The sequence below is a fragment of the Pelobates fuscus genome, chromosome 1, assembly GCF_036172605.1.
Source record: "Pelobates fuscus isolate aPelFus1 chromosome 1, aPelFus1.pri, whole genome shotgun sequence".
Lineage (NCBI taxonomy): Eukaryota > Metazoa > Chordata > Amphibia > Anura > Pelobatidae > Pelobates > Pelobates fuscus.
The window spans coordinates 24,629,468-24,773,646 of record NC_086317.1 but is presented as its reverse complement, the minus strand read 5'-3'; the positions used below and the strand labels follow the sequence as shown (position 1 = coordinate 24,773,646).

Genomic DNA, 144,179 nt, shown 5'->3' with positions numbered 1-144,179 from the left:
AGTGGAATTTGTGAAAAGGAAACCTGGAGATGTTTTCAATATTGCAGTTTTTGAATGGAGATCATTGAAAGTCCAAAAAGGAGATGATCTCCCTATAGCAGTTTGCCCATGGAATTATTAAAAAGCCAACCTGGAGATGTTTTCAATATTGCAGTTTTTGAATGGAGATCATTGATAGTCTAAAAAGGAGATGATCTTACTATTGCAGTTTGCACATGGAATTTGTGAAAAACCAAACCTGGAAATGTTTTGAATATTGCAGTGTTCCAAAGTAGATCACTGAATGTTCAAAAAGGAGATGATCTTACTATTACAGTTTGCTGATGGAATTTGTGAAAAGCAAACCTGGAGATGTTTTCAATATTGCAGTTTTTGAATGGAGATCGTTGAAAGTCGAAAAAGGAGATGATCTCACTATTGCAGTTTGCCCATGGAATTTTTGAAAAAATCTGATCTGGAGATGTTTTCAATATTGCAGTTTTCAAAAGGAGATCACTGAATGTTCAAAAAGGAGATGATCTTACTATTACAGTTTGCCAGTGGAATTTGTGAAAAGGAAACCTGGAGATGTTTTCAATATTGCAGTTTTTGAATGGAGATCATTGAAAGTCCAAAAGGAGATGATCTTACTATTACAGTTTGCCCATCGAATTTGTGAAAAGCAAACCTTGAGATGTTTTCAATATTGCAGTTTTAGAATGGAGATCATTGAAAGATCAGAAAGGAGATGATCTCACTATTGCAGTTTGCCCATGGAGTTTGTGAAAAATCAAACCTGGAGATGTTTTCAATATTGCAGTTTTCAAAAGGAGAACATTGAAAATCCAAAAAGGAGATGATCACAATATTGCAGTTTGCCCATTGAATTCTTGAAAAGCCAACCTGGAGATGTTTTCAATATTGCAGTTTTTGAATGGAGATCATTGAAAGTCTAAAAAGGAGATGATCTTACTATTGCAGTTTGCCCATAGAATTTGTGAAAAAGCCAACCTGGAGGTTTTTTCACTATTGCATTTTCTCAAAGGTAGCATTTACAGTGTCTTTACATGAGACACAAGAACTACTACTTTTAACTGTAGTGGGTGTGGTGGCTATAGTGTCCCCTACATAAGAAGTCTTTCTCTCATCTGTCAATCAAATCTTCAGCATAGACTGCTGTGCTGAACAATTTAGATACATGGAGAGCAGGAGACACAGATAAAGATGCCTTCACAACCCCCACAGAAAAAAATATTGCATCATCATCTGTGTTTCTCTTAAACTCCCTTTTTAATTTATTTTACATGTGTCTAACCCCAACCAGAAACTCCATGTGTCTCTATATCCCTCACAACCTCCATGTCTCTATCCCCCCTCCCCTTAGCACCTCCATGTGTCTTTATTTCCCCTTCCCTAGAACCTCCATGTGTCTCTATTCCCCCCTCCTTCTTACCTCCATATGTCACTTTTCCCGATCCCAGAATCTCATGTCTCTATTCCCACCCTCCACAACACCTCCATATGTCTCTATTTCCCCCTCCTCAGCACCTCTATGTGTCTCTATTTCCCCCTCCTAAGTACGTCCATATGTCTCTATTCTGCCCCCTTCCCAGCACCGCCATATATCTCTATCTCTTTCTTAGCAACTCCATGTGCCTCTATCCCTCCCCAGCACCTTCATGTGTCTTTACTTCCCCACCCATCACAGCACCTCCATATGTCTCTATACCCACCTCCCTAGGTCTTATTTTCTCTGCCCCTCTCTTGTGCCTCTTGACCTTTGTAGTGGAGCTGAGCAGATCGGGGTAGAGGAACTTCTGTTCCTCTCCCTGGTCTGAAAGGAAGCTGTTAGGTGCTCAGTGAGAGCACTTCCTGTCAAGCCGGGTCGGGAAACAAAAAGTTTCTCTACCCTGGTCCATTTGGCCGCACTACATGCAGTGCCAGGGAGGAAGGGAGCGCTTCCCCTCTGGCCGGTCACCCAGTGATTCAACTGGTCCACGGGGAAATTTTCTGTTATACCAATGGGCCAATCCAGCCGTGACTTCCTCCCAGCTAACACTGAGCCACGTCAGAGGGAAGAAAAGGCACAGCGGAGGAGACGCGGATTGTGAATCCAAAGCGCCTAACTACCAACAGCCTCAGCCAGCAGAAGACAACCTCCTGCACCCAAAAGGTAAGAAACAGAAGAGTGGCATAAAATGTGTACATTTTAACCTTCTTGTGTGTCGTGTGTCAGTCTGTGTATCTGTGTGAGTGTCTGTGTATCTGTGCGTATGTGCATTAGTGTGTCAAAATATCTGTATGTTTGTCAGTGTTTGTATCTGCGTCTTTTTGTATTTGTATGTGTGTCAGTGTTTGTGTCTGTGTCTATATGTCTGCATATGTGTACCTGTATGTTTTTGTAGATGTATGTGTATCAGTGTGTGTATTTGTGTGTCTGTGCATCCGTCTGTGTATTTAAATGTGTTTTAGTATTTGTATCAGTGTATCTGTATATCTGTATCTGTGTATCTGTATGTGTGTCTGTGTAGCTGATTGTGTGTCAGTGTGTATTTGTGTGTTACTTTGTGACTATGTACCTGCATGTGTGTACCTGTCTGTGTATCTGTATGTTAGTGTTTTGTCTACAGAATTTGTGAAAAAGCAAGTAGGAGATGTTTTCACAATTTCAGTTTCCTTAGGCAGTTAATTGAAAGTCCAACATGGAGATGCTCTCAATATTGCAGTCTGTCTGTTGAGTTAATAAAAAGTCAAACCCAGAGATGATTATTGCTGTTTGCCTATGGACTTTATGAAAAGGAAAATCTGGAGATGTTTTTAATATTGCAGTTTTCAAAAGAAGATCATTGAAACTCAAAATGGAGATGATCTCACTATTACGGTTTGCCCATGTATTTTGTGAAAAGCCAACCTGGAGATGTTATCAGAATTGCAGTTTCCCAACGTAGTTCATTGAAAGTCCAAAATGGAGTTGATCTCTATATTGCAGTTTGCCCATGAAATTCGTAAAAATCCAACCTGTAGATATTTTCACAATTTCAGTTTCCTCAGGCAGTTCATTGAAAGTCCAAAATGGAGATGATCTCTATATTGCAGGTTGCCTATGGAATTCGTGAAAAGTCATCCTGGAGATGTTTTCACAATTTCAGCTTCCTCAGGCAGTTCACTGAAAGTCCAAAATGGAGAGGATCTCAATATTTCAGTTTGTTTTTGGAGTTAATAAAAGATCAAACCTGGAGATGATACTATTGCAGTGTGCCTATGAAATTTGTGAAAAGGCAAACCTGGAGATATTTTCAATATTGCAGTTTTCGAGTGGAGATCATTGAAAGTCGAAAATGGAGATAATCTCACTATTGCAGTTTGCCCACGGAATTTGTAAAAAGCCAACCTGGAGATGTTTTCACAATTACAGGTTTCCCAGCCAGTTCATTGAAAGTTCAAAAAGGAGATGATGTAAATATTGCAAGTTGACTTCATTAACCCCTTCAGGACGGAGTCAATAGTGCACGTTCTGATCAAAACAAAGCGTAAACAAAAACTAGAATTTGCGCTATATGTCTGTTCACCCGTAGTTCCCCTCTTTCAAATTATATGCACCCGCACTTATTATATATCATTTTGTTCAGGAGAAACAGGGCTTTAATTTATCATTAACTATTCATATATGGAACATAATTTATTATGAATAAAATTTAAAAAAAATTTGAGAAAATAAGATTTTTTTTAAAATTTGCATTTCCGTCTGACATTTTAACTGTGAATGTCATAATACTGTTTTACTGCAAGAAAATGCACATATTTGTAATCAGCGATGTGTCACGAGTACAACAGTACCCCCCATTAACAGGTTTTATGTTGTTTTGGAAAGTTACAGGGTCAAATATAGAACATTCCATTTTCAAATTGAAATTTTCCAGATTAGTAATGTTACCTTTGAGACAGTGTGGTCAGGGCCGCCATCAGGGGGTGACAACCATAATAGTTGTCACGGGCCCGGCGGCCCTGGGGGGCCCGGCCGTCCGGGCCCCACGTGTGGGGCCCATCGGGTGGCCCACACACTTAGGGCCACCCGATGAGCCCCCTCCTTCAGGGGCCCGGTCAGCGCTGTGGCCGTTGTATAGCGCGACCGGGCCCCTTTAAAAAAAAAAAAAAAAAGCAGCCGCAAGTGCTGCTGGGAGGAAGTGCTCACTTCCTCCCAGCTCACTCCGCGCGGGAGGAACGCGCCCGCCCGCCCGCCCAGCCAGCCGTGAAGAGGGAGAGCCAGGCAATGAAGAGGGAGCAGCGCCGACTCCCATCATCCCCAGCCACCCTCCTGCAAAGAAAAGGTAAGAGACAGGAGGGTGGCTGGAAAATTAGCTGTGTGTGTGTCTGTCTGTGTGTCTGTATGCATGTATGTGTATGTCTGTCTGTCTGTCTGTGTGTCTGTATGCATGTATGTGCATGTCTGTGTGTCTGTATGCATGTATGTGTATGTATGTATGTATGTGTATGTATGTCTGTCTGTATGCATGTATGTCTATGTCTGTCTGTCTGTCTGTATGCGTATGTCTGTCTGTATGTATGTGTGTATGTCTGTATGTATGTCTGTCTGGATGCATGCATGTCTGTATGTGTATGTCTGTCTGTATGCATGTATGTCTATGTGTCTGGATGCATGTATGTGTATGTATGTCTGTCTGCATGCATGTATGTCTGTCCGTATGTCTGTCTGTGTGTATGTGTATGTATGTCTGTCTGTATGTATGTATATGTCTGTATGTATGTATGTATGTCTGGATGCTTGTCTGTGTGTATGTCTGTATGTATGTCTGTGTGTATGTCTGTGTGTATGTCTATGTCTGTCTGACTGCATGTATGTCTATGTATGTTTGTGTATGTCTGTATGCATGTATGTCTGTCTGTATGTATGTCTATGTATGTATATATGTATGTCTGTATGTCATTATATATGTATATATGTATGTCTGTATGTCTGTATGTCAGTATGAATGTATGTCTGCATATTATTATGAACGTAGGTCTGTGTGTATGTGTGTATGGATGTCTGTATGCATGTATGTCTGTCAGTATGTCTGTATATACGTATGCATGTATGTCAGTCTGTATGTCTGTCTGTATGCCATTATGAATGTATGTCTGTATGCCATTATGAATGTATGTCTGTATGCCATTATGAATGTATGTCTGTATGCCATTATGAATGTATGTGTGTATGGATGTCAGTGTCTGTATGTATGAATGTGTGTGTATGTATGTATGTATGTATGTCGGTGTCTGTATGTATGTGTGTCTGTATGTATGTTATTATGTGTCTGTCTGTCACTATGTATGCCTGTGTGTATGTCTCAGTATGTGTGTGTCAGTATGTATGCCTGTATGCGTGTATGTCTGTTTCAGTATGTGTGTCTGTTAGTATGTATCTGCGTCCTTTTGTATCAGTGTGTGCGTTTGTGTCTGTGTGTGGACCCAGTGGGCGGTATTTGGAGGCGGGCCCCAGGGGGCCCAGACCCTGAGCTGAGTTAGGGGCCCCAAAATTTCTGGTGGCGGCCCTGAGTGTGGTAGCCAGGAATGAGAATTACCCCCATAATGGCATAGCATTTGAAAAAGTAGACAAGCCAAGGTATTGAAAGTGGGGTATGTTTAGTCTTTTTTAGTAGCCACTTAGTCCCAAACACTGGCCAAAGTTAGCGTTCATTTTTGTTTTTGTGTGAAAAAAGCAAAACACGAATATTTGGCCAGTGTTTGTGACTAAGTGGCTACTAAGAAAGACTGGACATACCCCACTTGCAATACCTCGGGTTGTCTACTTTTGCACATTTTCGAATGGAGATCATTGAAAGTCCAAAATAGAGATGTTTTCCCAATTGCAGATTTCCCAGGCAGTTCATTGAAAGTCCAAAATTGAAATCTTCTCGATACTGCAGTTTGCCCATGGAATTTGCTAAAAAGCAAACCTGTAGATGTTTCCACTTTTCCAGTTTTCTTATGGACTTTATTGAAAGTCTAAAATGTAGATTAACTTACTATTGCAGGTTGCCTATGGAATTCATAAAATATTAAACCTGGAGATTATCTTACTATTGCAGTTTGTCTGTGAAGTTAATGAAAGGTCAAACCTGGAGATGATCTTACTACTTCATATGCCTATGGAATTTGTTGAAAGGCAAACATGGAGATGATTTCAATATTGCAGTTTTCGAATGGAAATCATTGAAGGTCCAAAATATAGATGATCTCACTATTGCAGTTTGTCTTATGAAAGGTCATCCTGACAATGATCTCACTATTGCAGTTTACCCATGGATTTCTCGAAAAAGGCAAACCTGGAGATCTTCTTTCTAATGTAGTTTGCCTATGGAATTTGTAAAAGGGAAACCTGGAGATGTTTTCACAATTGCAGTTTTCCCAGGCAGTTCATTGAAGGTCCAAAATAGAGATGCTCTCTATATTGCAGTTTTTTATGGAGTTCATAAAAGGTCAAACCTGGAGATGTCCTCTTTGTTGCAGTTTGCCTATGGAAGTCATAGAAGGTCAAACCTGGAGATTATCTCACTATTGCAACTTGTCTATGGAATGCCAGAAATTTCAAACTTAGATACGTTCTTACTATTGCCGTTTACCCATGGAGTTCAGCAAAGGTCACATCTGGAGATCTTCCTATTACTTGACCTGGGGATGTTCTAACTATATGACCATGGAATTTATGAAAAGGCATACCTAGAGATAATTTCACTATTGCCGTTTGGCTATAGAAATGTAATAATGGCTAACTGGTAGATGTTGTCTCTGTTAACATTTTACCATGTAAGTCACAAAAATGCAAACCTGAGGTGTTCTTACTATTGCAGTTTTTCTATAGAGTTACTGGAAGGTCAAGCCTCAAGATGTTCTCTTTGTTAAACTTTGCCCATTAAATCCATTCAAAGTCAAACGATGATCTCTTGATTGCAGCTAGACCATATTATTCATAAAAAGGTAAATCTTAAAATGTCCTCACTATTTCAGTTTGACCATGTAAGTTATGAGAAGGCAAGCCTTGAGATATTCTTACTATTACAGGTTGTTTATGGTGTCAAACCTGGAGAAGTTATCATTCTTTGCCCTTGGAGTTCAGGAAAGGTCAGATCTGATTTGATCTCACTATTGTATTTTAAATATGGATACACGTAAAGGCAAACCTGGAGATATTTTCTATATTACAGTTTGACCACACCTCAAGATGTTCTTATGATTACAGGTTGACCATGACAATCATGAAAATGCAAACCTTGAGATGTTATCACTGTTGTAGCTTGACCTTGGAAAGTTAAAAAGGTGAATGTGGAGATTTTCTCATTATTACAGTTTGACCATGTTATTTCTTAAAAAGGTAATCCTTGCGATATTCACAGCATTCCAGTTTGAATATGTAATTTAGGAAAGGTGAATCCAAGAGATGTTCTCTCTATTGCAGCTTGTCCATTGAGTTCATAAAAGATCAAACCTAGAGATGATCTCACTATTCGAGTATGCGCATGATATTTGTGAAAAGGCAAACCTGGAGATGTTCTTCCTATGCTGTTTGCCCATGGAATATATGAAAGTTCAAACTTGGAGATCATAATTGCAGTTTGACCATGGAAATTAAAAAAAAAAGACAAGCTATAAGACATTCCCTCTTTTATTGTTTGACCATGGAAGTCATGAAAAGGCAAACTTGGAGATATTCTCACCATTCCAGTTTGACTATGGAATTTATGAAAGCTCAAAACTGAAGATGTAATCGCTATTGCAGTTTGTTCATAGAGTTCATTGAAGGTCAACCAAATCTATAAACAAATACACACAGCAGTGGAAAAAAACAAAAACAAACAATGGTGGATTTAAAAGTATAAAGGAAAACTATTACCCTTTTCTACATATTGTTGTAGATTAAAAGACTGCTCTATGTCTTTTTAACAAAGTAAAAACAATATATTTACAATAAAAAAGTCACATTATTATTGTTATTATTTATAAAGTGCCAACAAATGGACTAACAGACATGTATTTGTAACCAGACGAGTTGGACACACAGGAACAGAGGGATTGAAGGCCCTGTTCATTGAGCTTAAATGCTAGAGGGGTGGGGTATAGTTAAACAAAAGGTAAGGGCATGGTAGAAAAGTTGGTTGTTAGGATAGTATTCACTGAGGGTTCAGTGTTTTGTTTTGATAACAGGTGCATGAGAGGAATCAGGGTAAGGAAAGCTGTTGACAGTTTAATTGATATGTTTTCCTGAAGAAGTAAGTTTTCAAAGATTTTTTGAAGGTGTGGAGACTGGGTGAAAGTCTAACAGAGAGGTGAAGGGCGTTCCATAGGAATGGTGCAGCCCTAGAGAAGCCTTTAAGGTGAGCATCAGAGGAAGGAGTACGAACACAGGATAAATGTAGGTTTTCGGCAGAGCGTAAGGGCCTAGACGGGACATGTTTGTGTATTAGTGAGGAAAGGTAGGTTGGAGCAGCATTGAGTACGGATTTGTAAGCAAGTACCAGGATCTTAAATTGAGCCTTGTCTCTTACGAGAAGCCAATGTAGGGATTGAGAGAGGGGGAGGCGTGGGAGGTGCGGTGGACAGGAAGTGATTAAAATTATAGATTGTAACGATGGAAGTTGGGAACACATAAGACCACTGAGAAGCGGATTGGAGTAGTCAAGGTAAGAGAGGACAGTGGCATGGAGAAGAGCCTTAGCCAAATCAGGTGTTAAATAGGGGCGGATGCGCACTCTGTTTTTGAAATGGAAGCAGCATGATTTGGCAATCGACTGGACATAAGGGATGAAAAAGAAGTCGGGGGCAAAGAAAACACCTAGGAAGTGATCTTGCCATGTAAAGCTGATGGTAGCGTCATTGACTTGGACAGAAACAGACAAGGAAGTAGCAACACTTGAGGGCAAATCCAGAAGAGTAGTCAGACACAGTTCCAAAGGCCAGGGCAGGCAGCGAACAGGCAATAATGAATAATCCACAAAGAAAGGGTCACAAGCCAAGTCAGTCCTAGGTAACAGGAAACAGGATACAACGAACTAACAATATTCTCAGGGTGGGCAGTGTTTTATGCCCAGCTGATGAGTGATCTGCCTCAGGTGAAGCACAGGCAATAGCCACAGAAGAAGTCCAGCCCCATAGTGCTGCAGACCTAGTCAGGTATAACAGGGCTAGAACTACTTAAAAGTACAGGATCTACTGTGGCTCAGAGGCAGTATAGCAGGCTCAGGACAACAAAGGACCCAGGTTCAAATCCAGCCTGGCTTTGAGGAGTGACGTCCACCCCTGGCAGTCTGCTTGGCACGGTGCGAACTGTGACAGGATGGAAGACCTGAAATTTTGTTTTGGATAGGTTATGTTTTAGCCATCTAGTAGGAAATAGCAGAGAGGCAGTCAGATACATGAGTCGAGAGGGATGGTGAGAAATCAGGGGAGGACAGGTAGATTTGCAAGTCATCTGCATAGAAATTATATTGAAAACCGAAGGAGCTGATGAGTTTACCAAGGAAGGCAGTATGGATTGAGAACAATAGGGGACCAAGGACGGACCCCAGGGGGACAACAACAGAGAGGGAATGTGGAGAAGAGGCAGAGCCAGAGAAAGAAACACTGAAAGAGTGCTGGGACTGGGAGAGGTAGGAAGAGCACTAGGAGAGAGCAGTATCTCATAGAGTGAGATTATGGAGGATGAGAAGAAGCTGTGTCAAAAGCAGCAGAAAGGTCAAGGAGAATTAGGATAGTAGTGTGCCCACAGGATTTTGTAGTGATAAGATCCTTGGATACTTTTGTCTTAGCTGTTTACTGAGTTATGAGCGCTGAATCCAGAATGAAGCGGATCAAGCAAAGGGTTGGATTTGAGAGTTGTGAGATATGGCAGTAGTTGGATGGGAATTAGGGTCAAGGCTTGGCTTTTTCAGAATCGGGGTTACGGTTGCATGTTTAAAGGGTAGAGGAAATATCCCAGAGGAGAGGGAGAGATTTAAATTTTTTGTGAGAGGCAGAGAAAGAGAAGGAGACAAAGATAAGATACAAGGGAATAGGACTGAGGGTACAGGTGGTGGGGCAGTAGGACCGGAGCAGAGAAAAAAAACCTCTTCTTCTGCAATGGGAGCAAATGAACATAGGAAAGCGGAGGGAGTGTCATTGGGGGAAAATGAGTAGGGGATGGAAAGAGATAAGAGATCTCTTCCCTGATTGTAGAAATATTTTCAGTGATGTGAAAGTCTGTGGCAATCAAGTTGATAGGGCAACAGAGCAAAGAAGAGAGTTAAAGGCATGAAATAGAGAGTGCGGTTATGGGCTTATTAAAGTAGTAGAGTAGAAGAACTGCAAACTCTGCAGCAGCATTCAGCAGTTCTGGAAACTATTATGGAGGTATCGGGTCTAATTGGTGTGCCAGGGTTGTAACTGGGGGCGCTTGCTGCGTTTAAATGTAAGAGGTGCCACAATGGTTGAAAGGAGAGAGTGGATTTGTAGAGGGAGGTTGCGGCGTTAGGACGGGTGAGATTTGAGATGGGTGAAAGGAGACTTTGGAGGTTGGTGGAGAATCATTGTAGGTCAAGACAGTGTAGGTTTCTGCGAGACTGATGTGGTGAGGATGGTGTATTTTGGTTATGAGATATGCCAGCAGGTGGTGGTCAGATAGAGGAAATTTAACATTGGAGAGATTAGAGGTGGTACATATATATATATATATAAACACACACATACAAAACACCCACCCAGATTGCAATAGGTGTTACAATAAAAGGTATGTGGGATTAAAGATGCATAAATTAAAATTATACATAAAAAGTCAAAATGTCAATGAAATGAAAATTACTATTATTATTATTATTATTATGATATTTATATAGCGCCGTCAAATTCCGCAGCGCTTTACAATGGGTGGACGAACAGACATGTAGTTGTAACCAGACAAGTTGGACACACAGGAACAGAGGGGTTGCGGGCCCTGCTCAATGAGCTTACATGCTAGAGGGAGTGGGGTAAAATGACACAAAAAGGTAAGGATATTATTAGACTAGTGACAGTTGCAGAAGAGGAATCAGTTGGGAGCTATTAACAGTTTAATTGATACGCTTTTATGAAGAAGTAGGTTTTTAATGATTTTTTTGAAGGAGTGGAGACTGGGTGAGCATCTAACGGAGGAGGGAAGCAAGTTCCACAGGAACGGTGCAGCCCTCGAGATATCTTGAAGGCGAGCATCAGAGGTGGGAGTACGGACAGAAGATAGACATAAGTCTTCAGCAGATCGTAAGGGCCTAGACGGGACATACTTGTGTATAAGGGAGGATAGATAGGTGGGAGCAGCATTATGTAGAGATTTGAAAGCAAGAACTAGAATTTTAAATTGAGCTCTATAATTTATAGGAAGCCAATGTAGGGACTGACAGAAGGGTGAGGCATGGGAGGTGCAGGCGGACAGGAAGATGAGCCTCGCCGCCGCATTCATTATGGACTGTAATGGCGCACGTTGGGAGCACGTAAGACCACTGAGAAGCGGATTACAGTAGTCAAGGCGAGAAAGGACAGTGGAATGGACCAACACCTTAGTCGCATCTGGCGTTAAGTAGGGGCGGATGCGCTCAATGTTTTTGAGATGGAAATGACAGGATTTGGCAATAGATTGAACATGAGGCTTGAAGGAGAGGTCGGAGTCAAAGAGAACACCTAGGCAGCGAACCTGCGTGGTAGAGCTGATGGTAGCACCGTTGACTTGGAGGGAGACAGACACAGGAGTAACAACACTTGCGGGAGTTAAGATCAGAATTTCAGTTTTGGTCAAGTTTAGTTTAAGGAAGTGGGCAGCCATCCAGTTAGAAACAGCAGAGAGCCAGTCAGAGACACTAGTCAAGAGGGACAGGGAGAGATCAGGAGAGGACAGGTAGATTTGCGTGTCATCTGCATAGAAATGATATTGGAATCCAAAGGAGCTAATGAGTTTACCATATATTGTAGACCGATATTGCGGAGGATGAGAAGAAACTGTTGATGATCAACAGTGTCAAAAGCCGCAGACAGGTCAAGGAGAATTAGGATAGAGTAGTGACCACAAGATTTTGCAGCGAGTAGATCATTGGATACTTTGGTCAGTGCCATTTCCACAGAGTGCTTAGCGCGGAAACCAGACTGAAGCGGGTCTAGCAGAGAGTTGGACTCGAGGAAGTCTGTCAATCTCACATACACAATTCTTTCAAGGTTCTTGGATGCAAAAGGCAGTAAAATGTGCACCATTAAATGTTGATAATGTTCTCCAGAAGGCTACCTTGCTGATTGCATCTGGTTCAGCTGAAGATGGACTGAATTCTGTTCTGATGTGAGGCAGGGAAGTTATAAAATCAGACTTGCTTATGGGAACTGGATATAATAGTGTAGTTAAATTAAAATACCATATATGTATAAGTGGACTATTGCACTCGGAAAAATAGATTGATAGTAGGCAAAACACAACCACTGGAATCTTCTATTTTTAGATTCCAACAGTAACATGTAGGGAAAATAAAACAACAAACATAGTGTATAGTAATATAAAACCACTTTAATAATTATGGTACTTGCAGATAAAAACGCACATCAAAGTACACTGTAGGTGATTCCGCAGAAATGACCTCCTTCAAACCAAACCCAAGTCCGTCTATTAGAAGTGATCCATGCAAAAAGTAAATACAGATAAAACAAATAAAATTTGCCAAGAATCCCAATGAGTTTTTACCGCTAATGTGTGGACTTCCTCAGGGATATCCGAATCCATTGGCAGTCAAACCTCGTCATGAGTCCACGAAGCGCATCAACCTCTGTATGCCATATTGTCCATCAGAAGTGAAGAGAGGAGCCACACTCAATTCCAGTAGACACCAGGTGCACTGGAGCAGGACCAGCAATCCCACAATGATTAGGCAAACAGAAAAAAAATCTCCAGACATTCAAATCGCAGGCAGATTTATTAGGTCAAAGAAGTGACAAAGCAGCAGTGTTTCGACCTACTACAATGTTTTTATCTTTTATAAAAATAGAAACATTTAAAAAAAAAAATTAAAATTAAATTAAAAACAATTTTTTTTAATGATGAATAAAAAATATTTTTTTAAAAAATTGCAAAAATAAGCTGTTAAATACAAAATATAAATGTAAAATTATAAATAAAAAATAAAATATAAAAAAATAAATAGAGATAAAAAAATATGTAATAAATAGGGCCATGGATGGGAATAAGTATGGGAGAAAAGAAGTAAGCAGACAAGACCTAAATTTACATTGAGTCCTCCAGGTTGCATAGTTTTCAAACTGTGGATCCAAAAACCCTCACTTCTCCACAATTTAATCATTATATCCACTCCTCTTTCGTCCAGTGTGAGTCTTTCAATCCCAATACATGAAAAGGTTTCTGGAATAAAATTCAAACAATTATTGCAGTGTAAGGGTACAGAGTGATAGTGATCCTTTTTTGACATTGGTACAGTGCTCCATAAACCTTAGTTCCAATTGGCTCCCAGTCCAACCTAAATATCATGCACCACAACCACACGTTAGTAAATATACCACGTGGGTAATGATTCACATGATAAAGTCTTTCATTTCAAATGCTTCCACTGTACAATGGCTCTTAAAAGAGAGTATCTTTTGATTTTGATACCCTTTACAAAGAACACAAGTAAAAAAAAAAAAAAAATGAAACTTGCTCTTTTTGTATGATTCCTTTTAAACATACTAGGAGCTAAAATATTTTTCAAATTCTGACTTTAAAAAAAAATAATGTTAGGTACCTTAGGTTATTCATGATTTAAAAATGAATCTTCCATTAAAAGAGGCAAACTGTTTTTGTTATTGGTTATAGTTCTATTATTTAGGAGTTCTTTTGTAGCTCAAAGTTTTGTACGATGTATTTAGAAACATAGAAACATAGAATGTGAGGGCAGATAAGAACCATTCGGCCCATCTAGTCTGCCCAATATTACCGTGTTGATTCCCTTTATGTATTTAAATGTTTCTATCACATCCCCCCTGTCTCGTCTTTCCTCCAAGCTATACATGTTAAGATCCTTTAACCTTTCCTGGTAAGTTTTATCCTGTAATCCATGAAGCAGTTTAGTAGCCCTTCTCTGAATTCTTACATATAAATAACAGTAGAAATTCAGATGGTGTGAGTATCGTTCCTATAACAGGATAAAAAACAAAGGGAACACATTTTTATTATACTTGTGCACTTTATGGAATAAAGCACTTTAATTACTACTACTGCATGCCTGTGATTGCAACCAAAGGAAGACCCTGCACACACAAAGGAGGGAGTGGGACCTCTGATACCCCACAAAGCTGATGATCTGAGCCGGATATTGATTGGCTCCTTGTTTGTGAGTGCAAATTCATTGGGATCCCATTGGGAATAATACAATTGCCCCTGTCAGTACCAACGATACTGCACTATTATTTGTTCCCTTTGTTTTTTATCCTGTTATAGGAACGATACTCACACCATCTGAATTTCTACTGTTATTTATATGTAAGATATTCCGTCTAATCTTTGTTTATGTTATGTACTATTGGTGAAGGCTGAGGGGACCACACCCAGACGTTAGAGTATCTTACACACACACTTATCTCTCATTGAACACTTGCAAACCTTTATCTTTTGATACCAATTTACTCTTCCCCTTGCGAGCAAGTGAGTTTATACTGGAATATAATGTCGTTTCTGGAGAACAGAAACTATCAGACTAACAATATTGATATGTGTTTTGATAAACATACAGAGCAAACACAAATGCCAATTTATAATGATAAACACCAATCTAGATATAATCTAGAAAAGAACCTAATAAAGGAGATGAAAACGAAATGGGAAATAGCTACCCTTAAAAAATATGTGAGGGACCAAATAACCCCTAGAGGACTTAGATTCCATAAAGATCCCAGTTTCGATAAAGAAGATCCACACTTCATGTCTGGATGGATTAAACTTTTAGATGGCTTCTCATACAGCATGATTGGCTACATAGTAGCAAGGAGAGAGGAAAATCTCCCAAAATTAGATGAAGAAATAAACAAATGGAAGAATAATTTGATAGAATCCACAAACCCAGAAATCTACAATAATATTCTGAAAGAGATCAAGACGAAAGTAGATAAAATAGAGTTAGATATAATAGAAATAAAAAAGAAAAAATATCAAAGGGATGTCACAGATTACCGGACAGGGAATGTTAGGAACAAAAACCAAAAAGAGAATAGACATAAACAGTTCCAGGGAAGAAATAACCGGGAAAAATGGAGAACAAACTACCCAAATCAATGGGAAAAAAAACCCAGGCCCAACACATTTGAGGAAACTGTGAGAAGGGAAATGGACAAACCACAAAGAGATCGACTTGAAGAAAGAACAAGAAGAGTAAGAGAGAGAGAACAACAGACAAAACCACTACAGAGGAATGAAGAACGGAGGAGTAGATGGGAACCAAACAGAAAACTTGACCAATACCAGGAGAGCCAAACTCCCCATAGGGAACACCACCAATTCAGAAGAAACAAAGATCAAATAGAAGGAAAAGAGAAGCAGACGTCTAAGCCAAAGTCATACAGTGAGGTGGTCAAAGAAGGACCCCAAAGGTACCCTGAAGGTAATAAAGCGAATAGTACTAAACACCCGATCACAACTAGGTTAGAACCACATAACCCCATGAATAGAAATAGAAGTATAAGCAGATCCCTACCCCCAGATACTCCCCCTTCACCTTCTTTTTTTCGGAAGGACCTGATCCAGAACAGGCGGAAGTGGACACAGAGTCCGCAAGCCTGGGAGATACCAGGAAAAAGACAAAGATCCACGGAAGGAGAAGAAGAAAGAGAAGAACCGGGAAGGAAACACAGGGAGAAGAGAGGCAAAACCTCAATGTAGACGGAATTTTTAATCTAACTACCCAACCCCTTACTGAAGAACAAGTGAATATTTTTAGGAAAGGTCTGAAATTTGCCCCTACTGCGGATTTTAATTCTTTTAACTTTTTTGTAGATATGAACCATTTTATCCGTAAGCTATGCTTAAAGAAATTTTTTTACAATAAGGAAGAAAGACAACAGAGTGAAGTAGAAGACGATTACCTTCACACATCACTAAGGGAAAAATCCGACTTCTTCCCAAGACATTTGATTTCAAGTGAAATAAAAACATTTGAGACCATGGTCATGGATGAAGTAGGCAAATTGAAAAAGATTAATAAATACCAACATAACTTATCAGTGAAAGAAAAAGCAACACTAAAAAGCATCCAGAATAATAGAGACTGGGTAGTGAAACCAGCGGATAAAGGAGGGGGAATCGTAATTTTTAATAAAGCACAATATATAGAGGAAGCACTAAGAATACTGTCAGACCCTACAACATACAAAAAATTAAAAAATAACCCTCTAAAAGAAGTCACAATCACCTTTAAGGAATATGTTAATAAAGGGAAAGAAGTAGGAATTTTAAATGAAAAAGAAGCAGAATACCTTTGGATTAACCCCTTAAGGACCGAGGACGGTTCAGGACCGTCATCGGCATTTTTGCATTGCCGACCGAGGACGGTCCTGAACCGTCCTAACGGTCCAATGTACTTACCCGATCGCCGTCGTTCCCCCGGCGGCGATCGGCGGTGCTCCCGTTGTGGGGAGACTGCCTGCAGCCCAGACAGTCTCCCCATGGCGGATTAGGACCCCTGTGGCCATGTGATCGCCCAACAGGGCGACCACATGGTCACAATAGGTGTCCATGTCTCTGCCTGCAGGGGGACTGTCTGTGCTGACAGGCAGTCTCCCTGCTTAGTGTAAAATCATAAAAAAAATAAAGTTTAAAGTTAATAAATAAAAATTATAATTATATATGTGTGTATATATATATGATATATAGACGTATATTATATATATATAATATACGTCTAAATATCATATATATAATGTCATACTAAGTGTATTTTTATATTAATATGTACATATATTAATATAAAAATACACTTATAATTAAATTACACACGTGTATATATATAATATATATAATAACTATATATATTGTGTATATATTATTATAAACTACAAATAATAAGTAATTTAAATTAAACTAAAAAAATTAAAAATAATAATAAAAATTTTAAAAAAAATTATATATCTATACGAAATTTTATTCTAACTGTATTTTGATATTAATATATATATATTTATATCAAAATACACTTAGAATGAAATTGTATATATATCTATGTATATATAAATAAATAAAAAGAATACGAACTATTCATATGTCCATATACAAAATTACATAAATAATTATATAAATATACACGTAGACTTCAAATATATAAATATGCATATATATTTAAATTCTACGTGCGTATTTATGTAATATTTTTACATAATTAAGTTATTTTATTGATTGCAATTTAAGGGACCTGCCTGCCAACCCAGGCCGAAAGTTCAGAAAATTTAATTTGCTATCACTGTATTTTACCCTGTAACGTTCTACGACACCCTAAAACCTGTACATGGGGGGTACTGTTTTACTCGGGAGACTTCGCTGAACACAAATATTAGTGATTCAAAACAGTAAAACATATCACAGCGATGATATTGTCAGTGAAAGTGACTTTTTTTGCATTTTTCACACACAAACAGCACTTTTACTGATGATATAATTGTTGTGATACATTTTCCAGTTTTGAAACACTAATATTTGTGTTCAGCAAAGTCTCCTGAGTATAACAGTACCCCCCATGTACAGGTTTTATAGCGTTTTTGAAAGTTACAGGGTCAAATATATGGGTCATATTTTTACATTGAAAATGGCCAGGTTGGTTACGTTGCCTTTGAGAGCGTATGGTAGCCCAGGAATGAGAATTACCCCCATGATGGCATACCATTTGCAAAAGTAGACAACCCAAGGTATTGCAAATGGGGTATGTCCAGTCTTTTTTAGTAACCACTTAGTCACAAACACTGGCCAAAATTAGCGTTCAATTTAGTTTTTTACTTTTTTCACACACAAACAAATATGAACGCTAACTTTGGCCAGTGTTTGCGACTAAGTGGCTACTAAAAAAGTCTGGACATACCCCATATTGAATACCCTGGGTTGTCTACTTTAAAAAAAATATGTACATGTGGGGTGTTATTTAGCGATTTATGACAGATAATAGTGTTACAATGTCACTATTGATACATTTTAAAAATATAGGTTTTGAAACCTCAATATCCTACTTGTACCTATAGCCCTATAACATGCAAAAAAATAGCAAAAAGCATGTAAACACTGGGTATTTTTAAACTCAGGACAAAATTTTGAATCTATTTAGCAGTTTTTTTCATTCGCTTTTGTAGATGAGTAAAAGATTTTTTACATAAAAGTCAAAAAACATGTATTTTTTTCAATTTTTCATCATATTTTTTCATTTTTTAAAAATTAAATTACATGAGATTATATAAATAATGGTATGTAAAGAAAGCCCCTTTTGTCCTGAAAAAAACAATATATAATTTGTATGGGAACAGTAAATGAGAGAGCGGAAAATTACAGCTAAACACAACCACCACAAAAGTGTCAAAAAGATGCCTGGTCGCAAATGTACAACATCGCAAAAAAAGTCCGGTCCTTAAGGGGTTAAAAACCCCAAAATCCCTGTGTTTTACCACTTACCGAAAGTACATAAGAACACTACGAACCCTCCAGGAAGACCTATTATATCAGGTATAGACTCCATATCCACTAGGATATCGGAGTATATAGATGTTCTTCTCCAACCAATAGTCACGAAAACCCCATCGTATCTTAAAGACACGATGCACGTTTTACAGATACTAGAGGAAACAGAATGGCAAACAGGAAATTTGTTGGTAACATGTGATGTCACCTCCCTCTATAGTAGAATCCCGCACGAAAAAGGGATAGCAGCAGTCAAACACTTTTTAGTAAAATCAAATTTTAAAATGGAACAAGTGAATTTTATACTAGAAGGTATTTTATTAATTTTAACAAATAATTTTTTTTGGTTCGAGGGAGATATGTATCTGCAAGTCTGTGGAACGGCGATGGGCACCAAGTTTGCTCCCAGTTACGCTAATTTGTTCATGGCCTTTTGGGAAGAGACACATGTGACCCAGGGTCATGACTGGGTAGCAAACTTGGTGTCCTATTGCCGTTTCATAGACGACATTTTCTTTATTTGGAAAGGCAACAGAGACCAACTGGAGGATTTCATCAAATACTTAAACTCCAACGATTGGGGAATTCATTTAACTAGCACATACAGTGAGGAGGAGATCCATTTCCTAGATCTCAACATTAACATCCAAGATTCAAATATAATCACCAAGAACCATTTTAAACCTGTAGATGCAAATGGATATATTGATAGAAACAGTTGCCACCATCATCCATGGCTTGAAAACGCACCAAAAAGCCAGTTCCTAAGAATACGACGGAACTGCAAGAATGACACAGATTATACAGAACAAGTTAATTATATAAAGCAACAATTTCAGGAAAAAGGATACGACACACTAGCCTTGGAAAGAGACATAGAAGAAGTAAAAGGGAAACCAAGGAGGGAACTAATAAAATATAAACCTAAAAGGGAAGCCCTGAATAAGAATGAAATACCATTTATCTGTAACTATAATGGGCAAAACAAAAATATTCAAAAGGCCATCAAAAAGTATTGGCACCTTCTTAGGAACGACCTTATTCTAAATAAGATCTTACCTTCACGACCAAGAATCACATATAGGGGAGCAAGAAATCTTAAGAGTTATTTAGTTAAAAGCCACTTAAGCCCTAAAAAAAACAATCATCTTATACAGGACCTCAAGGGTTTTTATGGATGTGGAATGTGCCTCCCTTGTAGAACCACCAATAGCAATAAAAGACACCTGACAGATATAGAAAATATAATAAAACGACCCTACACGATAACAGACCATCTAACGTGTCACACGAAGGGCATTATATATATCCTCAAGTGCCCGTGCAACTTATTATATGTAGGGAGAACAATTCGGCCCCTCAAAATTAGGATAGCGGAGCACATAAGGAATATTAGAAATGGAATGGAGACCCATAGTGTTCCGCTACATTTTAAACAAGCACATAACCAAAACCCAGAGAGCCTGTTCTTTTGTGCTATTAAAGAAGTAAAGAAAGATTGGAGAGGAGGGGACTATATAAAACAATTAGGAAAAGAAGAAATGAAATTTATTTATAATTTTAAAACATTAGTCCCCCACGGCCTCAACCTTGATTTTGAAGTTTGCCATTTTAAATGAAATTTTTTTAAAAAATTATCGGTGAAATACTGTTTGCTAACTATGAGTATCTACATATCACCACATTTGCCCTTGTCCGGAGAAAGTATCCTACTGCAAGTTTATGCACTTAATATTGTACATATGGGATGTCCTAGTGATTTTATGATGATTGACACTCCCACAAAGCACTCATTGTATGGATTTTTACACATTGCCATTTTATACCTTTTTTGATTTCAATGGTCTATTAAAACTGAGATATACAAATATTCGGTGACTAGCTCACCCACTTCGTATTTATAATCATGTTTATACTACCATTTATTTTTACCAATGGGAGTATTTTTGGCAATATCTAAGTAATACCAGCAAGCCCTTTGCACATTAGTACATAAAGAACAAATATATAGGTATGAAATGGTACACATTTGGAAGCACTTTAAGATACTGTATATAATCACTGGTTACATAAGTATTAAATTATGATATTAGGGAATGGTGATTATAACTGCAAAAAAATAATGCATTTCGATCCCTGACTACCCCTACCTATTCTTTGTCTCCCCTTTTTCTTCTATTTTTCATTTTTCAACAATATTGGGACTATAATAAGAACCTAATCGAACATTGTAAATACTATCCAGAACGGAAATCAATGGCGGAGTGAAACGCAAGGATGCGTTCCAACAGACAGACACATAGGAAGTCTGCGACCATCTCCTCTATGCGTTCCAACGGTGGAACGCAAACCGGAAATACGTAAGGAACAGACGCGACCCGGAAGTAATACACTACACGAGTTAAGAAACGGATTTAAAAGAACGACAACCCCTAGGACACTAGACCAGCAACTGAGGAAGCCTCCTAGAGAGGCGAAACGCGTATTGCTACCCTATCCAAGACTAACCAGTACAGACTGTAAGGTTTTTATTTATTTTATTATACTTGTGCACTTTATGGAATAAAGCACTTTAATTACTACTACTGCATGCCTGTGATTGCAACCAAAGGAAGACCCTGCACACACAAAGGAGGGAGTGGGACCTCTGATACCCCACAAAGCTGATGATCTGAGCCGGATATTGATTGGCTCCTTGTTTGTGAGTGCAAATTCATTGGGATCCCATTGGGAATAATACAATTGCCCCTGTCAGTACCAACGATACTGCACTATTATTTGTTCCCTTTGTTTTTTATCCTGTTATAGGAACGATACTCACACCATCTGAATTTCTACTGTTATTTATATGTAAGATATTCCGTCTAATCTTTGTTTATGTTATGTACTATTAGTGAAGGCTGAGGGGACCACACCCAGACGTTAGAGTATCTTACACACACACTTATCTCTCATTGAACACTTGCAAACCTTTATCTTCTCTGAATTCTCTCTAAAGTATCAATATCCTTGTGGAGATATGGTCTCCAGTACTGTGTACAATACTCCAAGTGAGGTCTCACCAGTGTTCTGTACAATGGCATGAGCACTTCCCTCTTTGTACTGCTAATACCTCTCCCTATACAACCAATCATCCTGCTAGCATTTCCTGCTGCTCTATTACATTGTCTTCTTGCCTTTAAGTCATCTGAAATAATTGCTCCTTAAACCCTTTACTCAGATGTTTTTGGTTAGTAGGGTATCAAATATCCTATACTCTGCCCTTGGGTTTTTACATCCAAGATGCATTATCTTGCACTTATCCACATTAAATATCAGTTGCCACAGCTCTGACCATTTTGCCATTTGGCTTATCCCTCCTGGAACATCAACCCTGTTGCAAATTTTAGTATCATCAGCAAAAAGACATACCTTACCATCAAGATTTTCTGCAATATCACTAATAAAAATGTCCTTATTTTAAAAAGTCTCATCATATAACATCAGACTGTTATCTAAAATAATGATCATTGGAATAATCTATTTTGATTCTCATGATCAGGCCCTGGGGAGATAGCGCAGCTAAGCGGACAAGGGCACATGTAGGAGTGTGGGGATAGATGCATGGGATTGGTTGTGAAGAATCTGTGGGTGTGATTATGTTTTGTTTAAGACAGTGTGGGGGAGGTCTTACCTCAGTGCCACTTGGGATTCGGGCCAGCAAACAGTTTCCTGTCTCCTGCTCCTGTTTGCCTGGGCCTGCAGATTGACACAGCTTGATGTTTGAGGCTTCTGGCTTCCCTCAGGGCTGCTGCAGCGTGGATTGTGGCCGGCACCTGTGGGCACAATGGGCAAGCATTAATGAGGTATGGCTACCGGTGTGGGCCCCCCCCGCGGCCTACCTCCCCCTGCTGCCTTCCCCTGGAGCACCCCCTGGGGTCTCCCCTGCTGCCTCCCCTGCGGCCCCTGCCCCTGGGGGCCGCAACAGCACTGGCAGGCGTTCCCACCCACCTGCCAGGCTCTCCCCTGATTCCACTCCTCGGGCCCGGTTGATGAGGTGGAGCCCGGGCCCGAGGCATCAACGGGCCGCGTGTCTGGGGGCTCCAGACACGCGGCCTACCTCCAGTTGCTGTGCTTTGCGGCCTTCCGCGGCTGCGCGCGTGGCACGGCCTTTTGCCACGAGGCCTGCCGCGCAGCCAGCCGCTTCCATTGGCGCACAGCCTGGGACTCCCAGGCCGGGGATGCGGCCTGGTACCGCCGCGCGGCCTTCTGCTTCCGCAGCCGCGCGGCCTATTGCTACAAGGCCGGGGATGCGGCCTGCCACCGCCGCGCGGCCTCCTGGTGCGGCTGCCGCGCGGCCTACATGTTTTCTCCTCATTTCACCATCCGCCCCGGCCGCCTGTGCTGGATTGCGGTCCGGGGGCGGTGGGCGGCGGTTCCAGCCATCCGGGCGGCAGGCGGCCGCCCGGCAACGGTCCGGGTCCCCCCGCGGCCCGCGGGGTGGTGTGGTGGTGAGTAGGCCCTTGCGGGCCGCGCGGGGTACCTTGGTACCGCCGTGGGGAGTCCAGGGGGGGTCCCCTTGCTCGTCGGGAGCCTCCTCTGCCAATGAGGAAGGCTCCCAGGGCTGTCTCACCTGTCCCCCTCTTTCCCTCCTTCCCCTGTTGGGCTGTCCTTTCCGCTGGGGGCCCCCCTTGGCTGGTCCCCCCCCCCCCCCTCCGCTTGCCTGGTTTCCTCTCCACCCGCCCCCCCCCCCCTCTTCGGTGGCCCCCTTTCCCCCCCCCCCCTTTCTGCTCTAATTTCCCCCCCTCTCCCTCTCCCATCCTGTTCCCCCTTTTCTGCTGTAATCCCCCCCCTCTCTGTCTCTCCCCTCTGCCCCCCCCCCCCCCTTACTAAACCTGCCCCCCCCCCCCCATGTAGGTCACTTACCTCGGCCATCTCCTCTGGGGCGTGGGCTCTCATCTTCTCTGCTGCTTCTTCTCAGGATACTGCTGCAGTTCATGGACCGTCCAGCAGGTGGCGCCTGGATCAGAGCTGATGTCTTCTGTGGATGTTGGGACTGCTGTTTCTTCGCCTCAGCCTTCTGTGAGCGCAGTGCCGGGCTTGGATCGCCAGGCTGCGACCGGTGAGTACGCTTCCCCCCTCCTTTTCGCGCTTCGCGTGCATACGTTGTTCCTTCCTTTATTCAGTCTGGTCCTCTTGCACACAATAAAAACAAAAAAAAAAAAAAAGATAAAAAAACAAATTATTACAGGACAGAAATAAACTGTAAATTGCCACATGGAATAAATCACAAAAAATAACAAAATAAAAAAAAAAAAAATGATGAGAGATAAAAATACAATGACAAATACAGGAAGAAGGTTAAACGTTCAAAAAAAAAAAAAAAAAAGAAAACCTGAAATATAATCCAAGTACTTGGGTGCATGGACGCCGCTTCCCCCTCCCCCTTAATTGTCAATATGTATCGTATGTTTAAGTGCGCTTTCCTGCAGCGTCCAGGGTTCGCGTGACTCTGGGTGTTGCTGAGCTACTATGGCTCGCTTGGCTTGCGCGCAATGCTAGGGTGCAGATGGGGGGAGGGGCTTTTTACTGCAGGGGCGTTCCCTCCTGCCTCGGGGGTGCCTTGACTAAAAAGGAACATTAAGGTTTCCGGGTGGGTCATGGGGTACGTGCCGTGGACGGTAGCGCCCCATGGCGCATGTTCGAATGCACCCTGTGTTCTGGATAGCATGGTCGGGGTGAGGGCTCCCCGAGAATGCGCTGCTGTCAGAGCTGGGTTGGTGGAGGTACGTTTTGCACTTTCGTTGGCGGTGCGCCCCTTCTTGGCCTGGGGCGGGATGGACTGCGGCCTCTGGTGATACTTAGGACTCGCCTGGTGCCTCAACACGGTGCGTTTCTCGTCCTCTCTGCAATCTGTCGGGGTGGGGACAGGGGTGCTCTCGGGGCAGGACCCTCAGAGTGCTCCTTTCGGGTGATGTGGGTCCAGTTTACCAAGAGCGCTCGATTAGCTTACTTCCCGATCGTTTAGTGGGCCCCTGGGGTCCACTTTGCGGGTCCCCCCTGGGGGATGTGGTGCCCATGGAGGAACGGGGTTGATGTAGCCTGATTCATTATTTACTCAGTTGTCGTTTCTCTCCGGGGCTGGGTTTTGAGTTGGTGGCTCACCACAGCGGTCTGCGTGGGTAGGGCTGACGAAGGCGGCTGTGGAATCGGTTTTCCGGCTGCTGCCGGTATGCCCGTCGAGTTGTGGTTTCGGGCTGTGTTTTTCTGACGGTCAGGATTAGGTGGCTATGTGCCTCCACGTGAGTTGCTCCCGATGTCGCTTGTGTGGGACCGTCAGTGGTGCATGTACGCGCTCTACTGCTACAGTGTTTTCTTGGGATTGGAGTTTCGGAGTTCCGTGGCCCGGGCCTTATCCGTGGGTCGGGATGTGTGCTCTTGTCTCTGGATAGTGGGATCAATTCCTGTAAGGGGAACGTCGGTGCCCCTGGCTGCGGTATGGGGCATCGGGCAGGAGGCGTCTGTGGTTTGGAGGGGCATTGTGGGTTTCGGCCGCGCTACTCATGGTCTCTCCTGGGAAAGCTGGGCTTTGCCTGTTGGGGTTGCCCTTGGGACTGTATGGGGTTCCTGCAGGGGCCTCTTTTAACGCTGGCTTGTGCAATCTGGCCCCTGAGTCCTTTCCACTGGCTTCCAACTGTTTTGCCGCCGCAGTAGGTTTTGGGGATTTGGGTCTCGGTGGTGTGCTGCCTCTTGCCCAATACGCTGGCTCTGACGGACTCTGGTGTTCTTGGAGGTCCCCCTTTCTGGTGGCATGGTAGGCATGTGGTACCCAGCTCACGAACAAGGGGGTGGGTTTTCCTTGGGGACCATCGTGGGGTGATGCTGGCTGTCTTCACATGTTACAGTACCCTATACCCCGGAGGTACTCTGGTACTCTGGATCGGTGCTGTTTGAGTCTAGGGGCGGCTGGTCAGGGTTTGTCCGGTGGTTACCGATACGATGGCCGATGCTCTGTCTTGTTCATTATAGAGCGTACTCGGGTGGAGGTGTCACGGGGTCGATTTTTATGGCAGTGGAGGTGTGGTCACTTGGTCCAGCGGTCTGCTGAAGCTGGTCTGTAGGCAATCTCTGGGGCGGCGTGGGGCCCGCTCTAGTAAGGTTGGAGGGTTCGGGACGGATGGGTACGTTTCTTTTTGGGTTCCGGGATTTGACTGCTCATATACATGTTTGGTTCCGTTGAGTAAGCGTTGGAATGGACTTCCTTCAGGTTTCGCAGCTCGATGTCTGTTGTCGTCGGGAAGGGTACGTTGGTTGAGGTTGGCTGTTTCATCGATAGAATCTGTACAATTCTTGGATGTTGCAGGGTTGACTTTCTGCACCCTCCTGGGGTAGGTGGGATGCACGGGGTGATGGTTGGGCTCCTACCAAGCTGTGGAAGTCTCTACCTACCTCTATTGAAGTCTCATTCCATTTTGGTCCGCTTGGAGTTCCAGTGGAGAGTGGAGACGTCCAGCCGCCCAAGCTTATCCGGGCAGGCACTTGTTCTGGTGATTTATTCACTTTGATCTTGTGAGTGCAATCTTGTATCAGCACATTATCTTTTCTTTTGCGGTATTACACTAGGTAATTTTTATTTATTTATTTTTATTTATTTTTTTTTCTGTTCCTGTTTTAGATTATGTACAGCCGTATCTCATTCCCCTCTGTGTCTATGTATATGTTGTAAAGGTCGGGAACTGGGCCACGACCTTGAGAGGCTGTTGTAACTGCACCAGATAAGTGTGGGTGTATCTAGATGCCATTGTCACTAATTTGGAGGTATCATATGTAGATATACTGTTTTGTATTTTGTCCTAGCAAGCTGTAATGGGTTTCCAGGATGGTCTGTAATATACCGTTCCGATCGGGGGCGGTGCAGGGTTCCGTCATTTGCCTGTTTTCGTTGGGAGTACTGTTCCGTCCCTGGGATTGTTCGGCCTCCTCCCCGGTTTGTTTCTCGGAGGTGGGTTTTTCAACCCCGCGTCCATCTAGTTGGGGTTCTTCCTCTTGGGGGCTCGACTTCCTGGATAAGGATGGTGGGGAATTCAAAGGGCATTTATTTGGTTGGGGGCGGCTACAGACGCCGCCAGGCTGGGCGTGCCTGCGCCGATGGTTCGGAGGGCTCGAATGGCGGAGGTTCGGTGGTCTGGCTCCGGCTACGTGAAGGGAGTGTGGCTCCTCCTCATACGGGGTCAGCTGCCCCGCCTCATGGGGTACCAGGGGTTTTGTCCTCCCGGGGGTGGAATGACGTGGGTCGGTGGTGGTTTAGGACTTGGGTGCTCTTCGGTCGGGACATGTTACGCATTCTGTTTCTTCCCTGAGGTTCCCAGGGGCTAGGCTGCGCCTATCGCCCTTTCCTGTTGGCAGTGCACTCCGCAATGTGAGTGCCCTGGTGAGCTGCCGTCGGTCATCAGAATAGATGGGTTTCTAGGTTTGTCATGGCCATAACAAAATGACTAAACGTATGACGGACAAAATGAATAACTAAAACATGAACACTTCCGGTTCGCATTTTGGGTTTGGCCAAAGGTGGCCTGGGTATCTCGAAGGGAGGGGTGCGCTTGCTGGAGGTCGGACTTGACCTCTGTTACTCTAGCGCTGCGTGAAGTGGTGGAACAGGCCATGGCTGGTTGTGATGGGGTCCCCCGCTGATTTAGGCGTAAAACAGCGGGGTTGTGGCGGGGGTATGTCCTTGCCAATTGAGTTTGAGGTTACGTTTAAGTAGATGGAATGAGATGAACAAGTTTTTTAAGGTCTCAAACCTCCCCTGCTCTAAAGGTTTTAACTTTAGGTTGCCTGAGGTCTCGTGCCCATCGAGCGTGGATAAGGTCGGCTGATGGCAGGCATTGGAAGGATTTTTATGACGAGGGGGGAGGTGAGAGGGAGTGGTGATTAGGAACCACTCCATGTTTTTATTGGCAAGGACGGTTGGGTCACTGTATAACACTATGGGTGGAGTTATATATGTATATATGTTAATTTATGCTTATTTATGTCTAATGTTTTGGTTACAGAAAAGAAGAGATTTAATAAATAAAGTTATGGATGTGTTATGCAGTAATTTAGTTGTGATAATAAATGCTGTGGCCTGTTTCATCCATACTAAGTGGTCTGTCGTTATTGGGGGTGTTTAATGGGGTTAGATTTTGTTCTAGGCTGCATCGCAATTCCCCACTACGTACATACAAGGCCCTGGGGAGATAGCGCAGCTAAGCGGACAAGGGCACATGTAGGAGTATGGGGATAGATGCATGGGATTGGTTGTGAAGAATCTGTGGGTGTGATTATGTTTTGTTTAAGACAGTGTGGGGGAGGTCTTACCTCAGTGCCACTTGGGATTCGGGCCAGCAAACAGTTTCCCTCCCGCCCACCCTCTACTATAATTTGTCGCAGCTAGCCGGGGGTATGTCCTTGCCAATTGAGTTTGAGGTTACGTTTAAGTAGATGGAATGAGATGAACAAGTTTTTTAAGGTCTCAAACCTCCCCTGCTCTAAAGGTTTTAACTTTAGGTTGCCTGAGGTCTCGTGCCCATCGAGCGTGGATAAGGTCGGCTGATGGCAGGCATTGGAAGGATTTTTATGACGAGGGGGGAGGTGAGAGGGAGTGGTGATTAGGAACCACTCCATGTTTTTATTGGCAAGGACGGTTGGGTCACTGTATAACACTATGGGTGGAGTTATATATGTATATATGTTAATTTATGCTTATTTATGTCTAATGTTTTGGTTACAGAAAAGAAGAGATTTAATAAATAAAGTTATGGATGTGTTATGCAGTAATTTAGTTGTGATAATAAATGCTGTGGCCTGTTTCATCCATACTAAGTGGTCTGTCGTTATTGGGGGTGTTTAATGGGGTTAGATTTTGTTCTAGGCTGCATCGCAATTCCCCACTACGTACATACATGACTTTGTGGCACTCCCACAAACTATGGAACATGATGGCTACTATTGATATTAAGAAAACTGTTTGCGTCGGTAGGTTTAAAATATGTCTTTGTCTTAGTTTCCAAATCTTCAATAAAAAGTGTCAAATCCAGAAAATGTGTTTTCTCTGTATCAATTTTTGGAGTAAGAACCAAAAACATAGTGTTTTTATTAAGCTCAAGGATAAAATCTGTAAGAGTGATTTATTGAAATATAAGGGGAATAATAGGAAACATTGTAATTTTCATGCAATATATTGAACCAGTTATTACTGAATTTATATTTGTGTCTAAGATCTTCAGATACTAAGGTCATCACAGACTAAGTTACCTCCCGACACCCTTTTCCTACGCCCAGTTTTGCTGTTTGATGAAATTGCTAAATACCTCGGTTAAATATTCATATATGGTTTGTTTACTTTCATATATTATAATATGTATAACATACATTGTGTTTTTATACATAATTGAAAAAGTTGTTTTATTTCATTTTCATATGAATGTTTTTTTTTTTATTCTTTATTTTTGTAGTGCATAAGCTGATAACATGTTGTTGCAAGGTACCCCAAAGTCATTCCTTCAACGCTTAAAAGACATATGAAACATATCAAACAAACATGCAAACATGCAAAATCAAGCACAATTTTTATATTTAGAGATAGCTTAGGTAATACAATTAACTAGTAGAAAATAAAATAGGTTAAATAGCTTAATCAATGCTTAACGTTGTTTACAGTGGCCTTTGCGTTATACATAGTGTTGAACACCTACGGTTTAAGCTCTGCCATTGAAAACGCTCTATAGCTGTCTCACAAAGGATAACAACAGGGGTTGGTCGGAGTAGGCATATTTCGGACTGTTAGCGGCTTTAGATAAAATGCGATATACTTAAGTGTACCGCTGGCCATGTGGGCAGGGAAGTAGAAACATGCTAACTTTACGCTGGTTATACAATTAAATATTTATAATTTAAGCTAGGCAAAGCATCAACATTAATAGGGAGTTCACTGTGCGCACATACCTAGACAGTTATGTCGTGAGGACTCCATTATGCTTAGTTAAGTAAACAAATGTGTTAGTAACATGCTGAATAGCTGTAATCAGTTGCTGCGTTGCTATGGGTTAAACATTAAGGCTAGGCTGCAATTAAAACAAAAATCTGCTACATGAACTAACCCTGACTTTTGTAGGCTTATTCACCTTTAAACTTTAGGGGAGTGTTAAACTACGGGAAAAAAGCATTGTGCAGGGATTAGTTGCGTAGACAATTATGGAAGATCATCTGAGTAATAACAAATTATTAAAGCTAAAAGAAAAGGGGAAATAGGACAGGTGAGGAGTCCTTTGCTAGACATTGAGCCCCAGTGCTGTGTGGTTCATCCGATGCCTTGTATGGGCTCCCCCTGCGCTGTCTGCTGCAGCTGTGTTGCGGTCTGTATGTCACCCGGTCCGGCAGTGCGTGGGTGGGGTATCTGAGCTTGGGCCAGCATCTGCTGTGGCAGGTATGAAGCGGCTCCGATGTTGGGCTCTACCCATCTCTGTGTCTGCAGGCTGTGTCTGTGCTCGTGGCGTCGTGCTATTGCGGCCCCCATGGTGAGCTTTGTGGTCAGTCGTTTGTTGGCGTGAATGGGGTGCTTCGTACCTCTCTTAGTCTGTATCCTGGCCGGGCAGAGAGTCTGGTTTCTGCGCCGCCACCTTACTGCTGTGCCCCCGGTATGTTTTACACGGGTCCGGCTGTTGTTGCCCTTAGTGAGGCTACGGGTCTCCGCTAGCAGGGCGGTCTTTCTGGGGAGCCTGTGGGGTCCGGGTAGGGAGCTGGCGGTATATGCCGGGATTCCCACCGGGGTCTTTCGTGCTGGTTCTCTAGGCTTGCCATCCGACTGGATCCCCGGCTCAGAGGGCCACGCCAGTTTCTCCAACTGCTCCCAGAAGGAGTCAAATATGCGGGTGAGCCGGAGCTCCGTGTCCCGCCTGGCCTTGTGGAAGACTGAGGCGTGGTTGCTGTCCGCCATTTTGTCAGCCTTGTCTGCTGCTTCTATACCTCGCGGTTGTTTCATCCGCTCATCTCCTTTCATGGGGATCGTGAGCGGGTGGACCGGGATGACCCCCGCCGGTCCGGGGGGGGGGAAACGAGGGCTCGGAGGCCGGCACCTGGCTGGTACAGGCAGCAGGAAAGCGGCTGTCTTCCCCGCGCCCGCCGTGCTGGTAGGCCTCGTCTTGATTCTGGGTGCGCCTGAGGGGTACCTTCGCTTGTGTGGTGTCTGCTTGTGCGCCCCAGTATCGCCTGTCGCTTGGTGGCCATGAGGGATCATTGTTACGCCGTTTTGGTGCCCTAAATCAGCTTTGGTTGCCCTGAATTGCAGGAGCTGGTGAGGCATGCTTCCTCACAGTTCAGCGGTCAGGCCCCGCCCCCCATATGAATGTTTTTTAAAGTGTATTCTTCTGAAAAAAGAAATCCCTATTGAAGTTAAAAAAAGTATGTGTTAAAATAAACCTTATTATGTCCAATAAAAGTTAACCAAAGAGGTTTTATCCTTGTCATTTTCCAAAGCATATTTAACTGCTCACAGACTTAAGTCATGTTCTATTCTAGTGTATAACTATGTTACAACCAGCGTGGCCCATATGTACCTTCTAAGTAACATACTCCAACTCCTGAATCAGATGTTTTGTGTCCTTCAGGTAAGATCTTGCTGATTGAGCGTATTTTTAGAGGAAGGAATCACTATATTCAGACACATGCGATATAAGGGAATCTATCCCACTTATAATAGGTCACATAATTTGTGTATCTATGAAGGAAAATAAAAAATATGGATTTTTGTAAAATTCACATAAAAAAGGAATATGTATCTCTTTGTACTCCAAAAGCAGGGTTCTCAATTGTTCATTAAATTTTAAGTTTCCTCGTCTTTGAGTATTCTACTAGCCTCTTCTAGATAGTAGTCAGTAGTCAGTAGTCAGCAGTTATGACCACAACCCCACCCCTCCCTTTGTCAACGCTCTTAATTATTATAGCTTCCTGATTTTTTTTTTTTTTAGGGGCCGTAAGACTTAAAGGGACACTCCAGGCACCCAGACCACTTCTTCTCATTGGAGTGGTCTGGGTGCCAACTCCCACTACCCTTAACCCTGCAAGTGTAATTATTGCAGTTTTCTATAAACTGCAATAATTACCTTGCAGCGTTAACTCCACCTCTAGTGGAGACAGCCACTAGAGGGAACTTCCTGCTCTATAGCACAGGAAACCTGTGCTAGAGCGTCGCTGGACGTCTTCACGCTGTGTGAGGACCTCCAGCGTCGCTCAAAACCCCATAGGAAAGCATTGAAATTTGTTTTCAATGCTTTCCTATGGGGAGACGTAATGCGCATGCGCGGCATTACCGCGCATGCGCATTAGGTCTACTCGGCCGGTGGGCGGGATCAGTCTCGCCCACCGGCCGACGGAAGCACAGGGAGGAGCGGCGCAGAGGAGATGACAGCGACGTGGGACATCGCTGCTGCCTCAGGTAAGTGACTGAAGGGGTTTTCACCCCTTCAATACCTGGGGATTGGGGGGTGGGAGGGAGAGGGTCCCTCCAGTGCCAGGAAAACGGATTGTTTTCCTGGCACTGGAGTTTCCCTTTAATTCTCTTTTTCAGTAAGGTTGAAATATTTATTCTTATAATCAAATTGATTCATTTCTCTATTAACCATTTAAAAAATATATATTTTCAAAGATAATTTACGAGCAAACTAATAACTGAACGTCAAACTTGGATATGTCCTCACCATTGCATTTGACTCATAAAGTTCATCATGATGTATCAAACCTGGAAATATTCTTAGTATTACAGTTCAACAATGATATTTAAAAAAAACAAAAAACCTGTAGATGTTCTTTTCACTATTGCAGGTTAAAGGACCATTACAGGCACCCAGACCACTTCAGCTCAATGAAGTGGTTTGGGTGCAAGGTCCATCTAGTGTTAACCCTGCAGCTGTAAACATAGCAGTTTCAGAGCAACTGCTATGTTTACACTAGGGTTAATCCAGCCTCTAGTGGCTGTCTCACTGACAGACGCTAGAGGCGCTTCCGCGCTTCTCACTGTGAAAATCACAATGAACTTTCCTCATAGAGATTCATTGATTCAATTCAGCTCTATGAGGAGATGCTGATTGGCCAGGACTGTGTTTGAATTGTGCTGGCTCTGCCCCTGATCTGCCTCTTTGTCAGTCTCGGCCAGTCCTATGGAGAAGCATTGTGATTGGATCAGGCTACCACTTCTGCTGATGTCAGCAGGCCGTGGGCAGGTATAAAGGAAACGGGGACAAAGCCAGCAGCTCCAGACTTGAATACAAGTAGGTTTTACTCTAGTTAGGGAGGCATGAGGGGACCAGGGTGGCTAGATGGTGGTTTTAACCCTATAGTGTCAGGAATACATGTTTGTGTTCCTGTCCCTATAGTGCTCCTTTAAAACTAGTGCTTTTTTCATTTGAACTCCATACAAAGGACTACTCAATATTTTAGAGGTCCCATCTCATGGGGTGGGGCCTTTTTCTAGCAATTGGGCAGCAATGTTTAATTTTTTACATTTTTAATGTGGCAGATGGCGAGCTGCCACATGGCTAGCCCCTGCTCAGCTGAGGTTTTTTTTGACAAATTATAATTTGTGCTGTCAGCTGCAAATAGTTTGGATTTTTATATTTTTTAACAATGGATTTTAATAATCCAGGTTTTCAGGTTTATTCAGAGGATATTGTTAAACAGTGTGAACAATGCCCAGCTTTTGCATTTTGACTAGCCCCTTACAGCACCAGATAGTTTTGCCCCTTTTGGTACAGAGACATTTGGAGTTTAGTAAATAGCACTCTCATGTCCTGGCTTCTTAGTACCAGTAAAGAACACTATGCTATGGTCCGTTCTATTATATGGAAACTGATTTTATTTATTGGCTTCAATTTATAAACTGGACTAGAAAGCAAATAAACTCCTAAAATGTACAGCACTCGCTAGTTAAAAAAAACCCACAAAAAAAACCCTCCTCTGTACTATTTACCAACATGACTTGAGGTTTCAAGTATTATTATATTGAGCCTCTTTGCAAATAACTGAAGTTACTGAAGTTCATGTCTAATTAAGTGTGATTTAGCAAGATTAAAGGGATCTTTAAAAAGTGTCTGATAACTTAAATTGAGCTGTTGCCAATCAAATAATTAATTGATAATAAATAAATATATATATAATACATAATAATACGTATAAATAATATAATAACTACAGGTATTATACATTGAATGGATCATTAAATTGTATATATTCATTCAGAATAAATTAAGTAAGATTAATCCCCAAAATTATCAATCATTAATTTTAATATGGGAACCAAAATGTACAAAGGTAGCAGCCTACACTCCTACTACTGTAGTAAAGGAGAGAGGTGGAACTTACCCTTTAGGGGCTGAACTTTTGCATTTTGTTTCACTAAAACTTTCTCGTCGACTTTCTTTGTTTAGTTCAGTTATGGAGGCAACATCTTTGGTCATGTGTTGTCCTACTGGGCAAATGTAACAATAGATGATTACATATTTTAAAATGTTCATGTCAAGCAGTATTATAATGAAACGTGCTGTGATGGATCCTGTTGAGGACCGATGACTTTGTTAGTTTCTCAGACTGCTCATTAAAGAAATGTAAATGATTATTTCACAATGGTAGCCCTATACAGCTGCCCTGTATTTAAATACGTAGGATATTTACAGGGCTCCCAAAAGTACCTGGACAGGACCCGGTCTTATTTCAAGGTCCTCTCCTCCTGTCCTGGTTTAGTTCCCTGGTGTCCCTGAATTTGGACCCCAAAATCAGAACTATCCTGTTGAAAACAGGTCTGTTGGGGGCCCTCCAATTGTTTACTACTGTTGTGTATTGTTTAAAGCTACTGTAAGAGGTACGAGATGTGCAGTTTAAAGCACAACGAAAATGCATCATTAGACAAGCCCGTGCTGTGCAGCGGACCATACTAGGACCATACAGATAGTGATTCAGGAACTTGACAACAGGCTGAACGCCCACCTATACTGATTACATTACTCCCAATGTCGGGAGGAATGCATTTAATTCTGGAATATGACCTATAGAGATTCAATTGCTACACTAGTATCTTCCTAAACACCAGAAATATGCTCACTGATGGACAAAACTTTGACCTCATGTTCTGCTTACTGTATTAGCCCTGGTAACAGTGGGATTCATTGGTTCTGTAACACTAGAGTAGGGCTAGGCAACCTTCGGGCACTACAGGTGTTGTGGACTAGATCTCCCATAATGATGTTAAAGCCGTTAGTGCCGTAGATTGCCTACTCCTGAGCTAGAGTGCCATAAGTGAGCTACATGATACGTCTTCAGTTTCCTCTAATAACTAGTAACTATTCATTACTCTTAATCTAATGCAACACCTACTTATTCCTCCAGTTATGGGACATTGGCTCAGCGAATGATATATAAACAAAGTGGATGTCTTGAGATTGAAATAAACGGATCACGATTCCGGATTGTAAAGTGTCTGCAGGAAGGAATCCATGAAATGATATTTAAAATATATTCTCAGCCTCTGGATTGTAACAAATTAGTCGTTTTATTTATTTCACCCAAATGTTGGCAACTAATGCACCAAGAGATGCAGAATATATATTTCTCTCATCATTGAAAAAAAACATTGTTTTTTTTTAGCTAGGCTCTTAATGTCACCAGTTAAATAAACAGTTCTCACGCTGACACATTCTCAAAAAGGACATGTGGATATCACTTTAATTTTTCCCAGCTGTGACTTATTCTTAGAAAATGTTTTATATTTGAACATTTCACAGACAGCAAAAAGCCATCAGCGTGCGTACTACATGTGTTGAGAATGGAAAAAAATAAAATAAAAAAAGTCATAGCTTTTTGGTTGTAGAATCAATCTGTCGCCTGCAAATCAAGCATGTGGCATGTTTATCTTTAGGTAAGGGTAAAGCATGCACTCAGTTTCAGATTGCCATTTCCTCATCCAACCTATCATTACTGCTGGTGGGGCTTTGATGAGACAAATTTGCCTTCACAGGATGTCTCACCTTGACAAAACACACACCCAGATACTCACACACACAATGTTCAAACACACTCACATAAATGCTTGCACGCATACACACAGCAAGACACTTACACTGGCACAAAGAGATGCCCTCACGCACACACAAAGACCTTCCATGCTCACATACAGCGACACACTCTCACAAACAAACAGGGAAAGACTCCCACAGACATTAACACCATTACTCATACTCACACAGGTACTTGTGTGCTACACAGCCACTCTCACAGACACTTACACAGATATTCTAATGCAGACAGATAGACATTTCTGTCTTAGACAGGCAAACAGTGAGAAATAAAGGGGAAGGACAGAGACAGAGAAAGAGGAGATACAAGGGAAATAACCGAACAGAGGAAAACAGAAGAAGATAAAAAATGGTAGAATAGGAGTGGGTAACATAGAGGGTGCAGAGAGGTCGATGAAAAACTACAATAGAGAGATGTTAGGAAGATAAAATAAAGAGGGAAATAGTTAAATAGATGGGAATGAAAAGGGATAGCAAATAAGGGAAATTATGAAAAAGAGAAACCAGACAGGGAGAAACCCAAAGAGTCATAGTGAGAGTAAGAAGTGGGGGCTATGGGTGGAGAGAGTCTAGAGATATAAGAGATATGATGGAATAGGGAAGATGCATATTGGAATGTATTCTGTAGGTGTAGAGAGTAAAATGAAGACAGATTAAGGAATTGATGACATAGAAAGGAACAACCGAATTGTGAGGAGGGAGAGGTAAAATATGGAATAGAGATGAATAGCAGGATAAAATAGGAACATGGGAGGGAGAGGAAGCAGGAATGAATGAGGGATGTAAAAAGCAATACAAAGAACAGCCACTGTTACAATGTTTAAATAATAAAACATTTCAGAGAAAAAATACATTAACAATACATTGACATATTCCAACCAGGACACCACAACGTGGTGTCAATATACAGAGGTGGTCATGTAATGGGTCAACAGAGGTAACGTAAATAGACAAACAAAATAAAGAGAATTCTCAGACATTGTGCATTATAACGTGAAAATTCATCCACATTCTATTAAACGATTCACACTAAACTAAAGGATTATTCAGCTAAAAGTGTCTGGTACACAAAAAAAAAAAAAAAATCTTCTGAAAAGGAAACTTCAAAGTGACTCACAAAGTGCAGGAAGCAATGCAATGTATGCAGACACAGATTGTCTGTACTTACTACTGAAAGCAGAACTAATGTTATATGGGTATTGTACAGATGGATATTCGGGGGTTCATTGTTGGTTTCCAGCTCTCATTAAGGATCAAGTAGATGAACAAACTGGCACGGCCAATTTAACAGAGCTTGTGAAAGTGAAAACAGCTTGCAAACCGCACATTATTTAATCGTGGTACACAACCCTTGCATCCGTCTTGTTATAGGCGTGTGTATGTGTGGTATCTTTCATTAGTAATGTAGACTGCTTCACCACATGTGCATCTACAGAAATGTCTTGATTTGGCCCATCATGTCCAGTCATCAAATTCATCTCAATTTTCAAAGAAGACACTAAATTTTTTTAAAAACATTTTTTAAATGGATTATGCTAAGAACAATTCATGGAGGAGCTACACGCTTCTGATCGCAATTTCGGTCCTCACACTATACGTCGATCATGTTATCGGTAAGTTCAAAATATTGTATAATGTTTCAATTGTCTTTTGCAGGAGAACTGATTTGAATCTCATGTACTCCTACTTTGCTGCAGATGAAGCTCATGTGATCTCTACATAAATAGAAACACACAAACCTACAAGGTGATGGGAGATAAGGGCTCCGTCACCTCGTGTACCCAACCGCACAAACATGTTTATCATTGTTTAGTTGTTTTGTTTCCTTCACCCATTGTACAGCTTTGCGCATTATTTTGGTGCTTTAAAAATAACAACAGAAATAACTAAAATAAACCATTAGCTCATTTAACCTGCTCATTATGGAATCTCAGACTGAGATTAGCTTGTTTGTTTTAGAGGATAAGCAATTCATAGCCTGAACATTCTTCAAATGGTTTGTTTTGTTAGCTTTTACTGATTCCACAGGAAGGCTGTTCAAGGCAAATGCCAATTTTTCTGTAAAATAATGTTTCAATGTATTGACTCTCAGACTGTCACTCTTCTACTTTAAGTTATGCCTTCTTGTCCTGGTTCTTTAAATTGAAGAAACATCTGTTCTATCCCATTTCTATGCGTGCACATTCAGTCTTGATGGTGATTAATTTGTGGGTAGGAACAGACTGGAGAGCTTCCTGGTCTACAGCTACTCCTGCACCCGAAGAGCCGTGATGTCTAAACTTGACACCACAAATAGTTGGGAAGAAAAATTCTGGGTCGGCAACACTGTGTGAAGACTGCAGAGAGAATTAAAAGTTTATTCTTATTGTTTCTTCCCCTCTACAATCCCTATACACTATGGAGTCAATTCACTAAACAGTGAATTGAAAACAAAATTGCTAATTTATTTTTCAGATAGTAATTGAGTGCAGTTCTTCAATAGAATTTGTAGCCTGGCAATTTAAACCTAAAGTTAGAAGTTTGTTTTTTAATTCACTACGTTATGGTATTTAATGAATGAACCTCTAATACTTGCACCCCAGCCAGTGATCAGACTGCTCATTATAGGGAAAAGACAGCAATGGCTAACATGTCATGTGATCACCAAGTGTTCCATTCGTCTTAATGTATCTCGACTCATAATGCTACTTCCCCATCCATTATAGCAACATACTATTTGTAACAAAGCTGATTTCCATATTAAAAACTCTCTGAGCTTAGATGTGGCTTGTGGTAGCTACACAAAGCTTATCTTTACAGGAATTATGAAATCGGACCCATATCACAATGTAAATACATGTCTAGGTCCTATGAAGGTCATTTCATGTTGGCTTTTATGACTTGTCTACATTTACATTTTCTTTACTCTAAATGTATGTATCCAAATTAGACCTATCCTTTACATTAAAAGATCAGTGAATCACGTGATATACAGCTGTGTAGTTATCTTGCATGTAATACACATAAATTAAATCTATGGAAGGTTGAGTATGTCAGATACCTGTTTTTCAATGCTTTAACATGTAATTTTTTCTTGATAAATATATGCTAATCCCCCCTCCCATGCTAGCAGCTGATCACTGTCATAAAAGGTTGGGCAGGTCCGCACTTGATAAGGGGTGCTAAGGAGAACCCTGTATTTGTAAAACACCTCTCAAATGTTTTACAGTTGTGAATAGGGTGCTTAAAGTGGCACTGTCACTTTTGAGTATTTCCTAAAGACATGATCTCTATAAAATACTGATCAAGACTGCTTTGGAATTTTAGTGAAAATTTAACACAATCCAAAGATATCACAAGATAAAGCAGGGACTACCTTGTCTGGTGGTTGACAAAGTTGACAAAAGGCAGAACTCTGCCCTCAACCTTTGTCCAATCCCAGCAGCCATCACAACTGACTGTTGTGGGATTCAGACATGCACTCTGATGAGGCTTCAGGCAAATGAAGTGCCAGGAGCTGAAAAGGGATAGCAGGGTGAACATGTGGACGGGTGAGAGAGACTTACCTTCTCCTACTCTGCAGCCACAGTACCCACGCTGGATCTGTTAATTTCAAGGATCTTTGTGATGTATGCAAAGACAACCAAAAGTGAGAGAATGCTTTAAAATGGCCTTTAATAGTAAGGATTTTACAGTCCTCGATAATCGTAAATGTAAAATCAAAGGCAAGCTACTTGATCGCCACTGGTAATATAATTCAGGAATATTCTATAAAGGTCAACATTGAAGCAGTGTTCTAAAACGTTATCAGCTGCAATGTAAACCTATGCTGATTGGTCCTCTTTCAGAACTTTGCCCCCAGAAATGCTCTGTACAAATATGTCCATAGCACATATCAAATAAATGTCAAATAAATCTTTCATCATTAATAATATTCATGCTAATTTGAATGAAAACATGAGTAGGTTTTCTTTTAAGTTGTGAAAGAATTTCAGGCAGAGCTGAATACAGATACAGTGGTGGTTAATTTACTAAGCAAAAGTGAGATTTAGCGAGTTTGCACAAACTGGCAGGTGTGCATCCAGGAAGGAAATGTGGCAGGTACGGCCCGAAATGTATCCGTTGGAGCAGTGAAACTATGTGGAATGGGCCTTTACATAGCTAGGAGGCAGGCATACAATGGGTTAAGATTTAAGTGGGTTGACAGGTCAAGGGGCCTATAGGAGTATTAATAACGGACATTTTGTGTAGGAGCCATTTTAACTAATCCTGACTTACTTGTTGTTGTCCCACCCTCCCTCCCTTGTTTAGGTTTTGGTATGGGTATGTCACTTTTGTTATCGGCTAGTGCAGGTGGGGGGGTGTAGACATATTTGGGGTAGGTAGAAATGGTAGCTGGAAACATGGAAGTTCTGTATCAATATTCACTTGGTTGGATTTGGTATTTGGTAGGTTAGAGCCCGTTGGTGGCTCTCACCCTGGTGATGTAGGGGTGTCTCGGTATACCCCTACAATGTTTTAACCTGTTATATTATGTTGCCTGTTGTGGCTGTGTGTGTTGTATTATGCAATTTAATACTGTTATTGATTATGGATGTTAAGTTATGTTATGGGTCATTGTCAGGGGGTAAAATAATTGGGGATGTAGTTAATGGTATATGTGCAGAGTTTGGTCTGACAATGACCCTTTGTGAAAATATATATATACCTTTTAATTATTAAAGCCGTAACATTTACCCACTTTAATTTAGTTTCCGTGTCTTTCTGGGTAGGAGGGTAAGTCAGGTAATGTAAGGCATTTGCTGAAAAGATGACTATGCGCATGTCATGTGTTTCACGTGCATGTGTATGGGGTATAATATCTAGCGTACATACATAGCAGGATTACAGTAAGTCCTGCTGTACTAACCAAGGGTGTCTATATGCTGCTAAGGCACTCTTGTGTGTGCAGAAATACTTAGAAAAATACATGTATAGTCCGCGCATGTTCAGTAATACAGTCTTACCGAGGATTTTTTTCTCTGATGTTTCTGTAAGGAGAGGACTTGAGAAATCACCCAGCGTCGGAGACAGGGGTTAAAACTGGGACTGTATCAGTAAAACCTGGAAAGTTGGTTAGTATGTGAAATTCTAAAAAAGTGTGCAAAATCAGGGTCAAACCAGCTGAGTTACAACAATCCTGCACCTTTTACAGTAGTTATAATAATACACAATAACATTAGAAAGGGTGGGAGTTCAGGTCTGAAGTGGTCAAAGAGCATGAACCCAAAATATGATAAGTAAATTTAGAGAGGAATCCTTGCCCAAACGAGATAATGAGATACTAATTCAATGTCTAAAACTTCTCTTTTATTTTTATATTATTAAAAAAAAAAGAGTGTCTCAATTATTAGTATAAGTCATATATGATAGGTATGTGTCAATAGTGGATAAAATATTTTCCTGGTGTTACAAGAAAAATCTACATTATTATACTAATAATTGAGAAACTCTTTTTTTTTTCAATAATATAAAATAAAAGCAAAGTTTTAGACATTGAGCTAGTATCTCATTATGTCGTTTGGTCAGGAATTCCTCTCTAAATTCTAAGTAGCAGTACAAATGCAGGGTTCCCAACAGACCCACTTTCAGCAGGACGATCCCGATTCTGGATTCCTGTCCTCCTGTCCTGAAATCGTGTTCTGATGTCCTGTGTTTTGTTTTGTTGACTAACAAGTACAGAATTTGTAAATTAAAAGGGTAATTAAAAGGGTAAGAGAGAAAGAGGGAAGAAACAATGAGGAAGAGCAGCACGTGATAGACAGCGGAGATGGATTTCATGACACATATTGGCTAATAGAAAGAGTGGTGTAGTAATCATTTGATAACGGAAGAAGGAATCTAAAATTAGGTATCTTTACTGAAACAAACTACGTGACAAACCATGTCTGAGTTTTAAACAGAAAAATGGTCAGTGTGTTCGAGGGTCTATATTACCAAATCAGACCATTTTTTGTGGTAGGATCCGAGTATTATGTTGCGAGAATTCGGCATTTGTTCCCAGGCGTGATTACAATCAGTGAGGCTATGATATTGGTAAATGTTGGTAGTTATGGTGTGTTCCACTAGTGATGAAAACATACTTTTGAGTTACGACCAAAATGTTAGAGTAGTCTATGATAAGAAATGCCATATAATACATGGCTTGGTTTAATGTAATACATTAAAAACAAATAATTACAGTATTAAGTTTAGTATCACCATGGAAGCCGAATCACAAATGTATCTTTACAATATAGCATTATATAGTTACACTTCAATCAATCACTTTATAGTGATCAATATATCAAAGTAAATAATCAGATGATATTACGAAGAACTAAACAGAAGCACTAATGGAGAGGCAACAATTGAAAGCGAGGATATGCATTTATTCTACCAGTATTTTAAAGGGACACTGTAGACACTGTAACTGCTTCATATCATTTTAACCAGTTCACTGTTATTATGGTTATGGTGCCTGCAGTGTCCCTTTAATACAGAGTCTGAGGTAAATCTAAAAAGTCAGAAATACCAAAGTAAAAAGGAAACGACACTGTTTATTTAGGAATTAAAGATCTATATATTTCCTCTGCAGTGGAAGATTGTATTCCCTTTTTATACTACCTTAGCCACCAAGATAAGAAGCAAAGTGCTTTTCTGATTAATTTTCCAAATAGGAATATGTAGGTTACTGCACAGCAGAAAATATAGCTTTTTACATTACCAATAAGACATCTGGGACTGAACCTTATTTTCAGGTCATGAATATATCACTGACAGCCATACTGAAACACACATACACACTGAACCACACAGACACTGACAGACTCACACACACACAGATATACTGACACACTGACAGACATACTGGCACACTAACAGACATACACACATACATATATACTGACACACACACACTCAGACACTCATGCAAAATTTGATAACCACCCTTTCTTACCTTTTCCTGGAGGGTGGCTTCCCTGGGGTCCAGTGGGCTGGCTGGGGTGGCTGGGAGTTAAGCTCTCCCGGCCTGGCCCCCTCCTGAACAGCTCCTTCCTCCCACTGCTGCTTAAAAGCAAGGGCACGGTCGCGCTGTTAAAGCACCACAGCGCCCGACCGGGCCCCTGCTGACACAGGCCCACCAGGTGGCCCTAAGTGCATGGGCCACCCGATGGGCCCCCATAGTTTGCGGGCAGAGGGCAAACGGAGCAGCTGTCTTGGCCCCCCCAGCAGGGACAGGGCCCGGGGCAGCTGCCCTGTTTGCCCCGCGTTAAAGACGGCCCTGCATAAAGATTCAATACGCATGCTGACTGCATTGGAATTGTATTCCAAGCATACCATCAGTCTTATGGGCAAACTTGAGGTTGTACAATCCCACCAGCTGTCCCAAGAGGTGGCTGTGAGATTTAGGCATTTAGACACAGTCTTGTGGGATCCTCCATAGACCTCAATGTTGTACTCTTGCGCACTGACGTGGCTTTTGCCACGATAAGGCACTAGGTGGTGAAGAAGGTCTGCAGAAAGAATATGGCAGTGGCCATGAAGGACAACTTCAGGTAAGTAAACCTACCTTCCACTGCACCACACAGACACCACACCCTAACCTAACCTCAGATGTCACCTTCGGATTTTGCAGAGACCCCCACAAGTGACAGATCTGGTTTAACTAAAAACGGATAATTTACTTGGCCTCCAGGTGGCAGAGTTGCATTGCAGATATCATATTAGAATGTATGCAGCTACAGATCGAAGTAATGACAATAAATATCCTATGCTTGGCTCACTATTTAATGAGTGCAGTCAAGCCATATCAATACATCATCTGCTTTATACCTGAAATCTCTCTTTATTCTTCTCTCTCTTTAATATACATTTATTATTGTTGGGTAAGCTTTCCAAATGATTTAACATTTTTAGATACATTTTAAAATGAGTTAATGTAATAAAAAAAAATTAATCTAGCAATACTGTGATATTGATATTTTTTTTAGTACATAGACTTTTTAAAAATTTTGATTTTTTTTTTTTACACGTTACATTTTTGATACAAAATATTTTAAACCATTATCCAAATATATTGAATTGATTAAAATTAATATTGAAATTTGAAAGGCGTATCCAACAAAGTTAAATTGAAGCCTTAGCATCGCAGCCCATGCTAGTTTCCACCATATTTCTCTGGATGTCAATATGCCCACTGAGTCCAACTGGTAGAGTCAGCAGGATGAAGGGATCACTTTGTAAGACAGAGGTTTTTTTTACACATCACTTACAGCAACAACATCCAGTATAAAAACACATCAATTAAATAGCATTTCTAAATGGCTAAGCAAAGAAAACAATTAGAGGTTTAAAGTAGCCACTTTAATAATGATCTATTTATCACACAAAAGTTTAGGAAAGTCCTTTGTGTGATAATATTTAAACGTCTTTATCTTGTTTGTGTTCGAGGACATGTAATTTTAATTTTGCCAATAGAAGAATCAAATAATCAAACAACTGACTGCATACAATTTAGATGCTTAGAGGGGAACCATTACTTCTCTGCTAATTTAAGGAGGAGGATAAATTGAATAATTGTTCGCTCTCTGTGCTGACTGCCGGGTGCAAAGGGCAGAGTCTATAATAATGTTCAACAGCATACCTCCCAATATTCTCAGGTTCTGTATTACAGTCTTGAATTCAGGGTCCTGTACGGTGACGTACATACCGCGGTCGCAGGGGTCGCAGCTGCGACTGGGTACCTGCCGCCATCTTTTGCGGCCCAGACCCGCGCGGTAAACCGCCAGGGCCACCGTCCAAGGAGCCCATGCTGTCAGGGCCACCCGATGGAGATGGATTGTCAGGGGGTCCTGACAGCATGGGCTTGGAGATGGATTGTCAGGGGGTCAGCGCTGGGCGCTTTAACAGCGCGACTGGGCCCCCTGTGATTACATCACACGCTGGGAGGAAGTGACTGCACGTCACTCCTCCCAGCTAACACACACAGCCCGGGAGTAAGCAGAGGGAGTCACAGTGGGAACTCTGACTCCCATCAACCAGAGCCACCACTGGACCCCAGGGAAAGTCACCCTCCTGCACCTAAAAGATAGGAAACAGGAGGGTGACTTAAACATTGTGTGTGTGTGTTTTTGTTTGTATGTATGTGTGTGTCTTTGTATGTAGGTATGTGTGTGTGTGTCTGTATGTATGTCACTGTATGTATGTGTGCCTGTATGTTTGTATGTATGTGTCTTTGTATGTGTGTGTGCCTGTCTGTGTGTGTGTGTGTCTGTGTGTATGTGTGCCTGTCTGTTTGTATGTATGTATGTGTCTTTGTATGTATGTGTGTCTTGTTTATGTGTCTGTATGTATGTATGTGTGCCTGTCTGTTTGTATGTATGTGTCTTTGTATGTGTGTATGTGTGTATGTCTGTCTGTATGTCTGTCTGTCTGTATGTATGTGTCTTGTGTGTGTGTGTGTGTGTGTGTATGTATGTGTCTGTCTGTGTGTCTGTATATATGTATGTATATGTACCTGACTGTTTATATGCATGTGTCTGTGTCTGTGTGTGTGTCGGTCTGTATGTGTGTGTGTCTGTATGTATGTGTGCTTGTCTGTTTGTATGTATGTCTTGTGTGTGTGTGTGTCTGTATGTGTGTATATGTCTGTATGCATCTGTCTTTATGTGTGCATGTGTGTCTCTATGTATGTATGTATGTGTGTCTCTATGTATGTGTGTGTGTGTTTGTCAGGGGGAGGGAGTGGGGGAAGAGGGGGGGGCACGGATCAGTTTTGCACCGGGGCCCCATGGATTGTGTGTACGCCACTGGTCCTGTACCTCTATATTTGATATGCTGTCACCCATCACGCATATCATTATTATTTTTTTTATTATTAGGATTTGTAAAGCGCCAACAAATTCCGTAGAGCTGTACAATGGGTGGACTAACAAACATGTAATTGTAACCAGACAAGTTGGACACACAGGAACAGAGAGGTTGAGTGCCCTGCTCAGTGAGCTTACATGCTAGAGCGAGTGGGGTATAGTGACACAAAAGGAAAGTGTAGTGTTGAAAAGTAGGTTGCTAGAGTAGTATTCACTGAGGGCTTAGTGTTTTTCTAAATTTTATTTTATAATGATAGTTGAGGGAGATAGCCCATATCCTCAAAGACATCGCTCTTACCTCAGTGGGCTGACATACACCATTTCGGACAGGTTTGCCCCTTTTTGGCTTTACAGTGATAAAACGGAATCATTGCCACAACCAGTAAGCCCCACTCTCTTGTCTCAGTGCTACATCATCTAATGTTTGGAGGTATGTGTCAGAAAAAGAAGCGGTTACTTCAGCTGCATCAAAATTGGTTCATGTCCTTATGGTATGTGGAGGTGCTTGATCCAATATAGGACTAAACACCGACGTGAGGATTTCTACCTTTCTTTTATAATTTTAGTCCTCACCAACACATGTCTCTTCAATATAAAAAGTCATTAAAATAATATAAAAAAATCTCAGCTTGTGACGGTTCACCCTCAAGGGGGTGTGGGGGGGCAAACAATGAGTGACTATTGGAAGTTAGTACTAATGCTGTCAGTAGAGTTACTGCTACTGCTGGTGGAAGAAATGTTGCTTGTGGTCACTGAAGCCTTAAATTAAAGGAACCCACTGGGTACCTATACCCATTACAGATGATCCTACGAGTGCCCTCGCACCATCCCATTGTAAGATGTCAAATAATTTCAGCACTGCTCACCGCATCAACTACTGCTCTGTGAGACGCAAACGCTCTTGCTCAGGAGTTTCCATTAGCTCTCCTGATCTGAGAACTGCTGTACGGGGCTAGCTCTTTGGTTGAGAGCATGAGCTGCTCTCTATAGTCAACCAGCTAACCCCTACTCTGCCAGGCTTAGCTCAGTGAAGAGAGCTCCCGGGTCTCAAAAAATAAATAGACGGGGAACGTACCACAGGTAAGAAGTTAAATCATTCTAAAATGCAAAAAGGCATCATGGCACTCGTGTTACAATAACCACTACAACTCTCTGTAGTTGCTATGGTGCTTGGAGTGTTTCTTTAATAATTCAAGAAGAATAAATGACTGTTTATAGCAATATTTATAATAAAATATATTATTGCTATTTTGGTTGAGCATGTTTTAACAAGATACATATGCTCTGTATGGTGTGAAATACTCTGTATAGTCTTTGAGGAAGTGCTCTGCCTGTGGGCAGCCCTGAGTATATATACATGATAGATAACAGTGAGCTGTATATTATGGGAAAGGAAATAATGCCATTGAATGCTTCTGGATTTCACAGAAACAAAATGCCTTTGTGTTGAATCCTATGATAAATTAACTCTACTCTACTGTTTCCAGAATGCTGTATATGTCATGTACATCAGTGTTTTTTCACTGAATCATCATAGACCAAAAATAATAACAATCTAAAAAGTGATTATCACATCTTCTCACATAGAAATGTTTTTTTTTTTGTCAATCTTTCTTTTATTAAGGCATGCGAGATGGGTTACAGAATAAAGAAAGGGAAATGTACGAGTGGTATACAATATAGGGTTAATACAGCGTTAACATTGATGATTTACATTTCCTGGATAGTAATGCCTCATTTTTGTTTTTATGTTGTTTAACGAAAACATATTATAAACATTATATCCTCCCCTCTGATGAGTTGTGGGCGAAATGCGCACGTCAGGGGAACTCGGTGGTCTTGAGGCTTCACCTTTATCTAACACTCCATGAATATCGGACACCATTCCTGCTTCATGACCCCGAGTTGGTTTAACCACTTATGCTTCAGGCAACACTATAATACTGCATCTATGGAGGATCAGATTCTCTGTCCTCTTTTCTGACTGTTGGGGGTACCAAATGGGGGTACCAATTATTTCCTTATCTCACATAGAAATGTTGATCAAATCTGGAACATTGGTGTTTACTAAGGGCGAGTTTCAGAAGTGCTGATTTATGAAGTGATACTTTGGCATTATTATCTATAATAGTAACAGCAATAATACATGTGTATTTAATGCATGGGCAACAATATAAAATTATAATTTCCTTCTCATTTTACAGCAATCGAGCCGTGTGTAAATGGTATCGACATTCACAGACACACGCAATACAATCTATCTATAGGAGAGACTTTCTCCCTAAAGTGCCCAGTCCGTTTCTGCTCTGAAGGAGCCCCCAATATGACTTGGTGCAAACATAATGGAGGCAGTTGTCAGCCTATAGATACCGACTCCAGGATCTCTTTTGAATGGACAGAATACAGAGCACACTATGCAGTTTATCTGCTGAAGTTTCAGTCAATTAATCTAACAGACAGTGGATTTTATGGATGTTCTGCAAAATACAAAGATCAACAAACTGTGGGGCACCTGGTAAGAATTAATATAGCTGGTAAGTTACAGAGTCTCGGTCTCACTTTGTATAATAACATGATTAAGCATTGCCCAGTCATCCATGTTTGAAGAGTCCTTGAGACACCTTGTCTTCTGGTTCCTATATGAATTATTCTGACTGTAAGGGATTATCTTATTAATAAGCATAACGTAGACAGCTCAGGGTCCACAAGCCTCCAGTCACCCTACAGTTATGATTCTATCTAACCCTAACCCCCTCACACCACAGTGAGGGAGCCCAATAATATCAAAACTTGGAATTAAACAATGTTTCTATATCTTCTCTTTTAATACAACATGTGTCCTGGCTGGGCCTTGACAGCACTGGATTGGGAAGTCATTTTAACTTGCTACATGTATAATATACATTAAAAAGAAAATTAAGCATTTCATAAAACAAAAAGTCAACCCAAGTTATATGTTTTTTTTCAATGTTTGTTCAGTTGCGTAGTTTCCAAAGAAGTGACGGTTCCCTTTTAATGGGATTTTAGCTGTCATAATGAACCTGGCATGACAGGTGTACTTTCATAGCACAATAAAGGTTTTGTGACAACTCTTGTGGTTTTGGGTTGTTTAGAATGGTAAACGCAGGCAGATGGAGAAGTTAAACGTCAGTACTGATAAGATAAGTATCATATGGAAAGAGCACCATAGACCCAGGTAGTTAAAACGTACTCCGTACAAATGAGAGACTAAAGGTAAGGTATGATGTTTACCATATATTTACTTTAATAGGCAGCTTGTCAACATTTTATTTTAAAAACAATCTCAAAAAATATATATTTGTCTAATTTTGTATACACCATTTCTAGCTATTAAAAGGACAGTATTTTGAGTTAGTTGTTCGGGGCGAATGATAGGGAGTGAATTCAAAGTTGCAGAACTGAAAAAAATTCTCCAAGTCAGCAAAGTTTTCAATTTGATTATATTGGTTTAAAATATGAAATTCGTTTTGAATTCCCAACCATTCACATTTCGACAAATAACCCTGCTGGTATTGAATAAATAACGTGTTATCTTAAGGTTATCGTATACTACCATAGTATTTAAGGGTTCTATCTCAAAATAAAATGACTCGATCATTTAACCTCTGCAAGCAAGATGCTTAGTGATTTTTGTAGAAGATATTGGGTATGGTGACAAAGAATGTCTCTGGGCTTTATGTGGTTAATGATAAGTTATACACCTGTATCGGAAGAGGTGTTTCGTGTCTGGTTTTCATGCACACACTGCAATAACTTAAAAACAACCAGCAGTAGTTGCAGTGCGCACGTTGATGGAAGGATTTCCTGTTACGGTTCAATAAGTGCATTTTAAAAAAAATGCAGATTTCTGAGCAATTATTAAAGTTCAAGAATACTGAGTTATCGAATTGTAGGTACTGAGATTATAGAAAAGTCATTCTTCCTGGAATGCTTTAATATTTAAAAAAAAAAAAATGCTATGTTACAGATTAGCATCCACGCGTTTTACTGTAACAAGAACACGTTCCAAGCATCTACATAAACACAAATATGCATAGAACAGCCTGTGAGACTGTGAGTTTGTGGATACATACATTTGTTTTCTAGCACTAGTTATACTTAATAGGCATTCCATAGAAAACATGGGGAATAGAAAAAGAATATGCTTTTGCATATATAGTTATTATATAAGTTATGTGATCTTTGCATAAAATCAAGTATCATATCAATCTAGGTGGTCATACACTGAAAAAATAACACCACGCACATTTGGTTTTACATTTTTTGAGGATTATACCAGCTTTAGGGTTACCAATGCCCAAGGTGAGCTAAGATTTAGAAATTATTCATATCATAGTCTTCATCAATATTCCCTTTAATCCCAATTCTTTATTAAAACGAACAAAAAAATTATATAAAAAAAAATGACAGTAACATTTATTTTACGTCAAAAATGATTAGTTAGCCATTAAAATGTCTTAATTTCTGCTTAGAGAACAGTGTATTTTTAAAGAGTCAATGGGTAGAATGTGGTAGATGGGCATACCAGAATCTAGAATCTAATGCTGCACTTGCGCAGTACCCTGCTGTCCCTGGATGAGGGACACCAGGAAAGTAAAACAGGACTGGACCCTGAAACCGGGACTGTCAGGATCTGCCAGGAGCTCCATACTCGGACTCCACACATGCAGTTTTGGTTTCCATATACTGTAAATATTTTCTTGATGACCAACCATTATTTATGGCCTTCTTGGCTCTCACATGCCTTCCCCCAAAGTGTGTACAAATTTATTGGGGGACAGTAGGATAAGTCAGGGAATTTTGTGTCTACATGTACTTGGCCCAGCTCCTCTTCTGACTGGTTCAGCTTACATTTTGGGACTGGCTGCACGATATCAAAGCAAGCAGTTACAATGGTCAGTCTGGACACACAGTCTGTTTCTCCATGGCAGATCAGGTTCTCTGTATAGTCAGTCTCGTCCTAGCTGAGGGTTGTCAGAAACCAAAACTCTCCATTTTTCATCACATTCTTCAGTTTTATTCCCATTTTAAAATTTTATAAACTTGAATTGTAATGGTTGTAATAAGCTAAATAAGTAAAGTCCCAATATAACAAACATGTTATTTTAATAGAAGACTACTCGGGGTTTTCATTGAAGTTGCTCTGTCCCCTTTCAGTATTTGCTAAAGATATATTTTTTTATGAAATACTGATCAAGACTGTGTTGTCATTTCACTGAAATTCCAACACAATCCAAAGATACTATAAGACAGGACTTGATGAGATTACTTTGTCTTATGCAGAGGAGGGAGGTTGATAAAATGTGGAGCTCCACTGTCAACTTTTGTCAAAGCCCAGCAGCCAGTCACAAGTGATAGCTATAGGCTAAAGGCATTGTTTATGGAGTCTCCTGTGTCCTCATAGGATCCTCCATAGATGCTAACGCATACACGAGAAGGCAAAGCTGACATGGCTCATGTCACATGTAAAGTCAGGAGGAAACCAGAAAAATGAATATGGCGGCAGCCCCGATGTACAGCTTAAGGAAAGAAATACCAACAGGCACCCTGAGGCCACTGGACCCACACTGGATCCGTCACTTTCAGTGGTCTTTGCAAAATATGAGAGATCTATTTTAAGTGCTCGCACCTCAAGTTCAGTGCACTACAAAATATTCCAAATATTACTCTGTAGTGAAAAACTATGTTTTGTTATTCTCATACTGTAGCGGTGCTTAAATAAACTAGAAGCAAACAATTTAATTCCTTCCAAGATATCTACAGCCTTCCTGAGTCAAACAGTAGAATATTAATTGGACTTCACACTTATTAATTTTTATCATGTTCAAGAAAAGGAGTTGTGAAAGGTCCCCAGTAACCTCGGAATATCATTGCCACTTTCATGATATGTCATTTCTTTAAATGAATTTGTGTTCCCAAAGTTTAACCATCCATACGAGAACAATTTAGACATAAAATGCAGTTATATGCACAGGATGCTTTCTGTCAATTTGGAGCCTGTCGTTTTGAGAATCTGTATACGTTATCTTTTGAAATATGCCTGTGTCTCGTGGTTTGACAAGTTTTAGAAAAACAAACAATTGAAGTGTTCCATCAAATCATTTGCTTAAAGTCACACACATCTCTGAATTGACACCACAACAAAGCTGTACATTTTGTTATTGAACAAATAAACGATATAATTTCCCCTTTCACTCATAGAACCACACACTATTCCCTCCTAGTCCAAAAACACAGAGCAGACACACAAACCATACACAAACACGAACTTACAGACAATATATTGGCCTCATGGAAGAATGTGAGATTAGAACTTGCAATGATTATTGACAATATTAGGTCACTTTAATTTTATACATTACACTCCAAACTACCTATATACAAAAGGACATTGTCACCTGTGCATTGCACCATAGAGGTTAAATAAATATTTAGCAAAGACCCCCAACAGTAACATATCTGGTGTGTGTTCATGGCCGCTGGGTGTAGGGTTCTACTTACTTCAAGCAGTCCCTTGTGAAGGCTACTATCTTCCTCCTGCTGGTCCTCTTCAGCTCCTGGCGGTTTATTTGCCTGGAGTCACATCAGTGCTATACTCTCAAGCATGTACAACACTGAGGTATATGGAGGATTCTGCAAGACCGCAAGAACCTACATTGGCAATTATAACACAATAAATACATATAGAGAATACAGCTGAAGATCTACAAAGAAAATAAAAAAAAATAGTGTAATACAGTTTTAAATATAAAGTATGCAGTAGGTGGATTGCACACACAAGATAGAGACTGGTATGTGTCGCCTTGGGCTGCCTTCCTTTGGAACAATGAGGGTCTAAATGAAGACCGCTTACCTCTGAAGGCAGCCATCACATAAGTAAAGAGGATAGGATTCCAAATTAAATTCAAATAGAAATGTGCTTTATTTTCTTATAACAATTAATATAAAAGTAATATAAAATTAGAACAAAAATAAAAGTATAAAACTATAGGCCCTACGCGTTTTGTCCTACATATAGGACTTCCTCAGGGACCAAAATTAAAACAGGTTAAACAACGTGTAAAAATATAAGCAGCAACATGGACAATTCCAAGGGAAGGCACCCCAAGGCGATACATACCTCTATCTTGTGAGTGCAATCCACCTAGTGCATACTTTATATTTAAAATTGTATTACACTATTGGTTTTTTATTTTCTTTGTAGATCTTAAGCTGTATCCTCTACGTATATTTGTTGAGTTATATTTGCTGTTATAAGGTTACGCTCTGTGATATCCCTTGAGGATGCTGTATTTACTCTATATAAGATACGTTGATCCTTTTTCATCCCACTTATCACAGATTGGCAAGGGATTGGTTTACATTTACTCCATAGACAGTGCTTGAATTCCACGGCCCTCACTCCCCATGTGACAGCTGTTGAAATTTCATAAAAGTTGATGGCTGATCTTTGCCTTTTGTCAACCACCGGCTTGTAAATAAGATAAAGTAGTCCCTATTTTGTTTTATGGCATCTTTGGCATCTTTGAATACCATTTTTCATAAATAACATAAATTTCTGAAAAAATGGAAGTGACGTCATTGCGCATGACGTCAGAATCAGGTGACCGGACGGAAAGTCACGTGATGCGGATGTTCAGCGGACCCGGAAGTGAAGACCGACGCCGTAAAAACGGCGCCAATTTTAAAGAGAGGAGCACTACTTAAAAGAAAGAAGAACAGCATCCACAACACACTTTGACAAAGACCTGGAGGTCGAAACGCGTTAGTGCTGTGGACTTTTTATTTCTCATGTTATTTTAAGCTTATTTTTATTTCCTATATTTTATCCAGTAAAGTTTTAATTTGCTTTTACCAAATTGGATATCCTGGAAATTATTGGAAGGCTGGAAAGAAGCTATCCTGTTTGGGAGTTTGAAAGCCTGAATAAGCTAATTATTCACCTGCTACTGAAGTCAGAGCCAGCTTCATGTGGCTCTGCATATTGTGAGTGACCCATTACCCTTGACTGATTAATGTTCCTTACATAACAGTATTACACTATGTATGTGTTTTTATTGTAGGAAAATCAGGAGGTGTTCCCCTCATTTTACTAAGCATACAGGTTTTTGTATATTTCCTTTGCACCCCCCTATACCTTTCTCTTTCACTTTAACTTGAGTGACATTTAGTGATTTTGGGCACTGGGGGTAGTTGCTTACTCTTTGGTTTAACGCGCCAATCCACCATTGTTGTGTTTGCATTTTACTGAGCTATACCCAGGGCCGGATTAAGAGCACAGTGGGCCTGGTGCTGACAATTATGATGGGCCTAATTACGGAATCTTATCGACCAAAAACACTAAAACAGTCATACCTCCCAAGCGTCATGTATCTGATGGAGATGGTGCTAGAGGGAAACTCATAGGATGCAAAAGAAAACACATACTCTATGCTTAATCTCTCTTTCATCTTTCAAGTAAATCCATAACCCCTAACAGCAGTGTCCAGTGAAGCAGGAAGTCAAAGGGTGGGGTAAAAGGGTGTGCCACTGGTGCGAGTCACGTTACCAGACCTGCCAAAAGGGGGTGAACATGCCCAAAAAGGGGGCATGTTTGTCCAAAGAATTGGAAGGTCAGCCTGGCATGAATGCATGTCAGGCTGCCTGCAAATCCTGCAGGCTGTCCAACTAAGGGCATACTATGCAGGCAGCACCCTGAGCTTGACATAAATGCGTCTAATGATGCACTCACTCCATGCTTTCTAAGGACTTTACCCTAGCACTCGCTGGTTCACTTGTCTCCTTACCTTCTTACTAGCAGGCAGAAGTTCCTGGTATATAGTCTGAGACAGAGAGAAGGTGTATGTAGTGAGTATAGAAGAAAGGGAACATGCCACAGTGTTAGAGAGACCAACGTCTGCATTACCTAAACTAATTTTATTGTCAGCCAGTCCACACAAGTTTGTTCCCATACATCCCTCTTAAGCTTCCAAACTTAAAGGGACACTATAGTCACCAGAACAACTACAGCTTATTGTATTTGTTCTGGTAAGTAGAATCCTTCCATTCAGGCTTTTTGCAGTAAACACTGTCTTTTCAGAGAAAATAACTGCTTTGGCCGCTCCTTAGATGGCTGCTAGAGGTTCTTCCTGGGGCAGTACTGCCTAGTGTGCAGCACTGCCATTCAGTGTCTCCACCCTCTGCATGCAGACACTGAACTTTCCTCATAGAGATGCATTGATTCAATTTATCTTTATGAGGAGATGCTGATTGGCCAGGGCTATGTTGGACTTGTGCTGGCTCTGCCCCTGATCTGCCTAGTTGACAGTCTCAGCCAATTCTATGGGGAAGTATTGTAATTTGCTCAGACCACCACTTCTGATGATGTTAGCAGACAGTCAGTTCAGAGGCAGAGCCACCAGCTGCAGACTTGAATACAAGTAAGATTTTACTATATTTAGGGAGGCAAGAAGGGGCCAGGGTGGTGGTTTTAACATAATAGGGTCAGAAATACATGATTGTGTTCCTGACCCTATACTGCTCTTTTAAGCAAGAGTATGTGAAGAGTAGTTAAGGTTGCCACCTTTCTTGGAAAAAATACCAGCCTTAATCATTTGTATAATTAGTTATGCGTGACATTGCATGATGTAAATCACAAGGAGTGACATCAGAGAAAATTCTGTAAAATCACCAACAAACTACTCACAGTTTGATTCTGCTGTATAGATGGATTGCTCCCAGTGTCTCCCTGTCTCCCAGTGTCTCAGTCTCGCAAGTCACCCAGTGTCTCAGTGTCCCTATGTATCACAGTGTCAGTGTCCCCATGTCGCCCAGTCCCCTAGTCTCCCAGTGTCTCAGTTTCCCCATTTCTTCCAGTGTCCCAATGTCTCAGTGTGTCCCCATGTCACTAGGATACTGGGGATACAGTGAGACATGGGGACACCGAGAGACATGGGGACACTGAGACATTTAGGGAAACTGGGTGAAATGGGGACACTGAGAAACTAGGGACACAGACACTGGGAGACATGGGGACACTAAAACATTTGAGGACACTAAGACACCAGGGACACAGAGACATGGGAACACAGAGACACTGGGAGACTAGGGGATACTGGCTGGGAGACAGACACTTGGGGACACTGGGAGACATGGGGAAAGTTGTGGACATAGACATGGGGACACTGGCACATATAGGGACACTGGGAGACATGGGGACACTAGGCACACTGAGAGACATGGGACACAGACACTGGGAGACTTGGGCACACTAGGGACACTGGTTGGGGGACATGGGGACACTGGGAGACATGGGGACATAGTGTCTCCCAACGTCCCTATGTCTCACAGCGTCCCCATGTGTCTCAGCATCCCCATGTGTCCCAGTGTCTCAGTGTCCCCATGTTTTCCAGTGTCCCCAAGTGTCTCAGTGTTCCCAGGCCTCCCAGTGTCTGTGTACCCATGTGTCCTACTGTCTCAGTGTCCCCTAGTGTCTGGTTCCTCTAGTGTATCAGTGTCCCCATATGTCCCCTAGTGTCTAAGTGTCCCCTAGTGTCTCAGTGTCCCCATATTTTCAAGTGTCTCAGTGTCCCCATGTTTTCCAGTGTCCCCAAGTGTCTAAGTGTTCCCAGGTCTCCCAGTGTCTGTGTCCCCATGTGTCCTAGTGTCTGAGTGTCCCCATGTGTCCCTGCTGCCTTCCCCCCCATCCCTCACTTACCTGAGCTGTATAGCTGCTGTCTGGACTCTGTGCTGTGTAGCTGCTCCCCCACGGATCAGTGAGTAGTATAGATAGGCAGGGAGGGATATGCTGTAACTTCCTGTCTCTGCCGCTCTCCACAGACAGTGACCCCTACTGGCTGGTGCTGGTATTGCAGAGTAATCTCCTTTTATTCTGAGAAAAATACCTGCATTTCAGGTGGCAAACCTAAGAGTAGTGTGTGTAAAAAATATATATATATATTTTTTTAAATGGGCCTATTCCATGGGCCTGGGCCTGGGCCTGGAGCTGCAGCTCCATCAGCCCCTATGTTAATCTGGCCCTGGCTATACCTATCTATCTTTAATTCAAGTTATACACAGATGGCATGTTTGATAGCTAATGTGTACCGATGAGGGACGTTTACCTCGCATGATTATTGATCAACTCCTTTAAGTCACAACTATGTATCTCACAGCATAAGGTCATATATGTTCATCCTGACTACTTAATTTTTAAAAATGTGCAAAACTTTCTATGCCATAATACTGTTTTCATGTGTATACCACCCAGTTTGCTCCAGCTGCTGTGGCAAGCAAACACAATTGTTAATCACATGCACAAATAAAATAAAGAATTAAAAAAAATAAAAAAATAAATTGTAAAGCTCACGGACTATATATAAATTGGCCATAGACCATCCAAACGGGCTACAGTAGAGAATATAGATCCATTCTAGAACAGGGGGAGGCAACCTTCAGCACTCCAGATGTTGTGTACTACATCTCCCATAATTCTCTTACAGCCATAATGCCGGCAAAACATCAGGGAAATATAGTCCACAACATCTGGAGTGCGGAAGGTTGTTTACCCTTATTCTAGAATATCACACTCTATAGATATTTTGCTTGAGTTTTCGCTGAATCTTTAGACATATTAACTTATTCAGACAATTCTTTTATGAGAGGCCTGGGCTGGGAATGAGCTTAGCAAAGTGAAAAGGGAAACAACTGCGGCATAGTCAAGGAGATCAAAGGTCTAACCCCCATTATAAAGACAGACTTGCACCCTGTACTCACCTGTCCAAGCTATCAAATAGTCTGGAGCAGTCCTAAGAGACGCTTGAGTGTTGGACTTGGGTGGAGATGAGCCCCCTCTGTCTTTCTCTTCAGACATGTGTATCGATTGTGCTGGAGTTTGCTTCTCCTGATAGCTTGCTACCAAGGAAGAAGGAAGGGATGCCATAACCTCCCATAGCAGCCCCAGAGACTTCTCCAGGCAGATGATGAATATGAGAGGTCCTCCTCCCTGTCACTCTTTCAGTACTCTCTAGTCCATCCAATACAGGGGGGTGGGGGAGGGGGATGAGGGGCTCACGGTTACCGTAATCTTCCCAAAGCTGTAGTTGCTCCTAGAAAGCCACACACAGGAGATCTAGTTCTGCCAGGGATCCCTACTGAAACTGTGCTAGCCTTTCAATATTTACAGACACGTGCCCAGTCGCTGTGTTGTGGATGTGTGAAGTGCTCTTTTGAGTGTGCTCAGGAAAGTCCTAGCCAAGGACTTATAGCTGGAAAAGTAGGCCACAGATAGGCCACAGGGCTGCCCCAGCAGAATGCTAAGAAAAGGACACAGGGTTATCACCAACATGCACAGAGTACATGCCCCTAAGGTTGCAGTATTTCAGTCATCAAGATTAAGGTGAGCAATCAGAAAGTCATGAAAAAAGGCTATATTTCAGTAAATATTCGTGGGATCGAGCAAACTGTGACAAGCTCTGCCATCAAATTGTTTTTAATAGTTTAGTAGATAAACCCCAAACACAGCATATATGTATTTTTTTATGTTTTCTTTGTGGATATATGGAAAAAGCAGCTTGCAAAAGTTGCCTACCTGCTCAGTGGTAGAACTAAAGTAGAGAGGGCACTGGTGCAATCATTTATTTTTGGTCTCCCCTACCGCAGGATGGAAAAAGGGTAGATCCTCATCTGTCGTATAACTCCCATAATGTTCTGGGGATCGATTATTTGCCCATTCTTGTAGGGTAGTACTTAGCACTGAGCAGTGTTTGGATGTGAGCATTTTTGTATGGAGTATATGGTTTGGGAATGTAGCAATGTACACACTCAGATACACATGATGATACTCATATAGATACAAACAGTGACACACATACAGTCACACAGATAGATACACATTTGAATATAGAAAATAATCAAAGCTTGATAAAGGCCCTAAGGGGTCAAAACGTTGCTGTTTGATTCCTTGTTCCAATAAAGATTGCCTATATTTTGGAATTTGCTGGAGTGCCTGGATTATTTTCAATATTCAAATGTTACAATTGGTCCTTTTTGGTACTGGGACTTATCCACTAGAGCACCTTGAATTCCAGACGAAGGATTGAGTGCACTTCTATCACCTACATATACAGATAGATACACAGACACACAGATACACATAGAGAACACATACTCACAGATAACATAGATAACATACATACATATACACAGAGATAAAACATAGGCACACATAGATAACACATATGCACATAACACATACACACACAGATAACATATACACATACAGATAACACACATACTTATAACAAATATACACACACAGATAATACATATACACACAGAGATGGATTCATTTTATTGGTTTTTTTTTTAAATATTTTATTTTATTTTGTTTTATGTTGCAAGTATAAGCATGTAGTTAGCCTTATGAGAAGCATATGGTTGCCTGCGCAGAGGCATTCATATAAAATATGCAGTTACATTAGGTTTAACAGGCATGTGCTTAATATTTCAAGTTGACTTCTCTCATGCTGTGACATAGGGCTAGATTACAGTATACTTGTTTTTTATCGTCCAGCGATGCAGTGCTAGGTATAAGCAATTAGGTGAAATTGCTTCAGGAGAGACATAGCGTTGCCTGCGCTGAGGCACAAAGTCAGTCGTTAAATGCAGTTTCTCGTTTTGTTTGGTTGTATTGGTAGGTACTTGTCTTGTGTGTAGGTAAGTGTTGTGTTGCCTGTGCATAGGCTCTTAGTATAGGCATGGAATATAGTATGTGCGCCCATGTGGTGGTTTTATCAATTTTTTTATGTTGCACGGATAGTCGCTAGTGTGCCAGAAGCCTGTTGTGTCTGTGTATGTTATTCTCTGTGTAGGTTGCTTAGAGAGGCTGCTGTTGTCCAACCGATGTCGCTGGTGGCTGCGGGATCGGTGCACGTGTGTGACAGTGCTCCGTGTGGGGTGTGTGTCTCCCTCATTGCTGCCCTCCGGCGCCTGGTAGTGCCAGTGGTTGCGCTGGGGGGGGGGGGGCGTGTGGGAGCAGGTGTCTCGGGTAGGCAGGTCGCAGTATCTCGTGTTGCTACCTTCTCTTAAGTAGTGTGTGGTCATGAGGTTATGTCGTCGTGTGGCGGTGAAGCGTGGCTCGGGGTCTCGTATTGGGCTGATCTGTGTGGGCTGTTGCCTTGTTGGGGCCCGGTCCGTAGTATGGTTCATGTTGCCGTCAGTCAGTGATTGGGTTGTGTGTGGTTGACACACACTGGGGGGGGGGAGGGTGGAGTAGGGGGGCGTAGGGGTAGAGGAGTGGGAAAAGGAAAGAAGGGGGGGTATTGAAGAGGGCGACCAGCCCAGAGGCCGCCCCAGGGGCAAGCGCCCGGTTGTCCTGTCGTTGCGTGTCCCAGATTTATAGTGAGTTCAGGCATAGTAGGAACTCATCTGTGGCGATGTGTCGTATCCAGTGGAACCATCTGGTCATGAGCTTTTCTTTTGCTGCTGCCGTGGTGGCTTTCAGGTCCTCGAATTTTCTTGTGTCCTCCACCTCCTCCACCCAGCGTCTGAGTGAGGGGGGGTTGTGGCATGTTTTCATTTCTTTTTTTCAATAAAATTGTGGTATATGGCACTGCAAGATACTCTATATGTAGGTACGTTTGGTAGTTGGCACTGAGTGATCTGAAGGCACAGGAAGTGAAGGTTGGTGAGCCTGAGAGGTGTGCAAAGACTCTGGCACCCACTGCCCTGCAACCAGGTCATGATCTGCGACATGTGGATCTGGGCTGTGCAGGTCTCTGCAGTATAGTCCCGATATCTCTAAAGTCAGCCACGGCGTGTGTTTCTTGAGAGTAATGACCCATAGCCGGCATACAAGCTTATGAAGTAGGAGGTGAAGGAGTGGAGGCAATCTCCTTACAAGCTAGCCTACTGTACTAGCTAGGCAGTACTCTAGGCCTGAAACCTTAAGTGTGAGGTACACCCCAGGCCTGGGTGTCCGTTGCAGATGTTTTGGGGTTAGAAAGAAAGGCAGCTTGCCTTGTAGAATCAAGCTAGGTGGTTTTTGAAGCTGGATGGTATTTTGGATGGCCGATATCCTCAAGCTGATAGAAATTACGTCCAATCAGATCATTTAGCAAGCTCCGACCCTGGGATTTATGGATTTTTATTTGCCCTTTTTTGGGGGCTGAAGAACAGAAGAATTTGAAGAAAGAAGATTTCAGATGGGTAATCATAATTTTTTTTTTTTTAGGTATTAGAGTTATTGCACCCCGTGCCACCACTATTTTTAGGTTGAGGAGAAGTATGTAGGGTAGTTTATTTATTAGGGGTTGTCTAGGGGATTGGGACCCCTAGCTACCTAGCGGGGTTGGACATACTAATATTTGGAATGCACAATAGCATGTCTACCCCCCTGTTTAATTAATTAGAATCCCCAGCTGATATTCATGGGAGAGAGCTAGCTGGAGAGGCCCTTTCCCCTGAATATTATAATTAGGGCCACCATCAGATGCAAATGGACTAGGGGAATTTATTAGGTCCTCCACCTGTTTACTAATATTATTAGGGCCCCATCTGTCACCAATGGCTGGGAGCTATGGGGGAGCACTAGACTCTCAACAAAATATTATGATAGCCCTCATCTGCTGACCATGGGGGACGAGTGGGGGGGGGGAGCGAGGGGGGGGGGGGGGTGGACACTGATCTTTTCACCATGCCTTATTTTTTTTTAAAGTCCCTCAACCGATGTTCAAGAGTGTGGGCTCTGTTGATGCTTTGTCCCCCTGATATTTTACAGGCCCAATTTCAAATGGCTGCCCAATCACTAGGTTTAGACATTTAGTAGACATGATGTTTGGCAGGCTGGGGCAATGGGAAGTGTTACACTTCCTTTATTGTCAAATGAGGGTCTTATTGACCTCCATACACTATTTATTTATGAATTAATTTGTTTTTATTTTTATTTTATTTGACAATTTTTATTTTATTGGGGTACAGAAAGGAAAATGGGATAGGGGAAATTGCAGATAAGCCATAGTATATCACATCTGTACATCACATTGTTATAGCATAGTTTTAACAACACATGTTCATTCGACTTTCGACTTTCTGTAACGTTAGGTGATCAACCTCGGTTTAATGTTGTGAATCAGAGTGGGGGCGGGACGCAGGTGACTGGTGTGAGGGGCACAAGGCGGGGTGTCCGATGAAGGGATTAGGTACGCTTGCAATTGTGCCCCTTCCCTCAACCCCCCCGCCCCTGTCCCTGTCCCTAGTTTATTGTTCGCTCTTTAGGCCTTTGTCCCGGAGGTCATACAGTACTATGATTTATTGGGGAGTTATTGTCCCCTCTTTTACTCCAAGTGATTTACTGATGCTCGCGCCGTCGAGGCTTGTCATTCCTCGTTGCGCTCCCATGTAGATGGGTCATAACCCTTCCTTTTGTGGCTATCTACCGTATGGGAAAGGGGGAGGGGGAAGTAACTGGGTCTAACAGTGGAACTAGTATGTCTTCACTGAGATGTCTCGATCTGCTCAGTCGTCTTCGTCTTGTCTCTTTTGGCTACTGTAGGGAATTATCTAGAGGCCCGTCCCCTACATAAGCTGTCCAGAGTTCTTTTGCTGTGGTGCTCCCTATACCCACTTTCAGTTGGTGCAACACTATTGTCTCATAGTCTAGTGTTGTGGAAACCAATGTGGTTACTTCCGCTATGGAGGGGATCGTTGGGGTTTTCCACTGACGTGCCAATAGCGTGGAGGCAGAGGAGAGGATGAGGAATGTTAGTTTAGATATACACCGTGGCATGTTAGGAGGTAAGAGTTTGAGTAAAAAGGTTTCAACCCTGTATTCTAAGATGCACCCTGTGGCCCCCCGTATCAACTCTTCTACTTGTTTCCAGTATGACTGGACCAAAGCACATGTCCACCAGATGTGGAGCATTGTCCCCTCCTGGGTTAGGCACCTCCAGCATTTGTTGCTCGTGTTTGGGTACATTTTCCTGAGTCGTGCGGGTGTCATATACCACCTATAGAGTATTTTTCGGGCTGACTCCAGAAGGGAGGCGCACAAAGTGAGACCCTTGTGGGTTGTGTAGATGTGGTTCCATTCATCTTGTGTGAGGTCTCTGCCTATGTCTTTGTGCCAATCTGATTGGAACCGCCACTTAGGTTCAGTATTGTGTTAATTTATTTTTTTAACTATATAATGCTAGCAAGCATTGGCCAACCACCACATAGTTAACCCTTGCATTGCCAAGTATTAATTAACTATTTGCGTGCTGGATGCTATGCTGTCAGTGGGCAAACAGGACTTAAAATTATTGCTTGCGAGCATGAAAGCAAGTGAACGATAATTTGCAAATATGTATCCGCCTGGATGCATGCATTCAGTACCACATTTTGTAAAAACTGGAGCTTTCTCAATCTTCTGAATCCTATACTTTGTGTAGGATTTGGATGCGAAATCCGGACACAAAATGCATCCAGGCAATTTCTGCAGATTCGTTCGGGTTGACCGAATTCTGACCATATTGGGTTTTAGTAAATATGCGAATTGCCTATGTGGTCAGGATTCGGTCCTTTTCACCTGATTTTGTCCATTTGGACAAAATCTGGTGTTTATTAGTGCATAACCCTATTAATTAACAAAATACAAATAACTCCGCAGGGTGTTAAATTCTCTCTGTCACTGCATAAATTCAGTCTGTGCTACTAGCCGGTCTTTAAAAGTTACTTGCCAGCGCAAGCACTGAGGGTGAGTGGCATACACACCAGGGTTGAATTTCTACTTTCCAGGAATACAATTTCACTCAACAATTGGAAATGTTTAATATATATATATATGATTGCACTGATTTATTTATATATATTTATATATTATTGTGCTGATAAGAATGGGGTGTTCCTATGGCAACCCATCCCTAAACTTACTCCAAAGCAAGTCATGTTGTTACCAATATGACAGCTTTAGACTGTATTCTTATTTTATGGTAGAGCCTCGTGTAACTGTACAATAAATGCAGCTGAAAACGTTAATATCTCTTATACCCTTATTTTTCACCGATACGTTTGTATACTTAATTTCATAGCAATTGAGGAAATAAGCTTAAAAAAAGGAAGTTCGGCCGAAACAGAAAACAGTTTTGCTCACACTGAAGCTTAGTGATGAAACTTACCGAGAATTAACTATTAGCAGTGAGTTAATGACATATATCTTAGGAGATATGAGATTTCGTAACCACACTTGATGAAATCTATCACAGGGAGGAAATTCTAAACGAAGTTTAGATTGTGTGGAACCTGTGTTACTGCTACACGATTCGCATAGCAATCTGTTACAATACAGCATGGTTCGTTATCAGAGGAAGAGTCAGACTGGGTTACTCTCTGCTCCATGTTAAATCCAGTCATTCTTTGTTTGGTACTTTATGCCTGTCATACATTATAATTAACATGGGGATCTGGCCAACCAAGCCAAGTAACGATCATGTTGTTTCAGAAAATCCAGGAACTACGATGACTCCTCCAAGTAAGTGTGCGGGGTCTATGGATTGGGGAACTTATCGCTCTCTCTATCTGTCTCTCTACCATAGTCCTCTTTATCTCTCTTCGTCCCACTAATCTCTCTCATTCTCTCTTTACTTTTCCCCTTTCTCTCCATCACTCTCTAACAATTGTTGCTCTCTTCCTCTTCTTTGCTTATATTTCTCTCACTCCTTCAGTTTTTACAGCCAGGCCCTTCATGTTTTATCTTACTCTCTCTGCCTCTATCCTCCCTCCCTTTCTCCTTATATCTCTTTATTTGCTTTTCTTATCTCTGTCTCATCTGCCTCATTGTCTCTTTCTCTCTCTCGCTTTCCTCTCTCTATCATTAAGTCAAATCAGCTTTTTGGCCCGATAAGGCACAGTGCTTAGGGAATGGGTTGTAGGATGTTTCCACTTTCTCTGAGGATTTATATAGGAGTAGGAGAGTTGTAAGAAGGGGATATCAGTCTTTCTAGGGGGTTGTGCCCTATCTTTATGTCACGCTGTGATGGATTTTTAATTTTGCTTCCTCATCAATGGAGCTGAATGAAGACATTAGAGAGCTTAAAGGGATACTAAAGGCATCAAAACAACTTTCCTTTAATGAAGCAGTTTTAGTGTATAGATCATACCCAACAGTATCATTGCTCAATTCACTGCCATTTAGAAGTTAAATCACTTTTGTTTCTGTTCATGCAGCCCTAGATACACCTCCCCTGGCAGTGACTCATGCAAGCTGCATGAAAAATATGGTTTAATTTTCAATAAGATGTTGACCTATTTTAAAGGTTTTTATCTCCTACTCTGTGAATTGAACTTTAATCACACACAGAATGCTCCTGCAGGGTCTAGCAGGATAGTAACAAACATGAGATGAGAAATTCTAAATTAAACAGAATGTGGAATAAATGAAGTTTAAACATTAGATTAATCTTTACAGGAAGTATTTCAGAAGGCTGTGTAAGTCCCATTTAAGGAGGTGTAACTAGGGCTGCATAAACAAAATGATTTAACACCTAAATGGCAGATAAGTGAGCAGTGAGATTGCAGGGGCATGATCTATACACCAAAACTGTTTAATTAAGCTAAAGTTGTCTTGGTGCCTACAGTGTCCCTTTAACTTTTTAAAATTTATTCTGATGACTGTAGTGCAAATTGTTGTTTATCAGAGACCATGTCTGGATTACTCTTTTAACCTGGGGAGAGCCAAGTGAATGGTCTCAAATTAGTTTTTGCTCCATTGTGCCATTATAGAGGAAACCTATTCCAAGGCATATCAGACTGATCCCACCCATAAGAGCAGTCCAGAAAAAATTGTGGGCAACTTCTCTCTGCACTACAGATACAGAAACCCCGGACAATCATTTCAGTCTTCTTTGGGCCTCGTCAGCAAGGTGTAGCTTATCCTCCTCTAGAAACAGGGAGCATGGGGTACACATCTGGAATAGCCTTTTATCTTGGGGAGAGCCAAGTTAATGCATTGCAACAAAACAGAGAATATGAAAACTCTGAGAATGGACAAAGGTTTAGAGAAACTCAATAGCTTGTCCTTCAGTAAATTTCCACTCAGGGAACCGATTCTCGGTACTTTCTTGCACCATGTTTTTTTGCTCTCCCCAAAGGTTAATTCAGACGTGAACCCCTTGCTCACTGTACCTCGAGGAGTATTGCCTAAACTTCACTGACTATTACTAACAAGGTTGCAGTTATCATATGGGGTTGCTGTATCTCTCATACTTGCATTTTGGATCTAGACTACCTTTTAGGGTGGGATCAGGCTAATAACCAAGTGGCCCTGGTTCTTTTTGTAATGGCACAAGATAAACTAAAACTGGCTTGAGATCTGAGCAGGGACACACCAAAGACAGACTACTTGAGCTATTGTCCGAACTTTTCAGTACTCTCTTGCACTTAGTTTTTTTGGTATATGTTGGTTTAATAAGCTGTTATGTATTGGTGTGTGTGTGTGTGTGGGGGGGGGGGGTGTTAGACTGGTCTGTAAATTTAATGTTTTGATTGGCTGGTCTGTATGTCTTGGTTTGATAGACTGGTGTATATATGTATTGGTTTGGTAAGCTGTTCTGTGTATCTTCATTTGATTTACTGGTGGTCTGTAGGGGTTGGTTTGATTGGCTGGTCAGTATGCGTTAGTTTGATGGACCGGTCTGTATGGGTTGGTTTGATCGGCTGGTCAGTATGCGTTAGTTTGATGGACCGGTCTGGATGGTTTGATTTGATTGGCTGGTCAGTATGCGTTAGTTTGATGGACCGGTCTGTATGGGTTGGTTTGATTGGCTGGTCAGTATGCGTTAGTTTGATGGACCGGTCTGGATGGTTTGGTTTGATTGGCTGGTCAGTATGCGTTAGTTTGATGGACCGGTCTGGATGGTTTGGTTTGATAGACTGGTCTGTATGTGACCTATTTGTGACCTATTTTGCAGTTTAAATGAGAAGACAAGTTGTTTGCTTTTACAAGGTGTCTAATAGGTTATTATCTATCAATATCCCATAGTGGTAGGACTGTGGGTTGCAACTATTCACATATACCCAGTATCAAAGAAAGTTTTTCCATAAACCATGAGTCATGATATTTGTGTAGCTCTGTTCAACATGTGTTGTTGGATGTGCATTTATGTACTTGGAGGGTATAGCTACATAATTCAAGATGCATTGCCCCTGAGAGTCTTGGGTTCAATGTTTGAATATATGGGTAGGTGAAAATGTCCCATATCTTTCTACCATAGGATGGGTGTGATAATACTGTTAAAGGGACACTATAGTCATCAAAACAACTTTAGCTTGATAAAGTGGTTTTGGTGCATAGATCATGCCCCTGCTGTCTCACTGCTCAATCCTCTGCCATTTAGGAGTTAAATCACTTTAGTTTATGTTTATGCAGCCTTAGGCACACCTCCCCTGGCTGTGACTGACACAGCCTGTATGAAAAAAAATGGTTAATTTTCAATAAGATGTAACTTACTTTAAAAGTTTTTACCTCCTACTCTCTAAATTGAACTTTAATCACACAAAGGAGGCTCCTGCAGGTTCCAGCAAGCTATTAACAGAGCAAAACATAAGAAATTAAAAATTAAGCAGAATTTACAATAAAGGAAGTGTAAACAATATATGACTCTTTACAGAAAGTGTTGATGAAGGCTGTGTTAGTCACATGCAGGGAGGTGTGACAAGGGCTGTATAAACAAAGTGATTTAACATCTAAATGGCAAAGAATTTAGCAATGAGACTGCAGGGCCATATTCTATACACCGAAACTACTTTATTAAGCAAAAGTTGTTTTAGTGACTATAGTGTCCCTTTAAATATATTTATCCTCATGTTTAACAGAGGCTTTACATGATACAGCTGTTTCCTTATGGCAAACACTTCTGTCATCCCTTGTTCTGCCTACTTACCAGACTTTGTCTACATCTATTTATATCCCTCTCTTTATCTATCTCTTTCTAGTTCCCTCTCTACATATATTCTCTACATATATGTCTCTCTCACTAGCTCGATACCTTTTCCCTCTCTACCTAACTCCTTCTCTGTCATTGTGTCCAATCAATTTCCAAATAACTTTCTAGTCTTATCCACCATCTTCCACAATTTTTCTCCCCTTCCGACCTTACTTTCTCTCTCACTTACTATTTCTCCAGTCTTCTATCCTTTAATGATTGTTTAATTATTGTTTAATTATTGTTTTACCTGCTGTGCAACGTTGTTACAGCTCTCTAAAAAAGTTGCATAGTGTTCCAGTTATCTGGGCTAGATTTGGTCTGTGCAGAGAAAGTTTACAGTTACTTTGTAACAAGACGGACAGACAATAAACTAGTTACTGTAATAGTCTAAACATAGTAAGGCATGTAAACAATGTTCTACCAACCAGTTGTAGGGATAACTTACAGTTTGGGTTTAACTTAAGATATAGCATTTCTAAACCTGGCTGGGTGATATCTGGAGCACTGATCTAGAGAACAAGGGTGTTATGTACATAGGCTGTATAGAGAAGTATAGGAGATGGAGACGCCTCTGTCTGGACCAGTGCTACTTTAGTTAATGTACAGCATAAGGGTTTTATAGTATACATAATTAACATTGCATTCACATTTTTTTTTTTTATTAAGTTATGGCTCCAAATAGTCCTTATCCACTCACAACAGCCTATATTGTGGTGTGAAAAGTAGATTCATAGAGAATCTTGCTTTATACTTGGTAATGAATATCAGTACACACAGATGAAGATGCTGTAGATGTGTAGTTGCCTGACAGTGGCAATACATTTTGTCTTTACATGGCAGGACACACTCCCTAGTGCCCAACACCATCTCACCCCATTCTGCCTAAATTAAATCTCTTGCATGACTTATCATTGTTCCTAAGTAACGTTTTGTTATTTTCCTGGTAGAATACTAGTTGGCAGCTCTCTCCAAATTGAATACTATTCCTTTTGGCAAAGAAGAATTAAGATTCCACGTGGCCCTAGGGAAACCAGTTTGTCAATCACCCATCACTCTTCATATAGGTATGATGGATGGAACCAAGCCCAACCAAGCACCTACGTGTTTACAGCTTCCCTGTCTAACTTCTAGGCTCTAGGCACCCACTTTAGGGCACCTAATAGCTAATCCTGCTATGCCTCAATGCATCTTATTTTGTAGAATTTAGTAGATAGTCAAATAGTATATTTTATAAAGGCATTTCCTTTAACCATATATTTCTAATTATATAATTTCTAATTAGCGGGGTAATAGCTGCTTGATCCAAGGAGACATCTGACTGCTATTTTGGGGTCAAGAATTTTTTTTTCCCCTAGTTTGTTGCAAAATTGGAATCGCTTCAGACTGGGTTTTTTACCTTCTTTTGGATCAACAACCAAAACATATGTGAGGAAGGCTGAACTTGATGGACGCAAGTCTCTTCTCAGCTACGTAACTATGTAACCAGAGAATGGCCAAATAGTAGGTTCTATAAAGGCTAGAAAAGAATTGCAAGAGGTGTAGTTTTTGAAAACTGACTACACGTGCCTTTAACCAACCAGTAACATGTTATTCGAGTCTAAACAGACGGCAGTGATGAAATGTCGAATTGACAATGCGAGAATTTAGAATGGTTAGAAAAAATGGTTAGATTGTAATAAAAGCTTGTTTAGAAATGAGAAAACTATTTGTTTATGTATTTATTTTAGCAGGCAATACAACATACCTTACAACCTCTACCACTGGAGAAATCATGACTAGTGATGTGATCAAGTATACGGTGTCATCGCTGGGTGCTCTGTGCATGCTAATTATCATACTCTCTCTACTCATTTACTGCATGCAAAGAAAAAAAGGTAGGCTTTGTTGTGTGGATAACAATGTGTGTTAAATAAAGCACGATACAATGCTTAATGTGAATTTCTTTTCTTCTTAGCAAAACACAAAACAACATCACAGACGGGGGATGCAGAGCAGGAGGTATGTCACAATATTAAAGACACCAAAGAATGTCTTACTGAGCACTGGAAACGGGAAACAGTGGTGTAACAAAAAGGGCATTTTGGGGATACAGTTGCATCTGGGCTCAGAGCAGCCATGGGTTCAAAGCTCTGCTCCTCATCCCAACCTGAACGTTCTGACATAGTAGGAGGTCCAGAGATGGTGCCTCTGGCTTTACTTCCACCTGCACTCTCAATGTTTTCACAGAATCCTCTTCAGATTTAATCATAGTCCTCTCCAATACTTTGCCTCTATCTGTTGCAGCTAGATCCCCATTCTAAGCATAATGTGTGTGTGAATGTGTGTGTATTGCATGGATCTAGTTTATGACCAATTGACAGTAGAGTGCCAGGGCACAGATGTGGTGTGTGTAAGGATGTGTGAATGTAGTGTTTCAGTTTATTGTATGTAGTGTGTGAAAGCACATGAAGTGTACTCCCTTAAAGGCTTACTCCAACCTTTCTAAGTGTTTTTTTTCTTTTTGAATTATTATTTAGCGTGGCCTGTTGTGACATTGCTATTTAGGTCCCCTCCTCCCAATTATAAAGTACAGATTAAATCTATTGCCGAAGTACCCTTGCATGCTCGTGGTCAAAGCGGGTACTTCTCATGGACCGTTATGCCATCGCAGAGTGCATGTGTGCTCTCTGAGCTGGATAAGGAAGGTAGATAATAAAAAAATAATAATTCAATAACTCTAAATGAAGGGGGTGGGGAGAGAGCATAGAAACAGAAGATCATGGCTTCCCTTGCAGGCAGCATTAAAATGGAATTCAAATTTTTACACAGAATTGCCATTAAGCAGCCCAGAACAGAGTTTTAGCTAGCCCCTGCCATAAAAGTGCAGATATCTCTTTATGTGCAGCGTTTCAAGCAGAAGCGTGGAAAAAGACAGACACCTGCCACCATGACCACTTCCACGGCCACTTTTAGATATTTGGGGAAAGGAGCAAGAATAATTGTGGAGATAACAACAAACACATATATGGTACATTGATGGCGCCATAACAAGGGGCACAGGGTGAGATGGTAGTTGTGTAACAAGGGGCCCAGGGTGAGATGGTAGTTGTGTAACAAGGGGCCCAGGGTGAGATGGTAGTAGTGTAACAAGGGGCACAGGGTGAGATGGTAGTTGTGTAACAAGGGGCACAGGGTGAGATGGTAGTTGTGTAACAAGGGGCCCAGGGTGAGATGGTAGTTGTGTAACAAGGGGCCCAGGGTGAGATGGTAGTTGTGTAACAAGGGGCCCAGGGTGAGATGGTAGTAGTGTAACAAGGGGCACAGGGTGAGATGGTAGTTGTGTAACAAGGGGCACAGGGTGAGATGGTAGTTGTGCAACAAGGGGCCCAGGGTGAGATGGTAGTTGTGTAACAAGGGGCCCAGGGTGAGATGGTAGTTGTGTAACAAGGGGCCCAGGGTGAGATGGTAGTTGTTGAGGTCACTAGTACGACTGGGCCCTCTGTGTTCCACCTGCCAGGGGCACCCAAAAGTAAATAAAAGTAAAATAAATATATAAATAAAATTAATTTATGAGTGTGTGTGAGAGAATATATATGTGTGTGTCAAATTAGTAAGAGTGTTGTCTGTGTGCGTGTGTGTCTAGTCTATCAGTGTGTTTGTGTGTCAGCATGTGTGTCTGTCAGTGTGTGTATGTGTTAGCGAGTATATGTCAGTATGTATAGGTCAGTAAGAGCATGTGTGCTTAAAATAAAATGCTTATTAAAAAAGATAATTTCACTCAATTTATGTGATTTGTAGTAATATGGATATATGTGCGTATGTACACATGTGCACGTATTAGTAATAAATGTGTATTATATTAAAGTGTCTGCAAAATAATTGTATATTAAAGATCATTAAATTCTATATACAAATATGGTCCCTCCCCTACTTGTCAATGAAAGCCAACCAACACAATCACACACAGAGAAGCCCTGCACATTAACAATTAGCCACCACACACATCCCACTCACATGTATTACTTGGGAGGGGTGCAAGAAGGGGCAATAAGGGGGCCCTTCTTTGATTCTTGCATCGGGCCCCCGTGATTCCTAGTTATGTCACTGGTGGGATGCACCTTGTAATCTCCAAATAATCTATCTATGATACTGATTGGCTATTTTGGCCTAAAATGTTAAATTCTGCAAGAAAATAATAATTTATAACATTCATTTAAAAAAAAAAACCCTGTATTTATGAGATTATTCAGGTATTTTTATTTTTCCAGATAAGAAACGACTCTGAATATGCTAGCGATATCCTACAGCTGAAGATCTCCGAAGCAGCTATAGTGTCAGATGAAACCATTGACGAGAACTCTGTCATGGAGACAACACCTGATTACACAACTGAACAGGACTCGGTTGTTTATGCCGATTTAAATCACAGTGCCGGCAGAATGATAAACAATATATGTATGGATGATGATCAGATTGAATATGCCACAGTGCATTTAAAAAGCAATTCACAAGACTTTTTCCCAAGTGATTAAAGACTGGATTTAGTTATCTTAAGTGAAAACATTAGACTGATTGCCACCTGAGAAACTAGAAAAACCATCACATATCCTGACAATATTCTGCCTCAGTGACTGACTGCTCATTTAGTCACGAAACGGGTGAAGGAATGCATTCAACCTTCAAGGCGTGTGAAGAAGCCATTAAAGGGACTCCTCCTGGTGAATTGATACATATGTATTCATTAGTAACCATACAGAGAACTTAGCTCTAAAGGCCTTCATTTTACCTTTCTATTAGACTTCTGCAAAAACTCATTTAGTCCAGTTCATCTGAATAAAAATTTTAATTCTTAAACTTTTAAATTTTTAAACTTTTAATCCATACCTAAACAAATCAATCTGTCCAAGACTTACCTGTAGAATCTTATTTAATTTAAAAAAAAAATGTCTTCTGCATCAGTTTCCACTCCCCCAGACTTTGTGTACCTCAATTAATTACCCCTTTTGTTTGTCTTCTCTACTAACCTTATCCCTCTGTGACCCCCATAAAGATGGTACTTGTGCAATACCAAATCTAACATGTATGACAAAGTATGCAAGGGGCAACACAAAAATAATATATATATATATATATATATATATATATATATATATACACACATTCAAATACATTATATTCAAATATGCACACATATTCATATACATAAACACGCACCTAATTTTTTACCTCAAATATTTTATTTTATGTAAAATTATATTTACCCAGCCTCTCATTTCCTGTCTGTGATGGTGAGAACTGGGGTGAAGACTTATCCCTTGGGTCCCTTCTTAAAGGAGCACTATAGGGTCAGGAACACAAACATGTATTCCTGACCCTATAGGGTTAAAACCACCATCTAGCCCCCCTGGTACCCTCATGCCTCCCTAAATATAGTAAAAATCTTACTTGTATTCAAGTCTGGAGCTGCTGGCTTTGTCACTGTTTTCTTTGACCTGCCTACTGCCTACTGACATCAGCAGAAGTGGTAGCCTGATCCAATCACAATGATTCCCCATAGGATTGGCTGAGACTGACAAAGAGGGAGATCAGGGGCAGAGCCAGCACAATTTAAACACAGCCCTGGCCAATCAGCATCTACTCAGTGAGATGAATTGAATCAATGAATCTCTATGAGGAACGTTCAGTGTCTGCATGCAGAGGGAGGAGACACTGAATGTTTGGATGCATTTTAGGCAGCCATGACCCAGGAAGGATCTCCAACAGCCATCTGAGGAGTGGCCAGTGAAGTTATCACTAGGCTGTAATGTAAACACTGCATTTTCTCTGAAAAGACCGTGTTTACAGCAAAAAGCCTGAAGGGAATGATTCTACTCACCAGAACAAACACAATAAGCTGTAGTTGTTCTGGGGACTATAGTGTCCCTTTAAGTCACTGGGAATGCCAGTAAAACTGTACCCCAAGCTCGAAGCTACTCAGCAGTGATGCCAGGATTGGGGTGACATCACATTATGACAGTGTGATCCCAGCTTCCTCCTCAGTGGAGTAAACATTTTCCACAACACATGCCCTATTAAAAGTGTGCAATCAATGGTGACACGCTGCATGCTCCCAGAGAGCTGCATGTTATCATTAGTGAGAGAAGGCAAGTGCCCACTCTGCCTAATGATAATATCAAGTTCTGGGGAGAGGGAGATCTGCACACCACAGTGCAGCGTGTCACCAGGGATAGTCTCCCTGTTCGTACCCTGCTGATCCAGACCCATGTGTTAACAATCCACACTTTCTTTCCCTGTACTGAAGGCGATGTCCTATATACAGTATTGAGCGACATGTAACTCATTCATTAGCTAGATTACACCTAGTATATTAGCTAGAGAGTAAAAGGCAACAGGTGAGACCTAAAACACACTTTAAAGGACATCTTCATGGTATGAAAAATTAATTGGACAGTTTTCATCAGCTGAAGAAATTTAATTTTCTATTGACATGGTTATTTACTGAAATGAGAATTGTCACAAATTCAAAGTGAATTTTAAAACTGAGGCCAATATAGCTAAACTTGGAAAAATTCTCCAAATCAGCTATGAGTCAAGTTCAACTACTTTGTTCTTAAAAAGACACTCTGGACCCCTACGCACTTTATCTTGCTGTAATGCTTTATGTGTGAAGTGTGTGTCCTATTTTTTAATTTTACAAAAATGCAGAATTCGATAGAAAGAGGTACTTTCATAAATTAATCTTGTTACACATCCCCCCTCCCCCCTGGCTGTCATTCAGACATCGGGTTCTGTTACTTCCTGGTTGTTTAACTCAGTGGGGCTAATATCAAGAGAAAAGTAATTGCCATAGCACCTGCCTTGCAAAGTCTTCTCATTTAGCTTTTGCAAGCTGTTTTTAGACATACTCCCAATGAAAAAATACATGCATGTGCTTATTTATGTATATCTACTGAAAAAAGTGATTTTTTTTTTTTTGGAGTGCCACTTTAATTTTAAAAGTTACTAAACTGAAATGTGAGCTGCCAGGAATTCAAAGTGAATTTCACATTTTAGACTCAAAAAAGCAGAATGAAAACAAAGCTGGCTTGGAGATTTAATTCTAATATTTTCACCTAAAATTTTAAATTCACTTTGAATCACCATCAAATCAAATGTTAGTAAATAATCCTGAACGTTTTAAAAAGGTTACCTGTCATCACTTGGCCACATTAGGACACTCGGCACCCCGCGGACAACCAGGTAAGAGGGGACACTGTTAAACCTTACAGTAATTTCAAGCCTCTAAATTGAGGTAAATCATACAAAATGTATGTGTTCTTTTTTTTTATTTTTTATATATTTAATGGCAGAAATGTATTATACCCTAGTCTCCATTCATACAAAATTGTTTACGGTGGAACTTATTAATTCACTAGTATAGTAATTTATTTTTGCTTTACAGAAAATGAATGTACAGTGCCATTGTATCTGCATAAGTTCCACCATTTTCACTCCTTCCTAATAAGCAATGCCTTTACTGAATTGCTTTTCTGTTGAAATTTTACTAACCGGTGGTCAAAGAATTAGTCGAATTTAAATGAATGCACACATATAAAATAAAAATGCAATACTTTCAAGTATTCAGCTAATTTTATCAGAGTAGAAGTTTGACCTAGATAAGGTTATGTGGTTACATAAGGGCAAAATGATTTCAAGCTTAGTAACACATATAGACTAATTCAAAGAATCCAAAAATAGATTTTTAAAAATACAGAATTAGTAACCTGTGTACCCTAGCACTGTAGACCATGTGTAAACGTTTCCCTGGTTATAACATTTCCGTTGAAGAACTGCTTTAAAACCAGAATACAAGACTTTTTAATAGATTATTAAAAGCTAAGTGCATTATGCATTATGATGTTTCCATTTGTGGTGGAGCCTTGTCATTGTGGCATATGGTGAGGTTTTCTTGTAACTTATAAGAAGAGTAATCTGTACCACCACAATATAGAGAGATTATGAAACCATTGCATCACACATTTTAAAAATTATTTTTTTAATAATATTATTGTTAAAACTTAATAGCTGACTAGACTAAACTAGTCGGGAATTAATGAGAATAGCCCAAATCTAACATGTGTTTATTTATGAAATGATCACTAAAGGCATCTCAATGAAGTGGTCTGGGTGCAGTAGTCCTGTCATTTTAACCCTGGGTTAAGCACACCTCTAATGGTAGTCTTCCTGACTACCACTAGAGGTGCTTCTCCTGTGAGAACAGAGCCAGACTCCTAGAGAGAACGTGAGTGAAGTAGTGTGGAGATTTACCGCGCATGTGCACTGCCCTCCTAATGTGGAATCAATTTTGACAATTTCACTGGGGAGGGAGCTGACACCAAAATAGGTAGGGTAAAACTATAGTGCTATTTGTTTCTTATTCCGCTATAGTGTTACTTTAAACAGGGAGCTTGTGTTGGAAACTGAAAACAGATATGCAAAATTTAAGCCAAAATCCTGTAGTTGCAAAACATCTTCACCTAAACCAAACCAGATTTTCTTCAAACTCGACCAAGTTTTGCAAGTCAATTGTCAAAGATTACAAGAATTGAAACACTTGGACATTGCGATGCATCATGAAGTTGATAACCAAGTATATTTATCTCTTATCCCCTTTTAATGAGCTATACCTCTGTAAAATCAGAGATGGTATAGCAATCTTTCAGTGATACGGAAATGTGCCCATCACCATATGGCAGATTTACTCATGATGATCAGTTGATTTAATGTACACAGCATGACGTGTCATTAGTGACAATGGGATTTTTCCATCAATAATTTGGTATTACATTTTCTGAGTATTGGCAGATATATACACAGTCCATCTTGCTATATGAATAGCTTAAGTGACAGATATTTTTATAAATCGCTTTTTGTAAGAGACCTCTCTTCTTTTAACTTCTTTCTTCAGACATGTTTCTAAAGTGATCTATACATACATTTTACATCCTTGTCAATGGATTTTTTTTATTAAATTTGCCTGAAAATCAATGTACGCACATAACACACCTCTTACATCCTGAGAATAATCATGCCTTCACTGTAAACAATGTTCAAGTTATTAACCTGTTAGATACAAGGTATAGTAGTCCATTATACCCCATACTAAAGATTGTTCTTGTGTATTGGGTGTAACGGACTACTATACCTTGTTGTTTTGTTTTTTGTTTTTTTTACTTTCTATAATATGTTATAATGTACTTTCTTTATTTCAGAATTGTATCATCAACCTTTAAATTATAACATTGTTAAATGCATGTAACATTTAATTGTGAAAATGGAACATGGTGCCATATTTAGGGAAATGGTTGTAAAATAAATTATGCACAAGCAATGATTGTAAACAAGTTGTTAAAATAATTACTACATTGACTGGTGTTTTTTTCTTGAACTGCTATGTTTATAATAATAATAAAAAATATTCTAACAAAATGATACCTTGAATGCCGAGAATATAAATAGTATAGTAAAGTTGGACCTCTAAAGTCATGCAAAGATACTGATTTCCACTAACCTGCAGAGAGAACTGTGAATTCTTAAGTGTATATAATAATATGATTTCAAAATAAATAAACCATCCTATCTATCTGTCTTCATATTTATTTTCCCATGGTGTGACACTGTCTCTTTCTTCACCTGATTTTCTTTATTCTGCCCTACTGTGCCTTTTTCTTGAAGAAGCAGCTGAAAATATTTTAGTTTGCAAGAAAAGTGTGGTTGATTGTTTTAAGCAAATTTTATTTTAGTTCATGTACGACGGGTTTCTAAGACAATTTGTGGCTCTTAAACCAATAAATTCAGATTTAATTAATTTCTCCATGATCCAGTTGTTTTTTTAGGTATGAGCTGGGTGATGCTGAGATTGGCATTATGTCAATATATGGCAAGGGCCATTGGAATTCTATTTATCATATTATATGTGACAGAACGCTGGCACTCCGACCGAGTGCCTCTGCTGATCAATGCTCCTAGTGCTTGCCGAGTACTCCAAACACTCCAACCGACACCATCAGAACTGCAGACCCCACTTCCAGCGATGCAGCTGCGCCTGGGTCTCGCCGTCCTTTACCCACCGTGGACCTAAGGCCAGGATCCAGCTTCCAGTTGACAGACCTCTCTTCCTCCAGAGAGCGTAGCAGGAACAAGAACAGCTCTTGCAAGAGCTTACCCTGGGGAGTATAGTGTGATTATAGCAATCCCCAGAGTGTAGTTATTCCATCCCCCAAGCATGAGCCAAGGCTTCAAGAAAGGGTCAAGCAGGTCTGTTTAATGAGCACCAAAGGACTTTCTTTTATACAAGATTTTCTACAAGGTTACCACCCACGTGGTCTTGTGGAACAGCCAATCAAACACATTACAATACAGTCAGACACTCCCAGCCAAGGCACTCAAACCCTCTCCTCTGCCTGTGATATAATTACTAAACACAATGGGCTAACTTAATTATCACAGGCAGAGAAATATACTGTTTTTTACAATATTCATAACTTGCAAACCATACATGCAATTTCCATAAAAGTTACATATTCTGAACCAACATAATCAGTATACAAACATATTCAAAATCATACAATTTGGTCCAGTGGTTCAAAAGATAGGTGGAAGTCCTATTTGACCGACTGCAAGCATGGCTTTCCTGCCCAAAACAGTTCCACAGATTTAGGCTGTGCAGCCGGTCTATCTTCTCCTCTATCCTGGAGATAATTGGCTTAAGTGGGGGTGGTAACTTAATTATCTCCATGTACAGGGAATATCTCCATTTACAACAACAGTAAAAAATACATAAAAATACATAATTCCTATTATACTGAACAGAACCCCCACATTCAACCTATCCCCAGATTGGATCTGAGCGCTCAATATATCTGAACAGCGCTCAGATACCACAAACAGAATAAAATTGCCATGGGTTAAAGTTTAGCAAGGGCTGATTAGCGATTGAGGAGGGACAATGCAGCCAGTTTAAACTGGTCTTGCAGTGTCCCTGGGACAACGCCCTGCTGGAGAAACAATAGACAGGAAAAAGGGGGAGGGGAAGAGGCACATTTTCTCATGGAATTAAAGGGGCAGAAAAAGTCTGTTACAATCCAATATGCCCAAATAGTCAGGGCCATAGTCATAAGGCAGGAGGCTGGCAATCAGGCTCCTCCAAAAGCCAGGGGCAAAGGGCAGTTTGTCACATTATATATATATATATATATATTATTATTGTCATTTATATTGCGCCAACAGATTCCGTACGCTATACAATATTATAAGAGGGGATATATATATATATATATATATATATATATATATATATGAATATATAAATACACACACATTTTGCGGGAGGAGAAGGCCATTCGATTGTCTCCAGGGGAGTTGGAGATCAGGCTTTGCTTTTTAAACGTAGACACTTCTTGGGCGGATGTAGGAATAAATTGCAGTGAAAATACTTCACTGGTGTTAAGTATATAATACAGTGCAAGTGGATGACAATTATCTACACCAAACCTGCACAACTTAATCCGGGCAGTGAGAACAAAGCTGGAGCTACCTTAAGGTGGCAGAGGTGCGCGCTATAGGGTGCACTAGCCTGGGTGCTGCAGGATCCGTTTGACAGGCAGGAGGGGAGCGCACAGCACAGCATCCCCTCTTGCCAGTCACTGCCCAATCTGACAGAAAGTGCACGCTGGGAGTGTAGAACTGATTCCGGTCAGACTGGGGAGAGGATACAGGAGCTCCTTTTCCACGGTCCGCGACTTGGCCATGCTACACAGGAGGGAACCACAAGGGTGAGGCAAAAAAAAACAGACAAGGGATGGGGGGACACAAAGAGACACATAGGGGTTGGGGAAGGGGCAAAAGAGACAGACAGGGACTAGGGAAGGGGAAAAAGAGACAGACAGGGACTAGGAAACAAGCAAAAGAGACAGATGGGCTGGGGGAGACACTCAGAAGGGCTAGGGAGACACTAAGAGACACACAGGGGCTGAGGAGAAAAAGACAAGGTGCTGGGGCTTAGGAGGAAAGACAGAGAGCTACTAATGGAGCTGGGGGAGAAAGAGACAAACAGATGGGCTGGAGGGACAAGGATACCGAGGAGTTGGGGAAGTTGCAAAATATATAGACAGGGGCTAGGGAAGGGGCAAAAGAGACAGACATTGGCTGGGGAGGGAGACAAAAAGACACAGAGGGGAAGATATTGTAAAAACATCGATTTCAAACATAATTCCGGAGTATAACAAACTGATTGCTAATAAGAAGTGTAATACGTCCCATTAACGGTAAGAAAACCTGAAAAATGTATTCAAACTTGTACAGCTTACCAAAGTAATTTTTATAATATGGTTCGTTTGAAAAATAGTTTAATCATTACTTATACATCTACTTGGAAAGTGAGGCACTAAAAACCTATCTGCGGCCTGAAGAACTTTAGCCTATTTTAATTTTGGCCCCTACCTACTGAAAAGGTGTGCAGGTCTGATCTACATAGATTCTAATGATTACTGTGGGATTAAATAGATCAAATCTCCTACTAATCAATAAACCGTCACTGCTACTAGTTTGAACCTATTGTTTGGTTACAATTAAAGAAACCACTCTGCTCTTGAAAAGGGTGAAAGTAGGTACAAGATCTGTTCTGCCCAGGTAAACTAGAAACGGAGTGAGTCAGATTTGTTATTTGATTTAAAGGATTGCACCAACCACAAAAATGTGTTTTTATAAACCCCGGACTAACCCTTGTGGCACAGTCCCCCCTATAATAAAAGAGAAAAAAAGAAAAACAAGAAAAAACCTCAGTGGGAGGGAAGCATCAAAGGCTGGCTGAGCCTTTGGTTGTCTGTTGTCTGCATGCTAGGTGTGCGGACGACAGACACCTTTCTTGCACAGAATCGACATAGGCAGCCCGTAACTCTCGTTCTAAACTGCTCTTGTTGGTTATGGACTTACACTTCTGGGAGCAAAGTTTGTTTCTCCGTATGAGCAGCGTTACTAAGTGAAACACTGAACGCACCATGACCACATGAAATCACCAAGACGTGGTGCTTGGTGCAATCCTTTAATCTTTCATGATTTTTAAACCATTCAACGTGCGTGACAACAAAGTACTTCAGCGTATACCAGAGGATAACTTTGAATTTGACAGCAAAATAAAATTAAGCCATATATGTGGATAAGTATTGTCTGCTTCCTAAAACCAGCTGGTTTTAACCCTTTAATCCACAGCTGGTTTTCAACCTAAAATTCTCTACCCGATATCCATTTATGTCCCTTTCCACTTGTACAGAGAGTTAATAAATGGTGGTCCTCCTTCTTCCTCAACAAACTAAAGCAAGTTTTGTAAGTTTTCAAACATCATGGCTGCATGCTACTAGAGTAAATAGAGGAATAAAGAATGATAAGGATTCTGAGTTCAGGGATTCTTTGCAGACTGCAATAACAGCCAAATTCATTCTAGGTTGGAAGCACAACTCCTGCAGATCTAGACTTGAACCTGTCTAAACATGAACAGTTAGTAAAAAGGACTTGAGCTATAGCTGGAATCTTTCGGAATTAATGATTTTTAAATCAGGTTTATGTCCTTACTCTCTCGCGTTACAGGTTTTGCAACCGGTTAGGGACAGTTCAATGTCAGGTACGTTTCCTTGAGTTAATAAACTAGCACATGGCACACGATTACATTCAGTTTGCATTTTTTTTCCATTGTAGAAGACAATCAGATGCAACACAACTAACCCTTGCACCTATTTATATCTCCACTTCACATGTTAGAACAGGAAACCAATGACAGCAGCTACAACCACCGACTTCCTTACTTTGCTAAGGATATGTTTGTAACAAGCTGATTGGTATCAACATTAACTGCATCAAAATGAGTCTATTGTCTTCCTGACCTGATGGTTTTTCTCTGTACATATCCTTGCAGCTCCGTTCGTCTAATACCGTGACTCAGACCTCAAGGACTTTATCATTTTTATGTGAGAGAGAAAACAATGTTTTGTTCAAAGTAACTAGCAGTCTACCAACAGATACCAAACTGACTTCAGAGTGTTGGGTTGAATAGCCTTAACTAGTGAAAAAAAATGCAAAAGTAGCTACCACGTTTGAATGAATCAGTACAGATGAGTAATACCAGGACTGGCCTCTAGTAGCATTATAGCATAATAAAAGCAGAAGCACCGTTAAATTATTAGACGCTCTGGCTAAATAATAGAGCATCTCTATAGCCTATGCACTTCTACTCTCCTGACATTAGTCCATATATGAACATGGCAAGCAGTGTAGACCTTGTATTAGAAGATGGAAGGACGCCCAGTCTCCACCACCTCTAACATCAGTGCTACTCTAACAGGGCTATTCACTAAAGGGAGAATTGTAATTGTCAGGAATTTCAAGTGAATTCAAAGTGAATTTCATATTTAAGGCCAAAATAGCAGAATTGCAAAATCTTTTATTCAGCTATGTTTCCAAGTCAGCTATTTTGACCTTTTAAATTCACTTTATATTCCCTTTTAATTCCTAGCAATTACTACTTTAGGGACTAACCCTACTGAAGTTCTTAGTATGCAGATGGTGAGGCTAAAAACAAGGGGAGTGATAGGAAAATGGCTGTCTATGTATCTCTCCGCACATAGCCTCACCACAACAGCAAAAAAAATAAAAAGTGTATAAGCAAGGGTCTGCAAAGGAGAGATAAGATAATGTTTACACTGCTAAACATTAACAAGGGCTATGGATAAATTATTGAGAAGATTTCCATAGGAATTGGAATTAAAGGGACACTATAGTCACCCAGACCACTTCAGCTCAATGAAGTGGTCTGGGTGCCAGGTCCCTCTAGGGTTAACCCTTCCTGATGTAAACATAGCAGTTTCAGAGAAACTGCTATGTTTACATTTGGGGTTAAGCCAGCCTCTAGTGGACGAGGATGCTGACGTCGGCGGGGGAGGAGAGGTAAGGAAGCCCGGCACTGGAATTAGGTGAGCTACTGAAGGGGTTTTCCTGACACTATAGTGTCCCTTTAAGGGTCATGTAATATGAATTTTGGGTCTCTAAAGGAAGCAGTTTAGTGATTGGGGAGTTATTACTAAGGGTATTCTAAAGTTAAATAAGCTAGTGCTACACTGTGTGTGTTTTTCATTTTTTTTATTCTTTATTTTTGGGGTCAGCATTGAAATCACAGTACGTCACATGTGTAAAGTGAGAATATCAATGCAAAAGGGAGTAATACAACAATCACAATATCACAAGTATAGTATTGACTTTTTTTTTATTTAAATTTATGTTAACTGAAAAAACCTGCTGGCCAAAATAAGAAGAATTGTAGCAGTGAATTGGGGGGACTGCAGGCTATATATAGGTGTGTGGATAATCTTCTGTAGATAAGCTTCAAGTAGCTTGTAGCTTTGTCCGACTCTGGCCAGGAGGGTATATTGTCAAAAAGGGTCTGATCTTAAGGCCAAACGTGTAATGAAGCGTACACTTCAGTACAGGGGTGACATGACACATTTGAGTGTAACTTGAGGAATTAATAGCTAAACTAATGTGCAAGTTATAAGCTTCCGGAGCCAGGGTGTAAGGTAAACATAGTGTATAACAACTAAACTATAAAGAGCTAAACATTAATGTATAGGGCGGTGATATCAGCTGCCCTAGGTATCAGGTAGGAGAGTTGGTAGTCCCCACAAAAGGAGTCCAAGATAGTCGTGCATCCTTCAGAATAGGCTCTGCTGGTAGACCTAGGGACTGGAGGAAGGCTGGTGCCTCAGAGACGTGCATCAGGAGAGGAGTCTTGTCGTTCTTGGCCGCTATCAGTCGGCGTGGGCCCCTGTTGTATGGGGCGGAGGGCTCTCGTAGAAGTAGTGTGTAACAGGTCGGAATGACCTCCTCAATCTAAGTGTATTTCTAGATATGTCTCTATAAAAGACCAAGTGTGCTCCCTCAAAGGGTATTTTGGGAGCGCCTCATGCCGAGCCGATGAGGGCCCCACAATCAGAGTCCCGTACAAATTTGAGCAATAATGTCAGTAGGTGCATCTTGCGGTGCTTTGGCAGCCTTTGGGAGGCAAAAGCAGGCACCCTCCACTAGCTGTTTGGCCTATTTTGGTGACAGTAGGGTAGCAATAAACCTCCAGCAGTATTGGGGTTGCACTGTCAGGTCACATTACTTTTGTAACGAACCTAGAGCAGCATCTGTGGCAGATTGTGCCAATTTGGTGCTTCCCATGGCTCCCTCCACCGCCTCAACTTGGCTAGTTAGTACCATATCTGCCTGAAACATGGCTTTAATATCCTGCCTCAGCACCTGTATGTCAGCTTTCATAGAGGGAGCAGAATCACCTTCCTCCTGAGATGCTTGAGGCACGGAGCGTACCTGAGGTGAAGCAGGAGGCATATCTTGGAGGCTGTTGTCATCCGACGATGGAGTGGAGTAGACCCCAGCCGGCGCCATCATTGAAGGTGCTGACCGCGTTGTCAGTTGTATAAAAGCTCCTGTAAAAGCTCTGGTATCCAGGGAGCCTAGCAGGTAAGTTAGTGGTTGAAGTAAGCAGCGTATAACAGGGTAAACTCCCTGAGCTGCACAGATACACGTCCAGCTAGCTTGGGCACTGGCTCCACCCCTGCTGTATGTGTTTTATATAAAATGGCAATGACCAGTTGGAGACTGGCCTGATAGTTTAACTAAATCTGGGGGGGAACAAAAGTTAGATCCTCAGATGGTGTAGAACTACAACTCCCTTCATGCTTTGCATGCCTTTAGAATGTCTTTACAATGACAAAGCATCATGGAAGCGGTAGTGTTAAAACATCTGGGGATCTACCTTTTGGACGCCCCTGAACTAAATCTTCAAGTTATTTTATCTTTGTTTTGAGTGTAATTTTGTATTACAGTGTCTGTGTAAGTTAGTATTATGCACCCCATCCCCTGTGTAATGTAGTCCAATGAACCCTATCCCTATGAAATAATTTATTTTAATACAATATTCCAGTAATTTGGAAATGCAGAGAGATGTTGGAGACAAGGCTTTCCATGTTGCACAGACAACCAATGGAAATATAGTTAAATGGGCAAGATACAGTAAGAGAAAAAAGTGAGTGAGTGAAATAAGTATTTGACCCCTTCGATTAGTACTTGGTGGCAAAACCCTTGTTGACAATCAAAGAGGTCAGATATTTTTTGTAGTTGGCCACCAGGTTTGCACACATCTCAGGAGGATTTTTGTCCCACTTCTCTTTGCAGATCCTCTCCAAGTCATTAAGGTTTCGAGGCCGAAGTTTGGCAACTAGAACCTTCAGCTCCCTCCACAGATTTTGTATGGGATTAAGGTCTGGAGACCCATTTTCAATGAACTGGCTGAGGGAAGGAGGTTCTCACCCAAATTTGACGGTACATGGCCCAGTCCATCGTCCCTCTGATGCGGTGCAGTTGTCCTGTTACCTTAGCAGAAAAACACGCCCAAAGCATAATGTTTCCACCTCCATGTTTGACGGAGGGCCGTCTAGTGTCTGATAATAGTTCCATACACTTGATGACCAAAAACAGCTGGAAGCGTGAAAACAAGATGGCCGCCGCCTCGTGATCGTCCACACGAACGGCGTCCACCCAGCTGACCACTTCGAATGTTCATGTTTGTGGTTTGTGTAGGTGTTAGTGAGGTCAAGTGTATCAACTAGCGGCACACGACTGTTCTGGGTGGTCCATGTGTTTGGTACTTTGTTCAGTATACGAACCAAATGGGGCAATCTGTCTGGTTAGGTTCCTTTACCGATCTAGTCAAAGAAAAATTATCATCCAAGAACAGGGAGATCTGTTACATAGGTCTACAATTTTGTCTCTGACATCACTGGACAGCTCTTTGGTCTTGGCCATGGTGGAGAGTTTGGAATCTGATTGATTGATTGCTTCTGTGGACAGGTGTCTATAATACAGGTAACGAGCTGAGATTAAGAGCACCCCTTTAAGAGAGTACTCGTAATCTCAGCTAGTTACCTGTATTGCTGATTGATAGGGGATCAAATACGTATTTCACTCATTGACATGCAAATCAATTTATAACTTTTTTGACATGACATTTATAACATTTTTCTGGTTTTTCTTTTTTTTTTTTCTTATTCTGTCTCTCACTGTTAAAATATACCTACCATTACAATTATAGACTGATCATTTCTTTGCCAGTGGATAAATGTTCAAAATCAGCAGGGGATCAAATACTTTTTTCCCTCACTGTAGTTATCACTGGAACATAAACCACAAGTATATATTTTCAGATACCTTCCAACTACGTCTAGTAGGACTAGTGGGGGAAATGGTAGTGCAAGTTTGGTGGTCATTAAGAGGGGTGAGGCAAGCAGAGGGCTAACCGTCCCCACAAGAAAACCCAAAAAAGCTGTGCCCAGGTGCCGCAGACTCTTGGCTCGCTGCTAGTACACTAATGTCCGGAGTGGATGTAAGAACCACTCTTGCTGCTTACTAAATTAAGCCCATAGATGGAGATTGTGGAAAAGTAAATAAAAACATGATTTTGCAGAAACGTGCAAACTAAGACATTCAGTCTGAGTGTGCATCTATATGGTTTTTATACTTAATAAAATGGTTTTACTGTAACGTCAAACCACAGGAATGCATTTTAAAACCACATGTATATTGAGACCACTTGGCCCTTGTATTGTACCGGTCCCCATTCCCTGGAGCGTTTCATAATCGCTGCTTACACTGAGATATCACGGGTTATGGCTATTATATCTCTAGGCGCGTTGCTTGGAGCCGCAGCTGACTTTCTCGCGACAGCAACACTGACTTTAGCAGAAGATCCAGAGCCACGGCTGCAGAAACTCGGGCTCTCACTTCGTACACGAGCAACCACTGCAGAGACACAAGTAGAGACACCCAAGAATGACCGAGAGCCCACAACAAGCAGCACCCTTGAGTCCAAGCAAAGGTTCAAATCACCGACCAAGCAGGCACAACCCACACTGAGAGGCAAGGACAGAAGCTCAAGCAAACCACGACACTCGGATGGGCACTTCAAAGTTCAGAGACTCACATAACAGGAACCAAGCTGGCTCAATACAAAGAGCTACTAAAGCCTGCTGAACCTCCCCAAGCTCCTGCAGTCGCCCAGGCCCATACCACTCCAACATGGCACGTTAAGGAATATCGATGGAAGGGTGCTTAGGCACAGAACTGTCCTCAACACGTTTTACTGCATCTATGTTATCTCCTGATTTGCATCACCCATACATAATGTTTCTTTGTGCATACCTATGCCTTACATAACTTAACAATGTTTCTAGGCAAGATTGTTATTTATGACATATACAGTCAAATTGTGTCACTACATCAGTGCTCAATTACCGTACCCATAATATGGTAAAGATGTTTAACCCCTTAAGGACCAAACTTCTGGAATAAAAGGGAATCATGACATGCCACACATGTCATGTGTCCTTAAGGGGTTAATGCAAAAAATTTTCAATAAAATTCAAATTGAAAAAAAAAAAAAAAACACATGTATGCACAAAAGAAAAATCTACCTACTATGCAATAACCCAGCAACATGCAAACAGCATGAATATACACCGAGCAACAATATCCTGCTGGTCCCACATGGCAACTGCTGTTTTTGTGAATTAACGAAGAGGCCACGGCTTGTATTTGTGTATAAATAGATAACATTTAATGTGTGCCAAACTTGAACACGTGAACAAGCAAAATGAAACAACCAACATTTACTTACTTAGTAAATAAACAAACTAAAAGTAATAAAAAAAAATAAAAAAAATGTGCTGGAACTCAGTTACGTAGGGTGCAGGTATTCGAGGTTAACCCAAAAACAACCTCCTAATCTCAATCATAAATAAATATGAATACCGCACTCAAATATGTAACAAATTGCAATAAAACGTATTGCTAATCATGCAATTATTTCATAGTTTTTATTATTATTATTATTTTTAAATTAGCTTATAAAGGTATGTATAGTATTTCATCGTGGTGACATACATTTCATCCTATGTACATGAGCTATTTACAAATATATACACAGAATCCTCCCTTGTATAAAGTAAAGTTCATAATGTATGTATATATAATTGGTAATGATCCACATTACAGCATCCTCCTACTGTGCATACCAGGAGAAACTCCTACATTGGTGAGATCCACCCATAGACAGTGAATTATATAGTGCACTATATTTTGGACTGCAATATATCAGGACTGTATTATTATTATTTTTTTATTTTAATTTTTTGTCCTTTTTACTTTTTCTTGTTTTTCCCTTTTTTTTTCCTTTTTTTTCTTTTTTTCTTTTCTCCTTTTTTGGATTTGTTCCATTTTTTCTTATTTTTTCCTATTTTTCTATTTCTTCAATTTTTTTCAGACTCTGTGGATCATTACCAATTATATATACATACATTATGAACTTTACTTTATACGAGGGAGGATTCTGTGTATATATTTGTAAATAGCTCATGTATATATGATGAAATGTATGTCACCACGATGAAATACTATACATACCTTTATAAGCTAATTTAAAAATAATAATAATAATAAAAACTATGAAATAATTGCATGACTAGCAATAAGTTTTATTGCAATTTGTTACATATTTGAGTGTGGTATTCATATTTATTTATGATAAAAGTAATTTAAGGTTATTCACTAATGTCTGTCTTTGTTAGTAATTTCTAGACTTTGAGATTTCTGAACAGCCTTATAGACTAATCATGAAGCAAACAACGCAATGAGCGAACATGTTTGATTTGGGCTTTGGGGTTCCGCCTGCAGCGCCAAAAAAAAATTCATGATTGATGGGATAAAATTAGTTATGTCTAAGGGACAGCTGATGATTTTATTCATAGATCAACAGGAATATTCATTAAACTCTGAATTGCCCCATTCGAAATCTGGCAAAACCCTCTGGCTGCATATGGTACCATTCGGACGGCAAAATCCAGGCATTGTTGATTGAATTCATGGACGGAACGCCCTCCATATGCCCAGCATTCGGAATCCGTCAGGTGGGGGCAAGTCTGCTAAACATTAAAGACTAGCCCAGTCTGTAGAAAAGGCCCCATCCCATGGGGGTGGCGCCTATGACATAACATAGGGTAAATAGCCCCTGACGAAGGAGTATCATACTCCGAAACGCGCGTCGGGTTCCTTTCGGTGGATCCCTCACCCACTGAGCACTCACTGAGCACTATGCACGAGGGAATCCTTATTTGACCATTTTTATTATTTTTTCCTTTTTTTCGTTAAATTTATGTTTGTTCATTTGAACTTATAAGCTGGACTAGTGTAGCAACGGCAGTTTAAGGGGACAGTGTACAGGGCTTACCAAGGATAGAACACCCACGAAGGTGTTGGGGGGAGTCTATAGGAGATCAGAACTAGAGGTCTATTGGGTACTGTAACCTTCACTCTACCATTTAGACCATTACATATATCCTATTACCCTATTATACTTTTAAGCTATCCTATAGCTAATGTACAACGGACACTTTATGTCCTTTCCAATACTGTGTTACTCTGTCTTCCTCTATCTACCTGTCCAACCTCTATACGATTCAAAGGTATCTAACTCATTACTTTCTCCTTTGTTTTCCCATGTGGATTACCCAATAGGAATATCTATATACTACAGCATCTTTTATGCTTTAATTCCTATTTTTGGGCGTTCAGATATATCCACTAGGGATTCTCTAGTTGGTTTTTTAAGCATTCCTTAGACACTGTTAAATTGTATCTTCTCTATAGTCTGTCCAATAAAGTTACAGTGTATTACTGTTTATGCTAGGATACATACTTCTTCAGTGTCTCTAATATTACTATGCTTTATCTTTAGATACCTTGTTTTTTGGACATATCTATAGGTATATCTCTAAACTATCCATTGTTCTACTTCTCCAACATACCAGGTTGATTGGTAGCTTTTCTCTCCCTTTGCTTTGTTTTGAAAGAGGGGGGGGGGGGGAGAGCTTTCTAATCTGTACACTCTTTTGTAATTGCATATCCACATCAGGGTTCAAGCCCACATTTAGGTGGAACTGGTACCACCATCCTGACCCTCTACCCTAGTCTCTGATTCAACAGTCTGTGGATCGGGGACGACGGTACTCTATACATAATCCTCTCAAATAGTTCCCCCGTGCTCCCACCTATAAATATTAAGAACACTTTTCAAATGATTTAATATTATAAAAAAATATATAATAAAATGTAATATTTTAATATATTAATATATTTTTTTATATTTGATATACTTTTTTTATTTTAATATTTTGGAAAAATTATTTGAACAGTTTATCCAAAAATATTAAATAATTTGGAAAGCTTATCCAACAATGTTTAATAGAGAACTTTGTGAGCATTCTGATTGGTTGAGTCACTTTCTGGTTTATATATATATTGGTAATGTAATATTTGTGTGGTTTTACTATGCGACCCCCCGCATTGGTGTAGAATAATGGTATGTTCATACGATCTGTCAGAAGGAAATTCAAACAGATTAAAGTGGTGAACTATAGCTTTCTGTTTTACGCCTATCTGATTATAATGTGGTGTATTTTAAGATAGAATTCTGGGAATTGATCTTTTCATACAGTTTTCACTTTCTTATCATTAGATCGCATCACACGTTTCATCTGTTGAATGTGCTATGTGCTCCTGCAACAATGTCACAACCACCTTCTGCAATCAAGTCTTTCTCTAATTCTAAGCATTGTTGATGCCCTGATAACCCCGTGGCCTGGATGCTCTGTCTCAATATAGAACTCACAAGATAACATGTACACTTGACCCTTGCTATTGAGCAACCCTTCTAAATTAAAGGGACACTATAGTCACCGAAACTACTTTAGGTTAATTAAGCAGTTTTGGTGTATAGATCATGCTTCTCAGGTTTCACTGCTCAATTCACTGCCATTTAGGAGTTAAATCACTTTGTTTCTGCAACACCTCCTCCAGCTGTGACTCGCACAGCCTACATGAAAAAGAATGGTTTCATTTTCAATCACATATTAATTTAAAGGTGTTAATCTCCTGCTCTGTAAATTGAGCTTTAATCACACACCTGCAGGGTCTAGCAAGCTATTGACGTAGAGATAATATATTTGAAATTAAACAATTTGGAATAAAGGAAGAGTAAATATTAGATGTCTCTTTACAGGAAGTGTTTAGGAAGGCCGTGTCAGTCACATGCAGGGAGGCGTGACTAGGACTGTATAAACAAAATGATTTAACTCCTAAATGGGAGAGAATTAATTAGTGAGACTGCAGAACTTGATTTATACGCCAAAACGGCTTCATTTAGCTAAAGTTGTTTGGGTGACTTTCCCTTTAAATTTGTGACTGAAATGGGTTTTAGGGTTAGGGCAGTGTGTGGAAATGAATCTGGATACAGACTAATAAGATATTTATATGTACGTAAGATAGCTATAGAACTTGGGTTTGGTAAATTGGGAATAATGTATAATAAAAACATGAGAAATGTCTGGTGAACATACAATAGCTGAATATAATGGGACTTGTTGTCCTGTGCAGCTGCTGTTGTCCAAATCAGGATAATTATAGGGAACGGCAACGCATGTAATGAGACATTATATTGACAAAGGGAGGCAAGAAATTGAGAAATCATGATCAAATAACTGGTAATAGGTGAAGGACATGAGACAGGGGAGAGGGGCATGTGATGTTCTCTGTCTATATGTTTATATATTTGGACTGATGCAGACTAATCTAATAGTCATTTAGTTTGTTTTGAATACATTGCTACAAATATATGTTATTCAGCTGTAACACAGCTGTGATGTCATCTGTACCTATTCTCCTTGAATTGAGATTTGACCTAGTCCAAACTGTGACGTCTCATGGCCTTGAAACCATCTCTACGTTGCGTGACATCTCTTGGAAATATTACGAAGTGATATTTTGTAAGAAGTGCTAGACGTGTTGCATAATATAAAAACTCTTGATGTAGTGACACATTGGAAGGTAGTTTCCAGAGAAAGATGTGGTAACTAAATATACACATATAAAAAAGAAATTATTCCCCCCAAAGAACACAGACCGGTCTTACAGGGACGCCGCCGCTCTTAAATATGAACTGGCATCTGACCCATCCCCGATGACCCCAATCTTGAGGAATAAAGCATTTCTTACTAGGCATGAGAGCAAGAGATTTTAAAGGCATCGAAAATGCTGGAATACAGTGATTGTGCCACCTGTTTGAAAATTGTGTTTTCATAGCATTTAAGGGATTGAAAAGTAGAGCCCCATTAAGACCCTTCGATTATTTTCGCTATATACAGCTTAGAGATTACGCTCAAAACCCTCGGATTAATAAAGTGGCATCGACACGGGTAATGTTCTTTGAAAGGATGTGCAAAGAAGAGCAGTTTCCGAGCGGATTAATTTCATGTCTTTACTCGCACATGAGCACTCATACGTCAGAATGGGGCGAGCTCACGTACACTGATCGATGGGAGGCATATCTAAACGAGGTACTGGAGGGCATAGAGTGGCAGGAAATACGGGAGGCTGCTGCACAGTCCTCTATGTGCGTCTCCTTGCAGGAACAATCATATAAGACCTTATTTAGATGGTATGTGACGCCAGTGACGCTGAGCCGCATGCATACAAATCCAACGGACTTGTGCTGGAGGGGATGCGGACAGAGGGGCACTTACATCCATATGTAGTGGGAGTGCCCGGAGGTACAAACTTACTGGAAACGGATCGCGGGAATACTGAGAGATGTTTTCGAAAGAGAGATTAAACTAGACCCATGGGTGTTCCTATTGTCCAGTTCTATGGAGGACTGGACGAAAACAGAACTAAATCTCATACATAAAGTGAATCTAGGCGCCAGACGAGCCCTAGCACAGGTTTAGTTACAGACTCCTAGTATTCATGCAGAAAAACAAAAAAAAAATTAAGATACATTCCTTATGGACAAACTAACAGCACAGGTCAGAGGGACAATGAAAAAATTTGACAAGACTTGGGGCCCCTGGATAGACAGGTGAATAGGGGTGGGGGTGGCTCGACAACCTATACTTATAAGTTAGTGTACTGGAGAAATTTAAGAGCAGATTGATGGGTGCCCCCCCCCCCCCCGCACCCCGCCCGCCTGTCCCCATCCTCTTTTTTTTCCCCACCCTCTCCACTCTTTGAGAGAACTATTTATCTTTTTACCTGTCCTTTTTTCTCCTTTCCCATCCTACTTTATCTTTAACTGTTTACAATGAACACCTATGCAAAGTAAGAAAACAAAAAAGATACGAAGGAACACCTGCAGATACAAATTTGAACTCAGGATGACCCATAGGGGACGCAACTCAGGACCGCGAGATCTTATTGAAAGTGTTAGCAAAGGCTGACACCGGTGTTTCATGTTTTATTCAATATTAAAAAACCTGACAGGATGTCATGTAAAGTACCAGGTCGTGACGAGGTCTTACACTCAGAACAACGATTACAACTCATGTGTTATATACAACACTGCTTGAACTGACAATATGCTACTGTACCACACCATAATGAACGTATGTCTGCATAAATATACACAATACTGTTTTGTAATATCTGTAATGCATAAGATTTTCCTGTCTTGGAATAAATAAAGAATTAGAAAAAGTATTCAACCATAAAAATAAAAAAAGTATTTTTTATTGATATGTTGCGTTTGACCTTAAACCTTACTTGTTTTAGCCATGCATAATAAAATAAAAAGAAAATCAATAGCAACTTTTTTTGCTGCTCCTAAGTTTGCCTTTATCTGGCACAAACTGTTTGTTTTGTTTTTTTTCTGCTAATGCTCTGGTTAGACCTTGCCCCCAGGGACTGCATCGGGGCTCTATATGGGGTCACCTACTCTAGCATTGTATGTAACCAACAGTTGGAAAATCTGAGATCACGTCTAGAAGAGAACAATTCTAAGAACAGCTAAGATACTGCGCAGAACCCTCAGACCCCAAAGCCTCTGAGAGAGGAACCGAGAATGAGGAACACACAAAAATAAAACCCAGATGGATGAGAAAATCAATTATGTATTAATATCTTACACACATATCGGGCTATTTACCATATGGAGGATTGTCAGGAATTCTAAGTGAATTTCAAAGTTTAGGCCAATACAGTCCAATTATTTTTTTTATTTATGGACTATTTTGGACTGATTTTGAAATTCACTTTGAATTCTTCCATTTCTTACTTTAGTGACTAACCCTGTTTAGATCACCCAATATGTCTGCAAATGATGATAACAAAAAAAAAAAAGGAAAATATATTTGTAAATGATTACGGTTAATGTGTTACTTATCTCTAGAAAGCAACCAAGTACTGGAATTTGCAAGTCCATCTAAAAAGAAATCTTCTCAAAGCATTCTTTTTTTTTTTTTGTCGAAAGATGTCTACAGCGAAAGCTTTAATTTAAGCAGAATTATTGACAATAAGATTATAACTTCAGACCATAACAAATCTTTGTGGTCAGTTAGCATGAAGCCACATCTGCAAATCTTGTGAACCACAAGAGTTTGGTAAAAGTTTCCTTGCATTTAGCCTGTGATAAGTACAACATGTGTTTTGAATCTTCCTGAAAATGTAGTTTCCTTTCAATCATATAGACACCCGCAATAGTATTTTGCAGAGCAAACACACCTTAAAATATAACCTTCACATGCAAGAGTTATTTTTATGCAACATTTGGAGATTCAAGAAAAACTATACATTAAATTACAGATTTTTTAAAATAACTTTAATTGTTCCAAACCAGACAATACAGACTCACATAAGGGGGCATCGATCTGAACATATTATTATTATTATTGGTTTTTATATAGCGACAACTAATTCCGCAGCACTTTATAATATTATGAAGAGGGGGGGGGGGGGGGAATTACAGCAAATGAGACAATTACAAGGTGACACAGGAACAATAGGTAGATGAGGACCCTGCTCAAATGAGCTTACAGTATAGAGGAGGTGGGGTACAAAAACACAATAGGACAGCAAGGGTGGCAGCCACCAAACAAGGTGGAAAAGTAGCAGAACTGGAGGAGAGAGTGGAGTGTGGCTCTTTAAGAGAGCATGAGACAGATTTGGATAAGTATAGATAAGTTACTCTGGGAGTCCATAAGCATTTCTGAACAGACGTGTTTTGAGGGACTTTTTTTTAACAATTGAAGACTAGGGGAGAGTCTGACATAAAACCATGATCTCTGAAAGACATTTAATTTGTGGCACAAGCTCACTCATGCTAATACTAATATATGGCTTATTCCTGGTCAACCAATGCAAAGAGGGTTTTGGTTCTACTGAAAAGATTCTTATTTTTTTTTTTTTTTATTAAAACACCTTTAGCCCTACCCCCCCCACACAGCACCCCTACCCCCCCCCACAGAGTACCCCTACCCCCCCCACACACACAGTACCCCTACCCCCTCCACACAGTACCCCTAACCCCCACACAGCACCCCTACTCCCCCCCACAGAGTACCCCTACCCCCCCACACACAGTACCCCTACCCCCCCACACACAGTACCCCTACCCCCCCACACAGTACCCCTACCCCCACACAGTACCCCTACCCCCCCACACACAGTACCCCTACCCCCCCACACAGTACCCCTACCCCCACAAAGTACCCCTACCCCCCAGACGTACCCCTACCCCCCACACACACAGTACCCCTACCCCCCACACAGTACCCCTACCCCCCACACAGTACCCCTACCCCCCACACACAGTACCCCTACCCCCCACAGCAGCCCTATCCCCCCACAGCAGCCCCCCTACAGCAGCCCCCTACCCCCACACACAGCACCCCTACCCCCACACACAGCACCCCTACCCCCCACACACAGCACCCCTACCCCACACAAACAGCACCCCTACCCCCCACACACAGCTCCCCTACCCCACACACAGTACCCCTACCCCCACACACAGTACCCCTAACCCCCACACAGTACCCCTAACCCCCACACAGTACCCCTACCCCCCAGCAGTACCCCTACCCCCCCACAGACAGTACCCCTACCCCCCCACACACACAGTACCCCTACCCCCTCCACACAGTACCCCTAACCCCCACACAGCACCCCTACTCCCCCCCACAGAATACCCCTACCCCCCCACACACAGTACCGCTACCCCCCACACACAGTACCCCTACCCCCACACAGTACCCCTACCCCCCACACAGTACCCCTACCCCCACAAAGTACCCCTACCCCCAGCAGTACCCCTACCCCCCACACACAGTACCCCTACCCCCCACACAGTAACCCTACCCCCCACACAGTACCCCTACCCCCCACACACACAGTACCGCTACCCCCCACACACAGTACCCCTACCCCCACACAGTACCCCTACCCCCACACAGTACCCCTACCCCCACACAGTACCCCTACCCCCACAAAGTACCCCTACCCCCAGCAGTACCCCTACCCCCCACACACAGTACCCCTACCCCCACACAGTAACCCTACCCCCCACGCAGTACCCCTACCCCCCACACACAGTACCCCTACCCCTCACACAGTAACCCTACCCCCGACACAGTACCCCTACCCCCACACACAGCACCCCTACCCCCACACACAGCACCCCTACCCCCCCACACACAGCACCCCTACCCCACACAAACAGCACCCCTACCCCCCACACACAGCTCCCCTACCCCACACACAGTACCCCTACCCCCACACACAGTACCCCTAACCCCCACACAGTACCCCTAACCCCCACACAGTACCCCTACCCCCCCACACACAGTACCCCTACCCCCCACACACAGTACCCCTACCCCCCACACAGTACACCTACCCCCAACACACAGTACCCCTACCCCCCCACAGCAGCCCTACCCCCCACAGCAGCCCCCTTACAGCAGCCCCCCTATCCCCACACAGCACCCCTACCCCCACACACAGCACCCCTACCCCACACACGCAGCACCCCTACCCCACACACAGCACCCCTACCCCCACACACAGCATCCCTACCCTCCACACGCAGCACCCCTACCCCACACACAGCACCCCTACCCCCCACACACAGCACCCCTACCCCCCACACACAGCACCCCTACCCACACATAGCTCCCCTACCCCCACACACAGCACCCCTACCAACACACAGCTGCCCTACCCCACACACAGCACCCCTACCCCCCACACACAGTACCCCTACCCCCCACAGTACCCCTACCCCCCACAGCTCTCCTATCCCCCACAGCACCCCTAACCACCCACAGCACCCCTACCCCCCCCACAGCACCTCTACCACACACAGCACCCCTACCCCCCACAGCACCCCTACCCCCCCACACACAGTACCCCTACCCCCCACAGCACCCCTACCCCCCACACACAGTACCCCTACCCCCACACAGCACCCCTGCCCCCCACACAGCACCCCTCCACAGCACCCCTATCCCCCAGCATCCCTCCCCTCCCCCACACCCAGCATCCCACCCCTCCCCCACACCCAGCTTCCCTCCCCTCCCCTACACCCAGCATCACTCCCCACCCCTACCTCCACACACAGCACCCCTATCCCCCATACACAGCACCCCTACCCCCCACACACAGCACCCCTACCCCCCCACATAGCACCCCCACAACACACACTGCACCCCTACTCCCCACAGCACAGCACCCCTACCCATGCACAGCAGCCCTACCCCCCACACAGCACAGCACCCTGTCTCACACACACACACACCACCCCTCACACACACACACCACCCCTCATACACACACCACCACTCATACACACATCACCCCTCACACACACACCACCCCTCACACACACACACACACACACCACCACTCATACACACACCACCCCCCACACACACACACCACCCCTCACACACACACACCACCCCTCACACACACACACACACACACACCACCCCTCATACACACCCCTCACACACACACAGCACCCCCCATACACACACACACAGCACCCCTCATACACACACACACAGCACCCCTCACACACACACACAGCACACACAGAAACCCTCACACACACACAGCACCCCACACACAGCACACACACAGCACCCCTCAATGCCCCTTAAACTACACCCCTCAATGCAGTATGTGTGTGTATTCAGCATTCTGTGTGTGTGCGTGTATTCCGCAGTCTGTGTGTGTGCGTGTATTCAGCAGTGTTTGTGTGTATTCAGCAGTCTGTGTGTGTGTATTCAGCAGTCTGTGTGTGTGTGTGTATTCAGCAGTCTGTGTGTGTGTACTCAGCGGACTGTATGTGTGTGTATTCAGCGGACTGTATGTGTGTGTATTCAGCGGACTGTATGTGTGTGTATTCAGCGGACTGTGTGTGTGTATTCAGCAGTCTGTGTGTGTGTATAAAGCAGTCTGTGTGTGTGTACTCAGCAGTCTGTGTGTGTGTACTCAGCAGTCTGTCTGTATGTGTATTCAGCAGACTGTGTGCGTGTGTATTCAGCAGTCTCTGTATTCAGCAGTCTTGTGTGTGTATATTCAGCAGACTGTGTGTATGTATTCAACAGTCTCTGTGTGTATGTATTGCATTTGTTGGAGATACTAATAAATATAAGATTAATTTTTCTATTTATCTCATTATTTAAAATCTGTATCATTGAACTCTCTGCTGTTGTGTTCTTTTAAAACAAAAGTTGTTAATTAGTTCGGACAACAGTACGAGTTGTTTTTTCTAAACTTAAACCTCAGTATTGAGGTTTAATTGCCGTGTTGGCACTTTAAGGAAAAAAAAGTTGGCATGTATTGCGGTTTGGGCACTCGGGCTCAAAAAGGTTCGCCATCACTGCCCTAAATGGTAGTGAACTAGGGATAACCACACACGAGAAGGATTTGGGAATTGTTCTAGACAACAAATTAGGTAGCAATATGCAATGTCAATCTGCCGTTGCTAAGGCCAGTAAGGTTTTGTCATGTATAAATAGGGGCATAAATTCTCGAGATGAAAATATAATTTTGCCTCTTTATAAAACCACACCTTGAATATGCTGTGCAGTTTTGGGCACCTGTTCTAAAGAAAGATATCATGGCACTAGAAAAAGTGCAGAGACGAACTACAAAATTAATAGAAGGAATGGGGCATTTTAGTTATGAAGAAAGGTTACAAAATTTAAATCTCTTCAGTTTGGAAAAACGGCGCCTGAGAGGGGATATGATAACATTATACAAATATATTTGGGGCCAGTACAAACCATTATCTGGAAATCTATTCATAAACAGGGCTATACATAGGACACGAGGTCACACATTTAGGCTTGAAGAAAGGAGATTTCATCTAAGGCAAAGAAAAGTTTTTTTTACAGTAAGAGCAATAAGGATATGGAATTCATTGCCGGAAGAGGTGGTTTTGTCAGAGTCTATACAGATGTTTAAACTGCAATTGGATAAATACTTGCAAAAACATAACATACAGGGATATAATTTCTAATTAGTGGGGTAATAGCTGCTTGATCCAAGGAGACATCTGACTGCTATTTTAGGGGTCAAGAAGGATTTTTTTCCTAGTTTGTTGCAAAATTGGAAGCGCTTCAGACTGGGTTTTTTGCCTTCTTTTTCATCAACAGCAAAAGCAAATGTGAGGAAGGCTGAACTTGATGGACGCAAGTCTCTTTTAAGCTATGTAACTATGTAACTATGTAACTATGATTCTGTACAGATTGATACATTCACTTTCAGAATTAGGGACGGGCAAAAATGGCCATACTGGCCATTGGGAGGGGCTGCACCTCCAAGTCTTCTAATTACTCAAATATTTATATTAGGATGGAGGAACAACTGTAGGCACTGTAACAACTTCAGTTCAGTACAGTTTTTCTTTAACATTTTACTTTTGCTTTATTAAAATTCATATTGTGTGCTTCACTATACACTTGTCAGGTCACTCATACATCATACATGAAAAGGTTTCATTGAAATACATCTAGTTGTTCAAACAGAAACATTTACAAAAAGTCAAGCACGCGTATGTGTTTTAAAATGAAGAAACAAAATTGATGTGAATCAGTTGCCATGTATTGTCACAAATGGCCACTAGAGGGTGAAAATAACAGTGACTTGTTTAAAACCTAGAAAAAAAAACAGTACAAAATTCTAAACTCTTTTAACACGAAACCCGAAAAATATTACTTAAACAAAACCCCATAACCGAATTTTAAAACATGTAGCAGTCTAGGTCACGGGGATAATAATCAGTACGTTTATCACAAGAATCTATTCACTGAACTTCAAATTCAAGCAAACTGTAATCAGAATGGCACAATTCAGGATAAATAGGCAAATTGGGACCAGGGCTGCCATCAGAAATTTTGAGGCCACTTACACATCTCAAGTTCTGGGCCCCTGGGGCCCGCCCCTGAGTCTGCCCACAGGGTCACACCCGAGACCGCTAACAACTGAGTCTGCCCACGAGTCTACCCGCAAGGATGAAGTGTGTGTGTGTATAGTGGATGTAGAATGTGTAAAGAGGTGTGTGTGTCATTGATGCAGTGTGTATAATATTGTGGATGCAGATAGTATGGTTATGTAATGTATGTAGTGTTTGTGTGTATTGCATACAGAGTGTGTGTTTGTATATTGAATGCAGAGTGTGTATAGTGAATATAGAGTGTGTGTTTGTGTAGTTGATATAGAGTGTGTATAGTGACTGCAGAGTGTGTTGTGTAAGGATGTAGTGTGTATAGTGGATTCAGAGTGTGTGTTTGTGTAGAGTGTGTGTTTGTGTAAGGTTGTAGTGTGTAGTGAATACAGAGTGTTTGTGTAAGGGTGTAGTGTGTGTGTATGGGGACTGTAGTGTGTGTTTCTGTAAGAATGTAGTATGTGTAGTGAATGCAGAGTGTGTGTTTGTGTAGTGGATGTAGTGTGTAGTGAATGCAGAGTGTGTGTTTGTGTTAGGATGTAGTCTGTGTATAGTGAATGCAGTGTGTGTGTTTATGTAAGGATGTAATGTGTGTACATTGACTGCAGAGTTTGTGTTTGTGTAAGAATGTAGTGTGTAGTGAATGCAGCGTGTGTTTGTATAAGGATGTAGTGCAAGCATGTTAAACTACACGCCTAGTGTAAAAGCAGAGTAGGCACCTGCTCGCCCAACATTGCAGGTGCCTACTCTGCTATCATTTACCCGGCCGGAGGAGAGGAAGCAGGACACCAGCGGCAGCGAGGGAGCTCAGTTTGCTGAATACACACACAGACTGCAAATTTCACATACACAAAAACTGCTGAGTGCACACACACACTGCTGAACACACACAGACTGCTGAACACACACACACACAGACTGCTGAATACACACAGACAAACTACAGTGAGGGGTGTAGTGTGTGTAGGGATGCAGTGCATAGGGGTGCAGTGTCTGAGTGTGTGAGAGGTGCTGTTTGTGTGTAAGGGATGTTGTGTGTGTGAGGAGTACAGTGTGTGTGTGTGAGGAGTACAGTGTGTGTGGGGGTGAAGTGTGTGAAGAGTGCAGTGCGGGGGTGCAGTGAGTGTGAGGAGTGTTGTGTGGGGGGATGCAGTATGTGTGAGGAGTACAGTTATGTGTGTGAAAAGTGCAGTGTGTGTGGGAGGGTGAAGTTGGGGGCGTGAAGAGTGCAGTATGTGAGGGGTGCAGTGTGTGAAGGGTGCTGTGTGTGTTAGGGGTACTGTGTATGTGTGAGTGGGTGCAGTGCAGTGTATGAGGGATGCAATGTGTGAAGGATGCTGTGTGTGTGTGTGTTTGGTGTGTGTGTGTGTGCTAGGTTCAGTGTTTGTGTGAGAGTGTCAGTGTGTGTGAGGGGTGCTGTGTGTGTGTGTGTGTGAGGGAAGGTGCTGTGTGTGTGAGGGGTGGTGTGTGTATGTGAGGGGTGCTGTGTGTGTGTGAGGGGTGCTGTGTGTGTGGGAAGGTGAAGTGTGGGGGCATGAAGAGTGCAGTATGTGAGGGGTGCAGTGTGTGAAGGGTGCTGTGTGTGAGGGGTACTGTGTATGTGTGAGGGGGTGCACTGCAGTGTATCGGGGTGCAATGTGTGAAGGATGCTGTGTGTGTGTGTGTGTGTGTGTGTGTGTGTGATGTTCAGTGTGTGTGTGAGAGGCTCAGTGTGTGAGGAGTGCTGTGTGTGTGTGTGTGTGTGTGTGTGTGTGAAGGTGCTGTGTGTGTGTATGAGGGGTGGTGTGTGTATGTGAAGGGTGCTGTGTGCAGTGGTTTATCCTGGATTTGTGCTGCCCTAGGCAGTGTGTGTATACAGGAGTCTAGTGTGTGTTTGAAGGACCCAGAATGTGTAGGAGATCTAGTGAGATCTAGTTTGCATGCTTTTAGAATGCTTTAAGAATGACAAAGCATCATGGGAGTTGGGGATCTACCTGTTGGGCACTCCTGTTGTAAATGTTGCCAATTGCGAATAATCCTCACTGTTCTTTTTTACTATGCTGACATTCCCAGAGCACCGTGTCTCGTTGACTCATGCTGGCCTGTTTTAGAGAGCTCTATTTAAAATATATAGTGAAATACATTTGCTTACAATTTCAATTTACATGGGAAAATTCGGGGGGGGGGGGGGGGGGGAGAGGAAATTGGAACAGGAAGTAATTTTTTGAGAAAGTTTGCACCCTGTTTTCACTCCCTGACCCTTTGTTCTGCTATTTTCTTTCCCATAAATAATTTCCTCCAATTTTAAAAGTTCAAGCACTTTCCACAACCCTACTTGTCTTCAATAGTGATGACGCGAACACAGAAAAAAAACGCCATTGACTTCAATGGACAGGCGAATTTTAAAACCCACAGGGACTCTTTCTGGCCACAATAGTGATGGAAAAGTTGTTTCAAGGGGACTAACACCTGGACTGTGGCATGCCGGAGGGGGATCCATGGCAAAACTCCCATGGAAAATTACATAGTTGATGCAGAGTCTGGTTTTAATCCATAAAGGGCATAAATCACCTAACATTCCTAAATCACAATGGATATGGATTGACACCTGACATATGACATATTGACACCTTGACATATGGATTGACACCTGTCCTCAGAGACCCTGGTACACACTGACACAGAGCAGAATAGGGACTGTTCCCCCTACATAGGGTCACTTGGCAGATATGGATTGACACCTGTCCTCAGGGACCCTGATACACACTGACACAGAGCAGAATAGGGACTGTTCCCCCTACATAGGGTCACTTAGCAGATATGGATTGACACCTATCCTAAGGATCCCTGATACACACTGACACAGAGCAGAATAGGGACTGTTCCCCCTACATAGGGTCACTTGGCAGATATGGATTGACACCTATCCTAAGGATCCCTGATACACACTGACACAGAGCAGAATAGGGACTGTTCCCCCTACATAGGGCCACTTGGCAGATATGGATTGACACCTATCCTAAGGATCCCTGATACACACTGACACAGAGCAGAATAGAGACTGTTCCCCCTACATAGGGTCACTTGGCAGATATGGATTGACACCTATCCTAAGTATCCCTGTTACACACTGACACAGAGCAGAATAGGGACTGTTCCCCCTACATAGGGTCACTTGGCAGATATGGATTGACACCTGTCCTCAGGGACCCTGATACACACTGGGGGGGACCTACTGCGTGGTGGGTGGGGGCCATAAAAATAATGAGGGGGGGGACCTACTGGCCTCCCCCCAGCCCCCACCCCTGCGCGGTGGGTGGGGGCCATAAATCACAATGGGGGGAGGACCTACTGTCCTCCCCCACCCCCACCCCTGCGCGGTGGGTGGGGGCCATAAAATAATGAGGGGGGGGATCTACTGTCCTCCCCCCTGGCTCCCACCCCTGCGCGGTGTGTGGGGGCCATAAATCACAATGGAGGGAGGACCTACTGTCCTCCCCCCGCCCCCACCCCTGCGCGGTGGGTGGGGGCCATATAAATAATGAGGGGAGGGACCTACTGTCCTCCCCCCGGCCCCCACCCCTGCGCGGTGGGTGGGGGCCATAAATCACAATGGGGAGGACCTACTGTCCTCCCCCCCAGCCCCCACCCCTGCGTGGTGGGTGGGGGCCATAAATCACAATGGGGAGGACCTACTGTCCTCCCCCGCCCCCCACCCCTGCGCGGTGGGTGGGGGCCATAAAAATAATGAGGGGGGGGGGATCTACTGTCCTCCCCCCTGGCTCCCACCCCTGCGCGGTGTGTGGGGGCCATAAATCACAATGGAGGGAGGACCTACTGTCCTCCCCCCGCCCCCACCCCTGCGCGGTGGGTGGGGGCCATATAAATAATGAGGGGAGGGACCTACTGTCCTCCCCCCGGCCCCCACCCCTGCGCGGTGGGTGGGGGCCATAAATCACAATGGGGAGGACCTACTGTCCTCCCCCCCAGACCCCACCCCTGCGTGGTGGGTGGGGGCCATAAATCACAATGGGGAGGACCTACTGTCCTCCCCCGCCCCCCACCCCTGCGCGGTTGGTGGGGGCCATAAAAATAATGAGGGGGGGACCTACTGTCCTCCCCCCCGGCCTCCACCCCTGCGTGGTCGGTGGGGTCCATAAATCACAATGGGTGGAGGACCTACTGTCCTCCCCCCGCCCCCACCCCTGCGCGGTGGGTGGGGGCCATAAAAATAATGAGGGGGGGACCTACTGTCCTCCCCCCTGGCCCCCACCCCTGCGCGTTGGGTGGGGGCCATAAAAATAATGAGGGGGGGACCTACTGTCCTCCCCCCTGGCCCCCACACCTGAGTGGTGGGTGGGGGCCCTAAATAAAAATTCCCCCCCCAATCAAAGGTGATTAGGGGTCCCCAAGCGCCTAGTCAACCACTTCCCCAACCCAAAACAAGTTAACCCCTACCTACCCCCCTCAACCTAAAAAATAGTGAAGGGGGAATAAAATAACTAACCTGTAAAGAAAAATTCAACTTACCATTTGACGTCTTCTTTTTTCTAAAATCTTCTTTTTTGAGCCTCAAAAAAGGGCAAATAGAAAGCCATAAGAACCGACGCAATTAAAAAAAAAAAAAAAAAAAACGAACGCAAAAAAAAGAATCCATCTTCACCCATGGAGGGCTCCGCGCAGACTGAGCTCTGCAGGGCGGGGAAGGCTTATAAAGCCTTGCCGAGCCCTGCAATTAGGCTAAGAACACTCTGGCTGGTTTAAGCCAATCAGAGTGCTCTTTGTCATTTTACACAGCGTGGGAAAATTCCAACGAACTTTCCCACGCTGTGTAAAATGACACAGAGCACTCTGATTGGTTAGATTCCAAGCCCACCAATCACAGTGCTCTGTGTCATTTTACACAGCGTGGGAAAGTTCTTTGGAATTTCCCCACGCTGTGTAAAATGACAAAGTGAACTCTGATTGGTGGGCTTGGAATCTAACCAATCAGAGTGTTCTGTGTCATTTTACACAGCATGGGAAAGTTCTTTGGAATTTCCCCACGCTGTGTAAAATGACAAAGAGAACTCTGATTGGTGGGCTTGGAATCTAACCAATCAGAGTGTTCTGTGTCATTTTACACAGCATGGGAAAGTTCTTTGGAATTTTCCCACGCTGTGTAAAATGCCACAGATCACTCTGATTGGTTAGATTCCAAGCCCACCAATCAGAGTTCTGTTTGTCATTTTACACAGTGTGGGAAAATTCCAAAGAACTTTCCCACGCTGTGTAAAATGACACAGAACACTCTGATTGGTTAGATTCCAAGCCCACCAATCAGAGTTCTCTTTGTCATTTTACACAGCGTGGGAAAATTCCGCCCCAGAGACAGCCTGCAGTATAAACCCTGAGATTTTAAAGGGACACTTTAGTCCCAGAATAACTACAGATTATTGTATTTGTTCTGGTGAGTAGATTCATTCCCTTCCAGCTTTTTGCAATAAACACTGACTTTTCAGAGAAAATGCAGTGTTTAAATTACAGCCTAGTGATAACTTCACTGACCACTTCTCAGATGGCTGCTAGAGGTGCTTCCTGGGGCAGTGCTGCATAGTGTGACTGACATTCAGTGTCTCCACCTTCTGCATGCAGACACTGAACTTTCCACAAAGAGATGCATTGATTTAATACATTTCTATGAGGAGATGCTGATTGGCCAGGGCTGTGTTTGACTTGTGCTGGCTCTGCCCCGATCTGCCTCCTTGACAGTCTTATCCATTCCTATGGGAAAGCATTGTGATTGCCTCAGAGATTCACTTTTGCTGATGTCAGCTAAGCAGACAAATCAGGGGCAGAGGCAACAGCTGCAGACTTGAATACAGGTAAGATTTTACTATATTTAGGGAAGGCAAGGTCTGACTATAAAGTCAGAATACATGTTTGTGTTCCTGACCCTATAGTGCTCCTTTAATTGAATCGAGCTTCTGCAGCACAGCCACGCTACACAGTAAAGGTAGGGGGCAGACATATGTGTGTATGTATATCTGTGGGTGTTACTATGTGTCATTGTGTCTGCATGTTACCAGTGTGTCAGTGTATGTAACTGTATGTATATCTGTGTCAGTGTGTATATCTGTGTGTCTGTGAATTTGCATGTGTGGAAGTGTGTGTGTCTGTGTACCTATGTGTGTATGTGTATAAGTGCGTATGAAAGTGTATACACTACACACAAATGCACGCCTACAGGGCCGGACTGGGAGAAAAATTCGGCCCGGGCATTTTTTTTATCACAGCGGCCCACTAAGAAGGGGGCGGGGCAGAGAGGGTGTGTTTCGTCATCACCAATGACAAACACGCCCTCTCTCAAAGTGAGCATGTTGGTTCAATGCTCTTCCAGGGCAGACCATGCGCAGAACTCTGCTAAAGAGCTCTAGCATGAGAAAAAAAGCCCTGTATTTGTTCTGCACAGTGCAAGCAAATTTAATAACATGCTTGCACTCTGTTTCCTTGCAATTTGTCTCTGGTGTCTCTATAAATGGATGCCAGGAGACAAAAGGGCCAGGAAAGAGTATTGTGCATGTGTTTGGAGCCTGCTTGTGGAATTGTGTGTGTGTAGAGTGAGCTGGTTGTGGTGTGGTATTGTGTAATAAGGTCGGTTTTAGTCGTGTTGTGTTTTTGGTGTAATGTAATGCATATATGGCTAGGGGCTGTAGAGAATGTGTGTATAGGGGATGTATTAAGTGTGTGCATACAGGCTATAGTGTGTGTGTGTGTATATAGATGATGTAGTGTTTGTAGGGGTTGTATAGAGTGTGTTTTTAGGGGTGTAGTATGTGTTTGTTTACAATGAATCTAGTGTACTTAGTGTGTTATGTCCCCCCTCCCTTCTTACCTTTAGCTTGGGAGGGGGGGACCGGCACGCTGGTGAGTGAGAGGGGGGGACCGGCATTCCGACACCATCCCTGGTGGTCCAGTGGGTGAGTGAACTCTAGCCTGCGGGCTAGAGTTCACTCTACCGAGATCCGGTCATTGCCATGGCAACGCGCCGGTTCTCACAAGAGGAATCCGGCGGAGCTGCAAGTTAGAGCTCCGCCGGGTCCTCTCCCTCCCTCCCCAGCCGCAGGCCTCTCCAAGGGGGCCGGTGAGGGAGATCTCTGATCTCCTCACCGGCCCTTCATTGAAAACAGCGGGGCCGGCGCTCGGATAGTGCCGGCCCTGCATAGACCGGCAGGGGAGATCCTGGGACTTCCCCTTCCGGCCTCGGCCCCTGGCCACCGCGGCCCACCGGGCATTTGCCCGGTGTGCCCGATGGCCAGTCCGGGCCTGCACGCCTACATTTAAACACCAACATTCACACACATACTCCATGCAAAAACATGCTTACATTCAAATACACATTGTGTATGTGTATATATGATATTCTGAAAGAAAAAAAAAAATATATATATATATATACACACACACACACACACAATATACTCACAATTCTTTCACTACACACACACCCCCTATATCCGATATACACTCACTGCTTCCTTGTGCGTGGACTTGAAGGTGGGACCTCAGGGCAGAATTGGAGGAGGCCCCGGGGGTCCAGACCTTGAGTTAGGGGTCCCAAAATTTCTGTTGGCATTCCTGATTGCAAACTTCGCCTTATGTGTATATGGGGTGTAGTAAGTGCGGGTATAGGGGATTTAGATGTAGTGCTTTTGTTGGGGATGTAATGTGTGTGTTTAGGGAATGCAGCGTGTGTAAGGGAGGAAGTGTGTGTTTATAATGGATAAAGTGTGTGTATATAGTGGGCACATTGTGTCTGTGTTTGTAGGGAATATAGTGTGTATAGGGAAGTGTGTGTACAGTGGATGTAGTGTGTGTGTGTTAGGGAAGAGGTATGTGTGTATAGTGGATGCAGTGTGTGTGTGTAGGGAATGTAGTGTGGGTGTGTATAGTGGGTGTAGGGGCTGTACAATGGGTGTGTATAGTGGTTGTAGTGTGGGTGCGTGTAGTAGCTGAAGTGTGTGTAGAGGATGTAGTATGTATGTGTATATCTGTGGGATACGATTGTGGCTGTATTCTGTGGGGATCAGTTTGATTTCATAATTTTTTCTACTAGAGGTAGTTTACCTCGCTCAGAGGGAGGTAGGTAGACAATTCCTGGTGTCCGCAGTTACTTGGTGACTCCAACCACCAACTGAGCAGACTCTTCTCGAGGCTTAACAGGTCATTGCCATAATAATGCTCTAATTGCATTGTGTTGTAACCCGGACCCTGCAGGGAATTGCTTTAACTCCAATATAATAACATTAGTGGTTATACAGTAACCGGCCTGGCTTGCTAACAGTAACCTAATTCACTGGAAGTGGGGTTTGATAAAAATGAAACCCGAGTTCTGAACTGGCCAACCGCAGTCTGGGATAATAACATGTGGAGATTTATCTACAGCCTTAAGTAAGCTATAAGAATAGCCAAATCCCACTATTCTTCCAGTACCACAATTTACAGTTGGCTCTACGAAGTCAGGAAGGAAATGTTCAAACATAGATTTCTCTCTCTTTTATATTGCCAGATGGTAAAATGATTTATAATTGAATAGAACGTTTCTACAGCTCCAGCATCTGATAACATCAAGTGTATGACAACCCAGATTACTTGTAGGGTTGGATACAGTGATTATTGAAACAATGTGCCCTTATTTAGTTACAGAAATCATTCGATAAGCTATTTATTATTTGGTTACTGTGCTGGCAATGCTTATACAGGACTGTTTGTGTGTTTGTTTGTCTTTTTAAATACAATATTTAATTAATATGAGAGATGGATTTGTAATTATTCATGTCCCGGGAGATGAAATGTTCCGGGAAATGTTCCAGGATTTGAACATTTTAGATCAAAATAATTCAAATAGCAAAATTCTCTCCAACAATCCCATCTTTGGTAATTTTGCCAAAAGTTGACAATCCACAAGCACCTTAATATAGTTCTCCAGAAATTATATTTAAGATAATAACGCTGAATGTGCTACATACACTTCCAGGTACATAAGTAACCAATTCCCCATCATTAGATCTAGTCTTCCCTACCTGATGGAGAGAGGTGACAGCTACATTGGGGCGTTGGTGATTTAGTGCACTTCATTGAAATATTTGGCTGTATTACTTAAAACAATATATATTTAGCATCGTAGACGACTTCAGTATTTGAAAATGTAAAAAAAAATTGACCAAACAAAAGAGATAAAATAAGCATTAACCCTATAATTCCATACAATTTTCTTGTGTAGGTAGCGAAGGAGTACAGTTACACATGGATACCTTTCTAACTGGATTAATACTCTATCTTTTTGAAAGTCATATTTTTTTTTTATTTTTTTCCATTCTTTGCATAATGAATGTGAAACGTTTCACACTGACAAGGTCATCCACTAGAGTGAGAATTCAAAATTAATTCACATTCCAACTGGAAGGATATTTTTAAGAATTCTTCCAGTTTGGTTAAATTTTAATTCATTTTGAAGTCTCACGCTAGGGCTATTTACTAAAGTAAGAATTCAAAGTGAATTTTAAATCTAAGGACAAAAAAACAAACTACAAAAATACGTAAAGTCAGCTATGCATTCAGTGCAGCTACTCTGATCGAAACTGTGAAATTCACTTTGTGTTTTCACTTTATTAAATAGCCCTGACAGTCTACGCTACAAATATCCATTTTGCTAAATTAAAATACCACTAGAGGGCAACAGTATACACTTTTTAAGTACGACAGGCCACCCTTATCGATATATGTGTTGGTCATATGTTTTATCTTAGCGGCATTGATGCCAAGGGCAACATCATTTATTTCACAAAATAGGGTGTATGTATGGCTGTGGGATTCTCCATTGAGGTCTTGATTTATACTATGAGTAATAGACGATGGTAATGTCAATACACAGCAGGTGATAGTTAAGTGTAACTTGTAGTGTTATAAATCAGCACAGAGTAATCCCTATTTTATATTATACAATGTTTGATTCTTATGAAAACTCTGAACTGACCGTATAGGGCTGAAAACATGTATCATTTCAAACATATATTAAGTAAAATAGTTGAGGTCTCAGTATTTTAATACATTTCTGAGGAATGCATTTATCAACAGCACCTGTTCCAGACGAACTCCAAAACCAGTTCAGATAGAGAGTTAAAGGAACCCTAGAGTGTCAGGAAAACAAACTCGTTTTCCTGACACTACATAACCCTTAGGTCCCACCCACCCTTAGGGCCCCCCTCCCTTGGCGCTGAAGGCATTAAAACCCCTTCGGCCACTTAAGCGCTGGTGACCTCTCCTCCCACTCCTCCCACTCCCACAAGAGCCGCGAGCAAATTCAAACAGTCCATAGGAAAGCATTTCTCAATGCTTTCCTATAGACGTTCTGCACGCTGAATACGATTTTCGCATCCAGCGTTGCAGAAGCTCCTCTAGCGGCGGTCAGGAAGACAGCCACTAGAACCTGGATTAACTCTGCAATGTAAACATAGCAGTTTCTCTGAAACTGCTATGTTTACATCTAAAAGGTTAAAACCTGGGGGACCTGGCACCCAGACCACTTTATTGAGCTGAAGTGGTCTGGGTGACTATAGTGTCCCTTTAATCAGTTTTGAAAAACAAACATCAGAAGTGTCTAATAGTATAGATAGAGATATTTAGGGCCTAGGCCACAGCTTTTTTTTTTTATAAGTTTAGGAAAACAAAAAGTTCCTTAAAATTAGTAAATGAGATAGAGAGAGGGCACTAAAAAACCTTTGTAAAAGAAACTGGACTCCAGCCCAATCAACTATTAAGCAATCCTAATAAGGAGGATTTGTGTGTCGTCGTTCTGCTCATAATGGACAGGAAGTTATCATCCAGAATAGATGACGTTCAGAGTGAACTACTTGACAATGGAGAACGCCTAAAGACCTGAGACTGCTTTGCTGTTGGTCTAGGTCAGGCTTCCTCAAACTCCGGCATTCCAGATGTTGCTGAACTACAACTCCCATGATTCTCAGCCTATCTATTTCATTTTTAGACTGTAGGAGTTGTAGTTCAGCAACGTCTGGAGGGCCGTAGTTTGGGGAAGCCTGGTCTATGTGGTCTATGTGGACATTACCCTGTTATAATGTTCACCTTTTAAAAATGTTCTACTGGGCCACTTGCAATACCGTGGAGAAGCCGTCTAGCTATGGTGCACCCGGGGAAAAGATGGCAGCAGAATGCATATGGGAAGAAGGCAGGCCGGCAGAGGAAGTGTCAAGCTCTGGGCAATGTTCTGTGGGAAACTTTGGGTCCTGGCATTCATGTGGATGTTACTTTGACATGTGCCACCTACCTAGAGAATGTTGCAGACTACGTACGTACACACCATCATGGCAATGGTGTTTCCTGATGGTAGTGGCCTCTTTCAGCAAGGTTGAAGAACAAGACAAATATTTGAAGCTGTTGCTTTGGCCTCCAAATTCCCCAGATCTCAATCCAACTAAACATCTGTGAATGTGCTGGAACAACATATCCCATCCATAGAGGCCCCACCTTGCAGGACTTAAAGGATCTGCTGCTAATGTCTTGGTGCCAGATGCCACAGGCAATGCTTAGAGGTCTTGTGGAGTCCATGACTTGATGCATCAGAGCAGTTTTGGCAGCACAAGGGGGACCTACACGATATTAGGCCAGTGGTTATAATAGTGTGGCTGATCAGTGTAAGTTAGTATGCTTATTCACTGAAGTGAGATTCTAAGGTAAATTCACAGTGAATTTAACATTTAAAGAAAGAGTCGATGAAAACATTGCTGTCTTGAACTTAAATTGGAAATTTACTTTGAACTCACCTTAAATTTTTATTTTAGAGAACGAGTCTATAAGGCTTTTATTTACTGTGGGGCAATTCTTATACACATTGTGTGAGTTGCAATAAATTGTAAAGCAGTTGTAAGGAGATTAAATAAAGTGGACTTTTCCACTTGTTCAAGGCGCCGTGTGTGGATATATTATTGCTACGGGCTGCAATGTTTCCTTTAATACTTCTGGTTTATTTGATACAAGATTTCCACTGAGGACTGTAGTGTTGCCTGGAGCTTAGGACTTGGTTTTCCATATAAGAATCACTAAGGTGCGCTGGCGGGGCGTACCGTCTATACGTTTATATTGTTGCTGAGACTTAAAATGCATTTTGTTATAAATCAGTATTCCACTGGCTTTCTCTTCTAATAAACATCTCCATTTATCGGGTGGAGCTATATAATTAATTAGGCATCAGTTTTCTTGTGTGTTTTTTTTTTTATTTTTAATTGACTGTAGCCAGGCCCACTATTGGATGACCATCAAGGCTGTTTTTTTTATCAACAACAGCTTGGAATCTCCAGGTTGCCTGCCCCTCCTCTGAATCCCTGTGTGGCCTATTATAACATGTGTTAAGGTCTTATTTTTGGAATGTGTGTACTATTTTATAAGAACATTTTATATGAACAATTCTGAGAATAAGATAATTATACTTCCATATTTTCATGCTATTGTCCCTTCAACAAAGTGTCATTTTGTTCCATTAAGGTCCCCAGGGATTGGACATGAGTAATTAGTATGTTGGCAGCTTCTACTTTGGGAGAGATTGTATTTTCCTTTAGGTGATAGAACATTCTTTTCCATTTGGATCAGTTCCAGTATATCAAGAGAGAACAGCGGAAACTACTGCATACGTGAGGCAACCGGGTGTTTAAACCATGTGCTAAAAATAAATGATACAAGGGCTACTGGCAATCCTTATTGAAAGTTAGATGATTCCTGGATTTTTGGCTTATTGATCAAAAACAGGGTTGTTTCAAAGCTGCTAACAAGTAAAATTATTTTAGCTAGAGACATATTTCTTTATTAAAAAGGTACCCCAGGTGCATCTATTCTGTATTATATAGATTCACCCTTCTGAAATATTCTTTTGGTTTGCGATAACTCATGAACAGAGATGTATCCTAAAAATGGAAAACCAGAGGAGGTTTGGACTTCATCCTTGGGTAATGCTGGTCCTACTGAGCAGTAACTAGCTGAAAATGTTAAGTGCACAATAATTGAATTAAGTTATTGAAAAATTACTAAATGGAAGACTTGTGCATTTGGTTTTAAAAGAACTGCAATTCAGCTGAATTTTGGGTGATTAGTGATTCATTCAAAATACTGAATTCCAGATCTCTGTATAGATGAATTGTGAAACAAGAAATGAATAGGCCGTTTAATTTGTTTGGTGATTTGGAATTCCATTTGTGTCACCAAAACAAAAAAGAAGATGATTGCTAAATAAAAAAGATGGTTAATGGCTAGGGGGATGACTGCTAAATATTGATTTTATTCACAGATTATGTGAGAAGAGACCAGTAGCGGGGAAAAAAGGAGGAGCACTAAAAACAAATCTATATTTATATATTTTTAGATTTTATATATATATATATATATACCGTATATACTCGAGTATAAGCCGAGTTTTTCAGCCCATTTTTTGGGCTGAAAAACCCCAACTCGGCTTATACTCGAGTCAAGGTCTGTATTATGGCAATTTGCATTGCCATAATACAGACTGGGGGGAGAGGGGGGCTGTCAGAGCTGTACTTACCTGTTCTGCAGCTCCTGTCAGCTCTCTCCTCCTCTGCGCCGTCCGGTCAGCACCTCGGTCAGCTCCCAGTGTAAATCTCGCGAGAGCCGCGGCTCTCGCGAGACTTACAGTGTAAGCTGACAGAAGAGCAGAACGGACGGCGCAGAGGAGGAGAGAGCTGACAGGAGCTGCAGAACAGGTAAGTACAGCTCTGCCAGCCCCCCTCTCCCCCCCACTGAACTGCCACTGGACCACCAGGGAAGGAGAGCCCCCCTCCCTGCCATATATCAAGCAGGGAGGGGGGACGAAAAAAAAAATATAAATAAAATAAGAAATAATAAAAAAATAATAATAATAAAATAAAAATTAATAATAACAAAAAAAAGGGGTATAAGGACCACTATGGGAGGGGGGGGGGTATAAGGACCACTATGGGAGGGAGGGGGGGGATAAGGACCACTATGGGAGGGAGGGGGGGATAAGGACCACTATGGGAGGGTGGGGGGTATAAGGACCACTATGGGAGGGAGGGGGGTATAAGGACCACTATGGGAGGGAGGGGGGGGGATAAGGACCACTATGGGAGGGAGGGGGGGGGGATAAGGACCACTATTGGAGGGAGGGGGGTATAAGGACCCCTATGGGAGGGAGGGGGGGTATAAGGACCACTATGGGAGGGGGTGGGATAAGGACCACTATGGGAGGGAGGGGGGTATAAGGACCACTATGGGAGGGAGGGGGGGGTATATGGACCACTATGGGAGGGATGGGGGGGGATAAGGAACACTATGGGAGGGAGAAGGGGGATAAGGACCACTATGAGAGGGAGGGGGTGGGATAAGGACCACTAGTGGAGGGGAGGGTAAGGACCACTAGGGGAGGGGTGAGTCAGGACCACTGGGGGGGGGGGTGAAGGAACACGGGGGTGGGGAGGTAAGGACCACTGAGGGAGGAGGAGGGGAAGTCAGGACATATGGGGGGGAGGGGGCGGCAAAATGTTTTTTGCCTACGGCGGCAAATATCCTTGCACCGGCCCTGCACACACTGCATTCACACACTGCATTCATACACACACACACTGCATTCATGCACACACACACTGCACTCATACACACACTGCACTCATACACACACGCTGCACTCATACACACACACATACGCACACACTGCATTCATTATACACACACTGTAAATAAATATTCAATTAATATATTTTTTTTAGGATCTAATTTTATTTAGAAATTTACCAGTAGCTGCTGCATTTCCCACCCTAGTCTTATACTCGAGTCAATAAGTTTTCCCAGTTTTTTGGGATAAAATTAGGGGCCTCGGCTTATATTCGGGTCGGCTTATACTCGAGTATATACGGTATACGTATTTTGCTGGGGGCTCATAAACTTTGTTTGAATGGAGGATTTTCTACAACAAGCTGGTGCACCCCAAGCCGTGGCCTTACAATTCACGAAAGAGCAGGTGGTGGAGATCTTATGGAACACAACAAGCCTGGAGTTACCAACCACAACTACAACACGAAACATCTACTTCAAACTTCTGAAGTTAAAAAAAAAGGTAGATTTGGATCTCCATGGCCTATTTTTATCTGACTACTATAGGGCTTAGCAGATCCCAAGGGGTTTCATGGTACCCAATATCCCTACAATAGGGAGAACTAAATCTATGGTGAGTAAGAACTGGACCTCTGTCCTGAATAAATGTTCATTGGATCTAATGCTGATCACCATTCTAGAAGATTCAGAAAGAGAATAGTTAAGCCTAATATCATAGTGAGAAGGGCCTCAGTCATGTAAATTGGTTAATTTTTTAGACAAAACGGAACTGTCCAAAACCTTATCACCACCAAGAGCAATAACAAGTAGCAAAAACAGAAACAGAAGAGACCAGTTACAAGATGAGGACAAAAGGGACAGACACACTGGTGTCAGAGGGAGACCAAAACTCCGCAAATGATTCCCGTCTTTAATCTGTCTGACCATATATTAACCTGTAAAGAAATTGACATTTTCCTTCATCCCCACAACATCTCCAAATCACTTCCAGTGGAATGTTGAACTCTTTAAATTTGTCCGCACATTAAGGATCAAGGATTATATCAACAGAGCACAAACATCATCCAATACACCCGGTAGGCAAATACCCTCACATCCTTTTAAGCTTCCAAGCCAATTCGACCCCATACATAATCAGGGAGCAATAAAAACAGTTCTATCTACTGTGAAACATGAATCTAACATTATCTTATTGAACAATAAGAACCAACATTCTAATATATTGAAAGAACAATGTCTCTTTATACAAAATTTGTCAAGAGACCCCTGATCGTCATACGTCCGGCGGACAAAGGGGGCGGGATCGTAGTCCTTAATTACAAGGACTACTCTCGTGAGATATACAGACAACTACAAGATTCCAACACCCATCAATTTTTGGAAAATGACCCCAGAGCAAGAATTGCCCCCAAAAATGTGGACACACTGTCTTTGGGATTACAAGTAGGGCATATTGACATGGACCTTTTTCAGTTCCTCCTAAAAAGGCATCCACCACCTCCCATATTTTACACGTTATCCAAGATATGCAAAAATGAATCCTCTAGGACACCCATAGTTTCAACTGTGAATAGTATCCTGGAGCCCATTGCCAAATATTTAGACTACCTCTTTAAAGAGCCAATACCGGCTATATCTACTTGTATTAAAGACACGGGTAATTTGTTAATGGATTTGAACACAGTGGGTGACTTCAATGGTGTCTTTATAACTATGGATGAAAACAGCCTTTATACCATCATACCTCATTAAGAAGGCATTGAGACCATGAGGAAACTCCTGTCTGGTTCGGCACAATACTATGGTCCAGCTATCGAATTTGTCTTGGAGTTCATATCTCTAGCCCTACAGTGCAATTACTTTAGATTTGAGATACAGAGGTATTTGCAAACCTCTGGGACTTCCATGGGGGCAGCAATGACCCCCATGTAAGCCAATACCTACACGTATGATTTTGAATCCAAGTATATTCTACAACAGTTTGAGGTACAGATAGTAAAATACTATTGTTTCATTGATGATATACGTATATTATGGAATGGCACTGTGAATGAAGTCCAGGAGTTTGTAAAATACATCAATAATCTGCCTACACCAGTTACAGTAATTTCGAAAAACGACACGGAATGTATACAATTTTTTGATGTGGAGGTCTTGTTGACTAATAAAAAACTTGAATATAGGCTGTACACCAAACTCACAGACCGGAATACCATTTTGCATGTGCACACCCCAAGCAGTTTAATGACTCTCTACCTCTTTCTCAATTTTCAGGAATAATTTACAGAAAGAACAATGTAATGAACAGTTGAACATAATGTATACTAAATTCCTGGCAGAGCCTTGATGAAAGCTGAAGAAAAATATAATGAATAAGGGACTTTGGTATAGAAGGAGCCTAATACCAGAATTGTGTTTCCGACAAAATTCTACACGGCAAGTGTGAATTTGACTAGATCAGTTGGTTAGAATAGGAACAACTTAAAATATTTTAACAGAAACGAATGTTCTGTTATAAACAGAACAAAAATTCAAGGGATTAGTTAGTCCACACGGACCCAACACATTGCTACAAAGTCAACAAACAGGACAACAGATTGTGTCCGTTGTCTAGGATGTGTGGACACTTGATTCCTTCCAAATCCTTCTGCCATCCCCACACGGGTAAATCATATAAAATCAGACACAGGATCCATTGACGCACAGATTTTGTCATTTATAAACCTACATGCCCACGTGGACTGAATTATACTGGCAACACGAATACTGCACTCTGTGAGAGAATTAGGGGCCACAGGTTAAGTATCCGACTTGCATATAGAGATGGTAAGTCGGACAAACATTTCTTGGAAAGCAATATCAAGTGTCCTCACTCGGATGTGTGGTGATAGACCATGTTCCTGTATCTATGAAAGGTGGTGACAGAGCTAAGACTTTGTTGCAAAGAGAAACTTTTTGGATTATGGAACTAAATACAGTATTTCCTAAGAGGATAAATGAAAAATGCTCATTCATCGCTTTCCTATAGTCATGACCACACTTGGTTTCTTCTTATTTAAATCCTGGTCCTTAACTCTGTAAGCTTATGTTTCCCTCATTTTTTATTTGTATGCATTTGTTTGGAATACCATGTTGTTAATTATCTTTTTATAAATTTTTCTCTAAGCATTGCTGGGGTTCTCACCCCCATCCCTGGTCTTCTTATTTCATACATTATGCACGTTACTTGCAATATTTTGCACAGTCACTTCTTCATATATTGTCTAGCACCAAACGCACTTTCTAATTCACATGCTTTGCACTTTATATCATGCACTTTATATTTTAGCACATTGTCACTTTATATTATACTCATTGACTTTAGCACCTTACCCATTACACTTATTGATAGCAATCTATCATCCTCATTATATATACTGTAAGGGTTTATTACTTTTTATTTAGCAAATGCATTTTCTATCTTTCCTCAGAAAGTCTTCCCATGTGTATTGTGTGGATGGTTGACCAGGGTTTTATTTTTCTGCATCTTTATTTATATTTAGGGGAATACCAACACTATGTGTGTTTCTAGATGATGCTACTGTGTTCTGATGTTTATTTATAAATGCATTACTTGAGGTGTAAATACTGTCATGTTTTTCCTAGAACACATAACTTGCATTATTTTCCCCTTTTGTTAAAACAGCTGATTGAGATGCTGATTAAGTGGTGGGTTAAGATCTTTGTTTGTCCTATATAAAGCACTTGTGATGTCCTGATGAAAGTTCCCTAGAGGGACTGAAACGTCGACTTGCTGGAATTTGTCAAATAAACCTGAATGAAATCCTTAGAGTCCCGGTATTTTAGTAGATATATATATATTTATTTTTTTTTTATTTTTTTTTCCTTTTCTTACACATTTTTCCCTCTGTTGGTTACTTCTTCTTAAAGGGACACTCCAGGCACCCAGACCACTTTGCCCATTGGAGTGGTCTAGGTGCCAACTCCCACTACCCTTAACCCTGCAAGTGTAATTATTGCAGTTTTCAGGGTTAAGTCCTCCTCTAGTGGCTGTCTACTAGATAGAACACGAAAAGCTACAACGTCGCTGGAAGTCCACACGCCATGTGAGGACCTCCAGCGTCGCTGAAATCCCCATTGAAAAGCATTATTCAATGCTTTCATATGGGGAGGTCTAATGCGCGTCCCCCGCCGCCGGCCGCGCATGCTCAATATGTCTCCACTGCCGGATGACGTCGGCAGGGGAGGAGCATGGGCGAACCCTGACCCAGCGCCGAGGGACATCAGCGATGGATACAGGTAAGTCACTGAAGGGGTTTTAACCCTTTCAGCAACATGGGATGTGGGGTAGGAGGGAGAGGGGACCTGCAGTGCCAGGAAAACAGTTTGTTTTCCTGGCACTGAAGAGTCCCTTTAATTGGTCTGTTAATCAGATTTCGGGATGAAGTGCCTGTTAGTGTCCTGCAAAATGTCTACATCATATTTATAATGAGATTAAGTATATGTCGAGAAGTACACAGATTTATATCACTGCTATAGCTGGCGTTATACTGTAGCACTTGTGATACACAGCGGCCACTGCCTGTGCGTCTGCTACATTTATAAATGCGGTGCCTGGATAATGGTGAGGTCAATGCACTGGGGCCAATTTCTAGAATAATACTAATTTTATTAAACCCAGGAAGATAAAAAAAACAATAGCTGACATTACCAGAATTCACTTGCAACCCTGACGTTTCTGAACAAGTTTTACACTGACCCTTTAACCAATTGAACTAAATCTTATTTGTCAATTGTAAAATTAACTGTGTATATTAACTGTGTATCAGTGATATAGTTGTTCACTTCGCAGTCTGATAGTTTGCTCTGTAAAGTGTTGGGAAGTTTTATATTGTCCTTTTTATATCTAGTTATTTTTATCTGCTCTTTCCCAGAAGATGACTTTAACCCCTTATGGTCCAAACTTCTGGAATAAAAGGGAATCATGACATGTCACACATGTCATGTGTCCTTAAGGGGCTAAAGGTCCATTTGAAGCATAAAGTCAGCTTTAACCTAGAGGTTAATGCAATCAGAGAACTATTTGCCAGAGCTATTTAAAAAAAAAAAAAAAATATTTGCAAAGGAATGAGGGGTTGAGCTACACAGAGATCAGACAATTTGAATTTTTTTTTAGCTGTTTGTTCTTGGGTACGTTTTTTTCTCATGGAGCTAATGGTTAACAAATTCATATTTTACAATAAGAAAACATTAATAATTATGTTTATATGTATTTTGTTGAGAGAATACATTGACATAAACACATCACAGCAAATAAAACAAAATAAATAAGAGATCAACAACAACCAAACACAAATATATTCTTGCGCAAAGTTGATAAACATCCAGTTCACGTGTAGCAAATTAGGGGTCACGGAAAACTTCGAACAACAGGTTAACAGGTGAAAATTATCTGCTTTTCTAGAACGTCATCTCTAATAATGCTTTGACATCCTTTTGGACCGTTCCAAATTTAAGACGCTTACCCTGCGCCATCCAAGTTTCTGGAACTTTCTCACTTCTAGAAACATCAGCAAAAAAAATCTCTTGTTATTGCATTATGCAAGAATTCCAGGGTTTTTCAACCCCAATTGCTGCAACAGTTACTAGCTAGCATGTCATCCAAGCACTGAGGTGAAACAGAACATTTAAGTAATTTAATTATTAAAATAGTAGAATGATAAGTATAAAAGGTTACTCCAACCATTAAAACAGTATTTTAAAGAACATTGTCTTTCGTAAACGTAAACCTTCTGTGACAAACTCACTATTTTCCCGTGTTTAAGACTATTCCCTGCTAAGTTTTCGTATACTATGTTTCCCGAACCACATTCACGTTTACCCAGTTCGGGAGCTGCAATCTACCGAACACCAACCACTTATGATACTCGGAGTAACCTTTTAAATGAACTCGTTAATAAAAAAAATCCCATGCGCAAGTGTATCACATTTCAGAAACTGGCTAAACTTGTCCTAAATTTTACTATTCAGTTTTCAATTTACCAAAATGTATTTATGTCTTATCTTCATGATCAGGCAACGATGTTTGTGCCTGACACCGATATACTGTAAACTGCAAGTGTCTGGGTTCAAGCCAGGACCTTAACTGGTTCATTCAAAACTGTTCATTGTCTTGCTCAACAACACGTTTGTGAACTTCTGTCCATTGTTTTGTTGAATTTTAATTGCTAAGGTTTATACAAGTTTATTCACAAAACATTTAAAGTTTGTTCACTACGCACTGAATTTTAGTTAATAAAGTAAAATAGTAAACTAGTACATTTTTAAACTCACAACCACAGCTCAGCTATATTTAACAATCATTTGCCATTCAAATTTAATTCACAAAATTCTGTGGGGTTTTTTTGGTGAATTAAAAAGACATTCAAGGCATAGACCAGAATGAGAAGCTACTTAATGGAGTGGGCAAAGCTTAAAGACAACTGTCTCATTCAAAAGCTTTAGCTGAAAAATATATATTTTTACCTGCTTCTTCTTTCTAATGCTTTCCACACTCACTCCAGAGAGGAAACGGACCTAAGCAATCAATGTCCTATCCCTAGGAATGCTGGATATGTGCATTGGGCATGCCTGACAGATTGACACATGTGCATTTGGAAGATCTAATCACCTTGTAACATCCTGACTCTCAGGGTTGCTGGCATTCTATTTGGTTCCTCCGGAGTTCTCCTAACTGCAGCACTCTCTCGCAGTGAGTCCTTTTATTTGCACCCAAATTCGAGTACGAATGATGCATTCGCCAGACAGAATCTGGCCTGCTCCGATGACATCATTGATCGCCCTGATACAGTTTTGGACCACCCATGAGTCATCTGGAACTCTAAGATGACGTTTAGCTCAAGTGTGGCCAAAAGGAAAATTCTCATCTGTCATAGATCTCGCACAATGCATTGCCAGCTGGGGATCTACCATATGCCCATCATTGCAGGGTTTTATTTGTGGGCAGTTTTTGTATCCTTGAATGTAAGCTTGTTTTGTATGGAGAATGTTTGAGAACATATGTGTAAGAGCACAACACACTATTTGTGTGTAGTGTTGGCATTCAAATGCAGTTGTGTTTGTATGTATTGTTGTCACTTGAAAGCAGTAACATAATTGTGTGTAGTGTGTTTGAATGCAAAGGTGTGTTTGCACATAGTGTTTGTGTTTGAATGAAGAACTGTATTTTTGTTGTTTGAATACAGCTGTGTGTTTTTATATAATGTTGGCGTTTTAATGCAGGGTGTAGTTTGTATGTAGTGTTGGTGATTGATTGCAACAGTGTGTTTGTATGTAGTGTGGGTGTTTGATGGCAGGGATGTGTGCATATAGTGTTGGTGATGGGTTGCGTGTAGTGTTGGTGTTTGAATGTAGTGCTGATTTTTGAATGTGAATGCTGGGATCTATTTACATTTACACATATGCAGACACACACACACACAAACAAACACACAGTGACACAGACACACACAGCTGCACACACTGACATGAACACATGTATCAACACTGGCGCACACACAGATGCACACACTGACATGCACAGATACATATACACACTGTTATACACATATACTCACAAAGATACACATACACAGATATAACACCTCCCTACTTCCATAACGTTTGGGTGCTGAGGCTGATGGGAGTCTGGGCTCTTTGTCTGCAGTGCACTCCCTCCACCCTCTATGTGCCTTGTCTTGGCACCTTATCACATCTGCCTATCTGGATTGCCAAATTCTTCTCCTTCATTATTTTTAGGGATGCCAAATTAGGGATATATCTGCTAAACAGCATCCTAATTTGGTATCCCTGGGAATTATGAGCTCCAAATTTCATTTCAGTTCTGAATTTTTTTTCCAAATTTCATTTTGATCCCAATTGATAATTTCCCAGTTTTGGACAACCCAAAATTAGAAAATGAATAAATGCGAATAAAACAAAACACATTTTTCAGCCGCGGACCTCTATAGTTCAGATCACTCAGTACTGTCCGTGACTGAGCTGTGCGTATACATTTAATAAGGAAATCTTTTGTTGAGTGAAGGGACGTGGTTAAGGAGACAGTTTTATGAGGCAACATTCTGCAAAATATTTATTTTGTGCAAAAACTTTAAAGATTAAAGCAAAAGAGGCCAAAGCCTATCCAATACGTTAAAGTTGTATTGGTGCTTGGAGTGTACCATTAAGTACCATTAACCTCCCTTGCTAGGCGTCCCCACTTTTCTCATGAACTGATGCTTTCATAGTGTCAGGGTACCTGAGGCCTCTACCTCTAAGGGAGGTAGAGACTTGGTGGTTTATCCGTCCAGGCGAGCTGTTTCCTCCGTTCCTCGCGGTTCATCCAGCCACTTAAACACCGGCCGCGAGGAATCCACGTCCTTTTCTAGCAGGACGCTCAATACGTGACGTCATGACGCTATCACGAGCGACCTGTCACTCAAGTGTCCGATATCCAATCGGCACTTGTCAGAGGCGTGCTTACCATCCGGAGCCAGGGTATTTAAGCTTACTTCTCTCTTCAGCTCATTGCCCTGTCGTGGTTCTAGCTTGTCTAGTCACTCAGTGCTCTGGTATTCTAGTTTGCTCTATTTGGTTTTGACTCGGCTTGTTGTACTTCCCTGCTTCTCTGTTCTCCCTTGACCCGGCTTGTCTCTCGCTTATCTGTCTTCTCGTTCCCTCGACCTCGGCTTGTCTCTGACTATTCTCTATTACTCTCGGTACGTTAGTCCGGCCATTCTAAGGCCCGGTATACGTACCTTTCCACTCTTTGTACTCTGCGTGTTGGATCCCTGTCCCGATCCTGACATTACGACAGGGCCAATGGATCCTGCAGGTACAAACAGTCAGCTTGGTTCTTCTGATCCCAGGTTTGACGCCATGGAACATAGGATGGATCAGATGGCTTTAGCACTACAGGCACTTTTGTCTCGTGCTAGTAACCCACCTGAGGAGACACGTACTCCTTCTATTTCTCCTGCAGTCTCAGGTCTAGAGGTAGTCACTGTAGGTGCTTCTTCCCGTATTACCCCACCAGTACGTTATGGCGGGTCACCGGAGAAGTGCCGTGGTTTTCTGAACCAGATTAGCATCCATTTCGAATTACAACCCCGCTCTTATCCTACAGATAGAGCGAAGGTTGGATTTGTTATTACTTTACTCATTGAGAAAGCTCTGAGATGGGCCAATCCTTTATGGGAGAATGATAATCCACTAGTCTATAATTATAATGCCTTTGTAGCTGCGTTTAGAAGAACTTTTGACCCTCCTGGTAGAAAGGTCAATGCAGCTAGATTACTGTTGCGCCTTAGACAGGAGAATCGAACACTTGTGGACTATGCACTAGAGTTCAGGTCCTTGGCGGCAGAAGTTAAGTGGAACGAACAGGCTTATATAGATGTGTTTCTGAATGGGTTATCAGATGTAATTCTTGACGAGGTCGCTACTAGAGAACTCCCTGAGAATTTGGAGGATTTAATTTCTTTTATATCTCGTATTGATGAACGCATAAGAGAGAGGCAGAACACTCGAGATAGGACCCGTAGACCCTCCTTTAAACTAGCGCCTACCTTTCAAAATTCTGAGTTCGAGGACTTACGTATTTCTGAACCTATGCAGATAGGCAGTACTCATCTCACAGAGAGAGAGAGACAGTACAGAAGAAGGGAGGGTTTATGTATGTATTGTGGAGTCAGAGGACATTTACGCCTAAATTGTCCTAATCGTTCGGGAAACGCTCGCACCTAAGTTTCTCTAGAGGACAGGCCTTGGGTGTTTCTACTTTGTCCTCTATTCACAACTACAAAGAGTTCAGGCTTCTGTTACCCGTTTCTTTGAGGTGGGAGAAGGGAGTAGTAAAGACTATGGCACTAATCGATTCTGGAGCTGCTGAGAGCTTTATAGATCAGGGTTTTGTTGCCAAGCATGCTATCCCATCCCAGTTAAAAGAGACACCACTGGCTGTTGAGGCCATCGATGGTAGACCGTTACTTGAGCCTGTTATTTTCCATGAGACCATACCGATTAACTTAACTGTTGGCATCCTACATAAAGAGGATATATCCTTAATGCTCATTTCTTCTCCGTCTATTCCCATAGTCCTGGGGTACTCCTGGTTGAGGAGACACAACCCTATTATTAATTGGGAGTCTGGGGAGATAGTTTCGTGGGGAAAGAATTGTCAAGAAAAATGCTTGCGGAAGGTCTTACCTCTCGGATTAACTAACACATCGACTACCTCTGACAATCCTACAGAGACACAAATTCCGTCTCAGTATCTAGATTTAAAGGCAGTATTTGACAAAAAGAAAGCCGATACCTTACCCCCACACAGGTCCTTTGATTGCAAAATTAACCTACTCCCTGGTACCATGCCTCCCAGAGGTCATGTATACCCATTATCTACTAAAGAGAACTCAGTTTTAGAGGAGTATATTCACGAGAATTTAGACAAGGGATTCATCAGGAGGTCCTCCTCCCCTGCCGGGGCTGGATTTTTTTTTGTTAAAAAGAAAGATGGTTCTTTGAGACCTTGTATTGATTATCGAGGCTTGAATAAGATAACCATTAAAAATGCCTACCCGATTCCCTTGATCACCGAACTCTTCGATCGTTTGAAGGGCTCTACAATTTTCACCAAGTTAGACCTCAGAGGGGCATATAACTTGGTGAGAATCCAGCAGGGACATGAGTGGGTGACGGCATTCAATACTCGATATGGTCACTATGAATATACTGTTATGCCTTTTGGGTTATGCAATGCGCCAGCTGTATTCCAGGATCTGATAAATGAAGTTCTTAGGGAATTTCAGCAAGATTGCGTCATTGTATACCTAGATGATATACTCATTCATTCTAGTGAGATTGAGACTCATCACAAGCAAGTCAGGAGGGTTTTGCACAAGCTTCTCCAGCATGGCTTGTACTGCAAGTTGGAGAAATGTAGCTTTGATCAAACCCAGGTGACCTTTCTCGGCTATGTGATCTCTGGGGAGGGATTTAAGATGGATCCGGATAAGCTCCAATCCATTCTAGAGTGGCCTTTACCCATAGGTCTTAAAGCCGTACAGAGATTTATTGGTTTTTCTAATTATTATAGGCGCTTTATTAAGGGCTATTCTTCCATTATCGCACCTATCACTAATATGACCAAACAGGGGGCTGATACTAAGAATTGGACTACTGAAGCTCTCCTTGCGTTCAAAACCCTCAAGGAGCTTTTCGCTTCCGCTCCAATTTTAGTTCACCCCGACACTTCTCTGCCTTTTCTACTTGAGGTAGACGCATCAGAGACTGGTTTAGGTGCTGTTCTATCTCAAAGGTTGGGGGTTGATAAACCATTACATCCATGTGGATTTTTTTCTAAAAAATTGACCGGTACTGAAAGCAGATATGACATTGGTGACAGAGAATTACTAGCGGTTATCAAGGCTTTGAAAGAGTGGAGACATTTATTGGAAGGTACATTACATCCTGTTACCATTCTAACTGACCACAAAAATTTGTCTTATATCGGAGAGGCTAAGCGGTTGTCCTCCAGGCAGGCTCGTTGGTCGTTGTTTCTTACCCATTTCAATTACGTTCTGACTTACAGACCTGGGTCAAAGAATTCTAAAGCCGATGCGCTATCTCGCCAATATGAGCCCTCTGCTTCAGTTGAACCACTTATGTCCTCCATTGTACCCAAATGCAATATTATTGCTAATACCAGTCTCAAAATTCATTCTCCGCTACTTGACCAGATCTTGAAGTCACAACATCTAGCTCCCGGAAACACTCCTGAGGGAAGAAACTTTGTTCCTCCTGAACTTCAACTGGAGCTCTTACAATGTTTTCACGAAAGTAAAATAGCTGGTCATCCTGGTATTCGCAAGACATACTCTTTGATATCCAAGGATTTCTGGTGGTCTTCACTGCGAAAAGATATTGAGGAGTTCGTCGCAGCTTGTGAAACTTGTGCCAAGACTAAACTACCTCATGCATCTCCATGTGGCCTGTTACACCCCTTGGACATTCCTGAGAAACCTTGGTCCTGTTTGTCCATAGACTTTATCGTTGATTTGCCTGCTTCCAAGAGACAGACTGTTATTCTCACGGTGGTGGATAGATTTACTAAGATGGCCCATTTCGTGCCATTACCTAAACTTCCGACTTCTCCTGAATTGGCGGAGATTTTTGCAAGAGAGGTTTTTCGCCTACATGGGATTCCTTCGGAGATTGTCTCTGATAGAGGCTCTCAATTTGTCTCACGTTTCTGGAGATCCTTTTGTTCTCAAATGGGCATCAAATTGAACTTCTCCTCGGCCTATCACCCTCAGTCTAACGGAGCTGCTGAACGTACCAATCAAAAGATCGAACAGTATCTGCGTTGCTTTGTTTCCGAACACCAGGACGATTGGGTCGGTCTGATTCCTTGGGCGGAGTTCGCACACAATAACCTTGTTTGCGATTCAACTCGCTCTAGCCCTTTCTTCATGAACTATGGCTTTCATCCTTCGATTTTTCCTTCGGTTTCCTCTTCTCAGGGGATACCGTCGGTTGATGATCATGTCGCCAACCTGAAGAAATTATGGGATCAGACTCGGCAAATTCTGTTACATAGTTCCTCGTTGTTCAAGAAACACGCTGACAAGCATAGAAGAGCGGCTCCTGTTTTTGTTCCTGGGGATAGGGTATGGTTAAGTACTAAGAACATTCGACTAAAAGTTCCATCTATGAAATTTGCTCCTCGCTACATAGGTCCTTACAGGGTTCTTACTCGTATCAATCCGGTTGCGTATCGCCTTGCTCTGCCACCTGCCTTACGCATTCCTAACTCTTTTCATGTCTCCTTGTTGAAACCTCTTATTTGCAACAAATTCTCCTCTAAGGTCTCCTCGCCTCGTCCTGTTCAGGTGGAGGGTCGGGAGGAGTACGAGGTCAGCTCCATCGTTGATTCCAGAATTTCAAGGGGAAAATTACAATATCTGGTCAACTGGAGGGGATATGGTCCTGAGGAGAGGAGTTGGGTACCTCAGGAGGACGTTCATGCTTCTCGCCTTCGCAGAGCATTTCACCTCCGCTTCCCATCTCGCCCCGGTTCCTTCCGCCCGGTGGGCGTATCTGAGAGGGGGGGTACTGTCAGGGTACCTGAGGCCTCTACCTCTAAGGGAGGTAGAGACTTGGTGGTTTATCCGTCCAGGCGAGCTGTTTCCTCCGTTCCTCGCGGTTCATCCAGCCACTTAAACACCGGCCGCGAGGAATCCACGTCCTTTTCTAGCAGGACGCTCAATACGTGACGTCATGACGCTATCACGAGCGACCTGTCACTCAAGTGTCCGATATCCAATCGGCACTTGTCAGAGGCGTGCTTACCATCCGGAGCCAGGGTATTTAAGCTTACTTCTCTCTTCAGCTCATTGCCCTGTCGTGGTTCTAGCTTGTCTAGTCACTCAGTGCTCTGGTATTCTAGTTTGCTCTATTTGGTTTTGACTCGGCTTGTTGTACTTCCCTGCTTCTCTGTTCTCCCTTGACCCGGCTTGTCTCTCGCTTATCTGTCTTCTCGTTCCCTCGACCTCGGCTTGTCTCTGACTATTCTCTATTACTCTCGGTACGTTAGTCCGGCCATTCTAAGGCCCGGTATACGTACCTTTCCACTCTTTGTACTCTGCGTGTTGGATCCCTGTCCCGATCCTGACACATAGTTCTTATCAAACCCTTACCCTCTCACCTCAGAAATGTTTTCTGACCTGTCATATACCTGTATCTCTTGATTTACCATCACATGATCTTTGACTGACTCACCTTTTTAAACAATCGTTTCTTGCCTCATTAAATCTTCACACAAAGCAACTTACCTTCGTATTCCCTTAACGCCTTAAATCTAACACTTATTTGAGCTTTTACCGGTTCTTTTTTACTTAATTCAGAATTTCAAATGTAAGAGCAAAACACAGGATATATAAAGAGGGGTGGGGAGAGAGATATCTATTCACATCTTGATGAATTGCCCCCGTCCCAGATGCCATTTCAATGTCTGGATTTAACATTCATTTTTTGTTATGGTATGTGAACCAATGTCTGTTACTATCATTTAAAGTATTCCCCCACAGTTGTTTCCGGACTTTTATTATATTTTTAATTAAGGTCATAGATTTCCTATTATTCATTGTACCTCGCCCTGATAGGAATCCTCCACATTAACATCCTTTCCATTCAGTTCACTTGTTTCCTGGATGCAAGGAGAACGTTTGTATAAACGTTCAGGGAAGTTTCCATGAACAACACTTAAAGTAGGCTTTTAAGAAGATGTAAGGACTTATATTTTATATGTACTGTATGAACACTGATCAGCCACAACATTAAAATCACTTCATCATGTAGGTCCCCTTCGGGCTGCCAAAACAGCTCTGATAAGTTGAGGTATGCACTCTACAAGACCTCTAACTTGTCCTGCGGAATCTGGCACAAAGACATTAGCAGCATATCCTTTAAATCCTGCAAGTTGTGAGTTGGGACCTTCATGGATCGGATCAGTTGTGTCTGTATGACATGGTAACTTTAAGGGCAGGTGTGACGTCACCACATTTGAACTGATAAAAGACGTGCCAATAAAGTGGGCAGTGTCTAGTATTTCGCAAGAAAAAGAAGGCTGTATGGAGTTCGTCCAAAGCGAATCAGAAAAGGGAGCTTTTCTCCAGGCTGAATGGTCAGTATGCAAGACTTCCCTTTTTACCTGGAACATTCGGTTCATGCATCCTGATTCCTGAGGCATGTAGTGCTTGGCTCACGATCGAGCGGCCCTAGAAGTGTAATGGTGAACGCTTGGCACCACCCCGTGACAGCACCCAATCAGTGCGGTCACTTGGCTTGGAGGGAGAGGGGCTTACCCTTTTCATGGTTGTCCACCACCTGATTCACACCAGTACGACAGCAATAAGAATGCCGTCCACTGCAGTTCTGTGCTGAGTAATCAAATCACGTGATTATTGACGCAAACGTGCGTGCTTTGTCATGTCAACGATGTGCACGCATGTTCTGGAGTCAAAGGGCCCATTCTGACCAATAAGAAGTGATTCAGATGCAGAAAGATAAGTCCTGCGCTCACTCCCATCACTGTGTGGCAGCAATGACTACAGTACACATCAGCCCCAATATATAGTAAAAACCAAAGAAAAACAAGTTACCTGCGCTCTCTCCTTAATCCCTATGTATTTTTAAACAAATGGAGGTTTTTTAGTTACCTCCAATGGCCATGAGAGGATAAGCCCACCTGCCAACGTCTAATGAGACAAAAAGGGATATTTTTTTTAATATACACCCCTATATAGTAACCCTTAATAGGGAACACATGGGTTACTATATAGGGGTGTATATAAAAAATACCCCTTTTTGTCTCAAGGAAGCAAGGTCTACCTTGACATTGGCAGGTGGGCTTATCCTCTCATGGCCATTGGAGGTAACTAAAAAAAAACCCATTTTATGAAAAGTAGATAGGGATTAAGGAGAGAGCGCAGGTAACTTGTTTTTCTTTGGTTTTTACTAAGAATTGATTTAGGGTTAGTTCAACTAAAATTCGCTTATTCTCGGTGCCCTGTTGGGGTTTTCATTTGATGGTTATCAGAGCGCACGTTCTTCAAGTTTTTGTACTTGTATTTTGATCTTGACTTGTTCTTGACTATCCCTAATTCTAGTATCCTTAACCATTTGACTTTGCCTGTTCATTGTTGCCACTGTCTGTGGCCCTGACCTTGCTTGTTACTGGTAATTCTGTTACGTTAAGTCCGGCCATCCTAAAGCCCAGTTATCCATTCATTTATATTAGTGTTTTTCCGTGCTTTACCTAATTCTGTGTGTTGGTCCACAGTATTGTCCTGACAACGAAGGGAGCATCGTGGGCTGGAGGATCAGGTAAGTTTGCCACAATTTGTACATTAAACCTGTAATATTCTAGCAACAGAACATATTTTTAATGAGTTGTCACTCATTGACATTAACTCTTCTGGTAGCCTGGCTTGGGTATTAGAAGACATGGATCTCTTGAGGGACAGGTCTGGGGGGAAACACAATACACAGGCTTGATCATGGATTGATAAGATAGACCTTAAAGAGAGATGGTAGTAAAGTCTGTGCCATAGGCACAAGCTGGTATGTAATGCCCAGGGCAGAAAGCGATGACAGTGATTTTGAAAGAGCATCAAGCATCAACTTAGTTGCAAGAATTAAAACAGAGATCCCAATGTCCAATAGACTTTTAATCAACGTCTGGGAATTGTCACTTCAGCCAGAACCAGGAGAAACATTGCAAATTAACATTGCTTTATGTCATCTTCCCTACTTGCTCTGGTGTCTGCCAGATGTAAAAGTCAGAATTTATACGATTAACAAGGAGCTAAGACAGTGGTCTCACCTCACAATTATTTGGGGGAATAAATGAACGCACAGGGTTGTTCACTAAACTAAGAATTCGATTTGTATTTCAAATTTAATGTCAAAATAACTGTTAAAACAGGTTCTAAGTCAGCCATGCTTTCAATTTGGCTTCTCTGGTTCTAAATTTTATATTCACTTTGAATTCTCACACAGTGAATAACCCTGATAATGTTACAAATCCTGGTAAATGGTGGTTAAGCTTTAAAGGCATAACAGATTAAACATGTCTGAATTTTAAAATGGGCATCGGAAAAGATACCATGAAATATATTTCATAAAGACAGTTACATGTTTTTTTTTTTTACGAAAAATAAAATAAACCTACATTTTATGTTCATCCATTTAAAATCCACTTTCAAGGGTAATTGGTCAAACATTGCCGAAGCATTTGAAAGTATATGCTATTATTATTATTATTATTATCATTAATTTTATTATTTTTGCAAGGGGCTCTCTCATCAAAGTGTGAGGTGGGAAGTAGAGGAACAGTTTTGAGTTTCACACCGCCTCTTTGCTTTTAATGTTGGCAGATACTAAATGTGCGACAGACTGATATATTTTGTGAGAATTCCAAGTGTGATATTTTAATGTCAAACAGACACTTTTTCGTTATGTTAATAGCCAGTCAATTCAAGAATAGGCCATTTAAAAAAAACCAAAAAACATAAGACAGTTGAACTGATAGTTGTTACTGCTGTATCAGTTTTCCTACTATTTGGAGCCTACAGGAAACATCTTGTGATAGCTATTTTTGATATAAAGAAGGTTATGTAAACATCCTGAAACCATTTAAGTTTTTTTTTTTTAAATAACCGTTTGGTTGGATAAAGAAAACAAAAATTAAGAAATAAAAAATGCTGTCTATATCTAAGACTGGACATTTTTCTTTTAATAGATTTTTATTGATTTTATTGATTTTCATTTGGGTAAGGGGGGCTGGGGGTACAGAACATATGAAAAGTAATTTATAGAAAAGTGTAACATGGAGATAAATGTAATTGTAGAAAATGGTGAACGATATAAATTCCAAGGCACGAACAGCTATGCATCATTTTGAAGAGTTTAAATTATCTGGAAATCATACATTTTAATATAAAATAAGATAAACATGTAAATTAATGAATTGTAAAATAAGAGAGTGCTGTGTCTTTAAGAAATCAGTTTTACAGCAATCCCACACACACAAGCATTGATCGACCAGAAAGAATAAGCTCAGATAAAAAAAAGTACGGGGTACTTCATGCGTTCCCTGTTATAGTAATATTTTATGATATATTCCTATTTTTAACTGTCATCTTTTGTTACAAAAATAAAAACACGTCAGAATAAACAAGAATAGCACATTATGCTTAACAGGGAACTGTGGAAATAGTGATCACTATTTCAAATGATAATGTTATGTCTTGTGATTGAATGTAAACATTATTCTTTTGTATTATAAGAGAAAAATGTAATAAATAATACAAAAAAAAAAAAAAAAAAGGGGAACTTCTCCGGAGTTAACACCACTGAACACACCATCGAAGATTGCCCATAATTTGTGATAAGCTTTATTTTATATTTGAAGTTCCGTTTTCTTTTAAATTTATATTACGGATATAGCAAATTAAATCACATGCCAGTTTAGACAAGACTAATACAGGGTAAACACTGCACATAAGGAGGATGGATAGAAACATTGTTTCATTTCTCCTTCTCTGAATGCTTTCTCTGCGCTTTATAATCTAACAGAGGGAATACATATTCTGCAGTAATGTACAATTGGGGCAATACAGGCATGAAATATATGCATATTGGTGCAAATGAAACAGGGGGCCCTGGTTTGGAGACAATGCAAATACTCTTAAGCTTACGAAGTTGTTAAGGGGAGACTCCAAGCACCATAACCCCTTTTAGCTTGCTGAAATGCTTTGTGTGTCCTCTATTTTTTTCATATTGCAAAAAAAGCAGATTTCACTCCAGGGGGCCTGGCTACAGCTGTGACTCCTGCGGCCGTGGGCTGCCAGCATAATTTCAAGGCCGGCGCACAGCTGCTCCAGCCCAGGGCCCGTGGTTACCGTTTTCACCTCCTGTTGATCACTGAAAGTTGCATGACTGAGCGGACAGCGGTCTAACAGGAAGTGCTCCCAGTGAGAGCACTTCCTGTCAGACCGGGCACCGTTGTCAGCTCGGAGGTGAGCAGGTACAAAAGGGAGGAGAGACACATTGGTGGGGCAGAATAAAAAACAGAGAGGTGGGGAGGAGGAAATGAGACACATGGAGGGGTGGGGGGATGGTGAAATGAGACACACGGAGAGACTGGGAGGGAGTGAGACACATGGAGGGGCCAGAGCCAGACTGGCCCACCGGGATACCGGGAAATTTCTTGGGCCGTGCAGACAGCTGGTGCATCCGCAATTAGGCTGCAGGCGGCCGGAGAGAGACCTGTACTGTCTCTGCTCTTCTCCCCTGCCCCTGGGTGCTACTTAATGAGACCGAGGACAGGAAAATTACGTCATATTCTGGGCCCGGTCTCATAAAGCTGCGCGCGGGGAAGCAGAGCAGAGACAGCACAACTCTCTATTCGCACCTACTATTCACAACAGCTAGCCGCCCACCCTGCACAACTAGCTGTTGTGAATATCACCCGCTTCCATAATCCTCCAACTTGCCTCCCATCTGAAAAATCCCCCAGCATGCCGTCCGAATGCACAATCCCACAATCAATACAAGCAATAATGTGTGAGTCAGTCTGTCAGTGTGAGTGTATCATGGTGTGTGTGTGTCTGTCTATCTTGGTGTGTGTCTGTCTTTCATAGTGTGTCTATATGTGTGTCACGACTAGTAATGTGGTCCAGCACGCAGAAACTATGTAAACATATACATAAGTAAGAAAAGGAAAATAATAGGAAAGAGCGTAAACCGGTCCTTAGAATGGCCGGACTAATACGCTAGAGACAGAGAATGGTCAAAGGGAAAGCCGAGGTCAAGGAAGCCAGAAAATACTCAATACCGATAAAACAAGCCAAGTCAGGGAAACCAGAGATCAGAATAACCAGGGAAACGCCAAGGATCAGGATACCAGGAAATCAGAAACACGAGAATAGCACTTTCAGGAAACCAGGAAACTGAAACCACGACATGGCAAAGTAATGGGGAAAGCTAGGGGTTTAAATACCCCTCTCTAGGCTATGATTGGTCAGAGGGCGACCTCTGACCCCAAAACGTGCGTGTGCGTTGACGTCGTGACGTCACGCACACGTTGGTATAATTCTCGGGGGCGGGGCTAGCAATAGACGCGACCACGCGGTCGGCGCCATCTTGGATCTGGGCGCGATGCCCGGAAGAACTACGTGCGCGGTTCCCGGCTCGCCGATGAGCAGGTAAGCTCGTGTAGTCGGAGCGGTCGTGCCGGTCGGGCACGACCGTGAGGCTCGGCGGGCCGGTGACCGCAACAGTACCCCCCACTCGAAGACCGCGCACCGGGCGGGAAGGACCCGGCTTAAGAGGAAAGCGGTTGTGAAACGACCGGATAAGACGGGGCGCATGGACCCGGTCAGCAGGAACCCAACAACGTTCCTCGGGACCATAACCCTTCCAGTCAACGAGATAGGACAAGACACCTCTGGATAATTTGGAGTCCATGATAGAATGGACTTCGTATTCTTCTTGATCACCCACTACCAAGGGCGGAGGAGGAGTGGATACCCTGGTGTAGCGATTGCAAGTAAGGGGCTTGAGCAGAGACACATGGAAAGTATTCGCTATTCTCATATGAGCCGGTAGTGCCAAAGAATAGGTCACTGGATTAATACGTTGGGTAACTCGAAAGGGACCAATGTACCGAGGGGCAAATTTCATGGATGGGACCTTAAGCTTGATATGTCTCGTGGAGAGCCACACCCTGTCACCTGGAAGATAGACAGGATTAGCGCCCCGTTTCTTGTCAGCTTGGACCTTTGCTCGGAATGAGGCTTTTTGCAGAGCTGAATGGACGGAATCCCAGGTATCATGAATCGATTCTAAACGGGTGTCCAAAGCGGGGATATCTGTGTCTGAGAATGCAGAAGGTAAAACAGCGGGGTGATAACCCTGATTAACAAAAAATGGACTGTGATTAGAAGATTCATGAGTGGCGTTGTTTCTGGCGAACTCAGCCATGGGTAAGAGCTCATACCAGTTAGATTGATTGGCATTTATAAAGCAACGTAAATAGGCTTCTAAAGACTGATTCGCCCTCTCTGCTGCTCCATTTGTTTGAGGGTGATATGCTGATGAAAAGGAGAGTTCGACGCCCAATTGTTTGCAAAAGGAACGCCAAAACCTAGAAACAAACTGGGTACCTCTGTCAGATACTATGTTTTTGGGTACACCGTGCAACCGAAAGATCTCTCTCAAGAATATTTGAACAATCTTGAGCAGATGGTAATTTCTTAAGTGGGACGAAATGTGCCATCTTCGTGAATCTATCAATAACCATAAGGACTGTATTAAACCCGTTTGAACTGGGTAGATCCACAATGAAATCCATGGCCAAGTGGGTCCATGGAGCACTAGGTATGGGCAGTGGTTGTAACAGTCCAGGAGGTGACCTAGGAGGAACTTTAGAAACTGCACATATTTGACATGCCCCAACATAATCTTTGATATCGTTTCTAAGAGCAGGCCACCAAAATCTCCTGGAGACGGCTGAGAGAGTTTTATGGACTCCAGGATGGCCCGCTGTGAGGTTGTCATGGAACAAATCTAGTACCTTCTTTCGAAACTGAGGTGACACATACAGTTTGTCCGGAGGTTTTCCCACAGGTGCCTGAGTTTGATCTGCTATTATGGCACAGAAGAGTGGAGAAGACACTTCGGAAACAGTAGTGGCAATGAGGCATTCAGGAGGTACAATAGGATATATCTCCTGTTCTGGTACTTCATCTGTCTCAAACTGCCGAGAAAGTGCATCTGCCTTGGTGTTTTTAGTACCAGGCCGGTACGTAATTACGAAATTGAATCGGGAGAGGAACAATGACCACCTAGCCTGACGAGAGGACAGTCTCTTAGCGTCCCCAATATAAGCCAAATTCTTATGATCAGTAAAGATCAAAAGTGGCTCTTTGGAACCTTCTAAGAGATGCCTCCATTCCTTAAGGGCAAGTACAATGGCCAAAAGTTCCCTATTCCCTATGTCGTAATTCCTCTCTGCAGGTGTGAGTTTGCGAGAGTAAAATCCACAGGGATGTAAAGGCGTATCAGGACTTTCTCTTTGAGACAGAATGGCTCCAACTCCTGTTTCTGATGCATCCACCTCTAGGATAAATGGTTTGGATGGATCAGGATGGGTCAGGACAGGTGCTGAGGAAAATAAAAATTTTAATTGTTCAAATGCCTCTCTTGCTTCTTTGGGCCAAGATATACAATTTGTTCCTTTTTTTGTTAAATTGGTTATAGGGGAAATCACGGAGGAAAATCCCCTTATGAATTTGCGGTAGTAATTTGCAAAACCTATAAAGCGTTGAGTAGCTTTAAGGCCCTTGGGTAATGGCCACTGTAAGACTGCCTCCAGTTTACGAGGATCCATCTGGAAACCAGACGGAGATATAACGTATCCAAGGAATTGTATCTCCGTTTGGTCAAACTGGCATTTCTCCAGTTTACAGTAAAGGCCGTTTTGTAACAGGGTTTTCAGTACAATTCTCACATGTTCGTGATGCGTCTCTAGGTCTGGGGAATAGATGAGAATGTCGTCCAAATACACTAGAACGAACATGTGAAGGTACTCTCTTAGGACATCGTTAATAAAATCCTGGAATACCGCTGGAGCGTTACATAATCCAAACGGCATAACCAGGTATTCGTAATGTCCCATTCTGGTGTTAAATGCGGTCTTCCATTCGTGACCGTCCTTAATCCTGACTAGATTGTATGCACTTCGGAGATCGAGCTTGGTAAAGACTCGAGCTCCCTTCAATCTGTCAAATAGCTCTGATATAAGGGGAATAGGGTAGGCGTTTTTAATGGTAATCCTATTCAAACCCCTATAATCAATACAAGGGCGTAGGTCTCCTTCTTTTTTAGAGACAAAGAAGAATCCAGCCCCGGCTGGTGAGGAGGACCTACGGATATGACCCTTTCTGAGAGCCTCCTTAATGTATTCCTCTAAACAAAGATTTTCCTGGGGGGACAAGGCATAGATTCCTCCCTTGGGAGGCATAGTCCCTGGTAATAAATTTATAGTACAGTCATAAGGTCTATGAGGAGGTAACCCTTCTGACTGGACCTTGTTAAATACCTCTTTCAAATCCATATACTGTTGTGGAATTTGTGTGGTCAAGGGAGGTGTAACAGGAACATTAATGGTGCCAATAGGTTGTGGGATTTGTTTAAAGCAGACACCTTTGCATCTCTCACCCCAACTCACAATCTCTCCTTCAATCCAATCCAAACGTGGATTGTGTTTAAGGAGCCAAGGGAAACCGAGTATTATCGGAACTGTAGGTGAAGAGATAATTTGAAAGGTCATTTCTTCAGAATGGAGAACACCCACTGAAACAGTGATTGGCAGAGTTTCGTGTGTGATGAAAGGCTGGGTAAGAGGCCTCCCATCAATGGCCTCGACTGCTATAGGTTTCTCTTTATGTCTTAAGGGCAGGAGATGTTTTGCAGAGAATTCTTTGTCTAGGAAATTCTCCGCTGCCCCAGAGTCAATCATAGCCTCACATTGAACAGTAGTGTTCTCGAAAGATAAGGTTACTTTGATAAGGAAACGGTTCTTAGTCAATTTAGGGGACATATACATCACACCTAAGGTCGGTCCCCGTACGTGCCTTAGGTGTGCAAGTTTTCCGGCCGAACCGGGCATGACGACCTTAGATGCCCCTTCTTGCCACAATACATACATAACCCCTCGTTACGTCTGTGTTGTCTCTCTGCCTCAGTGAGTTTAGCACTACCCAATTGCATGGGTTCAGGTTCTGGAAGAGGCGTTTGGCTACTCACCACTGGATTAGAGAAACGAGGGGCTATGGACAAATTAGAGCGTCTGTTACGTTGTTTGTTTTTCTCTCTCTCTCTGAGCCGGTTGTCAATGTCTATCATGTAGGCAATAAACTCGTTAAGATTAACCGGAAGGTCTCTAGCTGCAGTCTCATCGTGTATATTCTCAGCTAAACCTTCAGAGAAAGCAGCCACCAGACCGCTATTGGTCCAATCAACCTCAGACGCTAATGTCCTGAACTCTATAGCATAATCGGCTACAGAACGACTGCCTTGCTTGATTCGCATAAGGGCTTTGGCAGCGTTCTTCTCCCTGCCTTTAGGTTCAAATGTAGCTTTAAAGGCCGTAAGAAAAGTATTGTAATCACGGGCTACTGCGTCACCACTCTCCCATAAGGGGTTAGCCCAGGTCAAAGCTTTTCCAGTTAATTGGTTCATCAGATAGCCTATTTTTGATCTATCTGTTGGGAATGAACCTGGGGAGGCCTCAAAGTGGTATTCAATTTGGTTTAAAAAACCTCTGAATTCCTTAGAATCACCTCCATAGCGAGGGGGCGGTGACAAGGTTATGGACGGTGGTTTATGTGGTACGGGAACCACTACAGGTGGCGGAACCACAGGTGGTACCGGAGGGACCTCTAAATAGGCAGTCCTCTGGAGCAAGGTCTGAAATGCCTGGGCAAATTGGTCTAACCTGTGGTCCATATCCTCCACCCTACTCTCACATGCGATCATATGCTTGCATAGTTCTGCAGGATCCATGGCCATGTCGTAATGTCACGACTAGTAATGTGGTCCAGCACGCAGAAACTATGTAAACATATACATAAGTAAGAAAAGTAAAATAATAGGAAAGAGCGTAAACCGGTCCTTAGAATGGCCGGACTAATACGCTAGAGACAGAGAATGGTCAAAGGGAAAGCCGAGGTCAAGGAAGCCAGAAAATACTCAATACCGATAAAACAAGCCAAGTCAGGGAAACCAGAGATCAGAATAACCAGGGAAACGCCAAGGATCAGGATACCAGGAAATCAGAAACACGAGAATAGCACTTTCAGGAAACCAGGAAACTGAAACCACGACATGGCAAAGTAATGGGGAAAGCTAGGGGTTTAAATACCCCTCTCTAGGCTATGATTGGTCAGAGGGCGACCTCTGACCCCAAAACGTGCGTGTGCGTTGACGTCGTGACGTCACGCACACGTTGGTATAATTCTCGGGGGCGGGGCTAGCAATAGACACGACCACGCGGTCGGCGCCATCTTGGATCTGGGCGCGATGCCCGGAAGAACTACGTGCGCGGTTCCCGGCTCGCCGACGAGCAGGTAAGCTCGTGTAGTCGGAGCGGTCGTGCCGGTCGGGCACGACCGTGAGGCTCGGCGGGCCGGTGACCGCAACAATGTGTGTGTCTGTCATGATGTGTGTATGTGTGAGTGTCTGTCTGTCATGGCATGTGTGTGACTGTCTGTGTGAGGAACTGACTCTGCTGGGTTTCGAACCCTGGTTTACATGCTGCTTAACCTCTTCCTTACCACTACACCAGCCTGCCTTTTGCAAATGTACCTGAGATCTGGTAACCTTGACTCTATAAGCATTGGTATCATTGACAAGTCTCTTCAGCTGTGTCTGGTCATGTGTCTGGTTCTTGGCCTATAAAAGCCACTTCCTGTCTCTGTACCTTTGCCAGATTATTGTGGTTCCTGTACTCTCTAATCAAGCTTGTTCCTGTTTCTCCTACCTGTTGCTGATTTTGGACCATTTTGACTTTGCTGCTTCTCCTTCCCACTGACCTCGGCTTGCCTCACTACGATTATCATCTCTCTGTTCCAGTCTCCCATCTCTGCTTAAGACCAGAAGGCCACTCAAGGCTCAGGGGCTCAACCACCTGGGTAACGAGTGGCTACCTCTGGCAGAAAACATTGCTGATCTGGCTACTGGACTCCAACACTTTGTAACATCAATATCATTACAGTCTGTGTCTTGGTGTGTGTGTAAGTCATGGTGTGTGTGTGTGTGTCCGTCATGGTGTGTGTGTCTGTCAAGGTGTATGTGTGTCTGTCATGGTATGTGTGTCTGTCTGTCATGGTATATGTGTGTGTCATCGTGTGTGTGTGTGTATGTCATGGAATATGTGTGTGTGTGTGTCTGTCTGTCTGTCATGGTGTGTGTGCCTGTCTGTGTCATGGTGTGTGTGTGACTGTCTGTGCCTTGGTGTGGGATTCTCTGTGTCATGGTGTGTGTGTCTGTCATGCTGGGTGTGTCTGTCAAGGTGTATGTGTGTCTGTCATGGTGTGTGTGTGTGTGTCTGTCTGTCATGGTATATGTGTGTCATGGTGTGTGTGTGTGTGTCTGTCATGGAATATGTATGCGTCATGGTGTGTGTGTGTGTCTGTCATGGTGTGTGTGCCTGTCTGTGTCATGGTGTGTGTGTGTGTGTGTGTGTGACTGTCTGTGTATTGATGTGTGTTTCTCTGTGTCATAGTGTGTGTGAGTCTTGGTGTGCGTGAGTCTTGGTGTGTGTGTCTGTCATGGTATGTGTGTGTGTGTGTGTGTGCCTGTCTGTCATGGTATATGTGTGTGTCATGGTGTATGTGTGTGTCATGGTGTATGTGTGTGTCTGTGTGTGTGTTTAGGTTACCAGACCCCTTCCATTGGCAAGGGTATAGTGGTTTTACTCAACTTTTTTTCCCCACACCGTGCTGGTCTGCCCTCGACTGGCCCTGCCTCTATGGCGGAGATCATCAAGCTTGATGCCAATGTTTTGCCATAGGATTGGCTGCAAAACGCTACACCAATCAGCATCTCCTCATAGAGATGCCTTGAATTAATGTATCTCTATGGGGAACGTTCAGCACCTGCATGCAGAGCGTGGAGGCTCTGAATGTAGGTGCTGAACACTGTGCAGCACTGACGCAGGAAGCACCTCTAGTGACTGTCTGAGTAACTGTCACTAGAGGCGTCACTAGGAAGCAATGTAAACACTAAATATTCTCTAAAAAGTCAGTGTTTACATTAAAAGGGACATGTTATAGACACCAGAACCACTACATTAAGCTGTGTGTGTGTGTGCGCGCCTGCTAGTGAGTGATCTTGTGTGTGTGTGTGTGTGTGTGTGTGTGTGTGTATGTATGTGCCTGCTAGTGAGTGAGCTTGTGTGTGTGCCTGCTAGTGAGATAGCTTGTGTGTGTGTACGAGTGTTATTGGTTATAGTTCTACTAATCAGTGCATACCGCTCATGAATTCTGTCAGATTGTTTTGGAACAGTTAGATAAAGCCTGGGGTTCTCCACTGCATATATAAGCAGATCCCTCTAAAGCGAGGTTTTAGAAGCATATCATCATATCTGTTCCATTGTAAGTGTGGCATTGTGCCACTGACTCGTTCGCAGGAAAAAGCAAAGGGTGGCCACATAATATCTAGACCATGTTTATTACAAACTTTTCTGTAGGGAGCATGTGTGTGACAGTGAGTTTGTCTGCAGTGAGCTTGTGTGTGTCAGTGAGCTTGTGTTTCTATGTCAATGAGCTTATGTATATAAGTGAGATTGTTTGTCTATGAGGCTGTGTATCAATGAGCTTGTGTGTGTCAGTGAGATTGTCTGTGTCTCCATGTGAGTTTGCTTACTGTATAATTAAATGTTTTACTCTGAAAGGACCAATATTTTATATTAAAAAAATTAATATATATTTAATTGTATATACGTTTTTATATTAACTGCTCAAAAAATAAAGGTGACACAAAAATAACACATCCTGGATCTGAATGAATTAAATATTCTTCTGAAATACTTTGTTCTTTACATAGTTGAATGTGCTGACAACAAAATCACACAAAAATAAAAAAATGGAAATCAAATTTTTCAACCCACGGAGGTCTGGATTTGGAGTCACACTCAAAATTAAAGTGGAAAAACACACTACAGGCTGATCCAACTTTGATGTAATGTTCTTAAAACAAGTCAAAATGAGGCTCAGTAGTGTGTGTGGCCTCCACGTTCCTGTATGACCTCCCTACAACGCCTGTGCATGCTCCTGATGAGGTGGCGGATGGTCTCCTGAGGGATCTCCTCCCAGACCTGGACTAAAGCATCTGCAAACTTCTGGACAGTCTGTGGTGCAACGTGACGTTGGTAGATGGAGCGAGACATGATGTCCCAGATGTGCTCAATTGGATTCAAAATCTGGGGAACGGGCGGGCCAGTCCATAGCATTAATGCCTTCGTCTTGCAGGAACTGCTGACACACTCCAGCCACATAAGGTCTAGCATTGTCTTGCATTAGGAGGAACCCAGGGCCAACCGCACCAGCATATGGTTTCACAAGGGGTCTGAGAATCTCATCTCGGTACCTAATGGTAGTCAGGCTACCTCTGGCGAGCACATGGAGGGCTGTGCGGCCCCCCAAAGAAATGCCACCCCACAACATTACTGACCCACTGCCAAAGCCATCATGCTGGAGGATGTTGAAGGCAACAGAACGTTCTCCACAGTGTTTCAAGACTCTGTCACGTCTGACATGTGCTCAGTGTGAACCTGCTTTCATCTGTGAAGAGCACAGGGCGCCAGTGGCGAATTTGCCAATCTTGGTGTTCTCTGGCAAATGCCAAATGTCCTGCACGATGTTGGGCTGTAAGCACAACCCCCACCTGTGGACATCGGGCGCTCATACCACCCTTATGGAGTCTGTTTCTGAACGTTTGAGCAGACACATGCACATTTGTGGCCTGCTGGAGGTCATTTTGCAGGGCTCTGGCAGTGCTACTCCTTGCACAAAGGCAGAGGTAGTGGTCCTGCTGCTGGGTTTTTGCCCTCCTACAGCCTCCTCCACATCTCCTGATGTACTGGCCTGTCTCCCGGTAGCGCCTCCATGCTCTGGACACTACGCTGACAGACACAGCAAACCTTGCCACAGCTCGCATTGACATTTACATTCACACTATGTAAAGAACAAAGTATTTCAGAAGAATATTTAATTCATTCAGATCTGGGATGTGTTATTTATGTGTTCCCTTTAGTTTTTGAGCAGTCTATATAAATATGTGTGTTTCTATATTACTCAATCATCTGGGGTGGCAAGACATAGCCTTACATATTACATGTGACAATATATGGCACAATGACTTATGGGGCTGGTATAGAATTTTTTCCATGACTGCTTTGTATCCCCAGTCCGGCCCTGGGAGGGGCTAAGGGGGTGGGAGAGATCCATGGGAGGCAGAATAAGACATGGTGGGGCTGGGGGAGAGGAACTGAGACACAGGGATGTATTGGGGGGATGAGATACATTGAGGGGCTGGGGGGATGGTGGAATGAGACACATGGAGTCACTGGGGGGTGGAATGAGACACATTGGGGGTAAGATACATGGAGGGGCTGGGGGATGAACACATAGAGGGGCCGGGGGGAAGAATGAGACACATGGGGGAATGAGATGGAAAGGGGCACCAGGGCAATTTTCACACTGGGGCCTGGTTCCTCGTTACACTTCTGAGTCCATCCCCTATTTGGGGAATTGAACCTACCCTTATTATTTGCATCTTAATCGATGTTTATATATTTCAAGCTGCCAAAAAATAAGACTGCATGGGGCTTGTTGTATACTCACTTTGCTCTTGCAAAGAAATTAATTCAATACACTGTAGCTTGTGTTTAGCACCAGTACTATTTAATTTGTCTCCCACATTTTGTAATTAGCGTAGGACACACTGACATTGGGGTACTTTGAAGCACTGGTGGGCTTAACATCATATGGCCATATGGTGGAACTAAATCCCCATATTTATTCTCTTAGATAGGCGTTTTATAGTAGCCTTCTTAATTATTAATTTTTACAAAGCTGAGTGCGCCGTAACTAGTTGTTTCTGTAATTATATAGCTCTGTCTGCAAGCTAACCCATAAGTGATTGCTGTTTTGTTTTATAAAGTGCTCTGGATAAAAGCACTGTGTAAAAAATAGTCAATAACTAGATCAATACAATAGTGCTTAGTTTCTGAGATTCTTATGAATTTTTATTCTGCGTCATAAGAGTCAGAAGTCAATCACTAAAAGGGACACTCCAGACCCCATAAAATACTTTAGTTTGCTGGAATGCTGTTTGTGGAAATAGTGTGTCCTCTTTTTTAATTTTAGAAATGTACACTTTTTGTTACACTTTTTGTTACACCCCCCTAGCTGTTAATCAGACAGC

The 144,179-nt window shown here is 42.0% G+C and overlaps 1 protein-coding gene across 2 annotated transcripts; it reads left to right on the top strand.

The window, feature by feature from the left end:
* The first annotated feature begins 37,069 nt into the window (after nt 1–37,069).
* Nucleotides 37,070–72,216, top strand: LOC134586616 (B- and T-lymphocyte attenuator-like). 2 transcript variants are annotated; one of them, XM_063442250.1, is made up of 6 exons: nt 37,070–37,349; nt 47,810–48,139; nt 64,084–64,113; nt 69,295–69,441; nt 69,522–69,565; nt 71,815–72,216. In XM_063442250.1, exons 1-6 carry the CDS (start codon nt 37,262–37,264, stop codon nt 72,076–72,078), a joined length of 903 nt encoding a protein of 300 aa, XP_063298320.1. In that variant the 5' UTR covers nt 37,070–37,261; the 3' UTR covers nt 72,079–72,216. The 2 variants fall into 2 exon arrangements, with proteins under 2 accessions (XP_063298320.1, XP_063298329.1); XM_063442259.1 differs by lacking the exon at nt 64,084–64,113.
* The last annotated feature ends 71,963 nt before the right edge of the window (nt 72,217–144,179 follow it).

Excerpts from the sequence above, each read along its gene's own strand:
- LOC134586616 (XM_063442250.1), top strand. The coding sequence starts at position 37,262 with ATGGATTATGCTAAGAACAATTCATGGAGGAGCTACACGCTTCTGATC. Across the intron at positions 64,114-69,294 it reads AACTACGATGACTCCTCCAA|CAGGCAATACAACATACCTT; the intron begins GTAAGTGTGCGG and ends TATTTATTTTAG. Across the intron at positions 69,566-71,814 it reads CGGGGGATGCAGAGCAGGAG|ATAAGAAACGACTCTGAATA; the intron begins GTATGTCACAAT and ends TTATTTTTCCAG.